The 144,179-nt window shown below is 38.3% G+C and overlaps 1 protein-coding gene and 1 long non-coding RNA gene across 4 annotated transcripts; one reads left to right on the top strand and one right to left on the bottom strand.

Annotated features, from left to right (window-relative positions):
• Nucleotides 1-58,186: 58,186 nt before the first annotated feature.
• LOC131192395 (uncharacterized) lies at nucleotides 58,187-71,440 on the bottom strand. 2 transcript variants are annotated; one of them, XR_009153727.1, is made up of 5 exons: nucleotides 70,915-71,440; nucleotides 70,684-70,814; nucleotides 69,765-69,797; nucleotides 64,515-64,608; nucleotides 58,187-62,721 (listed from the first exon to the last, which is right to left on the bottom strand). It is a non-coding gene; the product is annotated as an uncharacterized LOC131192395 (long non-coding RNA). The 2 variants fall into 2 exon arrangements; XR_009153728.1 differs by having other exon boundaries at nucleotides 58,187-62,734; nucleotides 70,684-71,377.
• Nucleotides 71,441-71,644: 204 nt separating this feature from the next.
• NR3C1 (nuclear receptor subfamily 3 group C member 1) lies at nucleotides 71,645-143,127 on the top strand. Of its 2 annotated transcripts, XM_058171504.1 has the most exons (10): nucleotides 71,645-71,912; nucleotides 72,480-72,629; nucleotides 74,008-75,156; nucleotides 109,066-109,229; nucleotides 115,948-116,064; nucleotides 127,099-127,377; nucleotides 127,754-127,898; nucleotides 136,830-136,960; nucleotides 137,864-138,021; nucleotides 138,958-143,127. In XM_058171504.1, the coding sequence occupies exons 3-10, from the start codon at nucleotides 74,018-74,020 to the stop codon at nucleotides 139,108-139,110; spliced, it is 2,286 nt and encodes a 761-aa protein (XP_058027487.1). In that variant the 5' UTR covers nucleotides 71,645-71,912; nucleotides 72,480-72,629; nucleotides 74,008-74,017; the 3' UTR covers nucleotides 139,111-143,127. The 2 variants fall into 2 exon arrangements, with proteins under 2 accessions (XP_058027487.1, XP_058027486.1); XM_058171503.1 differs by lacking the exon at nucleotides 72,480-72,629.
• The last annotated feature ends 1,052 nt before the right edge of the window (nucleotides 143,128-144,179 follow it).

Below are 144,179 nucleotides of genomic sequence, written 5' to 3'. Positions count from 1 at the left end.
GTTTCCTCAAAGTTCCTTTTTATTGAAGATGTCATATTGGCACATCTGGGAAAACCTGAATCTGAAAGTTTCCAGGTTTTCCTCACCAAAGTGAAAGTTCAAATCCCTGCCCAGCACCCTTATATCCATCACATGGTTCAATCATCCACTGTCCAAACTGGAGACGCCTCCCAGACATCAGACTCCAGGTGCCAGGGCAATGCATCCTGGACTCTCTGAGAAAGGAATGTTATTTTGACTACATATCACCCATACTCTATGCCTGTGAGGGCGAACCTTTGACGTGCCCGCGTGCTGGCCTGCATGCTGGAAGTGGCATGCGAAACCATCCTGCAAGGTATGCATGGCCCCGCTGGCCTTCGCAAGCGCGGGAGCGCCAATACCTGGAAGAGCGGCAGTCCATCATGCATGCGTGAGCCAGCATCCAAACACCCAGATACTGGTATGGAAGTGCACCCAATGAACCGCTGGCCATCGCACATGCATGCAACATCAACCCGGAAGGCTGGGTGCCAGCCTTCGCATGTATGATGGAATGCTACGCTTCCGGGTTCCGCAAGGCCAGCTGACCAGCGCACATGTGATCACAGGAACATGGAATAGGAGCCAGCGAAACCATGCATTCTTTGTGGGATGGTTTTGTGTGCCGCTTCTGGGATGTGTGCCATAGGTTCACCGACACTGCTCTATGCAATCCCCCCTCCTACTTTCCTGCAGAAGAGATGTGGCAGGCCTGAAGGCCCAAATGTAAAAGATGGCTTCCAGGTCTGACAGAAAGTCAGTGAGAGAAGGGATATGGATTCATGTGCCCAAGTTTACAAGTTTACAGTACTTAATGTTATAAGTCCCATCTACATGGTGTGTCCAAGATGTAAAGAAAAATAAATGGAAAAATGGGTCACAATTGACTGAGATCAAAATATTCAAAATAATAGTATGGTATAGCCTTTCAGGACATGCATTTTTTTTCAAAATAAGGATGTAGCATTGTAGCATTTTTCCCCCCACTCCTCCATAGAAAACATTCTCTGACCTTAGGTTTCATTCTAATTCCTTCCTGATGATCTGCAGTCATGTGATCTTTGTTTTTACAAGTAGGAAACTTTCAACATAAGGTGGTGTTCAAGGATAGGATCTGAAAAGCAGCATTCTCATGCCATGACATTACATTGAACTGTCAGATATGAGTATGGCTGCAAACCTCAAAACCTCCTCTGATCATAATGACAGTGTTTCTGATATCAGCCTGCAGACTCATTACATAGAGTACTGAATTGGGGCTGCAAACATTTGAAAGACTACTTCATGAGAGCAAATGCTCTTATAAAACTCTCTTTGTTGCCATCTGGTGGTCATTTGGGGTTTTGCTGCAGGGTTCTTGCAGTACCCTCTCGTTCCTAAACAAATTATTAAAGAAAAAATTAGCAATACAGAAAAAAAGGAGAAAAAGTTATAAAAGGAGAAAAAGTTATTAAAAAATCAAAAATAAACATAAAAGGAGGGGGGAGATGAAAGAAAAAGTAGAAAACATATATAAAAATTAACTCAGATTTTAAAAATAGCATGTTGTGAATGTTGTTAAACCTTCACAATATGGAGTAATGTTGACTGGACTTTTCATTACATCAATAAAGAATTTTGGGCAGAGAACAATCTAAAATTGTAAATCTAGGGTGGAACAGTCTTTCACCTGAAAAAGAGTAACCGCAAATCCAAGTCTCAAACTTGATAAATCTTCTTATGTTGGATAGATTCCAAGTTTTGGTAAATTGTTCAGAATCACAAACGTATTTTAAAATCATATTACACTTTTCAAAACGATGCTAAGACATTTATGAATACAAAACTAAATGGAACAATGGGGCCTGCCCATGATACAACATTTTTAGAAGTGACCGCCCCATCAGTGGTAGTGATTCTACTAACCCATATATTTTTAAAGTAAAGATTATCTGCAATTTTCAGACTGAGATTATCCCAAAATGTTAAACATGTGAATAAGGGCTATCTTGCAGACGAGCCTTGTCACCTTAATGGTCAAACTACAATAGAATCTTAACTCAGAAACCAAGTACTGTCACAATTTCAAAGAGGATCCAATAGTAGCTTTCTAATTGTGTCCATAACTATTGTGGGATTTGATCACTCAAATTCCATGACAAAATGGAGTCAAAATTAATGTCCAATGATAAAGTCAAGAAATCTTCATCATAGGAAACTATGATTTAAAATCTAGGTTCCTTCCTCCCCATATACATTTTCTTACTAATGTACCATTCTATTTAAAATACTCCTAAATAAACTAGTAACATAGAAATTCCTCTGAGTGAGCTCAGGAAGCCTTATTTTGGAAATAGAGTTTAATTCCCTGTTGAAAGTATTTGATTTATTTTATTAATCGAGGAGCGTATTTACAGTACTTCGTAGAGTTAAAGTATATCTTAATATTTTTTCTCCCTGTCAGGGAACCCTGGGAAGAATTGTACTGTGGAACAAGAATCCTCAACAGAATTCTTAGCTCCCTCTTCTAATCGTTGTCTTTGTAGGAAATTATGGCAGTCCACCAGCTAAGTATCATGTAACCCTAAAATAACAACATCTCAATCTTCACTGCACTTTTCATTTTCATAAAGTACAATTAAATCTATATGCATAATTCCAAATAAATCTCATTGTTTAATGATTACATTGACTGAAAAACACAAAACTCCTGAGAGAACTTCTAGAGAACATATACTCTGAAGTATATGTTCAGTACTTTTTATGGGCTGCTAATTCATCTAGATCCGCTGCCCTTACTATAATTCTACTATACATATTTTTGGAGAATGTTTTAAGCAAACAATATGTTCCATTGGAATACAGCTTTTCATTTTGATGTGTTCCAGTGCCAATGAAACAAGATTCTGTAGCAAACTATTGTTCAGTACTTTTTATGGGCTGCTAATTAATCTAGATCCCCTGCCCTTACTATAATTCTAAAAAATGTAGTACTGTAGGACTTTATTTTTTTTCCTATTTGGAAAAGTAAGGCCACTAAGCATTAAACATGGATCTCACATCTAGTTATGGACAACCATCTAATTTATTTTTTTTATTTTATTTGAGTTATGGAGGATATCAGAACTCTTCTTGCACCATGCAGAATTTCTATCAATTGGAAGGATATAGAAGGATAATAGATATGCATTTTGTGCCTTCCTGTCTGTCTTGAACCCTAGCAACTGCCTGGACAAGTTTCCTGCAGTTTTCTTGGCAACATTTTTAGAAATGGTTTGCCATTCCTTTTTCCTTACAGTTGAGAGATAGTGACTCAGATGGCTTTAATGTCTAAAGCTGAACTGGAATTGAGGGTTTTCTGCTTCGTCATACACTATACCACTGAGGTGAAATTTCCTAAAGGTTAGAGGGGATAAATGGCATGGAAGAGGATACTAAATCTCAGGATGTCCTAAAGGTGTTTTTTCAGGAGGCAACTGGACTTTCTTGTTTTTTCTTTGAAGACATTTCACTTCTTATCCAAGAAGCTTCTTCAGCTCTGAATGGATTCCTCACTATCCTGTCAGAGCTAAAGAAGCTTCTTGGATAAGAAGTGAAATGTCTTCAAAAAAAACCCAAGAAAGTCCAGTTGCCTCCTGAAAAATCACCTTTGGGACAACTATGACCCGGATGACTGAGAATCTCTACAGATTTTTAAATCTCAGGATCTTCCTTAGCATTCTGTCTATTTAATAGGTTTTTAAATAAGGGATTTTTAAAGGGGGGGAGGGGAGTGACGGGTAGGGGGAGTGGCCCGTCGGGGAGGGTATGTCCAGTCCCAGCGTTTGCTCACGGCACTACTTCATCTGGTCCGAAGACGGGGGGGAGGGGGTATTCAGAGCAGAGAGTACTATTCTATCGGTATGGTAAGTGGGAGGGGCAGATATGGCGGAGGCAGGGGGCCATATCGTTCTTTGGGAGCACGTGTTTGATGTTTAAAGTCGATCACGTGCTCTGGCCCCCCAGTCCTCACTCGTTCCCCAGATGGTCAGGATCCCCAGAGCTTGGGTCTTCGGCTGATGCTCTGCAATGCCCGGTCCGTGGTCAATAAGGCTCCCCTGATTTGTGACCTTATTCAGAGGGAGTCCGCGGACTTTATGGGCATTACGGAGACCTGGTTGGGCACAGAAGGGGGTGTACCCCTGGTTGAACTGTGCCCTCCGGGTTTCTGTGCATTCCATCAGCCGAGGGCCCAAGGTAGGGGGTGGTGGCGGTTGTGATTAGAGAAAGTCTGGAGCCGAGGGAGTCCACTGTTCCTCAGATAGCTGGCTGTGAATCCCTCCTTGTGAAGTGGGGCCATCGGAATCAGATGGGGCTGTTGATCACGTACCTGGCTCCTTGCTGCATGACTACAGCCCTGCCTGAGCTACTAGAGGTGCTTGCTGGCATGGCAGTTGAGATTCCCAGACTTCTGGTCTTGGGGGATTTCAACTTGCCATCGGCCGGCTTGTCATCGACGGTGGTTCAGGAATTCCAGGCCTCCATGACGGCCTTGGACCTGATTCAAGTAACTGATGGCCCTACACACATTGGGGGAGACGCGCTAGACTTGATTTTTATCTCTGGTCAGTGGGTTAATGATCTGGATTTAGGAGATATAGTGAAAGAACCGGTGTCATGGTTGGATCATTTCCTTCTTCGCCTAGACTTTCAGACCGCCGCTCACCGCCGCAGGGAGACGGAGCCAATACGTTGGTTCCGTCCCAGGTGCCTGATGGACCCGGAGAGGTTCCTGACAGAGCTTGGGCCGTTCCCTGAGGATCTTGCCCACGGCACGACTGAAGAACTGGTTGCGGCTTGGGAACGGGCCGCGGCTGGGGCTTTGGACCGTGTCGTGCCTTTGCGGCCTCTGACCCGGCGTAGATATCAATTGGCTCCCTGGTTCTCCGAGGAGCTGAGAGAGATGACGCCTAGAGAGTATTTGGAGGTCCAGCCGTTCCAAGGCTGATCGGACACTAGTGAGGTCTTTTACTAAGACCTACCTAGTGGCAATGAGGGAGGCGAAACGTTCCTACGTTTCCACCCTCATTGCATCGGCAAATAACCGCCCGGCCGCCCTGTTTCGGGTGACCCGTTCCCTCCTTCAACAGGAGGGACGGGATGACCCCCTGCGGGGACGAGCTGAGGAGTTTAACGGTTATCTATACGATAAAATCGTTCAGCTTCGTGATAGCTTGGACCAAGATTGCGATGATCCAACCGAGATGGCGGAGACACGTCTTGTTGAGGATATTTGGGATGAGTTTGATTCTGTGGCTCTCGAGGATGTGGATGGGTTGCTGGGGAGGTTGCATGCAACTACATGTTTACTGGACCCGTGTCCTTCCTGGCTGGTGCTGGCTGCTCAGGAAGTGACACGAGGCTGGCTCCAGGGGATTATAAATGCTTCTTTGGTTGAAGGGGTTTTCCCCGCCGCCTTGAAAGAGGCGGTGGTGAGACCTCTCCTGAAGAAGCCTTCCCTGGACCCAGCTATTTTGGGAAACTACTGTCCAGTCTCCAACCTTCGCTTTGTGGCGAAGGTTGTAGAGAGTGAGGTTGCGTGGCAGCTCCCCTGGCACCTGGAGGAAGCTGTCTATCTAGACCCGTTCCAGTCCGGCTTCCGACCCGGTTACAGCACGGAGACGGCTTTAGTCGCGTTGGTGGATGACCTCTGGAGGGCCAGGGACAGGGGTTGTTCCTCTGCCTTGGTCCTATTAGATCTCTCAGCAGCTTTTGATACCATCGACCATGGTATCATGCTGCGCCGGTTGGAGGGATTGGGAGTGGGAGGCACCGTTTATCGGTGGTTCTCCTCCTATCTCTCTGACCGGTCGCAGACGGTGTTGACAGGGGGGCAGAGGTCGTCCGCGAGGCGCCTCACTTGTGGGGTACCTCAGGGGTCGATTCTCTCGCCTACCCTGTTCAACATCTATATGAAGCCGCTGGGTGAGGTCATCAGTGGTTTCGGGGTGAGTTATCATCTGTACACTGATAATACTCAGCTGTACTTTTCCACCCCGGACCACCCCAACGAAGCGGTCGAAGTGCTGTCCCAGTGCCTGGAAGCTGTATGGGTCTGGATGAGGAGAAACAGACTCAAGCTCAATCCCTCCAAGACGGAGTGGCTGTGGATGCCGGCACCCCGGTACAGTCAGCTGCATCCGCAGCTGACTGTTGGGGGCGAGTTAGTGGCCCCAAAGGAGGTGGTTTGCAACTTGGGCGTCCTCCTGGATGGACGGCTGTCCTTTGATGAACATCCGTCTCCAGGAGGGCCTTTTACCAAGTTCGCTTGGTCCACCAGTTGCGTCCCTTCCTTGACCGGGATGCCTTATGCACGGTCACTCACGCTCTAGTTACGTCTCGGTTGGATTACTGCAATGCTCTCTACATGGGGCTGCCCTTGAGGTGCACCCGGAGGCTGCAGTTAGTCCAGAATGCAGCTGCGCGAGTAGTAACGGAGCCGCGCGTGGCTCCCACGTAACACTACTGCTCCATAGTCTGCACTGGCTTCCTGTGGTCTTTCGGGTGCGCTTCAAGATTTTGGTTACCACCTTTAAAGCGCTCCATGGCTTAGGACCTGGGTACTTACGAGACCGCCTGCTGTTACCCTATGCCTCCCACTGACCCGTACGCTCTCACAGAGAGGGTCTCCTCAGGGTGCCGTCCGCCAAACAATGTCGGCTGGCGGCCCCCAGGAGTAGGGCCTTCTCTGTGGGAGCATCGACGCTCTGGAATGAATTCCCCCCTGGCCTACGTCAAGTGCCTGATCTTCGGACCTTCCATCGTGAGCTAAAAACATACTTATTTATTCAAGCAGGACTGGCATAATAGTTTGATTTTAAATTGGGGTTTTATTAATATTTTAAATATTTTAAATTTAAATTTTAATTATCAGCCGTTTTAACTGTACATATTCTGTATTTTATTTCTGGCTGTACACTGCCCTGAGTCCTTCGGGAGAAGGGCGGTATAAAAATTTAATAAATAATAAATAATAATAAATAAAATAATCATCAGTACCAGTTCTTGTTCTTTTGCAATACTGCAATCTTAAAACATGAGTTAGTCAATTAAAAAAAAACTCTTGCAATATACTCATAATACATTATGTAATAATATAATCAATACAATTCCAGAAATGCTAATGTTACACCAGATGTAACTGCCATGGAAAATTTATGAGCAGGCCTATGTGAAGAAAAAGCTATCAGATATTAGAGTATCTTCATAGTATAATGGGAAATAATGAGTGGTGGGATTCAGCCAGTTTGCACCACTTTGGGAGAACCAGTTGTTAACTTTCTGAGCAGTTTGGCAAACTGGTTGATGGAAGAAATCATTAGGGCAGAGAACTGGTTGTTAAATTACTTGAGTCCCACCACTGGAAATAACTTTTGGTAGAGCTTGAATTTTCTGTAAAGAATCAGCCTCCAAAACAATACCACAGATAACACCAACATCTACCCAATAACCAACTAGCTTTCCCAAAGAGCAAAACAAATGAACAAACCACAGTTTCATAGTGTCCCACCATTATTATTATTCTTCCTGAGTGCAAAGCATCTGCTAATTTGATTAATCATTGATTCCTGAAAATTAGCCAAAAAATTCCGTATACATTTGTAAATTCTATATAAATCTTTCCCTTACCTTCTTGTTTCTCTGAATAAAGAGTTTTCTGGACAAGCAAAGCCTGTAGAGCAAAATGTCTTTCCTATGGACTTATGATGACAGGTTCACGTCCCATGAAACATTAGTACCTTTCAAGAATTTGAAACAGGTAGATATTGAGAAACACTGATCAAAAATCTTTGTCTACATTTAATCTCACTGAAGGTCATATGAGTTTCTCTAGACAATCATCTCAAGAAGTCAGTATGATTGCATACTGTTGTGAAAATAAAGAAAAAAGGGAACTGAGTGAAGTTGAAATTGAGAGGTTAATCTATCATGTTTCCCCGAAAATAAGACCCTGTCTTATATTTTTTTGAACCCCAAAATAAGCGCTTGGCCTTATTTTCGGGGAGATCTTATTATTTTAGGGCACGTGGAGTAAGATGGGACTCCTCTTGCCATTTTACCTGCTTTCCAGCTCTGCATTTAAATATTTTTGGGGAGAGCTTATTTTCAGGGGGGGCATGCGCTCAAAAGCCCGATTGGGCTTATTATCAGGGGATGTCTTGTTTTTGGGGAAACAGGGTAGAAAAATAAACTAGGCTATGGGATAGATTGATAAATGATGTTGCATGGTAGCCTCACTGATTAAAGTGGGACGTTTTGCCTATTTCAAACATTTGTAATTTTTTTAATGAAATTTGGAAAGTAATACTTTTAAGGAAAGAGATAGAAGGCATTTTATAGTTAACTTTTGTACTACAATAATCATACATGCAGTACATTAATAAATAAATTCTCCTAGGAACAGATTTTCATTTGATCTGAAGTTATGATAGAAAACAAAGGTCTTTTAAGGTTTGGTTTATATACTGAAGCTACCTCTTTTATTGCCTCTTTTAAATAATTGTTTACAAAATTGACTTTTTACAACAAAAACTGTTGTAAGTCTCCTTACAAAATATATTTTCTATGGATGAATGAAATATGAAAGAACTGAAACTGAAAGAAAGAAATATATTTGTTTATATCAGTATGAAGCATATATTTTATTTTCCTGTATTGCTAGCTTTTTAATCTTTTGATATTATTTCTCTTACAGAGACTTATGCTTGTCTCTATTTCTTTTCAATGTTATACTGTTCTTTGTATTAGACTGTCAGGTTTTTGCTTTAACATTTTTGTTTTGATTTATTTTATTACAATGTTAGTCCTTTGCAAGCCACTGCTGGACATCTGTCAATGGGCCAGAGAATACATTAAAGAAAATAAATAATTTCAAAGATATAAAACACATGGCTTGTATAAGAAACACAAATCAGTGTTTCTCCTCTGGCATTAATCCATGGACCTGTAATGTTTAAATCTCCAGATACTGAAATCTAAATTGAAATTTCTGTAGGGTAGGGGCATTTAGAATATTACTTTATAGCCAAATTGATAAAATCATTGTCTATAGATATCAAGCCAATCCTGGACTTTTTTCTGCTCCCCCCTCAAACCTAAATATACTAAATGCAGAGCAAATGATTGAAAATTGATTCCAGTTTCAATCCCATATAAAGAAGTTATGTGTTAAATCTTTGAACAGGTTTAGCATACCTAAAATAATTCTCCCTATTACCAAAAGCAATGCAAGAACAATTGTGGCTACAAATAATCATGCTTGGGACAATAATAACTGTATTGCTGACAATTCTGACTTTTCAATGGTAAATATGAATTTTAGCTTTCCTGCCGTGTACTGTGTAGTTGCAAAAGTCCTGTTCTTTTCTCCTTTTTCTTTATTTGGTTGGAGATTATAATGTTGAAGCAGGAGCCAAATTTCACTCAGCCCCATAAACTGTATGAATGATTCATAAGCTCTGTCCTTAGTCGTGTACACAGCCACTCTATTTATATGATATGAGAATATTATATAAATACTGCGTCCTGTTAATCATACATCTGTATGCGTTTCAACTTAATCAGAGGAACAACAATTATTCCGTTCTAGCACAGATCTGTTTAAAGACCTCCTAATGTGCCAGAGATAAATTACTCAATAAACAAATGTTTAAAGACGCTGGCACTGTCCAACAGCATATTGCATTACCCTTCTGCTCTCATTGCTTATTTCTTTCTCTCACAGAGCCATTGGAGAGGTTCCAACAGGCCAACATGCACTTTTCCATGTACCAGCTCACCAACTATAATGGCTGACTCTCCAGAGACCTGATGTAAGGAGTTCAGAAGTACATGGCAATGTTATGATTGCTTCTTCAACTCCACTGAGTTTTTTATGGTCTATTCCGTTCCTGTATCTTCTTTTTTAGAATCTAGATATTCCATACCTATTCTGGTTTGGGACACATATTAATCTCATTGTGGCAGTAATTTAAGAGAAATGGGACATCTGATTACCTTCAGATATATGTTTTTAAAAAGAGAAACAATCTGGTGAAGGAAAAGTTAAATTTTAAGCATTTTACTCCTTTCAGTATCACTGGTCTATCTAATTCTGCGATCTTAATGGAGTATTTTGAATGTAAACAATCTAAAATTATTCTTAACTTTGTCTGGTGGTGCTATAGCAATCTGTATGTAAGGACTTCAGCCCTTCAGCCAAAGCTATCTTAGAAATTAAACAAGTACTCTACTAATTTTCACTTTAAACATTTTTTGAAATCTGTTCTGTTGCAGTCATAAAATAGATTGTCTCTGAATCTACCAATAACTAACCATGCACTATAAATATTATAATATCATAATTTTATATGCAAAGTTCATTTAACTATTTTAACAATAAGTCTGCATGTGTACATTTTCCAGTATTCTAGAACTAACAGTGAAACATATAACCTTTAGAAGAAACAACAGAAAAATCTGTATCTCAACTCAAGTAATCTCAGTATTTATGGATATTTGTATACATGCCTTCTTTATTTATTTACCCATAGATACACACATTCACTCACACTTATCTTTCAGCCATTCAAGGGCATTATCTTGATTATTTTTCAGAATGTGTAGGCTGTGTTGACATGTTTAACCAAAATATGGGAATAATATCTCTGCTGTGGGAGAAACGAAACCCTTCAGGATGTCAACAGCAATTGAAACTGAAAGTGCTGTTTCTGTTTTGGGTGACACTTCAGTGAAAACTGTTTGGCACTTACACAAAATTAGGTCTGTGTGATTGCTGAGCCACTGATGATTGGCAGACTTCTGCCAGAGTCTAATCTCATGACAACCATGATTCAGATCCAGGTGTCTGAGATCTATATCATTCTCACTTGCACTAGAGGAGCTGTTAACCTCATTCTTTTGCCGACTTGGGCTAGAGTGGGTGATGAACTCAGAGGGATGTTTTGGGCTATTAGATTGTGTTGGCTTTCTGGACTTTTCCTTTTCAAGCTATGTATGTGGCTGTTTGTTTTATTTTATATATCATTCATGGTCCTGATGGAAAGGGGGGGGGAGAGAGAGAGAGAGAGAGAGAGAGAGAGAGAGAGAGAGAGATGGACAAAGATATCAGATAGATAGATAGACGATAGATAGATAGATAGATAGATAGATAGATAGATAGATAGATAGATAGATAGATGATAGATAGATTTTAAAATTAGTTAGTAGTATAGAGTTTTTGGAAAAGAAGCTGCATAAAATTAGGTTTACTACTTTTAGAGCCTTTTTTGCTATATAGTTCAGTGGGCTTTGGCATTTAGGTCATTTGATATGAGAACTCCAAGATCTTTGACAGGGTGGGGGTCGTCAGTAAGGTAATGACCATCAAGTTTATACTTGTTGATAGGATTCTTTTTTCCAATATGTAAGACTGAGCATTTGCTGGTAGAGATTTGGAGTTGCCAAGTTTTAGACCAATCGGAAACTAAGTTGAGGTCTTCTTGAAGGGTAGAAGTATTGTTAGTGGTATTAAATAGTTTGACATCGTCAGCAAATAGAACACAATAACTTGAGATGAGGTCACAGAGATCATTTATGTATAGTATGAAGAGCGTTGGACCAAGAACACTACCTTGGGGAACGCCACTTTTGACAGGAACAGGATTTGATATAGCGTTACCAATTTTGACCACTTGTTGTCTGTCTGACAGGAAGGCGTTTATCCAATTGTGAAGATAAACATCTTCACAATTCACAATCTTCACAAGAAGTTTACATCTTGTATGGAACAGTTTTACCTAAACAATGAATTAATACAAATGGATACAAGTCAGAGCTGAACAGTGCTTGAGATTCCAAAAAAAAAAAAAAAGGCATTTCAGAGATCCCAGAGGCAAACATCAAGCGGTTAACAGCATCTGCTTTAAAGAGTTTCAAACAAGTGTTGCCCAAATGCTCAAAAGTCCCAACAAAAGAGAGCAATTAATCAAATCAAGGAATGCCACTTGATTATATACAGCACAGGTTTTGTGGATGCTTCCTGGATTTAATTCTTCCATCTCCACTTAAAAGACTCCAAGCAGATGATGGGAAATCTTATCGACCAAGATGCCAAACAGTTGCCCATAACAAGAGGAGACAATGCTGGGCAAAACTGACATATGCAAAACATGGGCAAGAAGTGCATCTGAAAACCTCCAACAACAGAGGGTACTAAATACTTCAGGAAGCGGAGAAAGGAGGCCTCTGACTTCCTCTCAGAACCAATCCAGATGCCTTTTGCCTTCATGGCTGTGCGGCTTTGTTTTGCTGCTTCTCACTGTCCTTTCAAATTCTCTTTGCAGTCAATAATTATTGTTGTTTCTTAAACCCTTAAGACTTAAAAACTCTCAATGGCTTTTCAAGGCAATTCTTTAGAAAAAGAGTCCTGTCCTCTCACTGGTTCGGAACAACAGGTTGCCATGGCAAAACACATATGTATGCAGTTGCAGAAAAAAAAACACTATGTGCATAAAGAAGGATGGCAATTAGGCAATCTGTCAACAAAGATCTCACATCAGTTGTCTATAAATGGCAATAAACCCAAATACCAATTTATAAAAACACACAAAGTGTTTCACCAAGACTGAAGGAACTGCCATTGTTTGATTCTGATTTTTAAACTTCTCAGTCGAATTATAGCCTCTCCTAGATTTATCCAGGGATGGCTCAGTGGCTAAGACGCTGATCTTGTCGATCGAAAGGTCAGCAGTTCAGCGGTTCAAATCCCTAGTGCTGCTGCGTAACGGGGTGAGCTCCTGTTACTTGTCCCAGCTTCTGCCAACCTAGCAGTTCGAAAGCACATAAAAATGTAAGTAGAAAAAATAGGGACCACCTTTGGTAGGAAGGTAAGGTGCCTTTAGCATTTAGTCATGCTGGCCACATGACCACAGAGACGTCTTCAGACAGCGCTGGCTCTTCGGCTTTGAAACGGAGATGAGCACCGCCCCCTAGAGTCGGGAACGACTAGTAGATATGTGTGAGGGGAACCTTTACCTTTAGATTTATCCAAATCTGATCTAATTTCTAGTGGAGAAATTATCTTCATAGGTTACGTGACCTTGTCTATATTCAGAAATTGTAAGCAGGATAAGGATGTTACCACATAATATCAAACTATTATGGTGGGGAAAAAAACCTCAGCGAAAGCTAGTGCATAAGAGCGAGTCAAATTGTGATATAACATTACAGAGACAATATACATGTATCTGACCATTGAGAAAGAATTGTTTTACAACTGATAAAGAGTACAGATAGAGATGTACAGGAATCTAGCTGATATATACATAGGCAGAGAAATTTCGGGGGCATTGATGAACTTGTTATGAATAGATACTGTATTCTATACACATATGGTAATAAAAATGCTAACAAGCAATTTCAGGACATTTATTTATTTATTTATTTATTTATTTATTTATTTATTTATTTATTTATTTATTTATTTATTTATTTTATATTGCTGCCTATTCGCCCATGGCAATTCAAGGCGGTTTACATAATTTAAAACTACATTAAAAAACAATAAAACTAATAAAAGAATGAAATAAATTAATATAATAAAATCACCTCCAATTCTCTACCTCTTGGCCCAGGGACAGCAGATCACATGAGCCATTTAATGGGGTCCGTCCCGCTCTGGGTTCCCCAGGCCCACTGGCAGAACCAGGACTTCAGCGCCTTTTAGAAGAGTATTAGAGTAGGGCCATTCTAATCTCTGGGGGAGATTAGATCTTGAGAGAGGGAGCCACCACAGAGAAGGCCCTTCCTCTGGGTCCCACCAGGTGTATCTCCCTCAGGGATGGGACCTGCAGCATTCCCAGCCTCCCCGCTCTAATGGGTCGGGTAGATGTGACCGGCAAGAGACGGTCCCTCAGATAACCTGGTCCCAAGCCATGAAGGGCTTTAAAGGTGACAACCACCACCTTGAATTGCACCCAGACATTATAAAAATTTCTGAAGGAAATGCCTGCCTGATTGCGTTCATATAGTCAAGTATCAAACTTGGCTCAATAATGTCTGTATTTAGACATGTAGCACAAAATTTGCCATATTGATTTGAACTCTATGTTTCTCCAGTTAAACTGCCCAAGGAGCTGCTGACACAGTTCTACAGAGGAATTATTGAGTCTGTCATCTACACCTCTATAACTGTCTGGTTTGGCTCTGCTACCAAATAATACTTGTACAGACTTCAGCGGATAATTAGAACTGCAAAAAAACAACAATTGCTACCAACCTGCCTTCCATTGAAGATTTGTATACTGCATGAGTAAAAAAGAGGGCTGACAAAATATTTGCAGATCCCTCGCATCCTGGACATAAACTGTTTCAGCTCCTACCCTCAAAACGACGCTATAGAACACTGCACACCAGAACAACTAGACACAAGAACAGTTTTTTCCCGAAGGCCATCACTCTGCTAAACAAATAATTCCATCAACACTGTCAGACTATTTACTGAATCTGCACTACTATTAATCGTCTCATAGCTCCCATCACCAATCTCTTTCCACTTATGACTGTATGACTATAACTTGTTGCTGGCAATCCTTATGATTTATATTGATATATTGACCATCAATTGTGTTGTAAATGTTGTACCTTGATGAACGTATCTTTTCTTTTATGTACACTGAGAGCATATGCACCAAGACAAATTCCTTGTGTGTCCAATCACACTTGGCCAATAAAAAAATTCTATTCTAATATCCTATGACTATCACTAAGTGTTCTATCTTATGATTCTTGATCAATGTATTTTATGTACACTGAGAGCTTATACACCGAACTCCTTATGTGTCCAATCACTTTTGGCAAATAAAGAATTCTATTCTAAATATAGATGTGATGGCTGAAAATACCATAATTAAATTTACTTGAAACTTCTTTCCTAAGAAAGACAATTTGAATGAAAACAGTAAATCTGCACTTTCAGCTACATTAATAAAGGCATACTGTAGTTTTAAAATTACAGAACCAGGGGACCAGAAACCAAGGCCACTGAAAAGAGCTTGAGGGAAGTGAATATGTGAGGAAAGATGACTGACTAAGAAGGGGCTGATAAAAGATAAGATTACACTCTACAAGTATCTAAAGAAACCATGCTGAAAATGACCATGACCTGTTCACTATCATGTCAAAGTACAGAGTGATATTCTTAAATTTCAGGAGAGCAGCTTTCTTTTGAATGTGAGACAAGACTTCCTTTGACTATAAAAGCAGTTTGATGGTGGAACTAGTTATCCAGAGAGTTTTCTTTCATTGAAATGTTCAAGCAGAAACTGACAGGCCAACTGGGTTGGATGCTTTAATTTCTTTTTCCATAACGAGCAGCAAATAGGCTACGTGATGGTGAACCTATGGCACGTGTGCCACAAGTGTGCCACAAGTGTGCCACAAGTGGCGCACAGCGCCTTCTCTGTGAGCACGTGAGCCATTGCCCCAGTTCAGCTCTGCAACACATGCGCACGCGCCTCTCGCCGGCCAGCTGGTTGTCAGGTCTCTGCCACGCATATGCGGGGGGGGGGCGTGCTGGATGTTGGATGTGTGCGGGGGCGCGCGTGCATGCAGTTTGGCAATCTGGTAGCAATGGTGAAACAAAGCTCCGCCCACCCACGTGGGTGTCATTACTTCCTGGTTTTAACTAGGAAGTAATGTTTTTTTACCTTCTGCACATGCGCAGAAGGTTTTGTGCATGCACAGAAGGTTTTCCACATGCACAGAAGGTCTACACATGCATGTGACATGCATGCGCACTTCCAAACCGGTAAGGAAGGTAAGTAGATTTCACTCCTGATGTGGCGCATGTGAGGGGACATATGCGCATTTCATTTGCGGGGTTCAGGCGCGAGTGCATGCATTCTTGCATGTGCGCTTTGGGCACTCGATCTGGAAAAGGTTAGTCATCACTGGGCTATGAGGTGCTAAAGGGTTTCTACCAAAACCTTGCTCAAGGGATATGCATCGGTTCATGAGCACTGAATGCATTTAGGAGCTGTGTAACGCAGGCTGCCTTTGTTATATGCTTGGCAACTCCTGCTGGTCAATCTGGCAAAATCAGAGAAAGAGGACACAGGCTGATCTCGCTACATGCCTCTCTGAATTTAGGGGACATACACAGTGGTGGGATTCAGCCAGTTCGCACCACTTCGGGAGAACCGGTTGTTAACTTTCTGAGCAGTTTGGCAAGCTGGTTGCTGGAAGAAATCATTAGGGCAGAGAACCGGTTGTTAAGTTATTTGAATCCCACCACTGGACATACAGCTATTTTCTTAAAATCCTCACATTCCAATCAACCCAGGAGACAAAGGGGATGCTTATTCAAAGCAATGTTTCAAGTTGCTGACATTCAACATCTCCTTAACAGGATTTGATAAGCCCCCCCCCCATCTCTTCATCATCAGTTCTAAACCTCCATTAACTTCTTTTAGGAACTAATCTTTAATACTAATCTTGTAGATATGTACAATCAACAGATTGTTTATTCTCTCATATTTAAAATGTTGGTAGAAGTGCATGTAACTGAATCTAAAATTCTATTTGCACTGAACTAAGAACTGAGTTTCTAGTCATTGATTCGTGTCATAATTTTACATCACTCATTATCAAACACCATTCAATTATTCCTCTGCCTTTGGCATACATATCGCATTTCCAGTTCTTTAGCAATGAAAAGAATTCAAAGTGCCCCAAAATGTAAAGATAAGAAAAGCTGCTGCATATTCTACTTACTGTTGCCTTATTGATACAGGCAAATTTTGGGAAGAGATGGATGGAAGGTTATGTCTCCATGCATACCATAATCTTTTGGAATAAATAATGGAAATTTGTATTCAAACTATTAATACTGTATCTTCTATCCTTTCCATGATAAACACAGATGATAGGCCATTTTTTCTAATCGAGACCTCTGACTCATAGTAAGTTATTACTTCACCATGGATGCTAGTGACATGTATAGGGTCTCAAGATCCAATAGTTCACATATGAGACAGGTGCTGAATCATGGAGTTACATTGCAACCTCATATGCTTTGTTTTCCCAGAAAATGTCATTATATGGTCATAAGTAAATTTTTGTCCCTTTCCAAAACAATGCTACAGAACCATCAAACATGGTTTCCATCACGCAATGTTAATCATTATTTTATATGTATACTGGGCACACTGCATTCGTCACAGGCAAGCTGAAGTCACGGCAGAAGGCTGGACTTGCTAACTGTCAATCAGCCACAAAGTAATTATGGAGATTGGTTGGCAAAGTTTCCAGAATGCCTTAGTCCTATAATTGAGTTCTATATATTATGTGTGCCTCAGCAGATGGCAGCATCTGGCCAACCTTTTCTAGATTCAGAAACTAAGTGAGGTCAATCTAGGATAGCTTTTGAATGGGAGAATACACGGGAACATCAGATCTGCAGGCTAGTCTGGAAAATTCAAAAGCATCCTGGAAGAAGACAACGAAATACCTATATCCTATTGCCAAGAAATATCCATGGACATGTTCAGAGGTGGCATTCAGCTGGTTCAGACCAGTTCTGGCAAAGTTGAAGTGAAAATTTTGAGTAGTTCGGAGAACCGGCAAATACCACCTCTGGCTGAGCCCACCCTCCCGCCCCCGTCATTTCCTGTTCTATATTCCCTTGTTTTTTAGCTCAGCTGATTTGCGTGGCAGAGCGGATTGCCGCGCCTCAGCTGAGCTAAAAAAACAACTCAGCTCACCAGCGCTGACACCAAGGGCGGTCTTTGAGTGCTGTGCGCATGCACAAAGTGTGCGTTTGGCGCTTGTGCGCACAAAGCGCTGTCTCATAGAACCAGTAGGAAAAGATTTGGAATCCCTCCACTGGACATATTCATGAAGTCTCCAAGGGCTCGAGCCATCTCAATAGCATACCTTGCGTGGGAGGGTGGGCAGTATCCTTTGGACCACATCTGAACTTCAGCTGCTCTAGGTGTCCCATCACAGTTCTACTGACTGTAAAGAAATTTGGAGATTACCTTGGAGAAAGAGTAACTGAATGGAGGAGAAAAGGTAGTTCAGTCATGGCAATCGGAAAGTGGGAGACTGAAACTCATAGCAGCTCCACCTTGATTCTGCTTGATACTGCATGCGATAGAATTGGAAAAACTCTTAGGAGCTTTCCAGCTTCTGCTATTATACCCTGTAGCAATAAAACACCCTTTTGGGATCTCCCCAGGTCTGTTTCCTCACCTACCTGGCTCATTAGCTTTAGCTTATATTGATACATTTCCTGTTCTTTAATCGTAAAGTATTTCTAGTCCATGTGAAAACCTTGCTAGAATAAATCCAAGCCTCTTATTCCTTTCCATCCTATGTACTTCCAGATAATATAATTATTTTTTTATCCTAAATCTCCCATGAATTAGGATGATTAAAACAAAAAAAAAGTTTTTCAATTTTATATAAAGAATTCTGCCTAGGAAAGCAAATTAGTTGAGTTTGGCCATGAAGCAATAGCATTTTACTGAGTAACTAAGAATGGTATTATATTAATTCAAAAATTCTACTTATTATATTGATTTTTAAATAACCCTAAATCCTGCAACTCAGGCTCTATAATCTATATTTTAGAAAAGTTCCTTTGTTGTGGAAATGAATAACTTTATTGGTTTTGAAATTGGGCACACCATACAAATCTCTGTGGATCTCCAGCATCCTGATTGGAAGAAAGAGGCTATTTTATTTGAAGAATAGTTAATCTTCATTGAATAGGTACAGTTTTCTTAAATCCATAGAAACTCCATTGTTTTAAATGCTGAACTTGGCAGAGGCCTCAGAATCTCTGCCTCTATATATAGATCTATTATTTTGGTGGGAGGTAGGTGGGTGAAGGATTGCCAATCTGGTATGGAAAAAATCCCCAAAGCTTTAACCAAAAACTATCTACTATTGACCTCACCCCATTCCTAAGAGGTCTGTAAGGGGCGTGCATAAGAGCACCAGCATGCCTACCGTTCCTGTCCTAATGTTCCCTTTGATTGTATCCAATTTCATATAGTTATTACATACTTATGATTATATTTATGCTTATATATCGTATAGTTATTTCATGCTTATGCTTATATATACTGTTGTGACAAATAAATAAATAAATAAAATCATCCTGTAGGAATACTACAGGGAGATGCCCATTTCCAAAGATCATAAAGATAATCATCGCTCAGGGCCCGCACTGAACAGTGAGAAGATTGGGCAGCTATAAAAATACCTGGAATTGCTCTGAACCATTGCTGCCAGCTTGTATAACCTTCTTTTAATCTGCCCAAGACAATACACTGTTGTGAAGAAGGAGTTGCAGATGCCACTAGTTCATTAACTCTCTGATAAGCAAGCAATGAAGTAAAGCAGAAGCAGCTGTTGAAACTGCTACATGGGGAAAGGATCTTTTGTCCACAGGAGTATAGACTGCTCTCACCCTAATCTCACAATTCTTTTCTTTGCAGTGAGTCCCATGGAGTTCAATGCAGCTTGCTAGATACATGACTATAAGATGACGGCATTTCTATGGCTTTTTCCTGGTGTCTCCCCTGCTTTCCTTGTTCAAAGCTTGACCTAGAGATTATTTTTATGTCCTGCTGATTTATTTCTTGACTTTCGGTTGTATAATGCCACAAAAATCCTCAGAATTGTAAAACAAATTACAAATAGTATTAGATGGGTGAGTAGATAGAACATTAATGTTTATAATTTCTTGCCTCCACTGTCTTTTACCCAGAGTAGAGGCTATTGGAATCACAAGTAAAGACGGAAAGAGAAGGAGGCAGGGATGCTATTCAGCAGGTTCTGACAGGTTCTGGAGAACCGGTGGCAGAAATTTTGAGTAGGTCAGAGAACAAGCAAATACCACCTCTGGCTGGCCCCAGAGTAGGGAGGGAATGGGGATTTTGCAGTATCCTTCCCCTGGAGTGGGGTGGAGATTGGAGATTGTGCAGTATCCTTCCCCTGCCACACCCACCAAGCTACACCCACAGAACTGATAGTAAAAAAAAATTGAATTCCACCACTGGAAGGAAGTGTGAATATCCCCCTCTTTAGAGGGTCAGTGACAAAAGGTTTTTTGCTCATAGTTGAACTGATATTTATTTATTTAATTAATTAATTAATTAAACTTTTATACCGCCCTTCTCCCGAAGGACTCAGGGCGGTGTACAGCCTACATTAAAGCAATTAATATACACACTAAAATAACAATTAAAAAACTTATTCAATAAAGGCCGAAATTAAAACCGTCCAATTGACCATATAAAATACCCAAGAAAATATTAAAATTTAAAAATTTTAAATTTAAAAATTTAAAAATCAGGCCAGTCCCGCTTGGATAAATAAATAAGTTTTCAGTTCCCGGCGAAAGATCCGAAGGTCAGGCACTTGGCGTAAACCGGGGGGAAGTTTGTTCCAGAGAGTAGGTGCTCCCACAGAGAAGGCCCTTCCCCTGGGGGATACCAGCCGACACTGCTTGGCGGACGGCACCCTGAGAAGACCCTCTCTGTGAGAGCGCACGGGTCGGTGGGAGGCATGTGGTAACAGCAGGCGGTTAGATTAAATGATAGATTAAATTGTAGTGGAGTAATCAAGGCATTTGATTGAAAATTATAGGGTGGTCAAAAATTCAGTTAGACGCTACAGTAATCCACCAAAACTGAAGCTGCGCTATATGTATATATGAGCTGTAAATCTGTATTTTTATAGAAGGAAGTATATCAATAAATGCATAAATCTGTTTCCTTTAGCTAAATAGAAAATGAGTGTATAGGGATAAAAATAAAAATAAACTGTTTTTATTTATTTACTAACATTTGTATGTTTCTAAAATTGCTGTGGCCCGCCAGTGGTCAGCATAGCCAGCAGCAGAGTCTGACAGTGAGGAGGTTGGGGAGGAATTTGGGCCAGTCCTGGGGGCTGGGGAAAGCTTGGATGAGGGTTCTCCGTCGGAGACAGAGAGGGAGTTAGACAGCAGCAAGGCAGAGGAACGGCTGGAGCCCATTCCCAGTGTGAGCATGCACAGAGCTGCCAGAAGACAAGAACAATTAAGAAAGCAGGGTCGACTCGGGAGTAAGGCCACACTTTGGAGATGATTGTCCCCTCCCATAGGACTTAAAATAGGAGCAAACAGGATGTGGGCTTTTGCATCTCATTTCAAGATTGGAAAGTTGTGTTCATGATTCTAGTAGACTCGGTGCCAAGTTTGGCCTTACTCTGCAATTTGGAAATTGGTTCTCTGGCAGCGTTCCAAGAGAGATAAGGTGGGGGTTGATAAACATTCCTCTGAAAGACTGTTTGCCAAAGCCTTGTTGACTGTGAATGAACGGAATTCACAGTTGTGTTAATAAAAGAGGTTTTACCAGGATTAAGACTTTGTTTCATGCTTTCTAAGGAAGCCTAGGTCAGCAACTAAAATAAAGAATAGTGCAGAGGAAATTGCAGAGGAAAATTATATTTTGCATCCAGTTTTGAAGGAACATATATATAATATAAACAGGCTTATTAAGTTGATAGCCAGAGCTGTCAAATATTTTATATTGGTCTTTTACACTCTCATTTTTCCTTCCCTCAGTCTGATTGTAATGAGTTTGGAAGAATTTAAGATACTAAGATTTTTTGTACGGATTCAGAAAAAAACTAGAGAGATTTTCTTTGTATATCAACCTGTTCCAAATCTCTTTGGAAAGAATGTCAGGCCTTTGTTTTACTCTTGTATTTTTAGAAATTAAATGTGTAGCCCTTCAGAAGTCTTAGAGGGGAAGGTACAAAATTAGTCATTATTTGCTTCTTGCAGGAAAACACGTAGTTGAACTGAAGAGTCATTGCACTATGAAAATGTTATACTACAACTTAAAAGGGCTCTATAGCTGCTTGCCAACGGTGAACTTCGGTCAGTATCTGCATCACAACAGCACATGCCTTGTAGATTGTGGGTGAATGCATTCTTCTCCTGACTTTACGGACTGCTAGGGAAAGATAATGCGCACTTGATTTTTCAGCTGCCTGAAATATAGACTTTATGGCTGACTTCAAAATGCCTGCCCCTAGTTGTACTGCCTTGATATATACAAAGTCCACTATAAACCAGATGGGTAGTTTAATTGGCTTCTCTTGATTGAGTCTTCCCTTTCTTCCAAAGGGAAGCTCTGCCTGGCATACATTGTCCTCTATGCATAGTTGTCTAGTAGAGAAAATCCTATGAGATGAGAAATCGGGATTAGCCCAAAGGCATCTAAGGAACTTAATGGCTGTTGTGTACAGAACTCCACAGTCCAAGCATGACTAAACATTACACGTGTTTCTTCAAGGCTGCTTCTCTGTCCCCTGTCAGCTTCTCTATCCCCATGACATGATTTGTGTGCCTGATTCTTGCTTTTTGTTTCCTAATAGCACTGAAGAAAGTCTGGCTATATCACAGTGTGAAAAGTAGCCTCGTGAAAATTTCAGATGTTCCCTAGAAAGAGGGAGAAGTCATGCTGAGACTAATGAATTAAGCAAAGATGGTATTGTTCATTAATCATGATTTATGTGCCAGGTTCCAGGTTTATTTACTTCTTCTACTGCTTCTACTATTAATCTTCTCATCGTTCCCATCACCAATCTCTTTCCACTTATGACTGTATGACTGTCACTTTGTTGCTGGTAATCCTTATGATTTATATTGATATATTGACCATCATTTGTTTTGTAAATGTTGTACCTTGATGAAGGTATCTTTTCTTTTATGTACACTGAGAGCGTACGCACCAAGACAAATTCCTTGTGTGTCCAATCACACTTGGCCAATAAAAAATTCTATTCTATTCTATTCTATTCTATTCTATTCTATTCTATTCTATTCTATTCTATTCTACTCTATTCTATTCTATTCTATTCTTCAGTTGGCCCCCTGAAGATCTGGAAGAATTCAAAGTCACTGGGAATAAACTAGAAATAGCGGAGATTCAAGACATGACAACACTTTTTTGTCCAAAGATTAGCCATAGTTTTTATGTTGGAACTGATTGTACCTACCCACCCATCCCCCAAAAAGCGAAGTAAACAGACAACTAAATTTTATTGTGGAACCTGTTAGTCAGGAAAGAGATGCTGGTCACCTTTCTCCCTCCAGACCTCATATTTGCCTAGTCATCCTTTTTCCCTGCTCCTTTCCTAGGAAAATAAACATTGATCACCAAGGAGAGATTAGGGCATATAAATAATGAGTGGGAAAGTAATGTGTTGTTTCAGATGATCAGATTACACCCGGGGAAACCCAGATTTAAACCCCTTCTCTGCTTTGAAATTCACAAGGTGAACTTGGGCAATTTTTCTTTAAGATTACAGTAATATCGTGAGAGGATTCTTAGGAAGATAGATGGGAAAGGAAGGAAGGGAGAGGGAGGGAGGGAGGGAAGGAGGGAAGGAAAAGAGAACAAAGAATAATGCAAATGATGTTGATCTTCAACACCCAATGATGTTGGAAGAAAACTGAGATATGAATAAACACAATTTGGGGACTGTTTATGCTTTCAGTTTTTAACTTTTTCTGCAGGAGCTTTTGAATTTTTATTTATTTATTTACTTATTTATTTTATTTTATTTTATTTATTTACATTTATATCCCGCCCTTCTCCGAAGACTCAGGGCGGCTTACATTGTGTAAGGCAATCGTCTCATCCTATTTGTATATTTATATACAAAGTCAACTTATTGCCCCCCAACAATCTGGGTCCTCATTTTACCTACCTTATAAAGGATGGAAGGCTGAGTCAACCTTGGGCCTGGTGGGACTCGAGCCTGCAGTAATTGCAAGCAGCTGTTTTGAGAGAGTATAAACTCTTTCCCAAGGTGCAGATGAGATGCTGCCTTTCTGCTCTACTAGACAACACAGTTAAAGCAAACACGTTTTGCTAAGAGGTAAAGAAGATTCAAGGTCAGCATACTTGTCAATTCAAGAACAAATTAAAACCTAGCTATTCTAAAAGCCTAAACTTAGGTCCAGTTGCTTTTCCTTTTCAAATTAAAATACACGGTGGAATACGTAATCTATGCACAACACGGAGTCTTAACTCTGCTTCTCATTCTTCTCTGCCACAGGGCATAATCATTTATCCAAACTTGTCCAGCGCAACTTACTCACATACTAAAATCTATGGTGAACTTCTTATACTGCCATTCTCGAGCAGTTACATCATCTCATACCAAGCAGAGGATCTGCAAAAACAACAGAAGTAAAGAGGCAGCCATTTATTCTATGTCTGTTTTACCTGCTGACTGTCAGGCCTGGAAACCATACTAGACTTTAGGGTTCCAGACGCTGCCACATTTTTCCCCTGAGGGGAAGAAGGGGGGCTGAGGGGTATGGTAACATTCTTCAAGCGGTCAAGGTCGGATGGTGTTCACTGCAGGAAGAGTGGCAAGAAGATATTCGAATGAACTGGGAGAACGTGGGACCATGTGACCATCAAAGGGGTCAGGGGGGTGGGACTCTTGGGGTTTGTATAACTGGGAAAAGAATCCGGAAATTCAGTTTTGGAATTTCACTCATCGTGTGCCAGTTTCCTCATGCTAGTAAAGAACTCTGAAAAATAATGGCTTCTGAGGTTTTTTTTTATGCAGAAGAGGTTTTTCTGGAACCTTGACACTGACATCTGTAAGGTAAGAATTTTTAAAATCAAACATTTTAAAAATCAAATGAATAAGTCGGCAGTTCATTTTTACGAATAGCCCACTATTGTCTGAAACACAGGCCCAGGCAAGATTGAGCAACTGGCAGAAGACAATCCAAAATCAGCAAGAAGTGAAGAGTACCTAGACTGCACGAAAACATCTGGAGATGCAGACAATGACTGCAAGCAAGTAGAGAAAAAGCAGCAGGAGGTCATTTCCACAGAATATAGATGGGCAAGAAATTCATTAGGGTCAATCTAAATGCAGACTTGTCTAACTTTTCAATTTCAAACCACCACAGAATTCAAAGTGTAATTATCATGCAGATTTTTCCATTCTTCAATTTTGTACTAGAGTTCAACATCTTTTTAGAAGTCTACTATCTATACTTTACTATATTATACTATTAGTATACACTATGCTACATTATGCTACACTACATACTATACTGTACTGTACTGTACTATACTATACTATACTATACTATACTATACTATACTATACTATACTATACTATACTATACTATTTATTTATTTTATTTATTTATTTATCAAATTTATATACCGCCCTATCTCCCGAAGGACTCAGGGCGGTGTACAGGCATTTAAAACACATAAATACAATGTAAGAAATATAAAAACAGTTAAAAAACTTATTCTAAACGCCTATTAATTTAAAATTAAAAATATAGAATAAAAGCCAATTTAAAAACCAGTAATTTAAAATTTAAAATTTAGCTCAGCCCTGCACAATTAAATAAATGTGTTTTAAGCCCGCGGCGGAAGGTCCGAGGTCCAAAGCTGACGAAGACCGGGGTAGTTCATTCCAGAGGTGGGGCCCCACAGAAGGCCCTTCCTGGGCGCCGCCAGACGACATTGCCGCGCTGACGGCACCCTGAGGAGACCCTCTGTGAGAGCGCACGGGTCGGTGAGAGATATTCGGTAGCAGTAGGCGGTCCCGTAGGTAACCCGGCCCAATGCCATGGAGCGCTTTAAAGGTGGTCACCAGCACCTTGAAGCGCACCCGGAAAGCCACAGGTAGCCAGTGCAGCCTGCGCAGGATGGGTGTTATACGGGAGCCACGGGGGGCTCCATCTATCACCCGCGCAGCCGCATTCTGGACTAACTGCAGCCTCCGGATGCCCTTCAAGGGGAGCCCCATGTAGAGAGCATTGCAGTAATCCAGGCGCGACGTCACGAGTGCGTGAGTGACCGTGCATAGGGCATCCCGGTCCAGAAAGGGGCGCAACTGGCGTACCAGGCGAACCTGGTAGAACGCTCCCCTGGAGACGGCCGTCAAATGATCTTCTAGAGACAGCCGTTCATCCAGGAGGACGCCTGTTGCGGACCCTTTCCATCGGGGCCAATGACTCGCCACCGATGGTCAGCCGGATTTAGCTGACTGTACCGGGATGCCGCATCCACAGCCACTCTGTCTTGGAGGGATTGAGCTTGAGCCTATTTCTCCCCATCCAGACCCGACGGCCTCCAGGCACCGGGACAGCACTGAAGCTTCGTTGGGGTGGTCCGGTGTGAAAAGTACAGCTGGGTGTCATCCGCATACAGCTGGTACTTCACACGAAACCACTGATGATCTCACCCAGCGGCTTCATGTAGATGTTGAACAGGAGGCGAGAGGATCGACCCCGCGGCACCCCACAAGTGAGGCGCCTCGGGCCGACCTCTGCCCCCGTCAACACCGACTGCGACGGTCGGAGAGATAGGAGGAGAACCACCGATAAACGGTGCCTCCCACTCCCAATCCCTCCAACCGCGCAGCAGGATACCATGGTCGATGGTATCGAAAGCCGCTGAGAGGTCTAATAGGACCAGGGCAGAGGAGCAACCCCTATCCCTGGCCCTCCAGAGATCATCCACCAACGCGACCAAAGCCGCTCCGTGCTGTAGCCGGGCCGAAACCGGACTGGAACGGGTCTAGATAGACAGTTTCATCCAGGTGCAAGGGAAATTGATATGCCACCATATTTCTACAACCTTCGCCAAGCGAAGGTTGAGACCGGACGATAATTACCTAAAACAGCCGGGTCCAGGGACGGCTTCTTAAGGAGGGCCTCACCACCGCCTCTTTCAAGGCAGGCGGGAAGACACCCTCCACCAAAGAAGCGGTCGTAATCGCCTGGAGCCAGCCTCGTGTCACCTCTCGAGTGGCCAGCACCAGCCAAGAGGGGCACGGGTCCAGTAAACACGTGGTGGCATTCAACCTACCCAACAACCTGTCCATGTCCTCGGAGCCACAGGGTCAAACTCATCCCAAACAATGTCACCAAGACCGCCTCGAGCATCTCACCGCATCACCGCAATCTTGGTCCAGACCATCCCGGTTGAACGATTTTATCGTATAGATAACCGTTAAACTCCTCAGCACGTCCCTGCAACGGGTCGTCCCGCTCCCCCTGGTGTAGGAGGGAGCGAGTCACCCGAAACAGGGCGGCTGGGCGGTTATCTGCCGATGCAATGAGGGAGGAGGCGTAGCTACGCCTCACTTGCCTCAATGCCACTAGGTAAGTCCTAGTATAGGACTTCACTAGTGTCCGATCAGCTTCGAACGGCTAGACCTCCAGGAACTCTCTAGGCGCCTTCTCCGGCGTTTCATCCTCTCAGCTCCTCGGAGAACCAAGGAGCCGGTTGGGACCTGCGCCGGGTCAGAGGTCGCAAAGGCACGACACGGTCTAAGGCCCCGCCGCGCCCGCTCCCAGGCCGCAACAAGTTCCTCAGCCGAGCCGTGAGCCAGACCCTCAGGAAATGGCCCAAGCTCCGTCCGGAACCCATCCGGGTCCATCAGGCACCTGGGGCGGAACCAACGTATCGGCTCCGCCTCCCTGCGGTGGTGAATGGCGGTCAGAAAGTCCAGGCGAAGAAGAGAGTGATCTGACCATGACAAAGGTTCAATGACTATTTCCTTTAAGTCCAGATCTCTCAACCACTGACTAGAGAGAAAAATCAAATCCAGAGTGCCACCCCCAATGTGAGTAGGGCCATCAACTACTTGAGTCAGGTCCAAGGCCGTCATGGAAGCCATGAACTCCCGAGCTGCCGTCGATGACGAGCCGGAAGATGGCAAGTTAAAGTCCCCCATGACTAAAAGTCTGGGGGTCTCAACTGCCACCCCAGCCAGCATCTCCAGAAGCTCGGGCAGGGCGGCTGTCACGCAGCAAGGAGCCAGGTACGTGATCAGCAAACCCATCTGACACCTACGACCCCATCTCACAAAGAGGGATTCGCACCCGGCAATCTGAGGTACAGTGGTCTCCCTCGGCTCTAGACTCTCTCTAATCACAACCGCCACCCCCCCACCCCTACCCTGGGCCCTCGGCTGATGGAACGCACGGAAACCCGGTGGGCACATCTCAATAAGGGGCACGCCCCCTTCAGTGCCCAACCAGGTCTCCGTGATGCCCATAAGGTCCGCGGAACCCCCCTGTATAAGATCACAGACAAGGGGGGCTTTGTTCACCACGGACCGGGCATTGCACAACATCAACCGAAGGCCCGAGCTCTGAGGATCCTGACCATCCGGGGAACGGGAAAGTCCAGGGTCGGAGCGCGTGATCGCTTTCAGACATCGAGCACGCGCTCCCGGAACTTGATATGACCCTCGCCCGCCATACCTGCCTCTCCCACTTACCGTGTCAATAGAACCACCCTCACAGATAGGAACACACCTCCCCTAACCTCCGAACCTGGTAGAGAAAAACCGCCATGAGCATGTGCAGGAACTGGCCCCTACCCGACGGGTTACCCCATTACCCGCCCTTACCCTCCCACCCTTAAAATTCCTCTCTAAAAACCCCACAGGCTCTTCTTTTCGCATGCCACCTCTGTGGGTCCCAAGACCCGTCATGGAGGCCGCCCTTGATAACGAGGAGGCCATTCCTGCAGGCGGGGCACTCGCAGGCGCAAGAGTTCACAAGCTGAGTAGCGCATAACAACTGAAGATAGACAGATAAAATATAAAATCGGCAATACAAAGGGTCCATCTCCGAGTGGCAAAAGTGTCATGATATGATGGTAATCCAAAATGAGGATGGGCTTCAGATGGAAAAACAAAGCAAAGAGGACAGTCTAGGTGGCAGTCTGCCCAAGCCTCATCCAAACATCCTGAACGGGGTGGGGTACATCGGTCGTGGCACATGTCCTCCTCTGTCCCCAAGCAAGTCTCACGCCTCCCCCCAATAGCCCAAATAGGGCCAGTCCCAGCCATAAAGATCTCAAATGGCAAGGGGGGAGGCATAGCTGGAATTACAGCAGTCACGAGATGGTTTCGAGGGACAAATCAAAGATCAAAGATACCTCCGTCGCCTCCCCCAAAGTCCTCCAACATCTGCTTCCAAAAATGGCCAGAAAACTACCGTCCAGGAGGTTACCTCCATCTCCATCTCTAACACCCCCCTAGTAGATCCAACCATCCTGGAAGCCAGATCTCTCGAAACTTCTCCTTCCAGGAGGCCAAGCCTGTCCAATGGCTGAGCCTCCCAGGAGGCCGGAGGATGTGAAGGGGCCAAGTTCGCAAACTGGCAACAGGGGAAAGGCCGGGAAAACTGGAAAAGCCGGAAAAACTCCAACATCGTGGAGGATGGAAAATCCAGGTCGTCCCAGATCGTGACCAAACCTCCCTGCTTGAGAGGAAGCCAAAGGCCCCGCTAAAAAACCCGCAGAACTGGAACTCCAGGCTGAAACTCCAGGCCGAAACTCCAGGCCGAAACTCCAGGCCGAAAAGCCGACAGACTGACAAGCTGACTCATCGCCCCACCTCCTTAAGCCTGGAAAACATGGCCGCCGCAGTCCACCGCTCCGCCGTCCCAGCCTCGTTCTCGGCAACCGCGGGTATAAAAAGATCCGAAGACCTCTCCCGCGGCTGCCAGAGAGATGATACACCGGGCTGGGAAAGGCAGGCAGCTAAGCAGGCGGTCCAGGCATCGCCATCCTCGGAGAACCGCCCGATCGCCGAAGGTAAATCTTCAGCGCCGCGCCATCTTGCGCATGCGCAGAGCCATACCATCTTGCGCATGCACTATACCATACTATACTATACTATACTATACTATACTATACTATACTATACTTTACTCTAAGGAAATAGATATACTGAAATACTAGAATTAGAAGAAACTTGCTAATTGTTTCTTGCAACATATACAGTATATGTATGATATATGATGACTTTGTATACCTGCATGATGTAAATATTTGTTTCCTGTGACACAGACATATATATTATGCCCTTTGTAGTTATAACACAAACATGCCACATTGACTAACTTCCTGGACTGTTATTGGGGTCTGTTGTGAAGCATCTGGCATTTGTCAAGCTATATGTCCCACCGTTTGATCAGAGCCTTATCTCTCCCCATCCTGCCTAACAACTATCTCATCTTTGATCTTTTGAGTTTTTTCCACTCCAGGGGGCCAAATAGTCAAGTGCCTCTGGTGGCTCAGCAGACTAAGTCTGTCTGTTATTAACACAGCTGCTTGCAATTACTGCAAGTTCAAGTCCCACCAGGCCCAAGGTTGACTCAGCCTTCCATCCTTTATAAGGTAGGTAAAATGAGGACCCAGATTGTTGGGGGCAATAAAAGTTGACTTTGTATATAATATACAAATGGATGAAGACTATTGCTTAACACTGTGTAAGCCACCCTGAGTCTTCGGAGAAGGGCGGGATATAAATTCAAATTTAAAAAAAGTGTGAACACAAAGAAGATGATCAGGAAGAGATAACACTGATGATGCTCATTAAGTGGCTCTACCCTGTGTCAGGGGATATACAAACCAAATGTTTCAAGGGATATACAAACCAAATTCCAGGGATACATAAATCAAAGATGCCAGAATTGGAGGTTTATGATGTTCCTAGAGAATATAAAAGGGATTCAGATTCCCTCTCTTGTTTGTAGTTCTTCCCTGCATGTATCTTGTATGTGTTTGGAACAGCTAACCATTTAAGCTTGATCAAGATTAAATGCTATTTTATTCAAGCCTCTGTTTAAGTTTCTTCTTTGGCATTTATGAGCTTAAACATATTATTATTGGACTATACTATACTATACTATACTATACTATACTATACTATACTATACTATACTATACTATACTATACTGTACTGTACTGTACTGTACTGTACTGTACTGTACTGTACTCCACATCCAGGGAAAAAGCATCCACTGCATCCTACATAAGGAAAAGTATTTGCAAAGATAGCATGTCTTTGGCAAAATAGCAAAGTCAGATATATCCAGAGGTTAGTCCACAATTATTTGCAGATTTTCCCACCCTTACCATTCTTACTTTTTTAGACTAATCGGGTGGGGTGGTGGGGCAGAAGCAATGTGCTTTCCAAAACAGAAAGACCCATTATATAAAGGAGGTTTCAGAAGATTGATAGTGAAGTATTTCCTGTGCACAAACATAACATGGTTGTTTCCAAGTGACTGAATGACATGTTTTCTCCAGCTCTCTGCAGCAGTGTTGACCCTAACTGCAGAACTTCACAGCATGCAGCTGCAAGCCTTTCGTGTACCGCTTCTCCTGCAAAACATCACATAGTCTCCAGTGGGTGTGGTTGACCTCCACCACCCTGCAGCTCAGCCAGCATGTGACTTGATCATTAACATACCAGCCAGCTCAAAAGGAATGTGGGTGGGATGGCATTGACTGCATATTAGGCTTCCCAACTGACTCTTCATCTCTGTCTCTGCCCACCCTCCTTCCCTGTATTAATACATCCCCAGCTCACAGATTAGAAATGCACACTGCGTTGTCCCAAACAGCACACAAACCAGCTGGCCAGAGTTAAATGGCATTTGCTGCTGGTAGCATGTAGTCTAAGACAGCAGCTTCAATTTTCTGCAGTAGTAACAAAAATAAAAACATTTTTTAAAAAATAGAAACATGTATTGTGGTCAGTTTTTTTAAAAAATAAATAAGTGAGCTTAACACCTTTTTAAAAAATTTTGAGCAAAGTAATCATTATAAACCTTTGAATGCTCTAGTCCAATCTGCTTTTTTCCCCCCCATTGTTCTATATTTTACTACCTTAGGCAGCTGTCCCCATATTTTGCCAAAAAAAAAAAATCAAAGCATTCATATTCTCTGGGCCAAGTACTATCCTCCTTTGGGTGCAGCTGACAGTGCCTCACACCATGAGCTTCACAGGACACAGGACTCAGGACTCAGACACAGGACTCAGAAAGATGGGAAATGGATATCGCCTTTTATTGAAAGGGCTTCTCATAAAACTATATAGAGTTAAAGATGATGTGAATGATACAGTCTTGAAAGGAAGATAAATAAAGGGAAGGGGGAATCTAAGGCTGTTACAGGTAATTCTGTCTCGCAACAAAATGCATAGATTGCTCACAGACCTCCAGATATATTGCTTTCCTTCTCTTATTTGCAGATTTTGAAACCTCAATTTGTCAGTCTGCTATTGGACTGTATATAAAGGACAAGGACCCTGAATGCATGACTAAAGGTGTCACTGTTTCTCAACTCTTTTAAAATACTGGCTTTTTCCATCTGTTCAGGGAGAAACATAGAGTCCAGCTCATTAAAGTAAGCAAAAAAGAAAGAGGTTCAAAGGAAACAACCTACCCTTGATTGAAACTTGGTAATATGGGGGAATCTATCTTCTCCCAAAGAAGATGTGGAGCGACATATATAATATGTATATTATGCCTATTGGCTCAAACTGACCAAGTCTTAATTTTATGCTCCTCATAGGCATGAAATTAGTTCTCTGTCATGTGCCACATTTATGATATATTCAGAACAATCCTGTGCGTGTTGATTTATGGACCAGATCTATGAAATGCTTTCTTTAACTTTCCTCAGGCAACAGCTGGAAAAAAGAAAGTGATCCTGTTCCATCGGAGAGCTACAGATTTAAGCAGCAAAAAATGGAAACCATAAGATGACGGCAAGGAATTTGAGTTTGGTGTATCTCTTTGCTGCCCTCTAATAGTCATCCTGATTTTAAATCTGGTAACCCTGGTCCATTATTATTTTTCTCTCTCCTTGAACAGTTTCCATTTACCCATTACTAAAGACTACAATTTAAGGCTCAAAATCAGTGCCTTTATTTTTCTCTTCCCCATCGTTCCCTTTTTCCTTTCCTGGATAATCCTATAATAAATGACTTCCTTGTTTTCCCTAATTGCATCTCAGCAGATTTTTTTTAAAAAAAAACCTGAAAGAGTCTAGGCTGCTTTTCGAAGAAGGAAATAAATGAAATCAGTCAGCCTCATTATTTTTTTCCAGTTTCTTTTAATCAAGCATTCCCAAGAAGTGGAGCTCATATAATCAAGTTGGGCAAGGGATGGGGGGGAAATCCATTTCATGTCTGCCACTCGATGACTTATTCCATTTATGTCTATCAAATGACACTAATTAAGCTAAGTGGCAGATGAAAATTCTATATTTCAGTTGGGAAAGAGAGTTGTTTTATCTGGATTCATTATTTTCGTTAACATTAAAAATATTCCAGTTTACTTTTAGTTCACATGAAATTCCCATGGCTGCCAGCTCCAGTTCAGCTGTCAACACCAAAATATATCTTTGTAAAATGGGAAGAAAATTCTTCTTTCTTAGAAGAGATATATGTGAATGGTTTTATGTGGATTCTGTGGAAAGAATTTGGAAGGGTGCCGTTCTTTGGCACTGAAATAGGAAACCAGCACCAGCTAAAACAGCCTGGTGCCTTGCAAAGCTGCTGGAATTACAGCTGTTATCATTCTCAGCCAGAATAGTGAACAGCTGGGAAGACAGGCTCTTCTGGAAGGAGCTGTCCCCTAAATATCGGTTAGCAAAGGGCTGAAATAAGCAACTCCCAGACACAATCATTTGAAGACCACAGCGCAAGAGAGAAAACGGTGGAGGGTAATGGTAGGACTACAGCTTTTCCCATTGTGGATTTCTTGTATAGTTTCTAACTGCCTGAAGACACTTTGGTGCAGCTGTTAAAGCAACAAGATAGAAACTGGGAGGCAGTGAGTTCTAGTCTCACTTTAGGAACAAAGCCAGTCAGGTGACCTTGGGCCAGTCTCTCTCCCTCAGCCCTAGAAAGAAGGAAATGGCAAACCATTGCTGAAAAGTATTGCTAGGAAAAATGCAGGGATGTCTCCAGTCACCAGGAGTTAAAAACTTATTTGAAGGTACACACACACACACACACACACACAAGTATCTATCACCTATTCACAGAAGCTCAAGAGCATGCTTCCTATCCTATTATCTCCATTTCTGGAAATTCACCCTGTTCATCTCTCATTCATTTTGCTCACGAGATCCCATACTGTTCCTTCTTTTTTTCCCCACTTTCCTTTGTCACCATCTGCCTTCCTCCTTTACCTCCCAGACTTAAGACTAGTAGGTGTTGCATCAAGAGAAGGTATTTTTCCCCCTAAAGCAATTGCTGCATCTGAGGAGTGTTTATGATTTGGTACAGAATGAAACTGCAAAGGAATAGGAGAGTTAATGTAAAGTGACTTCTATTTGAGGAAAATTACAGGAAAATCATATTGCCGATATAATTTCATTGACAAGAATAAAAAAATGGTTTGCCGTTGTCATTTCCCAATTTTGGGGGGGGAAACGTCTCACATTTAGGACTTACTGGCCTTAGTCAAGATTTTAGCACTATATCCCCAAACCACGAAGCCTCACGAGAGATTTGATGGGCCTATAATGATACTAAAAGGGGGAAAAAACCCATCATGTCCCATTGGGAGAGGTAAATGGAGAATAAAGAAGAAAACCATGTAAAAGGTAAAGATCTTTTTTAAAGCACATTTTATGAGAAAGAATACAATCTGTTCATTTTGTTTTTGTTTTTTAATTGTTTTTATTTATGTCACATTTACAATTTTTTCAGTGTTCCAGCATCGATAATATTCATACATACATAACATTCCTTATTCTTCCTTTAACTATATACATTATCTTTAAGTTTTAGTATTTCTCTCAAGCTACCTTTATATTTAATCTTTAGATCTGTTCTCTAGCCATTTGTACATTACCCAGACTAAATAATATTCCATTTCCCTTCTTTCTTTTAATTCCAATGTTAACCTGTCCCTCTCAGCACAATCTAACAGCTTTTTAATCCCCATTCTCGCGAAGGGCGTACTGTCCTGTTTCCAGCTTCATGCATACACAGTTCTGGCCGCTGTTCTTACGTGCAATATAATATATTGAAATTTCTTACTGTAGTTCCCTTTTGTTATCCCTAATAGAAATAATTCTGGTTTTAACTCAGTTTGTTGATTCGTAATTTCTTCTAGCCATATTCTTGTTCTAATCCAATATTTCCTGGCTTCTGAACACGACCGCCACATATGGTAAAATGTACCTTGAGTTTACACTTCCAGTGTTCTGCAGATAGATTTGGAAACATTTTGGCCAATCTAGCTGGAGGTAAATGCTAACGGTAAAACATTTGATAGAGGTTTTCTTTATAGGCTGCTGACATTGTTAATCTATAGTTTTTTTCCATAATTTTTCCCAATGTTCTAATTCAATACTATAACCAGAATTCTTTGCCCAGGCTATCATGGTTTCTTTGACAGTTTCTTCCTCCATCTTAAATCTCAGTAAATAGTTATATGTTTTGGATATCATTTTTTCCTTCGTCCCCTGTATTATTTTATCAAGCTCTTGTTGCTCCTTTTGGAAACCATATTCTTCTAGATCTTTTTCGTATCTTGCCTGAATTTACGGCCACCAATCTATATCTATTCCTTGTTGTTTTAACTCTTGGTTTGTTTTAAACTTCCCTTGGGCATCTAATAGTTCGTTATACCTTACAACTTTATTTAAGTCTAATACATTTGGGTAGATCATTGCCTCCATGGTTGACAGCCACACAGGTATTTTAGTATAATGATTTTTCTTTATTTTCTCCCATACAAATAAAAGTGCTTCTCTCACCTGGTGTCTCTGAAAATATGTGTGTACTTTACTTTTCCCTTCCCAGATAAACCCATGCCTGTTCATCATTTTGATCTGCAGGCATTGATTTGGAAAGCCTAATCATAACAAGTGAGAAACATAAATAAAATTAGCAGGGCTGAAATCTAAAAATTTTCCCTACCGGTTCTGTGGGTGTGGCTTAATTGGTGGGCGTGGCTTGGTGGTCAGATGACTGGGTGGGCATGGCCAATAACAATAAATAATAAAAATAATAAACAAAGTATACAAAACTATAAGAGGTACCAAAAACCAACTTTCACACTTTACACACACACAACACAACTGACTCACGCACAATGTAAAAGCAGCTGCACTTCACCCAAAATGGCCCCTGCAACAAGCAGGAACCTCACACAACCACAAAAAGCTCAAAAACCAACTTTCACACTTTACACACACAGACAGCACAACACAACTGATACACAGATACATACACACAAAATGCCACGTACAGCTTTGTGAGATTTTGTGTGTTTGTGTAGTTAGAGTGAAACACTACAGAAACACACCAAATCTCAGAAAGCTGCACAAATATTTTATTTTATTATTTTATTTTATTTATATTTTTTAGATCAGGGGTCTCCAACCTTAGTAACTTTAAGGTTTGTGGACTTCAATTCCCAGAGTTCCTCAGCCAGCAAAGCAGGCAGATTCAGTTGCTCACTGAGGAGATGGATTTTAGGCAGGCAGATTCAGTTGCTAGCTGATGCAACTGATGTAAAGCATGGCTTTGGCAGCCCGAAAGGAGTAGCAATAAGGTAAGTGGGGAGGGGGCAATTGGGTGGGCATGGGCTGTTGCAGGTTGTTAAAAATTATTTTAAAAGCCTGTGATGATCAGGCAACTCATCTGGGATCGCCAGAGGAAAAAAAAGATTTTAAAAGCTCCTCTGATGATCCCAGCTGAAGTTCCCTCACTGCCGTCCAGAACCTCTTAAAATAATTGTTTTAACAAGCTCTTCAGCTGAAGAGCTTGTAGAAAACATGTTTTTTAAGGTTCTGGTGATGAGGTACTCAGCTGGGATCGCCAGAGGAGCCTTTTAAAACCTTTTTTTACAACCTCTTCGGCCGAAGAGGTTGTTTTAAAAAAGAGTTTAAAGGGTTCCAACGATCCCAATTGAACCGTGGGATCATCAGAGGGTTTTTTTTTTTTTTACTTTTAAAGGCATTTTTTCGGCTGAAGAAAAACTACTTTTAAAAGAAAAGAAAAGAAAACCTCTGATGATGGCGTGGTTTAGCAGGGGCAGGGGGCGGGGGCAGGGATTTTTCCTACCAGTTCTCCGAACCACTAGCCACCATCGCTACCGGATCAGGCAAGCCAGTCTGAACCAGGAGTATTTCACCCCTGAAAATTAGACTATATTTGCTATGGTGTTTTGTTGGCCTGAAATAAATTGAAACTAACATCAGTTGGGAGAGTCTTCAGGATTTATTTTACTTTTACTTTATTAATTAATTAAGTGATTCAATCTAAAGACTCTAAAGAGGTGAACCCTAAGAGCAAAACCAAATGCAAAATACAATATTAAAACCAATACAAGAAATCTACAAGATTAAAGATACTCAATATGAATTTAATCGCAAGAAATTTCATGCTTATGCTTATATATACTGTGTGACATACATAAATAAATAAATAAATTAATAAATTAATTAATTAATTAATTAATTAATTAATTAATTCTGTGCCTGAGGGGAAAGAGAAAGACAAGCACAATAATAGATTTTTTTAAAAAAATATTCCATTAATGTGATGTGGATTGTTTCATAAAAGTATAATGGATAGGCAGACTGGCTGGCAAGAAGACAAATGTACCAAATCATAATATTTATATGTGAAAGTAAAAGGTAAATGGCAATTAAACATAAAACAATAGTCATTATTAAGCCTATATATAGACATAATTAGTGCTCATTGAAAATGAAAGTGAAGGTTTTTTAAAATCAGTTGGAGTAAAAAAAAAAAAAAAGGTATCGACCAAGATAATTTTATAACTCTATTTCACTAGCCTTTTGGCTAATTTCCTGAAGGGCTATTTATAACAAAGTGGACCACTGATTTTTTTATCCAAATTGCATTAGATATGTATCTATAAACTATAGCACCCAATCAGTGGATGAATCTCATACAGTATATCTGAATTGCACGATGGTGCTAAAAATAGGGGAAAGTACTTTATTCTCAGTGGGACAATTGTTTTTTCCCAAAGGTGCTTTTTCAAACAATAACTGGACTTCCTTGGTTTTTTCCTTGAAAATGTCTCACTTCTCATCCAAGAAGCTTCTTCAATACTGAATTGAACTGAAATTTCAAAATCCCTGCTAGGAAGTTTGAGTACAATGTTTATTTTTAGGCCTTTTACAAAGGTCAACAATATTGTTTATCCTTACTTCAGGAAGAAAAACTTCCCAGAATTCAAGAATAGCTACTGACTTTGAAACACTGCCAGATGATTTTATGCTGACCTTAAATTCATTCTGGGATGAATGAGGATTGTGTTCAATGGAACTAAGTACAATTGGGCTTTCTCAGTAATCAAATAGGAATTTATATTTTAAATAAAATTATTTGATTAAAAAAAAGATGGCTGGAGAAAAAACTGTTACAATTATTATTGCTAATTCATTCCACAAATTATTTGTTTGGTAATTGAAAGCAAAGCTATTATTGTTAATTGCAATAAGGAAAAAGTGAAAACCTATCCCATAACTGCTTTTTGAACAATTTCAGCTTTCCAGTAAAATCTCAAAGGATGTTATTAATATGTTGGAGATAAAACAGAATTATTCTATCATCCAAGACAAGGCAGAGGCTCCAATTCGTATCCTGGTGGGCTGTTCTTATTTCAGGTAGGAATGTTAAATAATCAAGGCATAGAGTTGACAGTCAAACAAAATGTAAGCAATATCTTTGATGTATATAACATCCTCTCAATAGGGAGAGCCCCCATATTTGGCGATGAAATCCAACAACTCGAATCTTGCACTATATGTGATATTAGTGATGGGGTTGCTGGTCCTAATTGTGGTTGTTAAGTGAGGACTACCTGTAGTTTATCAATAAAAGTTGCATTACTTGGTCACTAAATATAATGATGAATTTTTCATCCTCTCTGGACCACAATTGTTTAAACCCAAGTTTTAGTTCATCATTGTTTAGGGAGTAAATTACAGTTGACTGTGTTCATCCAAGAAATGCAGCTTGTAAAAGACATATCTGGCCAATTTTATTGCCTCCTTGTCCAGAAAAAAAAAGTTGTTGTTTTTTCTGAACAAGATACATTTTAATTCTTATTTACACTAGCTGCAATTTAGGAGACCAGTTTGCATGGTGAGTCACTAATATTTTTATATGCCATTTGTCTTTATCTTAGCCAAACTGTTTTCATTAACCTCTAGCTTCTTATGTCTAACCTTGGTGACACAATCTAGAATGGAGAGCATTATCTTTTTAAAGTCATACATCTTAATAAGTTGAGAAGCAGAACTGCCTATTAAATCTGATTATAGTTTTCCATTTTACCGAAATGACATTGAGTTCAAGGCCAAAAAATATAGGGGTCAATTCAGTAATCTGGTTGATAATGCCATTCTTACCTGTGTAGTTCAGTGTGTGCTCTGATTACTAATGTTTTTTTGTTGTTGTTGTTTTTTAAGCTGACAACATCTTCATAAGGTGATGGCAAAAAGCTTATGCCAAGCATTACTCCTTGTTTTGCATTTTAAGTACAAATGATGACAACCAAACATTTTCCACCGATTTCTGAAGCTACTGAATTGGAACATTATTAATCATCGAATCTCAGCAGTCTGCCTGGTAGGAGTGACTGGGCAAAGCTTGAAAGAAATGATTTGATTTGAAAGAGAAAGATCAAGTATTTCACTCAGAAAAGAGAATTGTTCCTCCAAATAGAAGATTTGAACTGCACTTTCAGATCAAGGAAAGGGACTGAATAGGATCTGGTGCCCACAAGTAGCAACTGAAAAGCACTTCAATAGGTTTTTTGTTTGTTTGTTTGCCTTCCTACCTTGCATTCTCAAAAGATGTTGCCGCTTTACTTTCCACTGTCAATGGGGCTGAGGGGAAGAGAGCAAAGGAATTCAGTGGGTGCCTCTTCTGTTGGCTGCATTGCTTTTCTGCGTGAATTTGTTTTGGGCAGGTTTGCTTGGAGGCAAGCAGAGAGAGACTCCGACTTTTTTCTGTTGCTCCTTTTTAAAAAAATCTGGTTTGTTCTGATGTGATTATCTACCTATCTGAACTCCTCCTTTCAGCCTCAGTGTATTGTCTGGCCCGTATTATAGTTCCTGATAGTCTCTGTGATTGTTCCCAGACTTTCTTTTTCTCTTCTTAGCTTGTCTTGATTCTATGTCCCCACTGGCTGAGTGGATTTGAATCATGCTTGCTTTTAGAGCATTTACATACAAAATACTGACTGTATTTCACCCCTTCTAGCTTTAAAAACAAAACACTGCATAAGCAGCACCGATTTTCAAAAGAGGCAGCCTAATCCTAGCAGTGGCAACAAGCCAGTGGTCAGTGGTGTTAACTTTCCTTTAGAAAGAGCTTCCTTTTGAAATTATTTTTGAAAGTTTATTGGGGTTTTTTTTTACCTCAAAGTACAACATTTTCTGCATTGATTTAGCCCGCCTTTTTCAAGGGCAGTCTGAATTCTTCTCTGCTAACCTTCCCTCATCTCTGCTGTCTCAGACTTCAAAGGAGTTAAAGGAGAGTATTTCTATATTTCAATAAACAAATCAGCCATCCATCATTTACTTGGTTGCCTACCACCCTTGCTATTTTGATTCTACTCTACCAAGGAAACTGAAACAATTGCGAAAATTACGATGCTTCCTCATTGTAGCCTTTGATCAATATCATTGCCTTCAAATCTCAAATTTAAGAATCATCTTACAACCCTTATGTCTTAGTACTGTATTTGGTTGATTCACATAATCCTAAAGTCTTGAGATATGTGATATGCTTCAGCTACCAATGAAGTCCTTTGTGTCATTAAACATTGGGTGCCAACTGTGGTACAAGATGTTACACATGGTATGGTTAATCATCTTATGTCAAAAAAATTAGTTTTATAAGCAAAGTTTCTGTTCCCCCAAAATATGGCATATAATTTGTGTTTCTTGTCATGTTTCATATTCTATAGTCCTGGTTGTGCTCAGCATTACTTGATGTGACATTAACATTCTTTCGTTTATCTAAGTTAGCTTCCTGTAGAAAAACCCTATCAATATTTTTTAAAAAGCCTATTCTTACAATGGAATGAAATCAAAATATTCTTAGAGTCTTTGAATAAAATATGCTTACAAACAGAAGATTTGTAAGTTGAGCAACACCTGAATGAATACGTTATACTTTTTAATGTGTGTCTGTATCCAGCGATCTATATTGCTATCCTGTTATATTGTTATTTGTCTCTAAGCGGCATGTAAGATGACAGGTTTAATTTATAAAGCATTATGTGGTCTGGAACATGGTTACCTGAACTCACCTCTCTCATTAGACAACTTAAAAGGAATTATAAGACCAATTGGAATGCTCTTAGTAAGGGAACTTAGGTCTTATCTCTATGGAACTGATGGTGAAGAGTACTGTCTGTTATGATGACAAATTAGCATTTTAAAAGTGGGTGGGTTTTTTTGTTTGTTTGTTTCTTGGTTGAGGATCTGTTAACCTTTAATGTATGGTGCAACATTTTTCTTTTAGGCAAGATTTTACTGGTTCCACTCCTCCAATAAAACCTCATATTTAACAGGTGAGTGTTTAAAAAAAAACCTATTCTGTCTTGAAAAGCATGACCTCAGTATACAGGAATGCAATTTGTGGAAATCAGCCTGTTGTGATTTCATCTAATTTTTCATTTTTCCTATCATAAATTTGCTTTTTCATCAGTTTCTGACTTTAGCGGGAAAAAAGTCTGTAGAAAAATGAATGTGTGTTTTCCTTAACATACTGCAAATTTATATGTTCTTTTTCTAATAGGTATTTTTGCCAGCATTTTTATATTTTTACGTGCATATTTTTGTCACTTACTCAAATTTCCAAAATTTCTTAAGTTTCAAAGTCCATCAGAAAATTCCAAACAAACCCATTTTTAACATGCAGATCCACATTCACACTAGGTTCAGGAATTACATGCGTATAAAAGCTAAGGCTGTATTTATTCTCATCCATTGCTAGTCTAAAGGCAATACAGAAGGTTTAGTTTAAAAATTGATTGTGGCTCCCTTAATGACCTATTCCTAAAGGTTTTTCTGATATTGACAATGAATATACACTTGCCTAGAAACCTTTTTGTTTTCATTTCAAATTGCAGCTTCTGGCCAATGCCAATTTCAACATTCATCAGCACTGTGTCACTTCCTTAATGCTGCAGTTCAGTTTCTACAAATGATTTTCTGTCAATCAAACTACAAAGGGAACCTTCCTTCCAAAGGTTTGTCAGATCAAGCATTATTATTGGTGGTGGTGGTGGATGCACAGTGAGACAGATGTTTAAGACTAGATTTGGTATTTTTTATCAAACTATCAAAACCTTCTCAAAGACTTAGGATAGGCACATGTTGTTCCAGTCTGTGGTCCACAAGCAGCCTTGGACAGCAAATAACACGGGCCCACAAGATTGTTAACTTTTAATTTTATTATGTGATTTATATGCATTAACTATGGTATATTATATATTTTATATGCAGTGCAAGACAATTCCTCTTTGTTCAATGCAACCCTGGCAAGCCAACCAGTTGGACACCTATGATGTTCCAAGGAAAGCTGATGATGATTTTGTCGATGTTGCTCAAGTGATGTTCCAGATGCTTTGGGATTGCATCCAGGGTACCTATTACTATTTGTAGACTTTTTTCTCTTTCTAATCAATAATATTTAAGTCTGGGTGTTGGGTGGCAGGTGCTTGTCTGTTTTCTACCTCCTTCTGAAATCCCTATTTTCTCCACAGTAACAACCCCGTGAGTTGGATTGGACTGAAGGAAAGTGGTGTTAAACTGTTTGGCAATGAGTAGGTGCAAACTAGTCACATGTGTCAACCGAAAACCATGTAGTTCATCTTTATCTGAATTTGGCCAGTTCTTGACCTTTTTGCTGTTTTCTCCACTGTTTCTGCTATTATTACAAGTTCTTTCATTTCATCTTTTTTTTTCTTTTTCCATCTACTTTATCCAAGCTACATCCTTGTTGTATATCTTTAGGTTGTCCCACTACTGTCATTGTTGTTGTTACTGATCTTTTGGATCCCTATTTCATCTTTCTAGGCAGAGGACATACATGGTGAATTTTAAGAACTGTTCTTTAGATTGAAAGAAAGTCTATCTTCAGCTGAGGATTTCAGTGAGCAATATAAATTTTGCAGCTATAGTTAGTGACCAGTCTCTAATTTTCTCACTTCTGATCTAGTCCAAGCTATTAAAGGACTGCTTGAAAGTGATGGCCTGGTGAAAGAAAAAACCCAAAACACATTACTGTGAAAGCTTGACTATTTTCTTCTGAAAATTCAAATTTTGCGCTTCGTTCCACACTTGCAGAGGAGGAGTGCTCTGTTATGAAAACAAAACATGTCCATTTGTGAGACAAAGTCTAGATGTGAAATCCCTGCATTTTGTTGAGACTTCTGCCTAAAACATAGAACCAGTTTGCTGGGGGGTTTTTTCCCTCTTGCATGCCTTTTCTTCTCATGCATGCACACTAAAAATACCCCACCAATTACAATCCATTGGCCACTTCTAAATCAGTAGTAAGGATTATTCATCATCATTACATTTTTCAGCCTCTGTTAAGATCTCTGAAGATTTTATGACATCTAATTAATAAAGACCAGGCAAAACTATGTAAAGAGTTCTGCTTTTTGAATTTACTAATTGAAAATATATTTGTCCAGTGCTACTCATTACAAAATTGATGGTTGTCATAATCTCTTTGACAGAAGGATCAGTAGGACCTGTGGAAGCAGCTTAGAAGCTGGCCAGTTGCAAGAAGCCAAGGTGTACTGAGGCATAACATGCTTATTTGCTTAATACTTCCAGTTCTTCAATTTATAACCCATTGATATAATAATGTATGTAATACTAATTGAATGAATTTCATTGAATGAATAAATCATTATCAATTGAATGAGTGCATTTTCATTATCCAGTCTTTCTTGTTTAAAAGAGAAATTAACATTGTCTATTAGAAGAAAAAGAAAATGGAAAGAAAAAAATCAAACTTATCAGGGGCCTTGTAATCTTTCCCTGCCCATCCCACTAGCTGGCTACTAAACCAAGCAGGTAGCCAGGTAAGCCTACTCCTTCTCTTTTCCTTTAAATCAGGTGTGTCCAATGCATGACCCACAGACAACATGTGGCCCTGGACAGGTAGTAATGCAGCCCCACAAGATAAACAAATATTTAAAAATTGACATTTTTTATTTATCTCTGCTGCCTAAGACAATTTCTTTTTACTTAATGGGGCTCAGGCAAGTCAAAAGTTTGGAAAACCATGCTTTAAATCAAGGAAATCAGTCAAATAAGACATTTTAAATATGTTATCTCCAAAACTTTCTTACAAAGGCAATAGGAAAGAGAGGTTGAACAAGGACAGTGGAAGGACCTTGATGTGAAAACAAATATGAGGTTGAATGCAGTTCAATTGCACAATTGTGTTCAAGATCTGAAAAATTCCAGATTTAGCGTTTGCAAACTAGTGTAAACTGTGTACAGTCTTTTTTAGTAATTACAAATCTAATGCTTTCTATTGTGGCTCTGCGTTTCATAAATCATTATTGCACATTCTTCTCTTAATAATGTAACCTTATAACAGATGGTGCACTTGCTTCATGCAAAACACACACACACACACACACAAAACCCTTGCACTTCAGCACATAATTTTCTTTTCCAGGAAAGGACCTTTCCATAAATTAGATCTCCATTATTGGTTGACCAAAATAATTCTGAAAATAAGGTGATGCAGAAATGATTTTACAGTATACTGAAAAGGGCTGTGCTAGATCTTCTGACATTGAATTAGAAGAACACCTATTTTCTCCATCTGTCAATTACAGTAAATGTTTCTAATCCTATACCAATTGATGGAGGGAGGGGAAAGTAAAACTTTGCAGGCTGGATTGCCAGAATTTACTGGTCAGTTAATTCTACTTCAGTTCCACATCTTTCTAGGAGTACCTGTTCCAATGGCCAGAAACATGTATTATTAAGCACACTTGGATTTTTGAAAACATGTCATGGGCAGTTAAACATAAAAGATGGCGTGAAAGCTTACCTGTTTGTGAAAGTGTTACTATGGAAGGCATAACAATCACAAATATTAACTCAAAGTGAACTGTTCAGGCTTCTCTTTCTGGTTCCTAGGAAGTTGTGACTTGAATGAATGAGCTCATTCAAAGTAATCAACAACTTCCTAGGAACGAGAAAGAGAAATCAAAATCACAAGACTACATCTGATTTACTTTGGCTGTGTCACACATGCAAATTTATTGGAGAAGTCAGTGATGCTAGGAATGGATCAAGGAGAGAGGGCAAGCAAAAAAAACCTCACTGGCTTGATACCTTCAAAGCCGATACAAAGATGAACATCCAGCAATGGAAAAAAGCTATACTTTATGAGGTAGCATGGAAAGCACTTGCCTATAAAGTTGCCAAGAGCTAGACATGACTGAACGGTTAAAACTAACTACATCTCTAGACCGCTGCTATCCAGATGTTCTTTTAAATCAGAATGATGCTAGATGATGGTACAGATATCTAACCCGTGGGTGGCAGAGAACATCATAAATGACACCCTATCCATATCCTCAAAGGCCAAAAAGAATCCCAAATAACTTCATAAGATGGCACCATGTAAAGTCAAGATGTTGCATCCACAGTCATAGTGACCAGCTAGAAGTTTTTGATGTTGACTCTTTGCCAGCGGGGAATTGTTCACCCAAACTGGACCATTGGAGAATAACATTTCAATGCAATAAGGGAGAAGCAAAGGCACTTTTCCTCTCTTATTGCCATAAGAGTTTGGTTTTTTTTCACCAGAACTCTGGATATTGTTCCTGTTATTTTATTTCCAGAGGCCCTGGTGACCTTGGGGGCCACTCAAGATTAGTTGAGAGAGAGAAGCTGCTCAGGGGTTTGTCAAGGGCTCAGGTTGTCTGCTATATTAATAATGAATCAGACACTTGGTAGATTTGTCAATCACAAGTCTGTAAACTCCCCAGATGCCTGCTGGAAAAAATTGGATAATATTGTTACCTTCCCAGAGGTATTTGAGGTGAGGTACCATATAAATTGAATTCATAAATAAATGTAATCTAGTTCCATGAGATGTCTAGGGTAGATCACCAATTCCCATCACCAATTTCTTTCCACTTATGACTGTATGACTGTAACTTTGTTGCTGGCAATCCTTATGATTTATATTGATATATTGACTATCATTTGTGTTGTAAATGTTGTACCTTGATGAACATATCTTTTCTTTTATGTACACTGAGAGCACAAGCACCAAGACAAATAGTTGCCATGAAGATCATCAACTTTGGGCCTTTCCCACTCTGGCTTCGGTAGCATGGAGACTGAAATCCCGCACCAATTTACAAGACACTTTTATTGCCAGTTCAGGTCCAGAAGTAAAAATCAAGAATCTGATGGGCAATAAAATGGCCAATAAAAATTCTATTCTATTCTATTCTATCATTCAAATTGATCCTGTGTTGCGAAACTCACAGGGAGCCACCCATTGTACCCAGGTCAGGATGTGACCTGGCTATGGGAAAGTGACATGATGATGATGATGATGCCATCCATTAAGTAGTGACTGACTCTTGGCAAGTCTAAAGGCCAGGTCTCTCCACATCTTCCAATCCTGCACTGCTTGTTTGAGTTTTTCTATGTTCTGACTGATGTCAGCTTTGATGGCATCCAACCACTGTATTCTTCAGTGTCCTGGTTTCCTTTTATCACTAATTCCTCTACATATAATTGCTTTCTCCAGTGAATTTCCCCCCACATGAGACGTCCAATATAAGTGAGATGCAGCAAATTGTCATAGTGATGGCAATATTCTCCACATCCAGATCATATAACAGCTCTAAAGCAAAGGCAATGTCTAATAGGTGTCCAACTATGTAAGTGTGGTCCACACTATGAGACAAATAGTTGCCATGAAGATCATCAACTTTGGGCCTTTCCCACTCTGGCTTCGGTAGCATGGAGACTGAAATCCCGCACCAATTTACAAGACACTTTTATTGTCAGTTCAGGTCCAGAAGTAAAAATCAAGAATCTGATGGGCAACAGGGTGGCCACTACACCAGCAGAACTCTTGCCTTTAGTAACCAAGATAACACATGGTCATTCACACCTCCACTTCAAAAATAGTGATCCTGCTCATAGATAAATTGTCATAACAGATCAATGCCACTTCATCTCGTTAACCTGGCTTCAAAGCTGATGGAGAACTCAAATCCAAACTGGATAGTTTCTGATGTGGCAGAAATATTGTTGCCCTCACTCAGCCAGGTTTCCATGTTATATGCCAAATCTCATCTACCACCAAAAGTAATGGCTATTGTAGACAACTCTGGCATTTATCAGCAAGGCACTCTGTTAATCCAACCATCAGTTCTTCAGGACAGAACTACCAAGACAAAAATGGAGATTGCCATCAGATTAGGGATCATCTGTGCATCTGCCTATTTCAATATTTATCTCTATGCTTTTTGCAAAGCCAAGTGCTCAGGATGAGATGCATTTCTACAGAACTTTTGTTGTTTTTCCGTGGTATTATGTTTAAATGCATTTTTCTTTTATGAGCAATTATGGGTAATGCCATAAGAGGTCTTTTTCAATGTTCAGCTGCCAAGGCTGAAAATAATGTCAGGTGCACTTATCATAGACAGTTATCATTAGCATATGTACATGTTGCAAATCTTGATAATAAAGACTCTATGTTGCTCCTTTAGAGATTGTTCCTTTTTTCTCTTTTTTTATCTCTTCTCTGTATATACTTTTCATCCCACACCATATTAATGTATTACACTCAATGATACAATGGGTTTTGGATATTTTAATCTGATTGTCTTTCTTAACATCATTCATAACAGCAAAAATATATGCACTTGTATTTTTAGGCTATTGCTAAAGGCATAACAAATTGCCAGCACTAACACAAAAAAATAACTATAAAAAGACATTTTACTTTAAAAAAAAACTAGCTGCAGCTACAGAAAAAGGATCAGGTTGAAGCTATAGTTCTATGTATTTCAACCATGATAGTGTAATTTAACGCAGAATTCAGTTGGTGAAAAATTACTAAATGATATAGACTTTATTTCTGACCAAACATTCTTAAGATTGTACTGCAGATACCTCTTCTACAAATATTTTGGTGTTTTTCATAGGAGAATGCAAGAATAAACATTCTGTTTTAAACCACATAGCTCAGAATCAGAAATTATTAACTCAGATTTTTTTTCTGTGCAAATAAAAACTGATAATGACAATAAAAATCAAAGTTCAAGGTAGAATTATAAATCTACATATTGTAAATGCAGAACAATTACTACACCTTTTTGGTCTGATTCCAGATTTTATTTCCCTGCAAAGAATTTAGTGGAATTTTACTGATATTTTGCAAAATTGGTGCAAATACAGAGGCTGGGCATAAATAAAATCAGCTTATATATTCCATGAAAAAGCAAATCCCAATATTTCCGATTTCGTCTAATTTTCCGAGTCTCATTCCAACAGTAGCTTCTTCTTTTCATATTGACGCACCTTGACTCCTCTCTGCAACAGGGAGGGATGGAATCAGGATGAGCTACCTTTTCATCCAATGATCAAGTTAGTATAAACTGGAAGTGATTTTTTTGACCCACCAAATAATTAACTGCAATAAAAATGCTTAAAGGGTCACCATTTTTCACCACAGTGAGGTACACAAAGTGAAAAATATTAAATTCCGAAGAAAACATCACCTTGGTTTTCCTGAACTTAAAAGTTGAGAAATTGGACCATGGAAAAAGGGTAATGCTCTTTCATTTTGCAACCTAAAGTAACAAATTAGGTAGGTTAGTAGTCCATTTGATAAAAATAGGATCACCAACATCCAATGACAGATATAGCACAAGAAGTATACCATGCTAAATGCCAACTATCTATTAACCTCCAAAAAAAATGGTCAAGGGAATGATTTTTTAAAATAAACCTTTTAAAGTTTTCATAAACTAAAACAAAAGCAAGCATTGTGCAACTTATGTCTGCCTAAACAGCGTCAGAGCTGAACCCTATAAAGCAACAACTGCTTTTAAAAAACAATCTTCAAATGTGGATCACGAACAACAAAACAACAGCAAAAACATATTTCTCTAGCTATTGGCCAGAAGCTTGTTTCTAATACTTATGCCGCGTAGCATGCACTTTTTTATATTTAGATATGTTTGCAAATGCCAACAAACACTACATAATTGTTGCATTTGGCAACTTAAAACTTCAACAACATACCAAGTGATGAGGTAAATAATTTTAAAAAACTGAACATTCTGGAAAATTCTAGAATGTTTATTTTTCCTCCTCCTCTGGATCATACTAACTCTGCAAGGCTGGTCTGTCAGTTTTGTTCTGTTTTATAAAAAAAATTAAAGTGCCCAATAGCCAAAACTTTCCAAGCAATTTATAATAAAACTTCTACACTGAAAGAATGGGATGTTCTGAATGGCTGCATTGGGGTGTGGTCCAGAAAAGGAATGTTTCATTCCAATGAGGACTGTGCATACCTTGGTGCAACTGTCTCTGTACATACGTGTTAAGTACATCTTTCACCTGTCAAGCTATCTGAAAAGGTAAGTCAACACACAGAAACAGGGACAATGTTTATTTCTTTTATCACATTTACATATTGCAGTCTATGACAACCAATTCCTCTAGAGCTGAAAATTCCAAAATCAGCATAAATCTATCTACCAGCCTTTTTCTTATCCACAACTATTTCTCCATCTCTGTACATATTTAGAAGGATATTGTTCTCTTCATTGAAATTAGCTTTTGCCACTGGCCATGAAGATGGATTCTGTGCTGGTGGTTATTACTGAATATAGTAATGTTCCGGGTTTCCTTGGCCTGCATATTTTTAAAGCTTATTTCAGAATGTCAGAGAGCTAAAACAGCACGGTGTATAACTCCAAAACACAAGGCATTTTGTTCCCAGCCTGGAACTTTCAAAACAGCCTTTTTTGAGAATTAAACCTTTTGCAAACCCTAATTATCTTCCTTTATTATGATTGTAAAAAAGTGAGGTCAGTTTTGTGTTGACAATAGCTTTATTCAGCTAAGTAAAAGTTGTACCTTGATAGTTTTTGGAAGCTGGTTATAAGTAGTTTCTAGTAGTTCAGAATACTGAACATAATCTTCCTTACATTCTGGTTAGTCAAGGAAATAAGATTTTTTTAAAGGGCGACTTCTCTTGAACCAAAGCTCTTTTCCTTGATAATTGTCAATAAAAAGGAAACTGAATAAAGCTTAGCAAAACTGCAACTGGCCCCATTTTTCTGAGTGCAACCTATCATTAAGAATGTCCTTCCTTTGGCATTTATTGTCAAGAGCTAGTGAGTTAGGGTACCCTACCATATCTAGGCTGCAAAGATCCAGATAACTGCAAGAGGGCAGCAAAGAAATATAAGAAACAGTAACAGAATGATTGATGACTATCAATTGTCTGGATTGTCCAACTATGGCCACCCTAGCTGAGTAAAAGACATTATATTCCTAAAGCACCTGTAAAATATGTTACATTTGTATCCTCTTCCCTCCCTCCCCCCAAAAAAAAACAACTAAAACTTGGGATGGTGTCCATAGCAAATCCTCCTGCAGTCTTCCTCCACAATTATAAAAGTTGGGTTAGACAGAATACATTGTTCCATTCAAATATTTTCAATGGCTAAAGAATTTAAGTTGGGTTTCCCTGGTCCTAGTCCAGCATTGTAGCACTTATTTTTCATGGCCGGGATATATGTTCGAAGGGGAAAAAGAGAGAAGAGGGGAATGTTTATAATGAGGTTCATCTCAGGTGTTCTTTATCTGCCGTAGTAAAGGTGTGGGGTATAATAGCCCCCCCACCCCCCAATTGGAAACGGCTATTACACAAGCTATATCAAAGGTGCAGAACTTTGCCAGCATTAGTTGGCAGAGTCACATTCTGGTTAGGGGTGGAATGGATGTAATCAAAGATAAATGCCAACTTCTTTTTCTGCTATTGATGCCCACTTTTGCTTAACTCTTTTCTCTGTTCTGCCCTTTTCTAACACTTGGGCTACTGGGAGAAGGACAGATTGCTCTTATTAGAGGTCTGAATTGTTATTTTGCAGGGTGTAATCTGAGGGCTATATTTCTGGCAACTCCAGAACTAGAGGAATATTTATCTGCTCAATTGAGAATTGTTAAGATCATTGAATATACTAAATGTAATATTGAGTCTAAGGTCCCTCTGTACTCCTTTTGTCCCTTAGCTAGTGTAAATAAGTTGGATTTTTTTTTTAATCCTTGTTAACAGATATGTAAGTTTGAGCATTCTGAATTTACAAGAATTGGGTCAAAATTGCTGGAGAGAATTTTACACTTTGGTCTCATTGGAGAGACCATTGGGGAAAGTAAGAAATGAAATACAAATTATGGGACCAAGCCTCAAAAAGTGAGGGTAAAAAAATGCCTTACTGCTATAAAAAGAAAATAACCAGCTATTAAATTAATTGTTACACAAACTATTTCAGCATATAAAGAAAGTATACAGAAAACAGCTATGACTCGGTAAATGCAAGTTCTTCCTGGCAGTTTATTATATTGTGATGTTACTGGAGATTTTCATCTGTATTATTCAGTACCTTGTTCCAGGAATTTACTTCTACAGAACATTCCATCAAGGTCAGAAAAACATTACTCCAAGTAGCATATTGTTACCATATTGAGCCTTGATATAAAGTCTTCACATTATTCATTTGAATCTTTGGGGATCTGTAAAGGTCGCTGTTTGCTTTGTTTTTTATTTATGGCCAAACTACCTGGGGTAAAATTCACTTACCTTTCCTACCAGTTCGCAAATGTGCATGAGTAAAGCCTTCTGCGCATGCGCAGAGGCTAAGAATGATCGCAAAAAAGGGACATCATGAAGTCCACGCGGGTGGGTGGATCCTCCCGCAGCCACTGCTACTGGTTCACCCGAGCCAGATAGAACCAGCTGAATTTCACCCATGAAACTACCTTGCCTTGGCTCAACTATATATTTCTGAACAAAACTTGTTCAGAATGCCTCTACGCATAGAATATATTCAATAGATGATGCCTGTTTGTTTGGAAGGGGAATGAATCTAAATTAAAGATGCTTTCTACCTTCTTCTGGGAACAAGTTATGGAATTGGAGAATATGGTTTGCTGTACTGGTGGATCTACTTTGCATCAGGAACCTGTTGGGGGGGGGAAAATTTGGCAGTTTTTATAGATCATTGCAGGAAATTATGAATTACTCTCCAATGAGGTCATTTAAAAACATGCACAATCTAAATTATTAATTGTTATTCTTTTAAGACTACTTTTCCATTTTTATTTATGATAGAATGATAAAACTGGGCCATTATAAAATTTTGACAGATTTGGAATATACCATATAGAGGGATACCGCAAAACTAATCAAGTGGCTGACTTCTGTTATGGAAGATACTATATCCGTGATGGCGAACCTATGGCATGCGTGCCCAAAATACCACACGAAGCCATGTTGCCCGGCACGCAGGGCCTTGCCTTTTTGTCTTCCGGGTTTCTGGAGCGCATGGACGTGCATCAGCTGTCCTTCACGCGCATGGCAGTGTTCAAAACTAGTGTGAGCATGCACGCCAGCCAGCTGGTTGTTAGGGGCACAGGAGCACTAGAACCCAGAAGTTCAGCTTTTCCAGAACACAGCCCTGATGAGTGCGCACGCACAATGTTTCCGTGCAACCTTGGTGCCAAAAAGGTTCACCATCACTGTACTATATAGTACTAGTATAGTACTGTTATAGATTCAGTTCCATATTCAGACAGTGCTGAGAGGAGATTTTTGAGAGAGGTGATAGTGTCTCAAATGCTTATCTGAGCAACAATTTCCATTTCTTATAGGACCAATTCTGTGATAAAGTACATACTATACATCCAGATAGCTAACAATAATGGTTCAGATTCAGTCTCCATTACCTTTGGATAAAAGAACTAGAGAACAGGTTTCAGTTAGAATAGATTACAGTCCTGAAAGGACTAATGGGCTGATTTAAAGAAAGTCCTATTTATTTTGTTTATAGCTACCTTAATGAATAAGTCACTGAATAAAAATATAGCACCAGAGTCTCCTGATTTTTCTCATAAACCATTGAGGAAAAGTTTCATATTATTGTGGAGCAAATGATAGGGACCCACATTTATACATTAGCTTAATTTTGATTTATTTTATTTTTTTCCAATACCTAATAGCATCTTATCTCTTCTCTTGCTGCTATTTGCTGCACCACTGCTTCCAAGTCTTCCAACTCTGTATTTTTCTGGCAAATTGCCCAGAACTTCTTCAAAACTAGCTCAGCTGTATTTGACAGAAACTTTACTTCCCAATGGGCAGGAATTCTTCACTGGTACCCTATCACTTGCAATTTCTAGCTACACCAAAAGATGTTTTCTAAAGACAAAAATGATTCCTCTTCCAGATGTCTTCAGTACTCTGAAATACTATCCTGTCTCTGGAAATTGGCAGGCAGGGATTTCTGGGCTGAAAAGCATGCCTGCTAAGATCTTATTCCCTTCTCTGTTCATCTGGCTTCAAAACAATTTCATGGCAATAGAGTAATTGCTCAACTCTGATGTCCTTCTGGGTATTAAAAGGCTCAGAGTTCTCCTGGATTGGAGTGGCATATGAGGTCCAATAAATAACTAGTCTTTATAATATCATGAGTCCATTTAAATATCCTGTACCATAATCTTCGACTAAATGAAAACATCACCTTAAACCAAAACATTATACATTATTTCCTTTGGATCAGCATATTATATGATATTATAAACCTAGCCAATTGTGGTTTATTAAAAAAAATTGTGATTAAATAAATCATGATTAAGACAATCTACACTTGTCATTTCATAGTTTCATTTCTCTCCCTCCCTCCCTCCCTCTCTCTCTCTCTCTCTCTTTCAATGCTATGTTCTCCCACTTACCTGATGTAGCAATAAATACTTCTCAAGAAAAGAAAGTTCAAGATAAAGACCATGACAACTAAGTGACTTCTCCTGGTTCACTGAACACATAGTGATACATGTCCTTGTTAACATATCACCTCTACCTCTTTATTCTGATCTACAGTTTTGATGACAAATCACTTCTGAATAATCATATACTCTTGCGGTGCTTGGATTATACAAATATCAGCAAATTCATGTTACATCAACATACCAGTTGGGTTACACATTCACAACCAACATATATGTATAAAATCACGATAACATTGGAGCTTCGAAACTTGTAAATACAGTGATTGCTATAACATTTCCACATAGTTGTATTGTTAGTATTTTATAGCATTAATATATAGTATTCTAACATTGTATCATATAGAGTATTTTAGTATTTACATTATTAAATATTCATAGAAAAGCAGATGGCAATAAACTTCCTAAGCAAGTGGTAGAGTATGATTCTTCTTTCCATCTATTTTTGTAATTATGGACAGGGCAATACACAAGTAGTCCTCACTTACTGACTGCAAATCACTTGGGACTAGCAAATCACTAGCAGCTGTAATCATTAACTGTGACTTGATACTTCCTGCCGACTTTCCCCCTTTTTTTGGAAGCTAGCCATTTTTATATGTGTGTGTGTATGTATGTGTGTGTATGTGTACGTATGCATGTGTATATATATATGTATATATATATATTTGTTTTCTGAGGTTTTCGCGGGTGTTTGTATGTAGGTCTTTGGTTGTTCGGGTTTTCTCCCGCGTAAAATTGGAAGTGTCTTGGTGACGTTTCGACGAAGTCTCATTCGTCATCTTCAAGAAGATGACAAATGAGACTTCATCGAAACATCGCCAAGACACTTCCAATTTTACGCAGGAGAAAACCCGAATAACCAAAGACCTCTCTCTCTCTCTCTCTCTCTCTCTCTCTCTCTCTCTCTCTCTCTATATATATATATATATATATATATATATATATATATATATATATATATATATATATATATATATATACATGCATAAGCGCACCAATGTGCCTACCGTCCCTGTCCTAATGTTTTCTTTTATTCATACCCTTTACATGTGTTTATAATTATGTTTACATTTGTATCTGTCATAAAATATATGCTTGATAAAAATAAATAAATAAATAAATAATATGATCTATAAGTGATCTTAAATTCTGTATAAGTTTTTCAGCTTCTGTCACTTGTACTAAAAACCCTCCATTCTTAAGATTGTTGTTTATTCTTCTGGCAGTCAAGAAATATATCAGGCATGGCAAATTTTGGGCTTCACCAGATAATTCTTGCTATGTCTTTAGTATATTTCTAAATCTGGATATGCTATATCTGCATACATAATTACACATTTCTTACAATAATTGTCTTCAGAATAAAAATTTGAAACTGAAGCAAAAAGCAAGTTTGTCTGATCATATGTCCTGTTATTTACTGATGTTCTGTCTTCTATGTACCCATGTCTCTTCTCATTTTTGTGTGTGGATTATTTAAATGTTTTAAAATAAAATTAATTTTAAAAAAGACCCCAAATATATATCTAATTATGAACTTGAGATAAACATACATTGACAGTCTAAAACTGAAAACAGGCCATTAACAAAACATGGCTCTTCAGTTCTCTTCAGACAGTTAGTAATATATATAATAACATAGTTGGAAGGGATCTTGGAGGTCTTCTAGTCCAACCTTCTGCTTAGGCAGGAAACTCTACACCATTTCAGACAAATGGTTATCCAACATCTTCTTAAAAACTTCCAGTGTTGGAGCATTCACAACTTCTGGAGGCAAGCTGTTCCACTGATTAATTGTTCTGTCAGGAAATTTCTCCTTAGTTCTAACTTGTTTCTCTCCTTGATTAGTTTCCACCCATTGCTTCTTGTTCTACCCTCAGGTGCTTTGGAAAATAGCTTGACTCCCTCTTCTTTGTGGTAACCCCTGAGATATTGGAACACTGCTATCATGTCTCCCCTAGTCCTTCTTTTCATTAAACCGGACATACCCAGTTCCTGCAACTGTTCTTCATATGTTTTAGCCTCCAGTTCCATAATCATCTTTGTTGCTCTTCTCTGCACTCTTTCTAGAGTCTCAACATCTTTTTTATATCGTGACAATCAAAACTGAATGCAGTATTCCAAGTGTGGCCTTACCAAGGCATTATAAAATGGTATTAACACTTCACATGATCTTGATTCTATTCAGTGGTGAAATTCAATTTTTTTACTACCGGTTCTGTGGCCATGGCTTGGTGGGCATGGCAGGGGAAGGATAGTGCAAAATCCCCATTCCCACCCCACTCCAGGGGAAGGATACTGCAAAATCCCCATTCCTTCCCCACTCCTGGGGGAAGGATATTGTAAAATCTCCATTCCCACCCCACTCTGGTATTTGCCAGTTCTCTGAACTACTCAAAATTTCCACTACCAGTTCTCCGAACTGCACAAAATTTCCGGTACCAGTTCTCCAGAACCTGCTGGATTTCATCCGATTCTATCCCTCTGTTTATGCAGCCTAGAACTGTGTTGGCTTTTTTGGCAGCTGCTGCATACTGCTGGCTCATGTTTAAATGGTTGTCCACTAGAACTCCAAGATCCCTCTCACAGTTACTACTATTGAGCAAGCTACCATATACACTGTACCTGTGTGTTTTGTTTTTCTTGCCTAAATGTAGAACCTTACTTTTTTTACCATTGAATTTCATTTTGTTAGATAGCGCCCAATATTCAAGTCTGTCAAGATCCTTCTGTATCTTAAGCCTATCTTCTGGAGTATTGACTATAACAGAGCCTTAGGGAACTCCATTGCATACTTCCCATGTAGATGCAGGCCTACAGTCGAGTACGGTTGGTCAGCCAGTTATGAATCCACCTGGTAGTGATGCTGTCTAACTCACATTTTTCTACTTTATGCAGTAGTAGGTTATGGTCTAATTTATCAAATGCCTTACTGAAGTCCAAGTAAATTATATTGACAGTGTTCCTCTGGTCCACTAATTTTGTCACTTTGTCAAAGAATGCAGTAAGATTAGTCTGGCATGATCTGTTTTTGACAAGCCCATGTTGGCTTTTGGTTATTACTTTGTTTCTTCTAGGTGTTTGATTCATTGCTTGATTATCTTTTCCCAAATCTTCCCTGGTATTGAGGTCAGGCCTATAGGTCTGTAGTTTTCTGGATCTATTTTTTTTCCCCTTTTTTGAAGATGGGAACTACATCAGCTCTTTTCCAGTCCTCTGGCAGTTCCCAGGTGCTCCAGGATCTTTGAAAGATATAGTTCAGTGGTTCTGAGATCTCGTCTGCCAGTTCCTTCAGAACCTTGGGGTGTAATCCATCCGGTCCTGGTGATTTGAACTTGTCTAGGATAGACAGGTATTCACTTACCATTTTCTTCCCTATTTTAACTTGCATTCCTAATCTGTTTTTTGTGGTGCTGTTTTTGATAGTTTGGACTGTTTTTTCCCTTTGTGTAAAGACAGATGCAAAAAACGAGTTAGGTAGTTCTGCTTTCTCCCTGTTGCTTGTCACCTTTTTGCCACTTTCTCCCAGCAATGGGCCAATTGTTTCCTTGACTTTTTTCTTGTTGTTAGCATGCTTGAAATAATAATGGAGTTTTCATCTGCAATATCACTACCTGCCTGCAAATTTACATATAAAGACAGCTGGGCTACTGCTGAAATGCTGAAGATCTCTTCATGAGCCATTCTTGCTGGTGAAAAGTTCTTTTTTCTGTCTTGTTTAACTTACATGGTGTAATCAGGAAAGAACATAATTTTAGGACTTTTATCCTCTTTCCCAATAAAAGCGTTAGAGTCTATTTTCCCCAGTTTTATCTTACAATACATATGAGAAACTTTAGAATAAATGGAAAAGCTGAATTGTTTGAAAAGGAGAGGTGGAACTCAGTACATTCTTTTGATAACTTGCTGATAACCTTCCTGCAAAGTTAATAGTTTACATATTAGGTTTTTCACAAAAAGAGCAAAAATTGGCTCTCCTCCAATTTTTCTGGAATTCCGCCCATATTTAAATTGTATTAGCAAGACTAACAGATGAACATCTTTGTAAGATTTAATAGCAATTAAATAATTATCAATTTAATAATATTGCAAAAAATACTGAATACAAGGTCATATAAACTAAAGTTCGTATGTTTTGAAAATACGCTTCATAGTTATACTTTTTTAAAATTAAACCAATTACAGTACAGTCTTGAAGTAGATATCTTCTCAGAACCTCTTTCTGGGATCTTAAAAAAATCATTAAAAAGGGTGTAGCGGCTGAAGACTGATTGAGATCAAACATGATTAGATTTTACAGTCCCTTCCGATCTATCATTTACTCAACCAGAAGTTGTATTGTATTATGTGTTTCTTCATTTCTGCATGTTGATACCAGACATTTTCATAGCATTTCAGTGCAATTGTGTGCCTATGATTCTACCTCTAAAGATGATCTTAGAAAAATTATACTCCTTAATTAAACCTATCAACTCTCTACTAAAAACTCTCTACTCTTGCTTCTTGCTGGAGCTTTTGAACTATCTGCTAGTCATTCCCAGTCCTATCTTCTGAATAGTATCTTGATTATTATTTCTAACCCCTTGGAAATGTCCTAAATTTTATTCTAAAGAACTAGAGAAACCCTTCCATGTTTTGATAATATAAATCTCCTGCTTTGGGATTATTGTCACTAAAAGAAAAATAATCAAGTTTCATTTAGCCTGTTAGATGAGATGATGGATACTCTACGTAAGCTGATACTTTGGTGTCATTTTGGAATGTCATAGCATTCGTAACAACTGTGAGCACCAAGTCTACAGAAACAGATTGGCCAGTGCTAGAGAGACATTTAATGAAATCCTCTTGATTATTACTTAGCTATTACTTTTAATATATTATAATTAAATGTTTATATACTCTAATGCTTATTAGATATAGTGATAAAACACATGATGATGGAATTTTCCAACTCAGTCTTCCAGAGTGTAACTTGATAAAACCTTAGCACATGAAGAAATTTTTGTTAAAAATAATAAATCTGGAAAATATAGGCATTACCCAATCAGCAGATTTCCTGAACCTCTGTCATAAAGTTGTAAAATTTGATTCCAATGGTCTTTCTGGGAATTCTATGTTCTCACGGGTATATAAATTCTTTTGGAAGCAAAAAAAAATTCAAAACTGACATGTTTTCAGAAAAGTATGGTACATGTATAGCAGACATATGTACTGTAGCCTTTTCTGGTTTATGCAATTGATCTTTCTAACTTTCAAATAGGGATTACTTACTTAATTAGCTCACATTCTCCCTAATTTTCACAAAAAAGGGTTTTCATTAGCTTCACAGCAGCAAGGGGAAATGATTAACTCAGCCAAGAATTACAGTTCAAAAGGATAACAATTTATTTACAAAAAACCAACACACACTCAAAAAGCAATGACTGACCTAGGCAAGAGAAAATATTTCAAGATTGGGAAAAAAGCACTAACCACCAAAAGAAATATTTTCTGCTGCTAAATGGACATCCAGAGTTTTATAGCACCACGAGGAGTCTTAGCACAAATGCTTTTTGTTAATACAAAGATTATTTTTTCATTGCTTCTTTGCCACAAATAAAGGACTTTGTCTTTAAGGAGTCAAATGATGCTGCCAATAGTTCAGTACTTTGGATAGAAGATAAAACCAGGCACTTTTAAAGCCTGAAGTTTTTTTAAAGTTTATAATCTACTTATCAAAGAAAATTGTATTGCAGAAGTGACTGAATAACGCATAAACTAGCTCTTTTCTTGATATGGCTTCCATCTACCAAGGATTTAATTTTTATTTTTGCTGTGGCTATTTCAAACAGGTATGTCAAAAACCAAAGTTTTCATGGTCCTCCAGCAATTAAAATTTTTTTCCAGTTGTGAGGGAAATTCTCCTCTTAATAATTTTCATTCAATCACAGAAACTGCAGGTACAAATCTGTAAACCTCTACATAGGTGAAAGATCCCTACATTTTCTCCACCTTGCTCTCCTTTTTTAAACAAATAATTAGGGCAGAAAAATGCTAGGCAAAGTTATCATGCCTAGCTGCTGGAAAGGACTCAGAAAGAAAGAAGCCTGAATATCACAGGCCTCTGAAACAAGACATGGTGACAATATAACTTGGGTCCCATGATATCCTTGTGTAAATGACCCAATTACGTTCTTTGCATGATGGCAGCTGTGATGGTACCATGAGATCTGCTGCACAATAAACCTATGCCATCATTTGCTCTTCTTGCCTCCACTGTAGACATTCAGGAGCAGCTGGTGGTCATAAATTTTGCTAGACGCAGTAATACTTCTGAGAGAAATGCTTGAGAAAGACAAAAAGATCAACCTTTTCAGATCTATTTTTGAAGTGATCATAAAGTCAGTCCAGGCTTCTGCACTTTAAACCCCGTGATTTTGTGCTTGACTCTGATAAGATTGGTAAACTGTGAAGTTTCTGGCACAGGTGCAGCTTTAAAAACTCAATGTTTAATTTGGCTCTTACATGCAGACCCTTAGTCAGCTCTATTATTGCCTCTATTGTGACTTTAAAGTAAATCTTCACTTCGTTAGAATAAATTTAATCAAACTATTCACTAAGTCTTCATTACTATTAATCTTCCCATCGTTCCTTTCACCCATCTCCTCCCACTTATGACTGCATAACTGTAACTTTGTTGCTTGTATCCTTATGATTTATATTGTTCCCTAGTATGACTTGATTGCTTATTTGTACCCTATGACTATCATTAGGTGTTGTATCTTATGATTCTTGACGAATGTATCTTGTCTTTTTTACATACACTGGGAACATATGCACCAAAGACAAATTCCTTGTGTGTCCAATCACACTTGGCCAATAAAGAATTCTAATCTAATCTAATCTAATCTAATAACTACTATCAAAGGAAAAGTGGTAACTTCTTTAAGAGATGAAAATGCTGAATCTAACCATCTTCTATCAGCTGCTTTAGAAAGAGAACATATAACTCAACTGAAAAATAACTCAGAGATGGGTGGCTGCATAAATGGACAAATTAATAAATAGGTATTTTCCTCTTTACATGTCATCTGATTTAGGTACCTCTAAATCATATTCAAAAATGTTGTTGTCTGACCATTTGCAGAGATATGGTTTGCAAACCACAGGAATGCCAGAGTATTCACTTGGTGGAGATGTTGCATTTTGTTTTGTATGGAGGAAATGCCGTGTTGTAAGCTCTGACTCAGCATTTTTAACGACAGGATAAGCTGACAGGAAACAGGCAGTTGAAAAAAGGCAAAGGGCAGAGGGGAGAACCCTACATGCAAAGTCACAAGTCCATAAAACAGAACAGATAATTTTCTGCAGCACAAAAAAGTGAAAATTAACCTTTTTTTAAAACTACAAAGGATAAAGCCTTCAGAAAAAATATGTACAATGAAGTTATAGAAAATAAAATATACTAAAGAAAGCATATTGCTGAAGCAATTCAATTTTTAGTTGTTTGTCAATCATCTTTCAGGACTGACTAATGATGTGAGCAATTAGAAGAAAATGAAAGTGGTTCTTGCAATTACAGTACTTCAGTTTTCTATGAGAAACAATAAAAACAAATTTAAGGACCAGTGCAAATATGAAATACAGTAAGCCTCAGCTCCAAAATGAAATAATCCCCATCATGGGTAAAATAGTTGCAGAAGGTTATGGAATCAATTAATGAAATAATTTTGCTGGATTTTTGGTTGATGAGACCAAGAACAAGGAAGACCATGAAGACATTCTAATTGTGTTCCAAGATCTATCATGCGTTGCCAACAGAATGATGGTTTGCTATTTTAGAGCTTTGCGGATAGGATAGGATAGGATAGGATAGGATAGGATAGGATAGGATAGGATAGGATAAAAATTTTATTGGCCAAGTGTGATTGGATACACAAGGAATTTGTCTTGGTCCACATGCTCTCGGTGTATATAAAAGATACATTCATCAAGAATCATAAGGTACAACACTTAATGATAGTCATAGGGTACAAATAAGCAATCAGGAAACAATCAATATCAATATAAATTGTAAAAATACAAGCAACAAAGTTACAGTCATACAATCATAAATGGAAGGAGATGGGTGATGGGAACAATGAGAAGATTAATAGTAGTGCAGACTTAATAAATAGTTTGACAGTGTTGAGGGAATTATTTGTTTAGCAGAGTGATGGTGTTCATGAAAAAACTGTTCTTGCATCCAGTTGTTCTGGTGTGCAGTGCTCTATAGTGTCATTTTGCGGGTAGAAGTTGAAACATAACATAACATAACATCAGAGTTGGAAGGGACCTTGGAGGCCTTCTAGTCCAACCCCCTGCCCAGGCAGGAAACCCTACACCATCTCAGTCAGATGGTTATCCAACATTTTCTTAAAAATTTCCAGTGTTGGAGCATTCACAACTTCTGAAGGCAAGTCGTTCCACTTATTAATTGTTCTAACTGTCAGGAAATTTCTCCTTAGTTCTAAGTTGCTTCTTTCTTTGATCAGTTTCCACCCATTGCTTCTTGTTCTACCCTCAGGTGCTTTGGAGAACAGCCCGACAGTTTATGTCCAGGATGTAAATAGTTTATGTCCAGGATGTAAATATTTTCACAGCCCTCTTTTTGACTCGTGCAGTATACAGGTCCTCAATGGAAGGCAGGTTGGTAGCAATTGTTTTTTCTGCAGTTCTAATTATCCTCTGAAGTCTGTGTCTGTCTTGTTGGGCTGCAAAACCAAACTAGACAGTTATAGAGGTGCAGATGACAGACTCATCATAGGTCTTCATTAAGAGTTCAAAGTATTACTTCAGAAATATATTCAATTCTATTCAACCTATATTTAAAATTTGACAAACTAATTGATTAGTTATATGATAGAACATATATTAAGACAGGCATGATTTCAGGAAAAATAAAACTGTTTCAGCAAAGTGCAGTCAGAATAGTTTGATTCATTGCTGTTCAAATCATCAACTCTGCTTAGTCATTCTGAATAGGTAAAGGACTATTCAGATTTATTTGAAAGTGAAAATATTAGAAATCAGCCTTTTAAAATACTAGTTAGTTTAAATATTATCCAAACTGATAGGTTCATCCTCTTGTGAAAAATAAAGCCATCCACAAAATAAAGCTTTTGGAATATTCAATCAGATTAGTTGTACTTCTTTTCTTATTCCAATTATGCTGAGACTACTAAATCCTTTCAACTGTAACTTCACTGCTATGGAAGAAAAACAAGAATGTAAAGACAGTTCTGTGTCTGAAAACTTGGCAAAAAATATGAGATGGGATTGTTTTTAGTAACACATTTGAAGCAGCCAAAAAAAACTAATGATTCTTCAACCAGAAATGATAATTAAAACAGATTTGAAAATACCCGTTTTAAAAAATCTTTTTTAAATTTGTGGACTAGTATGTTAATTTTCAAAGAAGGAATGGAAATGAACTATAATTAGAAGAAAGTAATTTACCACTATTACTGACCGCTGCATCTGAGTTGAAAAATAGATTCAAGGAGAAACCAGAGCAGCTTGCAAGCATTTGCTTTAATATAGGAATGAATAATATTGGAAACTTGTATTAAAAAAAATTAAATACAATTCAACAGTTATGGCAAACAGAAACCTAATTACAGAACTTCATTTATCAAGCTCTGTTATTAAAGAAAGGCTATAGCTGGTATGATTTGCAGACAAACTCACAACGCATCAGTTTCCCAGAAATAATCTTTTGGTTGCTATACTAACAAGGAGTGTGCAACAGTTAAATGATTACTTTTGTCTTTAAATTGGTTTTATGACCTCACAGATTAGCAATGCCTTATTAACTGGGATAAATTTTCAGAATTGGAGACAAAACCCAAAGGTGCTTTTTCAAGAGGCAACTGGACTTTCTGGTTTTTCTTTGAAGATGTTTTGCTTCTCATCCAAGAAACTTCTTCAGCTCTGAAGAACTATTTATTTTAGCAGACCTTTGAGATGTAAAGGGTGAACAGATGTAAATGTTATGGTTGTTTCTCAATGTCTGAGTAGCCTATAATGTTTATAAGCCACTCAGAAGAGCACATAAGCCTAATAAATAGATAAACAAAATTGTAGCAATTTAAAAAAAATATTTCAAAACTATGCAAGGTAGAAAAAATGGCACTGAAATGGTTATTATTAAGAAGTAATTAAGAAAAAAGTATTTTTAAAATAATTAGTTAAGAAAAGCATTATTCAAACTACAGGAAAGGGAGCATAAAGAACAACCACAGTTGTCTCTGCATCTTTATAATTTTTCTCTTTTTGCTACAGTAATCTCTCTTTATAAAAGTGAAATATCACTCACACATTATCACGAAATCTACAGAACCGTAAAGCCTACAAACGTTAAATTTGGCATGTATGTTCCTCTTGGCTTCTAGGTGCTTGCTAAGAAAGGAATTTTCGAAATGACCATCAGATCATTAGTATTTCTTATATTATTATTAACATGCTCTGATGCTAAAGAGTTAGATGTTCTACTCCTCCTCCTCACCTGAAAAGAACTCTGTTCCAACTGTCGTGTGGGCGTGGCCAACCCATGACTCATCTGGCCTGCGAGCTGGGAGTTTAGACATTCTACTCTCCACCTGAAAGGGAGAGAAGGGGATAAGATAGGAGAGGCTTCTGTGGGGAAAGCTTAAGGGAGAGAAGGGGATAGGAGAGGATCATTGGAGCCAGCCTGAGGGAGAGAAGGGGATAAGATAGGAGAGGCCTCTGTGGGACAAGCCTGAGGGAGAGAAGGGGATAGGAGAGGATCAATGGAGCAAGCCTGAGGGAGAGAAGGGGAGAGGAGTGGCGATTGTAAGTACTCATTAATTTTCAAGCTGTGTCGATTTATCAAGCTCAATTACAGTTTTGTAGCAGAGCATGGATATCCAGCTAGTTTCATCATAAATATTAGGTAGGAGAGAGAGAAGAATCTACACTGCTGCTTAACCAGAAGTTAGTTACCACCATCAATCATTGTTGCTCTTGTGCCATGCAAAAACAAAATTCTTGATGGAGTTACCTTATGGAACTGGAGCAGGCAGGCAGACAGATTTCAGGCAGATATGTCAAAAAGATTGCACTGATAAGCAGTCTCTGTATATGTGCATGTCTGGAGTGAGAGTTTTCTTTTCAGTGTACCTTCACTAGGATTCAGGAAATAAATAATATTGGCAGTAACCAAGAGTCATTTCTTTTCGAAATTGCTGGTCAATCAGACTTTAAAAAAAATATCAGTGCCACTATTAGATATAATTTTAGATACAGTTTCATGCACTGCTGTTTATAAAATTCATTGAATTTAAACACAATTTTTGTGGAAACTGTAGCAGTTCCATTTTACAGTTCACCTTTACTAAATGTAGCACAGTAATAAATATATAACAAACGCTGTTAACCTGGAACATGTTTATTCTTAGACAAGAAGAATAAACTTGTCATGGTTAATGTCCAACCAGGACATAGTTTCATTAATTAACAGCAGTGTCAAACTATAGTTCTGATGTAATCTACAAACTCCACCAAACCGGAGACCAGTTTATTTGACATAGTGAATCCTCTTCTAAATCCATAATATTTAAATTTAATCAGGAGATACTTTTCTGTCATCTTTAGTGCATTTGGAAGTTATCTGAAAGGCTTTTTCATGGGTACTTCTATCCTGCAAGTTAGCTTACTAAAAAGCCCATCTAGTCTTTTCTTTGGTGACTTTCCACCATCACTGAAATGTATGGAAACACACATACACACACAATATCTGCAGATTGGTCTGTGATTTCATTCATTTACTTTAAAGCTACTATAATTATGCTATTCTTCTTATTCATTTATTATTTCTGTTTAACTTCTATTATGGTTTGACATTTACTTTATACTTCCTGTTGCTTGTCAGCCCACTTGGTTCAATAAAAAGTGTCTGTGAGGTTGCTGCTGCATACAAAAACATTGAACTTGAAGACAGGAGAAACTGATGTAGATGAGACTCAGAAAAAGTATATAAACATGGAGGAGGAACAGAATATTAATGTGGAAATAGAAAAGTGAAAAGGAAGGGAAGTTTTGAAAAGAATGAATTAGACGAGGCCTATTTTGCATATTACTCATGTGGAAAAAAGCCATGAAATTTCAGTGTGATTGTAACCAGATCAGTGTCATCACTTCCTATACACACATATTAAAAGGACTATTTGTATATGGGAAACTTTTTCACTGAAGCTACTACCCAAACTGCAAAGCTAATCAAAAAATAATTGAATTCTTATGTGTACCTATAGCATACTCTGCTTAAGATGTTCCTGCATAATATATAACTACCAGGGACAAAGAAGCTGTGCAAAATAAGTCCTAACTGAATCTTCCATAGGGTGGAGTCTATTTAATTGAATAAAACACTTTTTCTAATGACATTCTTTCCAAAAATATGCTATAAAAATGTGTGTCTCTCAGAAAATTAATTGATTGGACAAGCTATGGTTGCAGAAAACCTGTTGACTGAACAGCGGAACTATATGAGTAGCAATGAGGCAGCCCAAGAAAGGAAAAAACCGATCTTAGAAAAGAAGTCAATTAAATTAGTTTTGTGGTAAGATGACGTAGCCTGTTAGTATAGTACATAATTAAGCAAAGAGATCAAATTTTATTTATGTTGTGCAGTCATATAGCATACGTGTACACAAAACTGCATTTTGTCTTGAGTTTTTGAGTAGAATTCAAAATGAATTCCCTCCCTCACCGCCACCACCACCTCTACCAATCCACTGAGCCAGAAAGGTTGGAGAATGTTGTTTTAGAGCAGCGGTCACCAACTGGTGGTCCATGGACCACCGGTGGTCCCTGAAAAAATGTTGGTGGCCCGCAGAAAAATTATTTGCATTTTTTATATCGAACTAAATACTATTTATCTTTTTAAAAATTCATATTAGTGGTCCGCGGGATTTACAATTATGAATTTAGTGGTCCCTGAGGTCCGAAAGGTTGATGACCTCTGTTTTAGAGGACCTCTGCTTAGTCCAATGGACACTACACATAGGAGTCCAAATTCTCATTTTGCTATCAACATTTATATAAAGGTGCTCAGAAATTTTGTGGGATTTAAGTAATTTAACAACCGGTTTTCTGCCCTAATGATTTCTTCCAACAACCAGTTTGCCAAACTGCTCAGAAAGTTAACAACCAGTTCTCCCGAAGTGGTGCGAACTGGCTGAATTCCACCACTGGATATAGTAATAAAATCAAGCTGTTTATCCGTGGTATTTGTCAGAAGTAGTGTAGATGTTGGAATGGTATTTTAACATTGTCATCTCCTAAACAAGATCCAATCAGTTGAAGATGGATTTCACCAAGTACAGGAGCAATGATGTGAAATGATGACTCACTATTTCTTCATCAGGAACTCCACCTACTTTAATACTCCCATCAGCCTCTGTCACTCTCTCATTACTCAAGTGTCATCCTCCTACTCCTCAAAATCTCTGTCCTTTTCCATCCAAACAGCTGGCAGGTGCCGCAGTCAAAACGTGTGACCTGTCAGGCAGTCTTGGCTTACAAAATTATTACACATGAAAATGTTGAAGGATTCGTCAACGTATGTCATCTACTTATTTCCATGACTATTTTGTATCTGAATAGACCTTTCAATGAATCAAGGGAAGTTGATGATTTTTGTTGCATGAAAGAACATAACAAATATTTAATTGCCTTTGACTATCATTATGAGAATATTGGATATGCGGCAGTGTAACATACCTTTTCTCAGTTTTCATGTGATTTTTGAAACATATTTTTCATGAAATTGTGGAATTTTTTTGTAGTATTTTATTTGAACAATTTGCCTATTTGCCTGGTATCCATACTTCAATACCTTTGTAACTACAACTCTTATGCTGCACTAAAGATATGGCTTTTGATTTATCCATATGGGACTATAAGGGCTACGGTAGAGCTTCCTTCAAAAGACGTGACAATAAGCAAAATTCATCACTGATTCAAGAGCTGAATCTGAGAAAAGCCATGCATTTGTAAATGTCCTATATTTTACCTTTGTTTATCTTCTTTCAGTTGCAGGCTATCAAGGACATACGTTTTTCCTGAAGCTTGCCAATTTTTATCATAAATGTATTCCTAATTTTGCTGCACAAACTACACCCACTGAGTCATCTTACTAAGAAGGGGGTTCATTTTGAATGGGATTTCAACACACTAACAACTTTTCTTCTTCTCAAACAGGAATAATCTTTTAAAAACCCTCTATCATCCAGATCAGGGTGACATTTCCCATTTTCCCTTGGGATCTGACTTATATTTATGATGATTGCAGTGTCCTGGGGTCATGTGATCACCTTTTGCAATCTTCTGACAAGCAAAGTCAATGGGGAAATTTGATTCACTTAACTGTGCTAACTTTATTAACAACTGTAGCTGATTTACTTAACAACTGTGGCAATAAAGTTCGTAAAATGGGGCAAAACCTATTTAACAAATGTCTCACTTAGCAATAGAAATGTTTGGGTCAATTGTTGTCATAGGTTGAGGATTGCCTGTATTTTCCGGCAAATATTTTTACATGAAAGTTACTAGGATATTTTTGCCTATTAAAGAAATCTTTTAGCAATGGTGCCATCTCCTAAAAGGAAATCCAAACTGACCACAATTTGGAACAGACTTCTCACAAATTCACAGCTCAGGTAGGCACATTCTTTTCATCATTTTAACTTGCATTTCTTACATTTCTAGCTTGCAGAATAAGCTGGTGGATGGTTTATCATATAAATCAGAATATTCCCTACTTTACAATGCTCATTCCATCTCCATTCTGCACCTGGAAAATTTTTCCCTATTTTCTTTGGTATTTGGTTTACTCTGGGAAACTCTTGGGACTGGAAGGAAGGTTCTTTCCTTATCTGATCAAATCTGCACTCCACAAGAGCAGGATACATATGTACAGGCTCAGCTAGATGATCTTCATGCAATTCTTCCATTTTCTCTTTCTCTCCTTTTCCTTGGGAATGGGGAGAATGACATCACAACAATTGGTTAGAGATCTTCCTTCCTTGAAGAAAGATGTCATGCTTCTCTGCCAGGATAGCTGGCCAGCTGGACATTATGGACTATTTTAAATGATCCATTTCCTCCTCCATGACTTTTCATATGCTCAAATTAGAGCAGATTTCAATGCCAATGCTTCTTTAGCAGCATGACAAGTTTTCAGCCAACAAATTAGTTTGACATTACATCCCCTCTCCTCCCTATAGAGACTTTGGCATACAGTTTCCCTGGCATCTATTACTAACCTACTATGTATGATACAAGCTCCCAGGTGAATGGTTTCCATTTTTGAAGACATAGAGATGTGTATAAAGTTGGGAGGCAAGGAAATGAAAGTGAATAGTGATTAGCATATCTGCCTGGTGATTGGATTTATTATTGTTTCCTTGCATGGGTAACAAGAAAGAATGCTAAAAAAATAGGAGATTCCATTTGTTAAATATTCTTGAGAAATTGTTTAGAATATTCTGATTCAAAGGATTCAAGAGATAGCAATGAGCAAACATTTGAAAAGTGCCATGGAGATTTTTAATTTAAAAGGCATACTTATGTTTTACTCCTGTTTACCTTTTTTTATTTGCAGGCTATCTGTTATAAAATAAAACAACACAAAACATGAAGTATAACTCACAGTCTAATTGTAATAATAAATAAATAAACAAACAAACAAGCAAGCAAGCAGTAACTTATTTGTCAGGTAAAGTTTGCTTACCAGGTAAGCAGACAATTGCAAGTAGTCTTCAAACTGCACAAAAGTAGAAGCAGGTGATGAACATGGATCCTTCAATTCTTTCCTCTAGGGCTTAGAAACTACACCTTTGCCCCTGCATTCTGTACATGGCACCCACCCTGTCTAATCCTATCTAATCTAACCTAACCTACAAACAGCATGATATTATCAATTCCTGCTATTGAATTGACTAGGCTGTTTTTCTATTTAAAAAAAATCCAATCCCAAACTACAAAAATAAAATTCAAGCATCGATTCATTCAAAGCAGCCAAGCCTTATTTTTACATGCAGAACAGAACTATTTAATGCTAACTCAAATTAAATTCCCAGATCACCATTGTCTTTTCAAACTTGGGACATCTGACGTAGCCATTCTAGGTTCAAAACAGTGCTGTCCATGTTTGCACAACTCTTATGCGCTGTGTACCTTAAATTGAATTAAACCAAATTTATTTGAATCAAACACACACACACACACACACACACACGTATGTGTGTGTATATTTCTAGAAGAATGTGTCTGCATGTGAACACTACATGAAAAAATACTGCATACGGCAGATACCAAATTGATAATTATATGCACAGAAATTCATCATGTTAAGTCTTCTTCCAGTCTGTTTTCATTGGGCTCGTATATCCTACAACTGAGCTGTATAAGCCATTAGCTAATGCAGAACTTGATTCTTTTTGCTGACCTACAATTAATATTGAAAACTCTTTCAAAATGAGACAGACAAGAGGCCTGCTCCTTTAATAGCCAACAAATAGTCTATATAGCATACAATTTATACACATTCACTCCCCCCAAAAATCTCACTTGTTTTAAGATTTTTTTTCCTAACGCATATATAAGGTGGCATTTACAATTCTAAAAAGTGTTATTTTTCTAGGAAATACCGAAATCTTTTCCTGTCATTTCGGCTTAACGGGTCAGCGATGGCCCTTCAATCCTCTCGGAAGGTTTGTTGCCTGTTTTCGTCGTCCCTCGTTCGCTTTTTTTTTTTCACCCCCCTTTGAACAGCCCAGACCTGATTTTTTTTAAAAAAATAAAAAATTAGTTCACCAGGTTGATTAGGATTTCCCCATAAATGAAATTCGCGAAGGCTGCCTGTCACTCATCGCAGTTACCTTTTTAAAACGCAGTGAGCTTCCTAAATCAAGATGCTGCTTATAAATACCAAACCTCCCAAAAACCCACCGTAGGCTGCAGCGGACAAGATAAGAAACCGAAAAGAAAAAAAGAAAGGAAGGGAGGCAAGAAGGAAAAAAGAAACTGTTAGCGGAAAGGGGCACGTTTGAAGAAGCGGTGGGGGGGGGGGAGGAAGAGGCCCTGCCGGGGGTTGCAGTTGCCGTTCTCAGTCAACAGGTTGCACCGTTCCCCCTCGGCTGCCCCGCAATGCGCGAGCCCGTGCGCTCGCGCGCCACTTCCTAGCGCGCGCTCCCCGCTCTGCCGCGTCTCTGCTCTCTTTCCCTGGTCTGGGGGAGGGAGTGGGGGATGAGGAGGAGGAGGAGGAGGCGGAGGCTGCCGCGGCTGCTGCTGCTAGCACCGTCGTCGTCCTCCATTTTGTGGCTGGGGCACAAACCGTAGAGCTGAGCGTAGACGGAGTGGCTGGCGGGGGGGAGGAGGAAGAGGAGGAGGAGGAAGAAGAAAAAGAGGAGGAGGACGAGGAGGAAGAGGAGGGGAAGAGGAAGAAGGGGAGGGCGGGACGCCCTGGCAGAGGGAGGGCAGGAGAGACGTGGAGAAGGATAGAGGGAAAGTGTGACTTTAATTAATCGCGGGGGCAGAAGTGTTGCGTGTGCTGCACGCGAGCGGGGGTGGGTGGGAGAGGAGCAGGTGAGGGGCTGCGGCGGCGGCGGCGGTGTGTGTGCGTGTGTGTGGGAGCGCGGGTCCGCCTGTCAAGTGTGTGCGTGTGGGGAGGAAAGGGAGGGGGGGCGGCTGCTTACCGCCTCATCTGCAAAGGGGCGGCTGCTTTCACCCCCCCCACACACCCCACCCCACACCCAATCCCGTCGCCCCGTAACTCTGCTTCCTTCCAGTCCCCACCAAGTTGTTTATTTGCTTCGCTGCCTGCTGGAGCCATGGAAGTTGGTGGTTAGGAGGATTCCCAGCGCCCCCACTGGATACGGTAAGGGGTGTCTCTCTCTCTCTCCCTGTCTTTTTTTTTTGCTCTCCTAGGTGTGGGCCGGGGGTGGGGGTGGAGGAATGGTTTCTACTTTTAGGCTCTGTCCCTCTCGAAGGGAAGATGCACGGCTGAAGCGGCGGCCGAGTGCTTTTTTTTTTCTGTAGAGGTCACCCTCCACCCTGTCTGTCAGTAATGCCTTCTCCCCCCCACCCACCCTCCACTCCCGCCATTAAGATCGAGCGGCTTGCTGCCGAGTGGTGGTGAGGCCGGAGAAGGGTGGGAGCCCCTTCCCCTCGATCCATTGCGTCGCTTAAACTTTAAAGTCCTCCTCCTTAAACGGGGACGAGGGAGAAGGGTGTCTGGTGTGTGTTTTAAGTAACGTACGTATATGTACGCGCCTATACGTGTAATAATGTTGGCGAGGGTGGGTGGCTGGGGGCGATTTCCTATTCTGTTCCACAACCATCTATGGCTCATTTTAATCCGGCTATAAAGAGAATGTCCAAAATAGGATCTCTTCTTGGAATGGAACGATTTTTAAGTTTTGCGACCTGTTATCTATTTACTTAGGAATGAGGGACTCCGAATTCAAACGGACTTTTCTTCTGCTAGACGTGTATGGGACTGCACTGCAAAAGTAGTATAAATCTTATGTAATGGTTCCCTCCCTCCCTCTACTTTATCTACCCCGAGACTTTTTTAAAAAAGGCTATTTGCAAGGTTCGTTTGTTTATTTAAAAAAAATATTCAGTTTTTTTTTAAAAGTATGCTATCACCTCCCTTTTTGTTTCCCCTTTTTTATTTGGCGGCCCCACGGATTGGAAACAGACAAGGAGTTGAAAACTTGGACTTGGTTGGAATTTTTTTTTTTTTTTTTGAGCAAAGGGCTGATGTTATTTTGCAGAAGTGGGCGTGCCAGGCAAATGCTCAACAGGTCCCGACACATTTTTTCTTTTTTTCATCTTTACAAGAAGGAGAATTTCAACTCAAAAAAGATTAAATATCTTTGGAGTTGCTTTTTTCTCTTCCAGCAAATGAATCATATGATAGATTTATCCCTTTGGCGTTGTCTGTCACATAATGACAAGGAGAGAAACTTGTCAAATGTGGTAACTCCGGTTCTTTTTCTGTCCTTTCCTCTTTTTTTTTTTTTACTTTAGAGCTATGTTATAGTGTGGATCTTTTAAAATTGCACAATTACTTTTGTCAAGGCCCAAAAAGAATTTTAAAAGTTTTGTGCAACTTTTGAAGAGGATATTGCAGAATTGGCTGTGTCATTTGTATATGTTGCCTTTTCATTTAGAGTAAATTGCCTTCTTGCCATTCATAAATACTCTAGGCAGTTTCATAAATTTCTGGAAAATCTGTGCAAAGAAGTTAAGGATATCTATCTATCTATGTATCTAAATACATGTATACGACATACTAAAAATATTTTTTAGTATTTTAAGAATAACATCTTATTTCTAAATTTTTATTTCTAAATTAACAGCCATACTATATGGTAAGATTTCTTTTTTAATGAAAGTTAAGTCAATGGATCATACTGAGAAACCTGTATGATAAATGGATTTGTAAATTGTGATGGATACAAATGCAACAATATTTGAATAGACCTGCGTGAGAATTCTTGAAAATAAAATAGTTTAGGAAAAGTATACAAATTAAAGTTACTTTTTGTTGTAATATCGTGTTTCCCCAAAAATAAGATGCTGTCTTATATTTTTTTGAACCCTGAAATAAGCGCTTGGCCTTATTGCCATGCATTCAAAAGCCCAATTAGGCTTATTATCAGAGGATGTCTTATTTTGGGGGAAACAGGGTACTTATAAACAGCCTTTAATTTGACATGAATTAAATGTTCTATTAAATAGCTAATCTGTTGGGTTTTTTTTGTGGTTTGATTATATTAGACAAATATTTGATTAAATTAAAATAACTTTCAAGCCATTGGGATGCTTTGTATTAGAAATATTACTTAAGAGATATTGAAAACTATTAAGTCTGCTTTTTTAATATTCTTTTTTTCTTGGGGTCGGTACTTCGTAAATCCTTATATTTCTGATCTCAGGCTAATGGTGGTTTTTTTCTTTATTAGTTTTAAAATAATGGAGCCCAAAGAATCGTTGAAACCCACCGGAGGGGAGGAAAGAGGGAAAAGTGCTCACTTTCATCAATCCTTTAGGGGTGGTGCTTCTGTCAAGACTCCTGTGTCTACCCTGTCTGCTTCATCTCAATCTGACTCCAAGCAACCTGTTCTGTGTGACTTGCCAAAGGGTTTAGGAAGCAATGTGCCGCAGCCGGATCTCTCCAAAGCAGTGTCACTTTCAATGGGACTGTATATGGGTGAAACCGATACAAAAGTAATGGGAAATGAACTTGGATTTCCTCAGCAAGGCCAAATCAGCCTCTCCACTGGAGAAACAGATTTTAGACTCCTTGAAGAAAGCATTGCAAGCTTGAATAAATCCTCTAGTCTGATAGAAAGCTCAAAAGGAGTTGCTTCTACTGATGTGTCCCTAGAATCAGAGTTCCCAGCTATGACTAGTCGTGATCTTACTTTAAATCAAGGGTCTTTAGCACAAGGCCAGGTTGACAGTAACAGTGGCAACTTGAAGCTCTTTTCGGAAGACCAAAGTACCTTTGATATTTTGCAAGATTTTGATTTGCCACCGGTGTCTCCTGGAAGAGAAACAAATGGAAGCCCTTGGAGAATTGATCCTGTTCTGGATGAAAGTAGCTTGCTTTCGCCTCTTGGTGGGGATGAGAGTTTTCTTTTGGAAGGAAATGAAATGGAGGATTGCAAGCCTCCCATTTTACCGGACACAAAGCCTAATATTAATGAATGTGAGGATCTTTTGTCAAGTTCTACAATGCAGATGCCACAAGTGAAAACTGAAAAAGAAGATTTTATTGAATTGTGTACCCCTGGAGTAATAAAACAGGAGAAAATAGGCACAACTTACTGCCAGGCTAATTTTTCTGGGTCAAGTATGGTTGGAAATAAAACATCTGCCATTTCTGTTCATGGTGTTAGCACTTCTGGAGGACAAGTTTACCACTATGATTTGAACACTGCGTCTGTCACTCAACAGCAGGATAAGAAACCAGTTTTCAATGCCATTCCATCTCATCCTGCCAGTTCAGAAAATTGGAATAGATGCCAGGGTTCTGGAGATGATGCCCTTACACCAGTAGGGGCTTTGAATTTTTCAAACAGATCTGTCTTCTCCAATGGATATTCAAGGTAAGATACGTTTTTCTATTTAAACTTAATAGAATGCTTTTATGTAATATGAGGGTAGTAATAATATGTTCATGTTTATTATCCTTTTGGTTAAAACATTTAAATCTTTGAAAAATAGGCTATATGCAGTGCAGGCAAGTCATTGCAATTTTACATTTTATAATTATGATAATAAAGGAGAAAAAAATAAATGGCTACTTTGCCATTCAGGTTACATTTTAACTAAAGACAATGAATTAGTTTCAATTTTCATTTCAATTAGTTTCAGTATTTATTCATATTGGTTCTTATTGAACAAAAATCTAATTTATTTATTCTTTATTCATTTTAGCCAGTAAAATATAAAGCCTAGGATTTTTGTAGTAGGATTTCAATTTTAATACTGAATATTAGTAAATTTAGGATGATGTGCAAATTAAGCTATGAGAAGTAGTGTTTTTGTCACTGCTAATCTATGGAAGATATGTTGGATATAATTCACATTCAGAAGTATGAAATTTGTCGCTATCATCTAACGATAGTCTATATTGTTGCATTCTTTTTTCCTGTAAAATTAAATTTTCACTTAATGTTTTAATCTATATTTAAGTGATTTAAGGCAGCTATATTGTAACAGAAGTTTCATCTTTAATTTCTGCAGTACTTAATTTTTTTCTTCTAACAAATGTTGACATTTATTTTTCTTAATAAACTTGTTATTCCTTTGAAAGTTGAGTTCCAATGGATTTTTATTTAACCAGATATAACTTACATGTGAGTTTGTTATTGGAATAAAATATTAAAGTATTTGTATATTGAATATAGTTACCCAGTTTCCATTGGACTATTTTGTTCCTTTATTTTTTCGGTCTTTGTTAAGAACATAAGCACACATATGAAATAGTATAGAACATGCATCAATTTTCTACTTTATATGTTCTGTTTTCACTCGTGACAATTACTGTGGTGGAGGAAAAGAAGAAATAGTTTGGACACTATATCACTATATAGAGAAGATTGATTTGTAGTACCGTGTATATTGCTTCATATTAATTTGATTTTAAACAACCCTTTCTTAATAGAAATAATTTTATAGTACATACTTGTTGCAAGTTGCCTTTTATTACCCTTTTCATATTTTTATTGTATTGAATTATTGTGGAGAATTTACAACAAATCTTGTGGAATTAAAATTCTGTAAATAAAATGCTTAAATCATTCTTTTTGTAAAAGTTTTCACAAAAAGAATACCTTTTAAACAGTTTATACTTTTGTAATGAAGTTATACACCTATATTTAGGAGGCTTATGCTAAAGATTTTTAAAATGATTTGGTATCTCTAAAGTCTCTGAAATGTGTATGAATTCCCAATATCTTTGTCTCAGTTGAAATCCCTCTTTTTCTTACTTATTTTTATATAATATTTAATGTAAAACAATTAAAATTATATATATATACATTTATAAATTTATAAATTCATATTTATAAATTTATAAATTCATATTTATAAATTTATAAATGAACTTCCCCCTTGGTCTCTGTCCATTCCTATGTTTCTCTAAATTTGTTGTATAGCATTCTTCAACATGTAGTATAGTTTTAGGATTAGAAGTTGAACATGTTCCATCAAGGCATCTACTTTGCTAATAGATAGTGGAAATAAACAGTGGAGTTCAACTTCTAAAATCCCAATTACATTTAAATATATTTTTGTTGAAATGAGCTTTTGTAAGTTTTTGCTACTTGAACTAGTTACCATAACAGTGGTTTTGTCTAAGATAACGTGACTATCACTCTTCCATTACTGGGAAGTGGGTCTCGTTTTTATTAATTTAGTATTTTGAATTGTAAAGTATGATAGGATATAGAACTTTTGTATTTTTGAATATTGTAAAAGGAACTTGTGGTTAACATGGCTTTTAAACTAAGATAATTCATTTCTTAATACAAGACAAAAATTGTTTCTTCCAATATATTATTTAAAGTAATTTATATAGTTAACTTGGAGGATGTTTTTATTTTATGGGTGCATCTGTTTCTACCAAAAAAAAAAAAGAAACATCTAAAACAGGAACTTTGATTACTCTATCTAAGTGGGAATACTTAATTTTAGATTAGATTTTATATACACTTTTTAAAATTTACATTTTACATTTTTGTTCCAGGTAATAAGATACTTGGGGATAGAGGAGTACTGTACATTAGTATTTGCCCAGTTTCCTAGCCTAGTTTATTTTTAAATATTATTTTAATAAAAATATACAAAAATACTTAAGTAGCAAGGTGTCGTATTGTAAATGTCTTGTTGCTATTGATAAAAACTACTCTGAGCCCCAAGATTATCACTGTTGATTCCAAGCATTAAAATATTGTGCTCTTTTTGATTTAGTTATTACCTCAGGGAAAGCTTACAGTTGTATAATGGGTAAAAAAAACTTGCAGTTGTTTAATAACATAAGAAAACTAGAAAGAAAGAAATGAATGATGAAATGAAAATGTAAAAGCAAAAGCAAAATTGGAAAAGCAAGAGTAATTCTACTAGTGAATACAAAATATGAATCTGAAGTTTCTTAATTCCACTAGAGCAATATTTCCATATCAATAGACGAGAATATATGTTGCTTGGGGTTGAATTGTGGAGTCCTTGGTGCAATATTTAGTTTGCAAACTCCATTCCATTCTAGCACAGTAGATGTTAGCTAGTTGGGTAAAAACATCTGCAAGAAAACAAGCTCAGAGAGCACCAAGGACTCTATATTTAAATATGAAATGTTAGAGTTTGTCTGTTTGAGATTATGAATCATATGGGAGCAGAGCATCATTGCAGAGATTATTGTGATTCTTGAGTGTGTCAATTGATTTGGAATAGATTGTGCTTCCTACACGCTTTTAACTTTCAGACTAGTTCATATTTGTGAAGTTATGGAAATTAATACTAGCAAACTGGAACAACTATGTTTCTCCTTATAGGTTGGTTGGGAACACAAACAAAATATTAGGAACAATCAAGGTAGAACGCTACTATTGTATGTTAAACAGCGTACTAAACTACAGCTATTTTTATGAGGTCTTGAATAAACTTTTCTATTGACATGATTTAATATATTTTCTACACAATGATACATATCTGACTTCCAGACCAATTTATATAGACATTATTTGTGCTATACTTTATTTGGAATCCAATAGCATCATTGCTCTAACAATGCTGTTTTGCCAGCAAAATATATTGTTAAAACTTCTTTCCAATGCATCTAAATCTATTTAGAGAATTTACAGTTTCTAAAATGACAAGAATGATGGGAAATACTATTATTTTTAAACTGATCATTTAACATTGAATGAAGCTCACACTTAAATTTCTCAGACCAGGTTTACAGGCTGTCACATTAGATAACACTATTTTGCATGCTTGCTTTCTATAGGATACAGAGAATATCATTAAAACATTTTCACTCAGTATCTATCCTGCAGTTAGTACTTTTTAACATCTTGTCAGGACACAAACAGGAATCTTGGAATGTCTTGTCTTCCATTTTTCATTCTTAATGTTTGGTTATCCAACTATCCTGTAACATAAAGTGTAACAAAGTTTGAAAAAGTTGATCAGGAATATTGTAAATCTCTTTCAGTTCTATATCATCCATATTTAGAAATATACAAAGCCATTTATGCAATGCTTGGACCATCCCTTTCCAGGGAAAAATGGGGTAGTCAGACCTAAATCACACTAAGGGCAATGTTGTACATATCATTATCCATTATCCATGGCTAGTTACTAGACAGGCAAGAACAATTTATTCTTTGTTATGAGGTAAAACTGAAATTTAGAAAACTGAACATATATATTTTTGATATTTGAGAAATTATATCTTATGTAAAGCATGTATGTAGCCCATGAATGTTTGAGCTCTTCTTGTAGTTAAATTCCCAAAAAACTTTAAATTATACTTGCTGGAATAGAAATAGAAACAGAAAATAGAATAGAATAAAATAGAATAGAACAGAATAGAATAGAATAGAATAGAATAGAATAGAATAGAATAGAATAGAATAGAATAGAATGTCTAGTTTAATGAAAAGAAGGACAAGGGGAGACATGATAGCAGTGTTCCGATATCTCAGGGGCTGCCACAAAGAAGAGGGAGTCAAACTATTCTCCAAAGCACCTGAGGGCAGGACAAGAACCAATGGGTGGAAACTAATCAAGGAGAGAAGCAACTTAGAACTAAGGAGAAATTTCCTGTCAGAACAATTAATCAGTGGAACAACTTGCCTCCAGAAGTTGTGAGTGTTCCAACACTGGAAGTTTTTAAGAAGAGATCAGACAACCATTTATCTTAAATGGTATAGGGTTTTCTGCCTAAGAAGTGGGTTGGACTAGAAGACCTCCAAGGTCCCTTCCAACTCTATTATTCTGTTCTATTCTATTTTACGACCTTTCTTGCCACAGTTGTTAAAGTTAGTAACACAAATAAGTGAATCTGGCTTCCCCGTGGACTTGTGATCTCATGATCCCAGGACACCATAATCATTATAAATATGAATCACTTGCCAAGCATCTGAATTTTGATTGTGTGGCCATGGAAATGCTGCAATGGTTATAAGTATGAAAAATGGTCGTCTGTCAATTTTTTCAGTGCATTGTAACTTTGAAAGGTCACTAAACAAATGGTTGTATGTCAAGGACTACATGTATGTTTATATGGAGGCAGCCTGCAAGATATAGGTTGGAGTAGTATTTACAGTAGTCTGTGAGCTAAACAAAAGGTGTAACTGCTTTTAACAATTTGTCTCATGTTTATATACTCTCATGTTATACATTATATTTTTTAAAATGCATTGCATAACCTTTAAAAAACATATAGGGGGCTTTTCAGTCATGGAAAAATGGAAAGAACAGGAGAAAAAGACAGGAAATGATGTTAGTGGTAAGTTATAGCATATGTTATTGTTTAAAAATAAGAAAATCCTCTTGAAATCAATGAAGAAAATAAATTTGAGATAATAGAACTGTAAAACTCACTTGATAGAAATATATGTTTATTTTAGATGAGGTTTCCTTTGAATAGCATTTGAAATTGTAATTTTCCATAAGAAATTAAAGTGATAGAAAGTTAAAATAGATGATATAAACAATACTTTTTCATAAAATAAATACATATCACATACTGCGACTAGTATGTTTTGGATAAAATTACAATTACGGTTCTATTTATTAGTCCCAGTTAGTGAACTAACTGAGAAAAATTACATGCTTCCACCTGTATGTTTACTTGAATTACAGTAAAGTTATAACCTCAGGATCCTTTTTATGTCTCACAAGTTTGATGCAGTAGATTGTGCTAAAACATGCAGTACTTAGAGGCCTGCATAATTTTTAAATGCATTGAAGTTTTCTTATGGGAGAGCCAGTTTGGTGTAGTGAATAAAGTTACCGGGGTTAGAAAGGAGACTATACACTTTAGTCCTGGTAAGAAAGCCAGCTGAGTGACCTTGAGCTAGCCTCTCTTTCAGTTCTAGGAAGAAGGTAGTGGTAGACCATTTTCAAAAACATGGCCAAGAAAACTAGCAGACTTCTCCAGGCAGTCTCTGTAGATCAAGAAAATAAATAATTTGTTATGTTTATATTATATTACTTTAGTGTAATCCTGATTTTAAACACGATATGCTTCATTTCTCAAAGTTCCTTCCACTTGTAGTCCAACAGTATTAAAGTGATGAAGGGATGTAACATTTTCTTTGCTTGGAGTCTTCTGATAGCATTTTCCTTTCAAGAAGCATTTCATTCTTCCTGAGTGTTATGAGGAGAAGGGGAGATTACACCAGCTATTGAGCCGATGCAGTGCAATGTAAGATTAGGGAAAACTTTGAATCTGTTGCAGCTATAAACCTCATGTTATAGTGCTTCGTTCTGCTTCTTCTTAATATTGGGTTTTGTGCAGTTGAGTACCAACTTCAACTGGAAGAAAGGAATATGTAACATCAACTTGCCCCTTATTCCACCCTCAGATTTATCCTGTAGCATCTCAAGGGCTAAAGTCGTGCAATATAAATATACTTATATGTAAATATACTTTCACTTATTTCTTCATTCAGTTTATATGGCCACCATCTCCCATAGATAACTCTGGATACAATAGTTTTTTAAAAAGGACCCAAAACCCAATAAACAATAAAAAAACAAATATACAAAACCATGCTAAATATTATTATAAACATATTTAAAACATAAAAATATAATATAATTTATTCATAACATTCAGTACAATCATTGGACAGCTCTACCACACAGCTAGATCCCTAGGGCAAGTCTAAGCTCTTGGGATGAGAACATCCCATTCAGGTGCCACATAGAAAATATTCTCTTCCTTAGTAGATGGGACTGAATCATGAATCTTCTCCAGTGTGATAGTGGGAGGATCCAAGAATGGGTTCTATGATGTCCTTTCTGCCCAGAGACTGAGTGAAATTTGAAGCCATACCCAGGTGCCTCTCTCTCTTTTGCTCGCTCCAGTTTCAACTCAGTCTTGCCCTCTATAGAGACATATTTGGACAGTTGGGACATCTGGAATTTCATTCTTGGACAAGGACATGTTCTTTTTTTTCTTTCTTGAGACTGCCTTGCTTGTGACAGCTTTGCGAAGGCAGCAAGTGCTCTTGCCCTGCATTCCCACTGCCGCGGCTTAGCCCCTTGAGAGCCGGTCACACTGGCCAATCCAGGTTGCCTGGCAATGCCGCTGACCTAGAGATCCTGAAAGGGCGTTGTGGGAACGTGCTGGCTAATCCAGGTTGCCTGGCACAGCCGCCGATCCACGGAAACTTTGGGATAATGCTAGCGTTGCTTGATGTTTCAAGCCGCTTGGTGTTGCCATGGCTGTTTGGAGCAAGCCTTTGACAGCGTTGCGGGCGCTGAGGCTTTAATTGCATTTGAATAGCTTGGGGTGTGTGCGCTGGCTGGCTGGGAGCTGACAAAGGTGCTGCTGCCTTTTTCTGCCCATTGTTAGCCGTTTGACCTCCTGCGGAGTCCTTGCCTCCGGGGCAGCCTTCCCTGTCAAGATAAGCTGCCAAGAGGGCCAACAGCTCCTTTGGTGACAGAGAGGAAAATAATGGTCGCTCCCCAGCTGCGCTGGAACATACCAGCAAAGACTTAGGTAAATCCAGGACTGCTTTTAAAAGAGCAGCTACCAGAATTAAATCCAAGGCTCTCAGGTCCTCCAGGACTTTAAGCGTAGAGGAGAAGGACGCCAAGAGGCAACTAAAAGCCCTTGAAAAGCAATTTTCAAGGGCTGCAAAGAAGCATGGCGAGCTGTCAACTTCTCCCTTAACAGCTCCAAGCCCTTCGCGTGCTTTTTTCTCTCACCCACAAGATGCAGTTCTGCTGGAGGAACCACTAGAGGGAGCAGTAGAGTTATCTCCTTCTCGGTCCATACAGCTTGACAGCAAAGGAGAAAATTTAGATCCTTTTGCTTGCACAGTAACTGGCAGGTAGGGCAACTCTGACAGGTCAATTCCAGTCTCGACCTTTATTTCCACTGCGGAGGGGCTCCACCCAATGGGCAGTCAGGAATCAGATCTGCCTGAGGATATGGGATTTACACTTGCTCGAGCCATATCCAAACGTATTGCTGCAGGCTTGCAGCAATCCTACCGTCCTGACTCCTTTGCACCGGAGGGCTTGCCAGGTTTTTCTCCTTCTCTGCCTTCTGCCAGACCTGACTATCAGGAACACCGTTCCCACAGCCTTTCCTTTGAAGGTCAGGACTCCCTTTGTGGCAATGAGGGGCACAGGGATTTTGAGCTCTCGGAGGATGAGGGTATGACACCAGATCCTCTGGCCTTTATTGGGCTCTTTTCTCTGGCCCTGTTTAAACTTTTACTTCATAAGGCCAAATCTACCACCAAATTGGGAATGCTGACAACAGTGTCAGAGGTTCCTCAAGATCCTACCGAAGGCCTCTTTTCCAAGGCTAAGTCGGTACAGGAGGAGACCCCCTACCCCTAAACTATTTGTGGAAGTCATCCAAAAACAATAGGGTCGCTCTGCAGCCTTTCCCGCCCCAACAGGCAATGACAGATGTTTTTACAACACTGGTCCAGATTTGGCTGACCTTTTGCAGCTGCCTGCGGTGGATGAGCCTGTGGCTAACTTCGCCTCCTCATCTAACGTGGCAGGGGATTTACCAAACAATTTAAGAGCTGAGGACAAGAAAGCAAAACTAAAAACTATCAAGCTGCTGTATGGGTGGTAAAGGCGGCCACAGCTACATCCTTTTTTAACTGCACTTCCTTGCTCTGGCTTAGGCAGTTGCAAGTGAAGTTGCCAGCACAGAATGTGCACCTACACCAAGATCTAAAGTAAACTAATTGGTGACCGCCACCCAATTCTCCCTTAAATGCAGCAAAATTGCCTTCTCCGTCACCTTGAGGAGTTTGTTATGGCTCCTCAATTGGCAGGTGGATGCCAGGTCAAAGTGGCATCTGACTCTTACAAAGGAGCTAGACTGTTTGGGGAAGCTCTTGAGCCGATATTGGTCAAGAACAAGGATAGGAAGAAGGTGATGCCTGGCAGACCGCAGTCTTCTCCCTATTACCGGAGACTAAACTTCTGGGCTCCTGAAGTAAACTGCTCCATTCCTCAATGCTTTGGGCCACAGAGGCAGGATCGTCAACTGGAGAGGTCCGGCTGTCGTGACCGTAGGCAGGAGTTTCAGTCCCGTCAGCCCTTTCGGGGGGGAGGAAGCCATCCATTCTGTAGGCCTAAGTGACTGTCAGACCAACCCTCCCATTGGGGGCAGATTGGCCCTCTTTGCCCCCCATTGGGAGGAAACCGACAATTGGATGCTCAATACAGTGAGGCTGGGCCTCTCTCTGGTGTTCCTCTTCACATCACCAAATCACTTTGTACGGTTCCCTGTCTCCAATAACATCGAACAACGGCGTCTAATGGAAAAGGTCAGTCAACACTTTTTGGAAATTCCGGCCATAGAGCCAGTCCCGGAGGACCAAAGGAGACAGAGATTCGGGGTGGGGGGGAGAGCAGTTCTAGATCTAAAACTTCTGAACACCCATTTGGTCTACAGGAAATTCAAGATATGCTCCCTGCAGTCCACCTTGGAGGGCATATGGGTGGGTGACTTCCTGGCCTCAACAGATCTCACTGAGGCCTACCTCCATGTGCCGATTCTGCCAGCACATCATCAGTTCCTGAGATTTCACTACAGGATGAGTCACTGTCAGTACTGGATTTACCCTTTGGGCTGGCTTCAGCCCCCCGCTGTTTTACCAAGATTCTGGCAGCATTGGATGTGCAGAGGGCTCTCCATATCTACATCAGGAGATGGCCAAAAATAGGAAAACTGAGTCCCTCTTTGTTTTTTTCCAGCCATCCTCCATAGGCTCTAGAGTCACCCCATCGACAGTGGGCAGATGGTTAAGAGCCTGCATAGCCACAGCCTACCAGTCCAAGGCTCTGCCCTTAGCCAGACGGGTAACGACACACACAGCTAGGAGTGCTGCCACCACAGCAGCTTGGGCTACCGAAGCATCCATTGAGGAAATTTGCAGGGTGGCAACCTGGGCTTCCCCTTCGCTATTTATTAGACACTATAAATTGGACTCCTTTGTGTTGGCTGACGCTGCATTCAGGAGAAGTGTATTACAGAAGGTGCATTCCATGGGGGAGGGGCTCCGGCCCAGGCATCTTCCCGCCCTTGAGACGATAGGCTTTGGTAAATCCCATTCTTGGACCCTCCCACTATTACACTGGAGAAGGGACGTTGGTCCTACCTGATACGTTCCTTCTTGGTGGAATAGTGGGACAGTCCATAGTCACCCTTACCGGTGGCCTGGGCCAGGATCGGGGACAATTAATCGCATGTTCAGGCTTTATTTAGTTACACCTTCGTTGAAATTGGAGCCAGAGAGAGAGAGAGAGAGAGAGAGAGCTGGATGTGGCTTCAAATTTCATTCAGTCTCTGGGCAGAAAGGACATCATAGAACCCATTCTTGGACCCTCCCACTATCCCACCAAGAAGGAACATATCAGGTAGGACAAACATCCCTTCTGCTAGACTTGATGGGATGGGTACATGTAACTGGATAGAAGCAGTGCCTCAAATCCTCAAAAAACTCCTTGCTGCTTTTTTGTAAAAAGTTAATTTGCCAGCTAATTGGAATGTACATATGTGCAGAATATTATTTAGACTAGTTGAAATCTAATTTACAATCTGCTCTCATATCCTGTTCACTATTTCAGGCATTGTTATATTATTGACAAATATCTCTTAACTTGCCCTTAGGGTTAATTTCCTGTATCAATTTTTTTCTCACTTAATACCAAAGCTTTTATTTTATAATGCATTTACTCTTATTTGTATTATGGACCTTGCACACACATCTCTACAAACAGTGGCTAATTTTGTCACAATAAGTTATAGTGACTCTCTGATTTATAGTTCTCTTGACTTTCTGTTTCATTGAGAATTCTGTTTTTTCTGAATTTCTGTTTCTTCATACATAACTGATAATTTGTTAATCTTAACTGTAATTTGCATGAAGCAAAGTATATTTCAATCTGTTGAATTTTATTTCTAATGGACTATAATAACATGTTCTTGGATTTGGAATCATAAGACAGATCCAATCTTCACCATCTGATGGTATCAGAAGATGAAGAAAGATTTGAAGCATTCTTGCCCATTCTAGTCAGCTCAATTCAAAGTGACTTGTATCTCAGTAAGAATTCAATAATATTCTTGTGTTATCTAATCTCTAAAACTAGTTTTATTTAACTTTGGCCACTAAAAGTATTAGATTTTATCTTCTGTTATAACTACTAGCTCAGGAAATCTGGAGAACATCTAGTTGGGAAATCTTTTGTATGACAAACACTTTGCTGTGTCTCCAAAGTCAACTATAAAGTCAATAAGTAAGAAAAAAAACCACTACAATTTTATCTACAAGAATAATGTTCTTAGAGAGCAATATATTATTACAGCAAACATGGATAGAGCTGTTGTGTATAAGATAACAGGAGAAATATATATGGCATCAAGTCAGAAAATGGGTTATGCCTAAATTTTAAATAGATACCACAGTGACACTTTTATTTTTCCTACCTGTTATTTATATAGTTAATGTAACATGCTATCTATAATAAATTTTAAATTTTAGCAACAAGAACTTAAAAGGCCAGATTCTGTTGCTCACTATACTATGTAATTCACTTGGTTATTTTAAGCAGTCATTATCTCAGCTTAACCTACTTGACTGAGATGCAATGTTGAAGAAACAAGTGTGCCACATTGACTTAATAAAAATTATGCAGGGTGTAAATATAATTAATAAATGGCTTTTATTATAATCTTCATTACAATTGTGTTCTCATCATAATTATTTTTCTCCATGCTCTACTTAAACATATTTATAAGGAATTAGCAATTGGGAATCTACTGTTTCTGTAGGTATTTTGCTAGCATTCTCTCCACAATTAGATTTTATCAGGTAATGTTCCAGGCAACAGCAGATAACTAATGTACTATCTGTACATCTGGATCATAGCAATAAAAACAAAACCTCTAAACTTCATTTTCAGTAAAACAGTAATAGCAAAATGAAAGACTTTTTTTATTCTGAATTTGATTTCAGCAGACAATACATTTCAAGCTTGAGCCTACTGAAAGCAAATACAGAATGATTTTACAATATACATTTATTCAGACTTTTTAAAGAATTATTATTTATTCGATGGTGTATATTTTTCCACAACCATATAGAAATTAAGAGATAATGCACTTAACTGCAAAAAAAGTCAGTTATTTTGTTTTATTGTAAACAACTTGCCATGCACCAAAGTTAAAAATGTCCATTCTCTGTACTATCATCAGAAGAAAAATCTTGTTTTATAGAATGGAATGGATAATTTTTAAAATACTTTAGTTATTTTGATTATAAAAATACTTGTGATGCTGTAATTTAATTAAACTTGAGTGTACTTCTAAGTAAAGCTCTTTAAAATGTGTGAAATGTTTTGGACACTATATTATCCTTTATTACTATTTCACATTTTAGGTATCCAGAGTGAAATATTAAAGCTTGCTGCCTCAATAGTAGCCTGAGGTACCTGTTAAACAGTTTGCTGCCAGTGATGGATTTTTAATGTATGCATGTAATAGTTGTTCTTTGACGTGTAGGAATTAAAGGAAGCTTGGGTATTTCAGGACAAGTCTAACTCATACAACAAGCTTATCCTGTCTTGTGTCTTCCAGATATGTTGTAATTAAAATAGTATCTAGTTAATATGGAAAATTATTGTTGCTGGACAATATAAACAGCAGGAAAGCATCAGCTTGGAAAGACTTTTGTACAAGTTGTTTATATTTATTCCTGTTGCCTGCTTTACTTTCTTTACCAGTAGTGTATACTACTGTCCAAGGATGCGGTGGCTCAGTAGCTAAGACGCTGAGCTTGTCGATCAAAAGGTCAGCAGTTTGAATTCCTAGTGCCGCGCAACGGGGGGAGCTCCCGTTCCTTGTCCCAGCTTCTGCCAACCTAGCAGTTCGAAAGCATGTAAAAAATGCAAGTAGAAAAAATAGGGACCACCTTTGGTGGAAGGTAATAGTGTTCCATGCGCCTTTGGTGTTGAGTCATGCCGACCATGTGACCACGGAGACGTCTTCAGACAGCACTGGCTCTTCGGCTTTGAAATGGAGATGAGGGCTGCCCCCTAGAGTTGGGAACGACTAGCACATATGTGCGAGGGGAACCTTTACCTTTACCTTATACTGCTGTCCAAACTTTCTATAGGTTGTGTTGTAAATTAGATTTCTAGAGGGTTTGGTATTGTCCAGATAAGAGGTCTCCAACCCCTGGTCCACAACCCCCTACTGAGCCCATTTGGTACTGGGCCATGTAAGTGGCTGGCCAGCCCTTCCACGCATGCCAGCCTACTATTTGTGAGAGCCGGTTCTCCTCTCTCCCCACCTCCCAAGCTGCAAAGGTTGGGGACCACTATTCTAGGTCATTATTCCTATCAAGAATTATTTTTTTAAGCTAAGTATTTCAAGGAAGATATCCAAATTTTAGTGGACTATCACTCCCACTCTATATTAGTCATTTATGAAAGGAATGGTAGATATTATACAAATAGTTCAACCAACCTGTTTAGCCTCATTGTGTTTAAAACTGGGATTGGTACATCAATCATTTGATTACTTTTTATTCGGTTATTGCCAAATATATATTAGTAGAAACAGTAATACCTGTGTTGTGTAAGTGGCAAGGTACTTTTCAAGCAAACTATTTTCTTGGAAGCAGTAAGATTAATGAATTTTTCTCACTAGTTAAATTTATGTTATTCACACACACATTCTGTTTGAATTAAATTAATATTTTAAATATATTTTATGTTGATTTCAAAACGGCCTCCTAATTAAAATGTAATGCTGAGTCATTGTTTATAAAACTTCGAGTAGACTGGAAACTGTCTTTGTAAAGTGACATTCCTCTAGTATGATTCTAAAATATAAAATTTATTAAAAAAAAATTCTGATATGTTCAAATCCATTTTCTCAAAAAGCAGTCTTTTAGTATTGCTTTCCATTCAAATATATGAATAAGACTGGCATCTTAATTTTATTAAAATGGTTTTCTTTCTTATATTAAGCAAAATTAGTAATCTGAGGATTTATAAAATTCTATTCTATATAATTCTTACATTGTCTTGAGTTTTGAATTGTTCGCCTAAGTTGATGTATCTTCTAATAATAGATGTCAAGCATGGGAAATCAAGAGTCCAGGTATTTCAAATGAATACATAGGCTTATTTCAAGTTTAAATTCTCTATAAGAATCTGAACTACTAACACTCAAAGCAAATTGGCAGTAGATAAGAGTCAACGGAATTCAAGATGGGCTAGACTTAGATCTTTTGTGGACATGAAGAGATTTGAGACTGATGACGCATTTGACACCTCCCTCGGGCTCAGCCTTTGTCGTCTTTTACAATAGAATTGGAATAAGCCAGTAGGCTATTGAATGCAGGTCGTGTTAGCGCAAGGATTCAAATTAAAACATCCTAGCTTGATGGATATCTAATTTCCATTTGAACAGTTCCACGGAAGGGAAGTCCACTACATCTTCATTGTTTCATAATTTGAATCCATTTTTCTGAAACTTGCACCTGGATTATGAGGGGAAAAGACTTAAACCCCTTCTAAGTGGTTCCTCTTCATGTATTAAAAGGATATTATCATTCTCCCTTCAGTAATCTTTTCTCTGAGCCAAGGAGACCCAGCTCCTTCAGTGTCTTCATAGGATTTAGTTTCTAGTCACTTGATTCCTCTTTGAAATTCCTTGAACCTGTTCAGGTTTCTCCAAATCATTCTAAAAATGTGATGCCTAGTACTCAGAGTACTCAGTGCTCAGACCAGCACTTGGAAGAGCAACCATGAAAGCCTTGAAAACAGTAGTGAAGTGCTATGATGTGTTTATAACTACAAAGGTTAGATAGTGCAGGCAGTGGTATTCCCTATGACACTCTGGAAGCTAAAGTTTGACTTTGAAAAAGCCGGATAGCAAGAATATTGATCCATTTGAACTTTGTTGTTGGAAAATGCTCCTGAGGTGGTCCTCAACATATCACTTGGTGACCATTTGAAGTTAGGATAGACCCAAAAAAGTGTATTTATGACCCGGATTCCAATGGCCTCCTCACCACCCCACCATCGGCCATATGATTGCATTCTGGGCACTCAGCAACCAGCCCACATTATGGCCGTTTGCAGCATCCTGCAGCCATGTGACTGTTATTTATAACCTTTTTTTTTTTTGCTTGAAACTGACTTTTTTCCAGTTACTGACAAAAAATGCCCATTGCAGGCAATGGGTTTACTCAATGACATCATATTTGCTTAATGACTGCTACAAAACAGGTGTAAAAGTGGGCATAGTCACATGATAACCTGCTTAGCAACCGGCACAACTTACAACCATAGTTTTGGGTGAATTATGGTTGTAAATCAAGGATTTACAAGTATGGACAGCTAAGAAAAGAAACAAATGAATCATTGATTAAATCAACTTAAGAGTTCTCTCTTGAGATATAAACTACCAGACTCAAATGATCATGCACCAAGACTTAGCTGTCTTCCCAGTGTTGATAGGAAAGTGGAGGAAAGAAAGAGAAGAGGACAACCAGCAACAAGATGGTTGAATGGTCTCAATTGAAAATCTAGGTAGTGGCTAAGAGTTGACTGTATGTGTGTGTGAGAGAGAGAAGAGGGAGGGGCAGAGAGAGAGAGCCCATAAAAGTTACCCTTCTCATTTTATGAATAAAAATTTGCTACAAGAGTCTTTGGATAGTGGGCAGGCCATAAATGTTTTAAATAAACAAATGGGTCTTGTGCCAGCTGCTTTAACTGATCTTGTTATTAAGTGAAATAAAAATACATTACAGTTCTAGACTTATGGCTGAGATAGAAAAATCTATTTTTAAAATGTTAAGATTCCTTGCTAAGTTTGTAGTTATTTCACAGTTTATTTTAAAAACCTGAGAATTAAATGCCCTGACTATATTAATATGATTACTTCCAGTTAGGGCAGTATAATGAAGTATTTGTGTTTCATTGATGTAATAGCTAACTTTCTGGCTGAAACATCTCTTAAATGTAAATGAACATCTCTAATTCATCTGTAGCCATGTTAACAGTACAGGTAGTCCTCAAGTTACGATCATAATGGAGTTTACCTATCACAGTCCTAACTTGTCACAGTTGTAAGACATGGGTCATGTGACCAACCCAATTTTACAATCTTTGTTTTTTGTGGTGGTCATTAAGTGGCCAGCACAATTGTTAAATGAACACAGGGTGGTTGCTAAGTGAACCAGTGGTTTTGTTGAAAACTGCAAATAAATAAATGCCCAATTCTGGAAGGATGCTAAACAAGGACTACTTGCATTTTAAGAGTTGATTAGTGGATTCAGACTAAAGCCAGATTTCCAGTGGAGTATATACTCAAGAGAGCATTTCAGTTACCTCCTCCTTAACTCCCTCTGCTGTTGAAGCTAAAAAAAAATTAAAAGCTTTCTTTGTATACATAGAAGTTCTTTATATACTTGCAAATACTGCTGATCCATTTCTAGAAAGATACAATAATATAGGGTTTGATAGAACAATCCAAAATAAGAATTTTTGTCTGTACATTGCAAATATTGGAACTTGGAATCTTTAATGCAGTACTGTTAATACTGCCTTAACAATCACAATTGGGACCAGCAAGTGACACAGTTATTCAACAACACATCATGTGACCAGAGCAGATTTATAACCTCATTTCAGCTGTGGTTTTTAAGCAAATCACCTGCAGTTGTTAAGTGAGACATCACATGGCAGTGACTTGAAATTTTACTGCCGGTTCCTCCTTACCTCTGCTTGTTGGAAGCCAGTTGTGATGCATACAAATGGTGATCACATAACTGCAGGACACTGCAATGGTGTTAAATGTCTGCCGGTTCCAAAGTGCCCAAATCTCAATCATGTGATTGTGGGGACCAGCGACTGTTGTAAAGTTTCTTTTTCAGCACAATCGTAACTTCAAACAGTTGGTTAACAGGGCAATTTGTTAGTGAGGACTACCTGTAGGATCTGTAATCGTAAAGTGCAACATCATGATGGCATATCACTTAGCCACAGCAATCCCAGCATTCCCCATTGCTATTGTTAGCCAATGACCCATCCTGATATGAGCCATTTCTGGCTTCGTCTCTCCCGGCCTGAGAAGGCTCTCCCAGTCTAGTAGCATAGTGCAAAGCCCAACCACTGCCACCCCTGACTGCCCTGTGCTCTTCTACCCTAGTTGATCTTCTCTGTCTTCTTGCTCTTGCTGCTGATAGGCATTCTCAGCTTGGCCTTTCACCAGGCAGCTGCTGGCCAGATGAGGCCTTCTTTCCAAGGCCTTGCAAGGAGACCATCATGCACAATCTCAGCTTCAGGTAGCCAGTAGCTGTCTCACAAAGTGCCAGGCTAGGAGTACTTGGCAGCTGCAGGAGCAAGAAGATGGCAAAGTTCATCTTGGGGCAGCAGAGCCCAGGTCAGCAGGGGCCTTAAAGTGCAGGGGGGCGGAGATGTGGGGGAGATAGGCAGGTAGGGGGATTTGAAGCTTCCCTGAGGTTGTAAGTTAAGGTGGGCCGTCAAACATCCAAATTTTGATCCTGTGAAATGAATTTGTACTGCCTGTAACTCTGGGGACTCAGGCATAAGTACTGTACCGTTCATTCAGTGCTTCCATAACTTTGAACAGTCACTTTGAATTAATGGTTGTAACTCAAGGACTACTTTTAAATGGCATGATGTGAAAGGCTATCTTTTTGGCATGATGATTTTTACATTGTGATTTGATGCTAAGGGCCTCAAGGCATTTTTTTTAGTCTTGCTGAATTTACTTGATTCTTTTATATGTTTGTTGTATTTTTAAACTATTCCTTTTTTAGTTTTGACTTGTTAATCAATTTCTGACCATATATGCCAGCCTGAAGCAGTGAACGAAAGGTAGTTTGTACACATAGCTATATTAAAAATGTTTCCTGTATATACTCTGAAATTCATCAAAATGAAAGGTTGCTTGAAGATATAAGCAAGATAGGAATTGTTCACAAAACATATTACCTAACTATTACACTAAATGCACAACCATAAATTTGGTTCCTATGTTAATCCTTCTAAAACCCTGTGTTTTACCAGAGGTTTTAATAAGAGCTTACTGAAAGATGGAACAAAGCCTAGGACCAGGGTTTCTTTTGTTCTTTGCCTGCTGGTTTATATTTTATCAATTTAACATTTTAAAAAACCACTTCAAATAAACATAAATTAGTGGTACAGTAGAACCGTCATACCTTTGGGGCTGTGTCATTCCTTCAAAGAATTGACTTTATCGCATATTTGGACACAAACCAGGGATAATTGTACGTGCTTATAAATTCTTAAAACTAGATTAGGATTAAAGTGAATATAAAGTTCAAAACAGAAGATTCTTAGTTTAAGCTAGAATGAGGAATTTCTTAATAGCTCATTATAAGCTTAAGACTTTTATTCCAAATAAATCTTTGGTTTTGTATACGTTTTGTTTTTCCCTCAAGGTAACTAAATCCTCTGCTTATGAGATACTAAGTGGGATATTGAACAAAATATTATCAGATGCTTTAAATGTGAATGAACATATCAAGTTGCTATTTTACTTTACTTTACCTAGAATTGGAGTATACACTTTTTATCTATGTTAGCTAAAAGAATTGCTTGGTTTTAGTTTTTAATGCAGACTTTATTTTTTCTTTGCAAGATTTGTCTTTATGGATTTGGCACTCTGGTTTATAATCTAGCATGTGAGTTGAAATCCAAAATATCTAGGCAGCTATCCTATCAAATAGTTCCTGAAAATGTTTCATATATTGTAATTTGAATTTGTTTTCTGTAAGGCAAAAGAGAGAATCAGATGCTAGAATCTACATAATACATCATAGCATTGCAAAAATGTAGCAAAACATTTGCATCAGTAGACCAGTTCAGCACAAGTGTGTATGCACAGTAAAAAGCCTTCAATGACTCAGATGTTGACTTTTTCAGTTGAAGTAATAGATCAGTAGAAATATCTTCTCATTTTGGAAGACAAAGCAACTATTATCTATATATTTCATACTCAGTTTCAATCTGTATACTAAGATCACACCCCCACCCCCATCATTACTATTACCAAGCTAGAGTTTCCACCTTCTATATCTGTGCATTTGGTTTTATTTCCTTTCATAAGCATTATCTCTTACCTTTTCACCCAGATCTTTAATAAAAGTATAAAAATTAGATGCAAGGGTGTCAAACTCGATCGCGTTGTGGGCTGGATCGTGACATATCATGACATTTTTTGCCTTTACAGATCCAGGGTAGGCGTGGCCTGCCAGTCTGACAGACCTGAAGTAGAAAGCCTAAGACTGGTCCTTGTGGCATTCCAATCTGTACTACTAGTTTGAGGAGAAACAGTAGATTAATAAAAGATGATATTTGAGTCATCCACCTGTCTACTTAATTGTCACATCATTCGGAAAACATTACTTAATTTGCTTCCCAGAAAACCATAGACTTCCATTGCTTTGCTGAAATCAAGACAGATTAGGGCTACATTACCCTAACCTACTCTGGAAGTTATCCAATATAAAATAAAATAGGAGACCCCCAACTAGGCATCCTCCGGACAATGGCGATGTCACCATTCAACCCTTTCAATTCGGAAGCATTTTGGTGCTCTTGACAGGACTGTAGTCATAGTAGTCAGACTACAGGCAGGCCTCAAATTACAAACATTTGTTCAACTGTTCAAAGTTATAGAGGAGTTGAATGAATAATACTTAAGCCCAGTTCTCAAAAGTATTGCTATTGCAGCGCTCCCTTGGGTCATGTGATTAGATCAGGCTTTGGGTACTTGATAACCACCCACGCTTACAACTTCAAGGATGCGTCAGCTCCCCCACCCACTTATCTCCTCCCTCTCTTTCCCCATTTGGCCCCCTGCACTCTGGCCTGAGCTTCACTGACCAGCAGCTGCCTTGTTAAGAACTAGGCTGAGGATGCCTTGTCAGCAGCAAAGCAAGAAAATGGTGAAGATCAGGGCAGCAGGGTCTTTGGATCACAAAAGGGCCTGGGGCTTCCCAGGGCACTATAGTTTTATGCCATGCTGCAGTGCCAGACTGGTGTGGCTGCAGCTCAGGGATTCTTGCAGCCTCAGAGCCACTGTGGACCAAGAATTCTCTGAGCTTGCTGCTCCACAAGACAAGTTGTAGTGGAATTGAAAGGCAGGCAGATCCTTACCTTGGAAGAACCAAGGCTCAGGGAGGAGCAAATTTGGGAATGGCTTAGATTGATTGGGTTCTTGGCTATCAATCAGTGTGATTCCATTAACAATGGCAATGAAGAGTGCTGGAATTTCTATCATTAAATGATGTGATCACATGATGTTGAACTTTATGACCACTGTATGCTGCTAAGCAACATAAATTCTGGTTCTAATTGCTATCACAATGCAAGGATTACCTGTAGAAAACTTGTTGATAAATCCATGTGACTTCTGAAAATTACCACAACATTTGTGAATAGCTCTAGAATCCTCTCAAGTATCAGTCAGTCAGTTAGTGCATTCTCCTGAGCTCCCTCTTTTCCCTTTTTGAAGAGTGACTTTTGTTTCACCATCATTAGAAACTAGGCAGTGTTAATCATTTTATTATATGTGCTCTATTGAGAATAAAGTGTGGAATACATATAAACCCAGGTTGTGCCTGAAAATCAGTTGTGGGTATTAAGAACCATATCTTTAGAAGAAAAACAGCAGGGAAAGACAAAATGGTTGATGTACTGGAAATTATTGGAAAACAATCAAGGGGGATTTCAAATTAAATCAAGAGAGCAACGAATAACAGAAAGATATAGGTATTAATGGTTTTCCTATTTACCTTATCATGTCTTGCTACACTTGCCTTTTCCAAAGATCACCTTACCTTGATCACCTTACCTTGATCTTTGATACACCTTGTATCATCCCCAAAATGGGTATCATTTTGGAAGCTTCTCACAAACTGAGAATTGCAACTACCCTCAAAATGCTGCCCAGTTCAGATGGCTTCTGAATAGGACAGCTACATCGACCAATACTCTTTCAGAAAAACAATCGTCAGAAATCGCCTTTACAAAAGAATGCCCAGCTGATCAATATGTGGCCTTTTACAGAAGCCACCTATGCCATTCTGGAAACAACCACTATTCTTGCAATCTCTCAGTTTTGGAAAATTGCACCCTTTTGAGAGATCATGTAGATATAAATGACGCCCACTTCCAGAATATTGCAAGGTGGCCTATGCAGGAAGACTGTCACATGGAAAGGCAATCTTCAGAAGGGGTAAATAGAACTGCGATGGGGCAGAAATTCCAAGGGTGTGGGACCAGCAAGGAAGTACAAGAGATACCTTTGATCAGTGGGAAAATATGTGGTTAAAAGTGCTGAAATACATGTGAAAGAGAATTTTTATAAAATACATTGTTGGTACATGATGCCAGAGAAATTATCTAGAATGTATACAGGCACTTCAGAATCTTTATTAGGATAAACATGAAGGAACATTCTATCATGCTTGGTGGACATGTAAAAAAGCTAATGTTCTTGATTCAAATGCCTACATAGATACAAAGAATCTTAAAGGTTAATATTCAGTTGAAAGCAAAACTATTCCTTTTAGGATTATTAGATACAGAGATAAAAGTGCTGGAAAATTATTTTAATACTATATATGATTACTGCAAAGAGATTACTATATGGACAAAAATGGAAAGATTCAATACAACCCACTATGGAGGAATGATTGGGTGAAATTTACATATCTTACTAAATTGATTAAACTAACTAAAGATAACATCTATATTTATTATTGACAGTAAATTCCTTGTGGATGTTTTGATTAAAAATAAAAATAAATGACTTGTGATTTATGTCTTTGTTGATTAAACAGGACAAATTATAGAAAGGGGAGAGTTGTGATACAACTTTAGAGACAGAGGTTAAAATATACTTGTACTTAAAACTGCAGTGAAGCAATTGAAAGCCACTTCTTTATATCTTTTTTTCTTTTCTTTTACTTTTTTCCCTTCCTTGTACTTTTAGCTTTCTTTTTGATTTCTTTTTTCTTTTTTTTCTTTCTGTTAATTTTTCTTTTATATAATATATAATTATATTTGATCTACTGGTTAAGGCATAGAAAAGGGGCGTTGGTCTTACCTGATACGTTCCTTCTCGTTGGGTGGAGATAGCATCCAGGAATGGGTTGACTTCATCTCCTAGCTGATTGGACTGAGTCTGTCAGAGCTGTGAGGACATGCTTCCGTTACCAACAGTCCCCAGCTTTTGGCGAAGGCGTAGCGACAGACTGATGTGTCTCCGTGTCAGTGGTACCCACCTCTGGACTCGGACCAGATAGTCTCCAGGGTGGGGCTAGATGCTATCTCCACCCAACAAGAAGGAGCATATCAGGTAAGACCAACGCCCCTTCTTCAATGTGGTGGAGATAGCATCCAGGAATGGGACATACCAAAGTTGGCTTGTCCTCCAGGTGGTCTGCAGTCTGGTCCACAGTCTCCTGATCAGAATGGACCCTCTGGAGGACCTGCCTGCCAAAGGCCATTTCAGCTGAAGCAAAGGTGTCCAGCTTGTAATGTCTGATGAAAGGGGATGGAGAGGACCATGTAGCTGTTTGACAAACCTCCTCGATAGAGGCTTGCGTAGCCCATGCCACTGTCATAGCCGCACTCCTGGTGGAATGGGCTGTTATCTGCTTGAGCAATGGAAGGGCTTGGATTTCGTAGGCCTTGGTGATGCACGTCCAAATCCAGTGCCCCATAGTCGATGGCGTTACCTTGTTGCCCAGGGTAGATGGCTGGAAGGACTCAAAGAGGGACTCTGTCTTCCTGAAGGGGGAAGTCCTCTTAATATATATGCGGAAGGCCCTCCTTATGGCCAAGGTGTGCCACTTCTTCTCCATTGTCTCTGGACCATATCAATAAACATTTTCAGGAAGGGGATGGCCTCTACCTCCGTGGTCTGTTCAGAGAAGAGGGGGTCAGTGGGATCAGTTGAGCCCACAGCTGTATCTGGAGCTGAATGATCTGCCCCCAGGCGGTCGAATTTCTAGCCTTAAAGAGGAGGGATTTGAAGAGGGCAGGACGGAATTGCCCTCATCAGAGAGTTCCATTTCCCTTTGCCCCTCCTCCCCCTAGAGCGATGACTGGCTCCACTGGGAGGTAGCAAGGGAGTAGGGCTCTGGAAAAGCTGGAAGCTCCTCCGGGAGCTGGGCTACCTGGCCTAATTCTGGATCTAGGGAGAATCCAGATGCTACAGAAGGAGCCTCCCTGCTCCTGTAATCCAGCAGCTATGCCCTGTCTGATGGCGTCTGCAATGATCAATTGCATACTTGAGAAAAGTTTAGGCTCAGGTGCCTCCTCTGGGTGCAACCCCGCTGCTTTGGGGGTAAATGTTGCTTCAGCAACAGGCCTGACCGCTTGCAGGGTTGCTGTCAAGTTCCTGCAGCCGCAGGCAGATTTGATAGGGAGCTCCAGTAACCTGCCTTGCTGACAGGCATTTGAGCATCTGGCAGGGAAATCTGCTCTCCAGCTCTCCCTGGTGACAAGACTTGTAAGTACAGCTGCTTGCTTGGCTTTGCTTGCTCCACAGTTCTAATAGTTGATCACCGTTATGGCGGGAACCTGTCATTCTCCCCTGGGAGGGTGTTTGCAGGGTTCTCGTGGCAGCCTCTCTCTGCCCTTTGACACACAGCTTCTCTAGGACTTTCTTCCATCCTTCTCGGCTGCCTTGGAGCTCTTGCGAGCAACCGCGGCTTGATTCTGTGAAGTGCCCTGCACCGCCAATCCAGTTAAAGGAGTCGGTCCAGGGTTGCGAGTCTCCGGCCTTGTCGGCATTCACCCCCTGTGAGCCACCACCACGTCCGCCATCTTTTTGACAATCTGACAGGCAGACTCACTCATTGAAGAGCTCTGCTGGTGGTGCGGTCTCAGAAGTTTTAGAGTATGCCCGGGAAACGGGCAGGGGCTCTGATCGCTGCAGGAGCTTCAGGGAAGAGCTAGTGGTCATGTCGGATCGCCCCTTCGTAAGGGAAGACTGACAGCCGTTTCGCTCCCTTTTCAAAAGGCTCGGCTTTCCTGTCAGCTCTGACTCCTGTGACTTCCAGCGGGGCCCGGCAAAAGCACTTTACGCTGGGCAACGATTTAAAGCAGATGAAGACTCCTTTCAGGTTTCTTAGACCCTGGCGGTTAGTGGCGTGGAGCTAGGCTCATACTACCGCTGCACTGTGCCGTCAAGTGCCTGCCGATCTGTTTGCCTTCAGCGGGCTCGAAACAAAGCTCTTCACACTGGAAAGGTCTGGCAGCTCTACTGGTCAGACTGGGAGCCAGCCAAGTAAGATAGTTCAGTTGTTCTGCTGTAGAAATCCAAGAATTCCACCTCAAAGGAATGGAGTAATTTTTTATATGTCTGTCCTGCTGAGGGACTGGGTCAAATGCTGGGGACCGTTGTAACGGAGGCATGTCCTCACAGCTCTGACAGACTCAGTCCAATCAACTAGGAAATTAAGTCAACCCATTCCTGGATGGGTTCTCCACCACAATGGAGAACAGAAGATTTTGAGTTCTAGTCCTGCCTTAGGTCTGAAAGGTGGCTGGATGACTTTGAGGCAGTCACTCTGTCATCCGAACCACCTCACAGGGTTGTTGTGGGGAAAATGCGAGGAAAAAGGATTATTAGATACCTTCACTGCCTTCAATTATTTATAAAAATAATAAAGGCAGGATAAAAATAAGTGTATTCCTCCCAAGTGGTGTGTTGTTGTTTTTTGTATTTGTATTTTATAACCAAATCTCCAAAACCATTAGTCCTTGACTTACAATCATAATTGAGCTCAAAATTTCTGTTTCTAAGAAGAAATCTAACTTCTAAGTGAGTTTTTCCCCATTTTACAGCCTTTCTTGCTATAGTTATTAAGTAAATCACTTCAGTTGTATGTTAGTAACACAGTTGTTAAGTGAATCTGGCCTTCACATTGACTTTGCTTGTCAGAGGGTTGCAAAAGATGATCACATGACTCCCGGACACAGCAACTATCATAAATACATGCCATTTGCCAAGCATTCAAATTTTGATCACATGACCATGGGGTTGCTACAAAGTTGTAAGTGTGAAAAATAGTCATAAGTCACTTTTTTCAGTGTTGTAACTTCGAAAGATCATAAATGAAGAGTTTTAAATCGAGGATTGCCTATATGCAGAATTGTCATGATATTCCAAGGGTAGTTGTATTGTGCAAAACCATTACTATATTGGCAGTTTTATTTTTTCAAATCATAATGCCACTTCAATATATGTTTAAATCTATTTTAAGAATATGATTCATCTATCCAAACTGATTCTCAGGATCCATTTCCTGATGAGTCACTACCAATTCAGACCCATTGATACATATATAAAATTTGAATTTTTACAACAGATATGACTCATTTGCCCTTGCTTACTTTGAACCGCATTTGTTATTTTAAAGTCTTCTAATTCAGTCTAGAATAAGTTTTGGGGTGCTTTTACATCTCCTACCACTGAAAGTATTCGGTAATTAAAACAGAATATATGTTTTTACTTCTTTCTACAGAGCATTCAAAATCCACTTCATGAAAATATGCCTTAGAACTTAATAATAATAATAATAATAATAATAATAATAATAATAATAATAATAATAATAATAATAATAATATAGCGCCTGATGTGCGCTATACTCCCAAACATTTCATGAAAGTGGCATTTTTGAATCCTTAAAAGGAATTTGTGGGCCATAACAAAATAGCCAGTATCCAGAGACAAAATATCCATTTGCTAAAAGCAAAAACTGGTGAACCTTCTGGTGGGCATTTTATCTATTTGTCAAAATCTCTCTTTATCCACAATAGCTGTGCCTTTTTATTAGCACCAAATTGCAAAGCCTTCCTTCCTCCCTTCCTTCTTTCTTCCTTCCTTCCTTCCTTCCTTCCTTCCTTCCTTCCTTCCTTCCTTCCTTCCTTCCTTCCTTCCTTTCTTTCTTTCTTTCTTTCTTGAATAATAACTGTTAGGAATATATCAGCTTGTCATTTAATATTTTAATTACTTTTTAAAAAATAAATTTACAAATCAGGCAAGGAAATGTGGGCCACTGCTGCAGTGTCTTAACATGGAGCTCTTTGAATCCTGTGTATTCAATAACTAAATGTTGGTATCAATATTTTATAGGTTCCAAGAATAGAATAAAGAATCTCAGCCTTTTTTGCATATAGTTCCAAGCATAATATTATTTGTTTGCGACTTAGCTTAAGGTGAAAATTCACCATGGGAATGAAACTATGAATTCTGTTTTGTCAGAAAACTACATTTTGAAACTACAATTGACTTATGAATCATGGTTTGTTTGAAATATGGCTTGTTAGCGCTTTAGTTGGCATTTTACCTTATTCCTTATTGGTTTTGTGTTATCTTTGTTTCTTCTGATTGTCGGCATAAGAAATTGAGAAATCAGACTAGGAATTAACCAAAAATTGTGCCATTTGTCTGTAGAACTGTTTCTGGATTATTCTTATCTTGTTACCCAAGAATTGTGTCCATATGCTTTGAGATGTTACCAGAATTACAGTTAGAATTGTGCAAAATGTTTTGTGGTTGAATTACTATAATCCCTTTTCTGACTTCACAGGAGATATTCCAGAACTGTAACTGGATGTATATGCGGCATGATAATTTCATGCAATGTTTTACAGACAAGTAATTAACAAATTTACTGGGATAATATTGATTTATCTAAAGGAGGATAGAAAGCACGCCTGCTTTAAATACTAGTCTGATGAAATTACAATGCAGCAATTCTGACACAGGAAAAGCAGCACATATATTGTCCCAAAGGTGCTTTTTCAAGAGGCAACTGAACTTTCTGGTTTTTCTTTGAAGACATTTTGCTTCTCATCCAAGAAGCTTCTTCAGCTCTCTTGGATGAGAAGCGAAACATCTTCAAAGAAAAATCAGAAAGTCCAGTTGTCTTTCAAGCACCTTTTGGACAACCATGACCTGGATGATATCTTCTGATAAAGTGTTTATTATCAGAAATGCCAGCGTGATTATATCCAGCTGTAAAAGTAAAGTATATGCAAATATTGCAAAAACTTCTATGTTCTGTAAAGTACTTTCTTCCCTGAGTATAATGAATTAAAGAAACATCATTGTTTTTGAGTCTTGTAATATAGAATGATTGCTATGATAAGCATACCAGACTGAAGATATGTATGTATATATGTATGTATGTATGTATGTATGCATGTATGTATATACACACACCCTTACGTAATGGTATAATACAAAGTTTACATTTCACTTACCCTAATCTTTACAAAAGAAAAGTTCTTTCAATGTTTTTTTCCTGTGGTTGGCAGTAAAAGAAATGCTCAAAATGAAATTTTAAAAGCATATTCTGTCATATATGGCACTTTGAAAATTTAATAAATGCAGAACAGAATTGTTTTTATTCTAGCCATGACAGTGATTCTTAGGGACTTTACAAATCATTTGAAAGGCTGATACTCATTGATAGGTATTCTATTCTTGCACACGCAGGTATAAAGAGCAACAATTAACCCTCACTTTCATAATATTATAAATCTATTCATAAACTCTCAAAAAGCCATAGTTTCAGATTTGAAAATTTAAATAAATATGGCTTGGAAATACATGTCCAACTCTACCTCAGTGACTGTTCGTAAATATCTTGACAGTTATCTTTAAGACCTTAGCGTATGAGAATGTGCTTATAAAATACTTCATAGAATGTGTATAAAGTAATGTGGTTCCTGGTTTTATTTTTTTTTTATAAGAAGTGGCCACTAGATTCTTGTTAAATGTTACTGAATAACCCACGAGCTGTTGGGTCATCTTATCAGAGATATTTCCTTATCTAAACAGAAAAACAGAATGATCACTGGGCAGATTTCTATTATTTTGGTTTTTAAAAAGGGCCTCTGATGGCTCAGCAGACTAAGTCTGTCTGTCATTAACACAGCTGCTTGCAATTACTGCAAGTTCAAGTCCCACCAGGCCCAAGGTTGACGCAGCCTTCCATCCTTTATAAGGTAGGTAAAATGAGGACCCAGATTGTTGGGGGGCAATAAAAAAGTTGACTTTGTATATAATATACAAATGGATGAAGACTATTGCTTAACATAGTGTAAGCCGCCCTGAGTCTTCGGAGAAGGGCGGGATATAAATTCATATTTAAAAAAAACACATTTTATTAAAGAAGAAAGATGTGTAACAATATAGATGCTTTTTGTTTTACAATATTTACAAATATTGTTTACTGACAATATTTGTAGTTGATCTGCCATTCTTTAGGAATACTGTAATGTTTTTGCTCCTTTTTTTCTCACCATAATATGCAACATACAGCTGGCCATGCTGGAATACCACTTTCTCCAGATAAATCAGCACATTCTAGATGGCTGTATTGGAAACTGTGTCCCTGAAGAGGGACATCTTCCCCTTCTGAATATTAAGCATAATTCTTGGAATCATGACAGTGTCATTTTTAAACACACCAATATCTTACATTTCCAGTGAGGTACTTTGTGAACAACTTTCTCTTCAAATAGAATTGCAATTAATTTTGACCAATCATTTGACTGCTGATTAGAAAACGTTTGTTATATTTCTGACCAATTTGGATTGCATGTCATTGTAATAAAAAATGGAGCGTTGCCAGACTTCCATATATACATCTTGGAATCTTGACATTATTCCATTATATATTATGGTCCATCAGCAAAGGTTGAAGAGAGATGCACCTTCCGATGTTTCTAAAATCATTATCCTTCAATGGGCCTCTGTATGTTGTTGATCTCAAGGTTGCTTGATTCATTCACATGTAACTCAGCCTCTCACCTTCATTCTTAGCAGCTATGTCAACCACGTAGTGTTGAAATACACATCCTCCTCTTAGAAGGTTATTAAACTCATTCTCATGAGTTCATTATTCAGTATGCATAGTGACGCATTGCCATTAATGTCTTGTTTGTCATTTGGAGCTGATGATCCTAGCCATTCTCTCCAAGAGGAAAAAAATGTATATATTCAAAGCTGTGTGAGTCGAGGAGATACAGTGTATGAGTTTCATTGTCATAGTCGTTTCTCCAATATCTTAACAATCTCACATTGATTTCCAACTTTCTGGACTATACCTATTCTCAATTCTATGCTGTTTTGAGGATCCATGAAGCAAATTTACCGTATTTTTCGGAGTATAAGACGCACCTTTTTTCCCAAAAAAGAGGGTGAAAATCTGGGTTTATCTTATACACTGAATGTAGCCCCACCCAGCTTCTCAAACAGAGGTTTCAGAGGCTGAAAAAAAGCATCAGAAACGAAGCTTCAGAAAAGAAATCCCAAACAGAGCTTCAGAAAAGAAGCCCCCAAACAGAGATTCAGAGGCTTTTTTTCTGAAGCTGTTTTGCAGGCTTTCAGAGGCAGAAAAAAAAGCAAGGCACAGTACTCACAACCAAGGAACTTGTTGCTAAAATTCACCTCTGGAACAGCTGATTGGGGGTATTCCGGGAGGCCAATCCACCTGCCAATCAGCTTTTTTCTTATTTTCCTTCCTAAAAACCAAGGTGCTTCTTATACTCCGCTGTGTCTTATACTCCAAAAAATACAGTAAATATATTTGGCTTGCTTGTTGGAGTCTGACATTAAATGCCCAATATAATGATGAATAATCATTGATTATTCAAACCTTGAATAATCATAGAAAGTTTCCATCCATTCCTCATTGAAAAGATTTTTTTTGGCACCAAAGAATACCATTTGGAAAAATCGGTTGCATTGTCTGATGTTTTTCCTGAACTGATCCACAGTAGGTTCATCATTGCTATGTAAATTGAGAAATTTGTTGGGCAGAGGTTGTAATTGCCTATCCTGACCTTTCCCTTCATTACAGCAGAAATTGGCAATTTCTCCAGGAATAAAATACACAAGACTGAGGGCAGATTTTGGCCATGAAACCAATAACGAGAAATATTGTGTCATACAAGTTGTGCATTTTGCCTCACCCTTTCTCTGTTGAGGGCTTGTAGTTGAAGTAGGATATTGTCATGTTGAGGGATTCTCACAGTATTTAATATATTTTTAATATATTTGCAACATATTCTCAAATTGACCTTTCCTTTCCTTCTCATTCTTTTCTTGTCATCCTGTACCCTATACCTTTCCTTGTGCTTCTGGAAATGTACAGCCCTTTTATCCTCTGTTTCTTCCTCTCTCCATCTTCCATCTTCCATTTCCTCTAAATGTCTCTTTATCTCAGTCAGAACTTCCTATACATCCCTAGCTGTTTTCTCAGCTGCCCCACTCCACTTTTTCTTCTCATTGGAATGGTGAGTGAATGCACTTTCACTTATCTTATTTCTGAAAAGCTCTTAATTTCCTGTGCTCTAATTGATCTGACAATTTTGGTGCATGAGATCCTGACTAATGTTTCTCTAGGCTTGTTGCAATTGGCTCCCTGAAATCTAATGTGTATGTATGTCTGAGCTCCAGTTTCTCCTACTGTAACATTTTGAACCTCAAGGTATCGTGTATGTTACATGTTACCAAACCATAATTTAAGCATTTCTACACAGCTATGTTGACTGCTGCTAAAAACTATAGGAAATCCTTGCTTAACATCCATTCATTCAGCTACCAATTTGAAGTTATGACAATGCTAAATGAGTGGTATTTACACCCAATCCGCCAAAGTTGGAGTGCCCCAAATGCCTGATCAAAATTCAGGTGCTTGACAAGCCACTTTAGAACTGCAGGGGCACTTCAATTCCCCCTCCCCCCATTTCTGCCCTTTTGGCCGTATGCACTCTGCAGGCCCTTCTACCCTGTGCTCCATTGCCCCCAGATGACTTTCACCCCTTCTTGCTCCCACAAGCTGATGTAGTGTGCCTGGTCTTCGGTTTCCTTGTGAGACCACAGGAAAAAAGGCCTTATATAGCCAGCAGCTGCCTTGCAGAGGGCTAGACTGGGCACACCTCAGCAGCAGCAGGAAAAAGAAGGCAGCAAAGAACAAGAAGAGTCCTCTGGACACAGAATCCATGGAGTTGTAGGTTGGCGAGGGCAGTGGGGCTGAGTCTTCCTGCTGTGCAACTGGCTTGGGATGGTTGTGTCTTGCATACCATGCTGCTTTCCAGGGATGGCTGCAGCTTTCAATTAGGCTGGTATAGCTGCTTGTGTGTTCTCCCGCTCCAGTCCAACCCAAGCCCCTAATTCCCCATTGACTTTACTTATTAGAAGCCCATATGAAGTCATGTGGAAGTCATTGCTTAACAATGGCGGTGGGGACTGCTGGAAATGCAGTGGCTAAGCAATGCATTTATGTGACATTGCACTGTGCAATCGCATTGTCTAGTGACAGAAATTTTAGTCCCAATTATTGTTAACAAAAAAACTACCTGTAATGTTTCCTAGTTTACTTTAGGATCTCAGAAATAAACTTGGGATATTCTGGGTGATATTTATGGGAATATTTAATCTGGTCATCATAATCATCATCATCATCATAATTTTTGTCATAATCTTGTTTTGGAGGGCTATGGTAAACCTTATTGGCCTTGTTTGTGATAATAAACCGCAGAAGCTTGGGCTCATATATTTGATCTCTAATACTGTATTAAGGTAGAGATACCAAGGTTTAGGTAGAAAAGAATCTGTATTGCTGATTAATGTGATAGAGGAAAGGGTTGCATAGGCCATTAAGCAAAAATATTTTTTGGAGCTCAAACCCAAATAAAGTTCAATTTTTTCAGCTTAATTTATAATTAAGAAAAGTCATATAATTTTTAATGTTTCTGAAAAATCTGTAATATTTATTTCTAAATCATTTTTCTGCCTGTAATTTTAACTATAGATTGCTTTTCTCATGACTGATAGTAATTGTTTAGATCTGGCACTCCAATCCTGATTCTTTTTGCTTTCAACATTACAACAGTTTTACAATTTACAACAGTCATTTAGTGACCACCCAAGGTTACAACAGCACTGAAAAAAGTGACTTAAGATCTTTTTTCACACTTACAATAGTTGCAGCATCCCCATGGTCATGTGATCAAATTCAGATGCTTGGTAATTGGCCTGTGACAGTTGCAGTGACCCGGGGTCATGTGATTACCTTTTGCAACCTTCTGACAAGCAAATTCAATGAGGGAGCTAGATTCACTTCATAGCTTTGTTATTAATTTCATAACATTGGTGATTCACTTAACAGCTGTGACGAGAAAGGTTGTATATGGGGTAAAACTCACCTAAAAAATGTCTCATTTAACAACAGAAATTTGGGGCTCAATTGTGGTTGTAAGCCATGGTGGTGCAGTGGTTAGAATTCAGCACTACAGGCTGCCAACTGCCAGCCATTCGGCAGTTCAAATCTCACCAGCTCAAGGTTGACTCAGCCTTCCCTCTTCCGAGATCGGTAAAATGAGGACCCAGATTGTTGGGCACAATATGCTGACTCTGTAAACCTCTAAAAAGTACTATAAAGCGGTCTATAAGTCTAAGTGTTATTGCTATTGTAAGTTGAGGACTACGTGTAGTCCTATAACTATCCTATGAAATTATAGAAGTAAAGAAAAAAAACTCTGAAAGTATCATGTGTACATATTGAAGCATTCTGTTGTTACTAATGGCCTCAAGACAACGCTTTTAAAAGATTAAAGCTGTCTTGGGTAGATTCTAGCTGATATTCTAACAGTATTTGCTAAGATAAAACTCCTAGCAAATTTCCTTTCTAATTCAGAAATAAATACCCAGGTTGCTTTATAACTTTGATGTTAACTTTCATTTAATGGAAATGATTGCATCAGAATTTCTAACTTCCTTCAAAAGCCAGCTCAGTTCCAGATGTTGCTGTGCCAGTAATTATGTAATGCTTCTTCCTCAAGAAAGTATTGTGGTTTTATCTCTCTGAAAGTATCATGTGTACATATTGAAGCATTCTGTTGTTACTAATGGCCTCAAGACAACGCTTTTAAAAGATTAAAGCTGTCTTGGGTAGATTCTAGCTGATATTCTAACAGTATTTGCTAAGATAAAACTCCTAGCAAATTTCCTTTCTAATTCAGAAATAAATACCCAGGTTGCTTTATAACTTTGATGTTAACTTTCATTTAATAGAAATGATTGCATCAGAATTTCTAACTTCCTTCAAAAGCCAGCTCAGTTCCAGATGTTGCTGTGCCAGTAATTATGTAATGCTTCTTGCTCAAGAAAGTATTGTGGTTTTATCTCTCTGAAAGTATCATGTGTACATATTGAAGCATTCTGTTGTTATTAATTTCATAACATTGGTGATTCACTTAACAGCTGTGACGAGAAAGGTTGTATATGGGGTAAAACTCACCTAAAAAATGTCTCATTTAACAACAGAAATTTGGGGCTCAATTGTGGTTGTAAGCCATGGTGGTGCAGTGGTTAGAATTTAGCACTACAGGCTGCCAACTGCCAGCCATTCGGCAGTTCAATTCTCACCAGCTCAAGGTTGACTCAGCCTTCCCTCTTCCGAGATCGGTAAAATGAGGACCCAGATTGTTGGGCACAATATGCTGATTCTGTAAACCTCTAAAAAGTACTATAAAGTGGTCTATAAGTCTAAGTGTTATTGCTATTGTAAGTTGAGGACGTTTTCAGCACAAAAAACGTGCTGAAAAACTCGGCTTATACTCGAGTATATACGGTATTTCGGCCATTGCAATTTAGTGTCAATTGGAAGGTCTTTGAATCTGGTTTCTAACTCAGAGCAAATGTCTCAGAAATAAATACCCAGGTTGCTTTATAACTTTGATGTTAACTTTCATTTAATAGAAATGATTGCATCAGAATTTCTAACTTCCTTCAAAAGCCAGCTCAGTTCCAGATGTTGCTGTGCCAGTAATTATGTAATGCTTCTTCCTCAAGAAAGTATTGTGGTTTTATCTCTCTGAAAGTATCATGTGTACATATTGAAGCATTCTGTTGTTACTAATGGCCTCAAGACAACGCTTTTAAAAGATTAAAGCTGTCTTGGGTAGATTCTAGCTGATATTCTAACAGTATTTGCTAAGATAAAACTCCTAGCAAATTTCCTTTCTAATTCAGAAATAAATAGAAATAAAATCTATTTATTTTATAAACTTATTTCTGAACTGCTTTTTGATCCCAGAAAAAAAAAGAAAATAAATTTTGGAAATATTCGTATAACTTTTCTTGTGTTTGGATTCCTTTTTGAAATGTAATTTTATTTGAAATATTTATTTAGCCCTGGAGTAAGATCTGATGTGAGCAGTTCACCATCTACCTCTTCAGCAACTACGGGACCACCTCCCAAGCTTTGCCTTGTTTGCTCAGATGAGGCTTCTGGGTGTCATTATGGTGTCCTGACATGTGGTAGCTGCAAAGTATTCTTCAAAAGAGCTGTGGAAGGTAAGAAGCAATATGATGATTACAATCTGAGTCATTAGGATTTTATTGTATAAATAATTAATGTTTTCTTCCAAATCCATAATCTCAGTACAACTATTTTTTCTTGAGGAATTAGTAGCTTATTATAAAAGTAGACAAGGATTCTAGTTCAAATGAAAAGTAGCAAGAGAAATCATGCAGGAGTACTACACTCGGGTGAAATCCGACCTGTTCAGACCGGTTTGCGTGAACCGGTAGCAGACATTTGACCTGGGTTGCTGAAACGGTAGCAACTGCTGAATGGCCATGCCCCCGAACCAGTCGCCATTCGCTCGCCCCACCCAGTCTCTGCTGTGCAGTTTACCTGCCTGAAGCAGTGTGGCCCAACTGAGCGGCCCTGATCTGCCTGCCAGGTAAGCCTGCAAATCAGAGCCTAGCTAGCTGCCCCTGCCCCCCCACCACCATCTCAGCCTGCCTCCCCTACTCCCTTCCTCACAGCCTGCAGTCCTTCATGCTTCCCTGCCTTTCACGCAGCCTTCTTGGCAATCTCCATGGCCAGCTTGCGAAGGCAGACAAGCAGAAGGCTGCATGGAAGGCAGGCAAGCATGTTGGGACTGCCCGGCCGCAGGGAAGGGAGCTAGCAGCCTACTCCCTTCCCCACAATCCTGCCATGTTTGCCTGCCTTTCATGCGGTCTTCACGGCTGTCCCCATGGCTAGGCCCGCTTGCGAAGGCCTCCCCTACTCCATGGCCCATGGCTCCAATATGCTTGCCTGTCTTCCACGTGGCCTTCCCAGCATCTCCGTGGCCAGTTTGCAAAGGCAGGCAAGCGGGCCTGGCCACGGGGACCACTGGGAAGGCCACATGGAAGGCAGGCAAGCATGTTGGGGTCTCCCGGCTGTGGGGAAGGTAGCTAGCAGCCTGCTCCCTTCCCCGCAGCCCTGCCATGCTTGCCTGCCTTCCACGTGGCCTTCCCGGTGGTCCCCCACATCTGCCTTCCAAGGTCAGCGTCCAGCCCATGACGGAGATGCGCTGCTTCCAGCGGGTAGGCAGACAGCACTTGGGGGAGATGCAGCTGCTGTGCTGGGGCTGAGGGGTGGCGGCAGTGCTTCGGGAGGGTGGGCAGATGTCCACAGATGCAGCAGCTCCAGGACATCTGCCTGCCCTCCTGGAGCACCACTGCTGCTGTTTGCTTTCTTCCTTCTACCGCCACTGCTGGGGCCGAGAGTGCTGCCCATTGGGATGGGCATGCTGAATACTCCGGCGGAGGCGAATGAGATCTAGAAGGTAAAGCTGATGCTGGCAGTGGGGGAAGAAGACCCGCTGCAATCAGCCAAGAAGCTGCCTCGGGGAGACGTAGTGAGGCTCGCTTACCTTTTGGGACTGGCGCATTCAGCTTCCGCGGGGCCTTCGGATGACTATCACCCATTTGCCTTCCCCTCCACCTTGGGTCCTGCTGCCCACATCTAGCCCATGATGGGGAACGCGCCGCTTCCGGGCTGGGCCGCCTGCCCTCCCGGAGCACTACTACTGCTCGCTTTCTTCCTTCTCCCGCCACCACTGCTGCTCAAACAAGGTATGTTTGAAAGAGAGAGAGTATGTGTGTGAGAGACAGAAAGAAAGAGAGAGAGAGAGAAGAAAGAAAGAGAGAGTGAAAGAGAAAGAAAGAAAGAAGAAAGAGAAAGAAAGAAGGAAGGAAGGGAGAAAGAGAGAAGAGGAAGGAACCACCACAAACCCTGGCACTAGACATGGCTTCAGAAGACTCTTTGAAACAGCACAGCAATCTAGGGCTGGAAGGGATCTCAGAGGTCATCTAGTCCAATCCCATGCAGCAGCAGGAAACTTTACGTTATCTGGATTATTTTGGTACTTGTAACAGAGAGGAAAATTGCCAGAAAGGAGAAGGAGTTTACTAGGACAAGACTGCCATGCAGAGAAAGGCAGAGATAGTCCTTGACTTATGATCACAATTGAGCCCAAAATTTTGGTTGCTAAGCAAGAACATTGTTAAGTGAGTTTCACCACATTTTACTCAATCCATGACATCTCCTAGCTCTAACAGTGAGTGACATGAGTGACGTCAAGTTGGCCATGCCCACCCTGGTCATATTATCACCAAGTCATGCCCACCCTGGTCATATGACCACCAAGCCATGACCACTCCGGTCACATGACCACCAAGCCACGCCCACCAAGCCACGCCCCCAGAACTAGTAGGGAAAATTTTTGGATTTCACCACTGACTACATTAGTACTGTAGCATAATGCAGCTGCTTAAAACTTCCCTGCATCTACTTTGCAACCTGTCTACAGTCTTCTAGTCATGTTTGTGCATGCAGAGAAGACAACTCTGTGGAGTAGTGTTGAAGCAAGGTGGAACAATATACAGAAGATTTAGAGAAGGTTTGATTGCTGTTTTGGACCTCCAAATTATGAATCTATCATGCTGCTTTGTTTGCGGTATTTTGTCCAGAAATCTTCAGAGGGCTAGTGTTTAGGAACCTTTTTTGTTCTTGAAGAAGCTGAACAGGCTTATGCCCTCTAATCCAGCTTTAAACTGAATCGGGAAAGAATGGTTTGTTTTTACATTATAGAATCTCCAATATCCCTTCTCTGTCAGTTTCCCCTAATCTCCTTGACCAGCTTTCACTGTGATGTTGGGAGATAATACTTACCTCCCTCCCTCTCTTTATTTTTAAGAAATCATTATTGCTCTCTAAATTTGTGTGACAGTGGATGGAAATTAATCAAGGAAAGAACCAACCTAGAAATAAGAAGAAATTTTCTGATAGGGAAAACAATTAATTGTTTTAAACTTGCCTCCAAAAATTGTGGTGCTGCTAAAGTGGAGGTTTTTAAGAAGAGATTTGGCAACCATTTGTTTGAAATGGTATAGGGCTGTGGTGTCAAACTAGCAGCCCAAGGGCCGGATACATCAGGCGTAGGCCACGCCCACCCCAGCTCCGCAAATGAGAAAAACATCATGAAACATTGTGACGGCAATGTGACGCCATGAGTTTGACAGCCATGATATAGGGCTTCCTGCTTGAGCAAGGGGTTGGACTAGAAGACCTCCAAGGTCCCTCCTAACTCTGTTATTCTGACCGTAATAAAAAGAGGTCTTTTATCATTCATTGCTTTCTCTTATTTTTGTTGTTTTTGCTCCTGTTTAATACTGTTGCATAATTCAATTTGGAAAGAATCTGATCTTTAAAAGCTATAGTTAGATTTAATTTGCTGCCAAGATTTGCTTATACTTGAATCTCTGGTTCCATAAAAATTCCAAAGGTTTTAGTTTGCCCACTTCATATGCTCCAAAACCCAAATAGTTTCCTCCCTGCTCTTTTAAAGTGGTAAAATCGATATATCTTAAAGCAGCATTTCAAAACTAGATTTCTCTAACTGGCCTTGCTAGTAAGCTTACTGTAGTATTTCCAGCTTCATGTAAGCTAAAAAAAAGGCAGATAATGCATCATTCCTTTCCTGAGAAAAAGATACTGATAGAAATCTTAAATTGAATTTTTCCATAGTTACAAAAAATACAGTTTTGCTCTTGTTCTAATAAGCTGTATGTTGGAAAGACAATGTAGCACTATTTTTTTTTTTTTTGCATTTATATCCCGTCCTTCTCCGAAGACTCAGGGCGGCTTACACTATGTCAAGCAATAGTCTTCATCCATTTGTATATTATATACAAAGTCAACTTATTGCCCCCACCAATCTGGGTCCTCATTTTACCTACCTTATAAAGGATGGAAGGCTGAGTCAACCTTGGGCCTGGGGGGGCTTGAACCTGCAGTAATTGCAAGCAGCTGCTGTTAATAACAGACTGTCTTAGCAGTCTGAGCCACTCAAGGACCCTTGAGTGAAAACCAGTTTGAAAACCAGTTGAAATTACATATATATGGGTGAGCATACACATGTATAGTTATTAAATACTTTTCATTTAACCAATTATTTTTCATGGCAATAAATCAAAACCCAAATTTTAAAGAAGGAATGAATAATTCCCAAGTTCTTTTAATATCACTCCTAAAGAATCCTCCAGAGAATTAAATTGCCAGCCTCCAATACAAAACCAATATCAAACTGGGGTGCCAGTTTGGCCTAGTGTTTAAGATTCCATGCTAGAAAGTAAGAGACCATGAGTTCAAATCCTACCTTAGCCATGAAAGACAGCTGGGTGACTTTAGACCAGCCCAACCCATCTCATAGGATGGCTGTTGCAGGGAAAACAGGAGGAGGAAGGTGTGTTATATATTTTCACTGCCTTGAATTATTTGTAAAAACAATAAAGGTGGGGTGCAAATAAATTCAGTTTTCTGGAGGCATATTACACTGCAACAACTAAATTAGATGGCTAAAAAGCAGGCAGGGATAAAGGGGAGGAATACGGTACTTTGTATAGTCCCATTCTGCATCCCTCTGACAATTTTTCTTCTTCCTTTTCTGTTGTTCCTAATGGCCTCATATCCTTTTGATGAGTAATGCATATCTAGTTGCACTGGTCTCATTCAGTATGGGTTTTGATCATCCCTGTCTTGGTGCATGCACAGTTTCTTCCACAGTACTGTCTTTGCTCTCTTCATCCAGCAGTATTCTTTTCCTGGAGCAGCTGGTAAAGAATAATGGAGTAAGACTGTAATGTGTTTATCTTATAGAACATATATAAATAAATAAATAGAAATAATGTACATTCAAAAAAAGTCTCCCAAAAAAGTTATTTAACTTAGAGTCTCAATGTTCCTAGCTTTAAAATTGAGTTAATATTTTATATATTTATGTTATATTATTTATATTATATTTATATTAAGCTTGCTACCCTTATATTTCCCTGATGTCAGCATGATGTCTTTAACTATTACATCAATTTGGGAGAGTCTTGCCTTCATTTGTCTACAATTTGGTGTAATAGTTAAAGACATCATGCTAGAAACGGAGAGACTGAGAGATCTGGTCTTGCCTTAGGCATGAAACCAACTGGGTGACTTTCGGCAAGTCACTCTCTCTCAGCCCTAGGAAGGCGGCCATGGAAAATCTTTCCAAGAAAACTTCAGGGACTAGCACAGGCAGTCTCCAGAAGTTCAGTGCTGACTAAAAATACGAATGCTCACACAGAGACGCACATTCATGGACTGCAGAGTCTAGAATTCCAAGATAGGATGGCTATTTCTGAGAATTCTGGATGTTAAAGGACACAATATCGGCAGGACTGAAAAAGATGCAAATGGTAATAAATTCTAATCTCTGAGCCAGTTTTTTTTTTTGGGGGGGGATGTGTGTGTATATTTTATATGGTTACCATAGATCCATATTGTAGTAAGTTTTACAAAACAGATTGTCCAGGCTTGAAAGTTCCATATGTCAAAGATGGAATGTGATTAGAGAGATGAGACTGATATATGCAGAATTTACGTTACCTATTGATATGTCCTTTTCCTTAATTGTCTGCATGAAAGGGAAGGAGGTTGCAATCATTCATGGGAAGAAAAGGAGTATATTCTGTTTATACTTAGGAATACTGGAGTGCCAAGTATGGACACAATTTGCTGGTCCCTGTGTGTGTGTGACAAAAGATTTTTAACTTCTATTCTAACAAAAGCTTTTTTGTAAAACATCTGTTAACAATAAATATAAGAAAAGAGAAGAAAACTTTATTCTAAGTACTGCAAGGAACACAAAACAGCCATAATCATGAATGATGATGTGATACTTTCATCACATATAAAAATAATATGTAAGTATTTAGTAAAAGTAATCACATACAAAATTTTAATGATATTTTCTTATGTTGAGAAATGCTGGTAGTTCTCAGTTTATGACCAATCATGTAATGACAGTTGAAAGTTCTGAAAAAGTAACCTGATTGCCTCATCCTTATTGTCATGTGATCACAATTCAGGCCTTTGGCAATCAGCACACATTTACTATCAGTTGCGGTCACATGTTCACGATTTGCAGATTGTTTTTGGTCATTTCTGGCAAAAATGTCCATTGGGAAATCTGGATTCACTTAATGACTGCAGCAATTCACTTAATGACCAGGTGTAAAATTTGCCGTAACATTTGGTCCAACAACGTATGACGGAAATTCCACTCCGAACTTTGGTTGTAATTCAAGAACTACGTGTACATATAGAACAATATTGGGCAATCTCTTATAAGACTTTATAAAATAATAAAGAAATGAATGTTATAATTGTAAACTCCATATATAAAGGAGTTCCCTTTGGTTTTTCCTCTATTCAATAATACAATTAAGCTGGGTCAGATCCAGAAGAGAGAAAAACATGAAACACTAGTCTAGTAGAGTTTTCTGCCCTTGCTCAATTGTTTACTTGCAATGGTTTGAACAATATTTTATCTTCAATATGTGGGTTAATTAAATATGTGTTGTTAAAGCAGCCGCTAAATTTGTAATTCTCAGTATTTTGACACTAAGCTATCATATTACAAATTAATTAATAAAGAAATAAAAATTCTTAGTTTCTATGCTGTGCCTAGCTTTTTTTATTTTTATTTTTACCCTTGAAATTGAATTACCTTTAGTACTAGATTCCATTCAGCAACATCATTACAACATTTAAAAACCACACATTGAATTTCTAAATGCTTGATTGAAGGAATTTATGAATGTATCATTTGGATGGATAATATGCATGCTGCATCTTCTTTCTTTTCCTCATTTGATAGTGTTTATATTTGTTTCTAATTATAATTTCTGTTCTTTTTAAATGCAGGACAGCACAATTATCTCTGTGCTGGAAGAAATGATTGTATTATTGATAAAATTCGGAGAAAGAACTGCCCTGCTTGTCGCTACCGGAAATGTCTTCAAGCTGGAATGAACCTTGAAGGTAAATTCTAATACTTTCTTTTGTTACTGCTTAGACAGGAGTAGGATTGTAGGTATTACTTTTCTTTTCTTTCTACTTAATTTTTTTAAAAACCAGATATGCTCTGTGTACACTGTTCTAGTCGTATCATTGCTGTTCATGAATTCTTCACCAAATCCACTTAGATGATTTATGTATGTTGGGTTTTCATTGTTCTGACATTCATGCATCTTATGTTGAATTTTAGGATACTGCATACCGTATTTATCAGGTTAGGCCACGTTTCGTGAGTTTTTAGCTCCTATTCAAATCTAAAACTGTTGGCAGGAATAATACACACAGATGCTTAAACTAATGACCAAAGTGTTGTAATGCTTACAGTATATATTTATTACTGCTTATATTTGTCATATGCCTGCATTATTCTTCATAGAATTGAACGTTTTTTCTGCATTCATAATTTAAACTTTTCTTCATCTTCCATATTGTGTACTGAAGTTCTCTTTTATGCTAAACAATTGTAGCCTGATTTTCTATGTGTGTAAATTTCTAATGTTAAGGATGTGCGCCAGCCCCGAGCTTTGGACATTATTTAGTGATTTAAGAAATAGCTTAATTCAACAAAACCTAATCGAAAGACCCCCAAATTCAACTTAAGAGTCAAATTGTACAACAACCTCTTATTAATTATTATTATTAATTGAATTACAGAAACAGCAGCCACTTTTTTGTGGGGATGATAGGTTAATGGGGGGTCGCTTTAATGTGTTTCAGTTTGGGTTTCCTGCCGGTAACAGTTCTACATTATCACTGACAAAGTAACAAAGTTACTTTGTTTTGGGAAAGTTGTTGAGAAAATAGTTTGGACTATAGTTACGGTTATGGATGAAAAAGATTATCTGGATCTCTTTCAACTAGATTTCAAGCGTAGTATAGGATTGATGCCACATTGGTGACTCCTGTTGAGGACCTTTGGCTGGATTAGGATACAGATTCTTTTAGGTCTTTGTGGGCTTTAATACCAATTTGAGTCAATGGGGAGAGAGTCAGTTTTACTCTGAATGGAATAGTTCTTCCCAGACACATCTGAGCTGCAACTTGAGGCTCCTTCCAGACTGATAGTTCCAGGCATAGTAGCAAGTAGAAGCTGTGGTCATGTGCTTTACACAACTGCATCTTCTGACCTTTCTTTTAGATCCTTTTCTTAACAAATTATTCATGCCTTTGTCAGCTGGGCTATTGCAGTATGATCTACATGGGGATGTGATTGAAAGTTTCAGCTGGTGCAACATGGAGTCATCCAGGAAGATAATAAATGCACCAATGTTCACCTACATGACACCACTAATACATCCTGCAATTAGCTCTGGCTAAGAATTGAAATTACAACCAGAAGGATACAAGTTGAATCTGCCTATCAAATAAAATATGGAAAAGAGGGTCAGCTGAGGGAATGTCATGTTCAGTGACCTCAGTTTAAATGTTCTCAATGATGATTTCACTCCTTTGGAATAGTTTAATTTTGCATATACTATTCATTCTTCCTTACTGCTTTTGGGGAGCCAAAAAATATGGGTATTTAGAAAGATATTTGAAACAAGCAGAACCATGCTACTCTGAAAGTATAAGACTGTAATAAATCGATTGATTGAATGGTGATGCATCAAACTAATTGTTTATGGTTATATTAATTGATTTTTGTTTTTAATGTCCTGATACTAATATTAAAAGCCACTCAGTCTCCACACATGGTATGGCATATGCTGATTGAATAAACAAATAAATATGTTACTCACAGTGTTACATCTTCTAGAATTTTAAATTTGGGGATTTCAGTGAAATAGGCTTAGGATTCAATTCAATAGGTTCAGAGGATTGTATAAGAACAGAAGAAGTTTTAGCATATATTTGTTTCTTTTGTATAAGTACAGTAAGCAGGCAACACAGATTGGGAGGTAAAATGATGATGAATCTGTGTTTTTTTCCACCCTTTCCTTTTTTCTTATATGGAGAGGTTGGCAAGAAATATTTTTATTTATTAGTTTCCCACCACCACCACCTTTGTTATTTGTATCAGTAACTCATGGCAGTGGATATACATAATAATACATAATATTCCTCTCTCTGCTTATTTTCTCTACAACAACAACCCTGTGAGGTGCGTTAGGCTGAAAGAGTAACTGGTCTAAGGTCACTCAGCTGGTTGTCCTGCCTAGGGCAGGACTAAAATCACCAGTCTCCTGGTTTCTAAGCAACCACCTTAACTATTACACCAAATTGACAAAAACACTTGGTTTTTTAGTCATACTATTTCTGTATTGGTGGTCTATAAAGTACCAAATCGGTAATGAGTCTGCAGAAAGGCTGTTTCAAATTCAGTATCTGTCCATATGATTCACCTTGAGGTTTCACTAAATCTCCCTACTTCCTCCTCCCCTTCTCATGTTCAGTTCTTTATTTCCTCAATGTTGCCTACTTACTGTCAATTCACTCTTCCTTTTACCAGTTACTCCATTGCAGAAAACGCCACACAGTGATGCAGCAGGATTGTAACTCTATTCCTGACATGGAATGGATGCTCTGGATAGCAATTCTAGTTCAGCAGGGTTGCTCTTGAATGTGCAACTGGGTGTTTCACCCATTTTCCCTGGGTGTTTATACAGATATGAATGGAGAAGATAGCAGGAATTCTGCCAGTCGTTTCTCTGAAACTTCCCCATATTACATTGAATGGAGGCCAAGATCCAATTAAAATAGGTTGTAGGGCAGTGCTTTTCATAGCCACATGCTTTTATCCTGATTGAAGGATAGGAGGAAAGCAGACATGAGGAAGAGTTCTAAACAACTACGGTTTTGTCACGGTGTCATTCAGAGTTTTTGGAATTGGGTACCATCCGTATGTTAGCGATATCACAGTTTTCCATCTAGCTCTAAGATAGCAATCAACACCTCTGAACACTACTTATGTTTGATAATGAGAGAAAACAAACTGAAATCTAAACAAGATGGTACTTTTAGTAATTAAAAAACTAAATTGGGGGTGTGTGTGAAGGTTCAGCCTGTTTGGATAGAGTTTATTCCCCTGAATGATAGTCTGGGAATACTCCCTGATTTTTACCTAATTCTTTATTAAAAGCCAGTTGAGAATTCTGGGGTGGTACACTTTTGCACAATTACATTTGTTGAGTTGGCAGAAACTTTTCCTGATTTAATCAGATCTAGAGATAGTGAGTGATCTATGCCTGTCCATTTGGAATATTCAGTATACTCTTCATGGGTCTAGAAATAGTTGGTGCAAAAACTCAGTATGCTATCTCGTTACCAACCTGTCTATTCATTGAGAACTGCAGAAGAGGCCCTTTTAAAAGATGACCCTGCTGCCTGAGACTTTTTTCCTCTGGTGTGTAGGAAATGGCCTTTTCATATACCATTTCCAAGCTGTACAGTACAATCTCTCAGGAATTCATTTTATGCCTATTGTGTCAGCATTTTAAAAAATTGTGAAGATCTAGCACTTTCACCATCTTTTTAAATATTGGTTGAGAATGGTATTAATGAAATTTATATTTTGCATTGTGTTTTTTAAAAAATGGTTAGCTGCCTTGAGTCTTATTTCAGCAGAAAATCAGGATATAAATAAACATATGCTTATATACACACTAAGGAAGGAGCATGTACGTTCTTTGTTAATTCTGCATGTTCTGCTAAATTCTTTTATAGTATATATGAAACTACAAATTCTATGACATTTAACCTTTTAATTATTTAACACAGTGCTTTGAAACTTAAAATAGCAAAACAAACTCAATTTTTCTGAAATACTGCTCTATCAGGAAAGACCTAAATGAAATTTTTAATTTTTTTAATGAACTTGGCCTGTATTCTTTATACTTAACAGTGTTAAGAACAAGCTGCATAGAACAAAATAAAGCTCATGAGTGAATAAACATTTAAAGTGAATATGCTATTAGAAAAAAATTTAGAATCTAGTCCTATGATGTGAATACTGAAAGGCAAATTCACTAAATTCATTAGATCATAGCTAAAGGCATGATTGGGTTTCCAAAAATAATGTTTATATGTTGGTATGTTTCTAGTTCTGCAGTAATTTTATTCTGAAAAAAACTATGTAGCAATTATATAGTTTATATTTGAAATATAATAGAAAATTAAAATCTAAATTTCATCTGAAATAGTAGATGTTACTGATAATTTCCTGACCTTGCAAGCCATTCTTATTTTTACCATTTCATATATTAATTACTGTTTTGATTCTCTCTCTCACCCAGCCATAACTTTCTTGTTTGCTCTTCCTTCTCTCTCTCTCTCTCTCTCTCTCACACACACACACACACACACACACCACACACACACATACGGAGTGAAATCCAGCAAATTCTGACAGGTTCTGGAGAGCTGGTAGCGGAAATTTTGAGTAGTTCGGAGAACTGGTAAATTCCACCTCTGGCTGACCCCAGAGTGGGGTGGGAATGGAGATTTTTCAATATCCTTCCCCTGCCATGCTCGCCACGCCACGCCCACAGAACCAGTAGTAAAAAAATTTGGATTTCATCACTGCGTGTGTGTGTGTGTGTATGCAGTGATGAAATCCAATTTTTTTACTACTGCATATATATATATATTTGCAGTTCAGTCCTCATACTCTTTCTCTATGAAAGCCACCATCACCACAACATCATGGTAATTAATTTTTATATTCAGTCTACATTCATTCTGCAACTATTCATTATTAGCCCTAACTTTTCTTCTCTTAGCATAGATATTTAAATATCCCATTCCTGTTATATCCAACATTTCTGTTCCATTCCTGTTCCATTCAATGTTTAGTTTCTGATGATATGCTCTTCCCAACTCAGTTTTCATAATACTCATAATCTACCTACCCTCATTTTTACACTTTAAAATTTCTCTATACATTTCTCCATTTTTAGTTAATATTTTTAGTTAACCTAGAGTACCAGACAATATATACTTGCTCTAGTTATTCATTTCTGTATAAATTGTTGTGTTAACTTTTCTGTCAAACACAGTTACTACAGATCATAGCATGATTATACATGTACTCATATTACCAACAGTTTCTTGATTGTGAGATAGTGGCTATATAAATCTGGTGGATGGATAAACAGACTTCTAACTTCACCAGATGTATTCCTCATACTTTATATTATCCATAAATATATCAAGCAACCCAGGGGATATTACATATTCTCGTCTTACTCCCTGCTCAGTGTTGGACCAGTGGCTAGGCATTCCATTGATTCTTACTGTATTTCTGTCTCACAATATTGAATAACCCACCATCAACTCCATACCCGTATAACTATACACTCTCTACCCATAATGATAACCTAATCACTTTATCATAGATTTTCTCTAATTTAGCAAACATGCATTTTTTTCTCACGGTTATACACCCTTTAGTGACTTGCTAAAGAGCAGAAGTTACATTTGTACATTTCCTGCCCAGCCTTATATCGTGCTTTATTTATTTAAACAGTCTTTCAGTCAGTTTACAAGGTTGCACAATTTGCAAATGTGACTTTGATTGACTAACATCAGGTTAAAAAAAAATGCATGCCCAAGGCCACTCACATATCTACCTGATAAATTCCTTAAGAAATAAATTTTTGTAGTTGTCATTTTTGGCACTCTTTTTATCAACATTCTGCCAGAGTTATTATCAGACAAAATAAAACGACCTTCTTGTAGATTCACTCTTACTACCTTTCCTCTTTTTTATAGGGACACAGTAATAACATTCTTAAGGAGCACAGTGGCTAACATGATTAGGAGGCTGAGTTGGAAGCAGGGGTGAAATCCAGCAGGTTCTGACAGGTTCTGGAGAACCAGGAGTGGAAATTTTGAGTAGTTCAGAGAACCGGCAAATACCATCTCTGGCTGGCCCCAGAGTGGGGTGGGAATGGTGATTTTGTAATATGATTCCCCCAGGAGTGGGAAGGGAATGGGGATTTTGCAGTATCCTTTCCCTGGAGTGAGGTGGGAATGGAGATTTTGCAATATCCTTCCCCTGCCATGCCCACCAAGCCACACCACGCCCACAGAACTGGTAATAAAAAAATTTGGATTTCACCACTGGTTGGAAGTTAGGGAAGCCCACGTTAAAACCTGAATGCTGCTGTGGAACGTGAAAGGAACCCCCAACTGAGTGTCCCCTGGGCAATGGTGATGTCAGTGGCTAATCCTGGAAGCACCTCGGTGCTTCTGACACGAGTGTGATGTGAGGGCATTGCATTATGTGTGTTGGCAGGCGCACGCACACTGTTGCACACACGCTTTCGGCATTCGAGGAAAAAAGGTTCGCCATCACTGCTATACACTATACACATTTGTCTTAAATTACATAGACAACACACAATACATTGTCACTGCATGGACAATATTGGTCTCATAGGCTACATAATAGGAAACAGATGATGGAAAAATGCAATCCAGTTGGTAAAACCTCTTCCACTTTTGGAACAGACCATGAATTGTTGATGTCAGATGTATGAATTAAACTTGTTAATTAAATACAGTACAGTAAATGTGTCAGCAAGACACTCCACGGAGAATATAGACTACAAGAATAAAAAATCAGTACTTTTGTTCTTCCTAGTATTTTTTTCTGCAAATTTGGGTCAACTTTTTCAGATCAACGAAGCATTGATCCATTGGTTGCCCCAGGAATTGACCAACCAACTTGTCACCTGACCTGACATTATGAGCTAATAAGACAGTGTGACTTGTCCAAGGTCAGGCAGCCGGTTTTCATGCCTAAGGCAGGACTAGAACTCCCAGTTTCTACTTCAGTAGCTTAACACCTCTTTCTACTTCTCTTTCTCTCTCTCTCTCTCACACACAGGCACACAGAGTATGCCTTAAAAATATGAAGGAAGGGAGAGGAATCCAAAATTTCAAAGCAGAAAAGATCCAAGTGGCTTTTACAACAAGCTGCTTTCATAATCAGAATAGGACAAAGAACAAAAGCCTAGTGCAATAAAAAGATATGGTGATTGAATGTAAATTTCCATCTCAAATAAGAAACAATAATATCAAATATGTCAACAAATAATAAGAAAGGGGATCCGAAAAATCACTTTCAATTTTTTTATTAATTTATCAAAATATAAAACAGAAGTACAAAGAAAAAATATACAAAAAATTAAGGTAAAAAAATAATGAAGAGTAATCATGGAAGTTAACCAATAGAGGTAAATGAGAATAAAGAAAGATGGAAAGATTAAAACCCTTTGCAGATAGGAGTATTGAACGTGAGTAACATTTATAAATAGTGAAAGAATATAGTCAGGGACTACTTCTACTAGAAAGTGAAATATAATAAGCAGTGAGCCAGCTGTCAAATAGGAAGATTGTAAGAATAGATGAAATTGCCCATTGAATAAAGTTACAAAAGAAAGAATAGCTGAACTGCCAGCAGTTTCATATTAACAAGGAACAAGACTGTGGCCTAACAACTGGGAAAATTCAGTGTGTACAGCTATACCAAAGAAAAGAGATGTAAGAAATGCACAAACTACTGCACCATTATATTAATTCCTAACATAAGGAAACTTGTAAAATCTTAAATAATAAAATCAGATGTAAAGAAAGAAATATTTTTTTATTTTTTTATTTTTATTTGCATTTATATCCTGCCCTTCTCCGAAGACTCAGGGAGGCTTACACTTATACAATTTATATTAAATTGTAAGCTGCCCATTTAGGTGAGATGGATAATGTAGACCACGGGTGTCAAACGCACAGCTTCACATTACCATCCCTGTGACATTTCACAATGTTAATTTTCCTGGGGTGGGCGTGGCCTGCATGTGACACATCCGGCCCGCGGGCCTCCAGTTTAACATCCCTGATGTAGACATTTGATAAATAAATAAATAATGAACAGATTTCAGAAAATGTAGGACTGCCTTAGCTAATGTAATATGGATAATATAGCATTACTTACTATAACAGGTCCCTGTCGATGAAGCCAGAATGCAGAATGTTTTAAGACTAATGAGTGTGGCAGAATGCATTTACATTTTTTGTGAGGAATATTTACAGTAAACAAGAAGCTCCTATAAGTACTTAATTTGGAGAAATGGTTCAAATTAGGGGTGGGAGTGAAACAAAGATGCATATTTCCCTCATATTTATTTAACTTACACAGAGAATAAATTATAAGAATGGGATCAGAAGAAATTGCCAGAGGGAATAGAGAACTGCTGGTTTCAAAAAACAGTAAGAATGGGGATATGCAGACACTATTTTGTTAGTTGAAAGTAGTAAGACTGGAACAACTTGTTGAAAATTCACAAGTAATATTAAATATTAAATGACAAAAAATAATATCGTACTGTGTGCTTAGTGACAATGTGGTCTATAACAAAGAAGAGAAGGTAGGTACAGTACTGGCTTTAATTTTCTTGTCCTCAAGAATAAAGGAACCCATGCTGGAAAGCATAGAAATTAATTTTAAAATGAAGGCTATGACAAATTCAGGCAAGATCATGAAAAGAAAATGTTCTGAGAGAGGAGAATAATTAAAAAATGATCTTTCTAGAAGTAATGTACAATTGTGAAAGCTGGATCCTGAAACAGAAAAAGAGAAAGAATGAGATACTTTCAAATTAAGAATCTGTATTTGGATAGTAAGAATACTGTGGATGAAAAGAAAACTCTTGTCAGGCAGCCCTAGAACAAATAAAGACTGACTCTTCTCTGTAAGAAGAAACTTGTGTGCCTTGAATATGCACCATAAGCAAATGTTAAAATAGGAAAAAAACGGAATTGCCAAATCTGAGGAAAGAAGACAGCATTGACTCTGAATAAAGTGGGCGTATGTCATCAAAGAGATTATTTGTAAGAAATTCAAAGTATTACTGAAGAGAGGTCAAGATGGTAATCGTATTTTCATGCAGAGAAAAAGCTGAACCTGAATGAGTGGCATCTAATTAATAGAATAGAATAGAATAGAATAGAATAGAATAGAATAGAATAGAATAGAATAGAATAGAATAGAATAGAATAGAATAGAATAGAATAGAATAGAATTTTATTGGCCAAGTGTGATTGGACACACAAGGAATTTGTCTTGGTGCATATGCTCTCAGTGTACATAAAAGAAAAGATACGTTCATCAAGGTACAACATTTACAACACAATTGATGGTCAATATATCAATATAAATCATAAGGATTGCCAGCAACAAGTTACAGTCATACAGTCATAAGTGGAAAGAGATTGGTGATGGGAACTATGAAACGATTAATAGTAGTGCAGATTCAGTAAATAGTTTGACAGTGTTGATGGAATTATTTGTTTAGCAGAGTGATGGCCTTCGGGAAAAAACTGTTCTTGTGTCTAGTTGTTCTGGTGTGCAGTGCTCTATAGCGTCGTTTTGAGGGTAGGAGCTGAAACAGTTTATGTCCAGGATGCGAGGGGTCTGTAAATATTTTCACGGCCCTCTTTTTGATTCGTGCAGTATACAGGTCCTCAATGGAAGGCAGGTTGGTAGCAATTATTTTTTCTGCAGTTCTAATTATCCTCTGAAGTCTGTGTTTGTCTTGTTGGGTTGCAGAACTGAACCAGACAGTTATAGAGGTGCAAATGACAGACTCAATCATTCCTCTGTAGAACTGAATCAGCAGCTCCTTGGGCAGTTTGAGCTTACTGAGTTGTCATGATTGTCATCATGATAGTGGTCATGATGATTAGTTGGACCTTTTGTACTTTAAACTCTTGATACTACAAAATAAATAGCAGGTCCTTTTACAATGAATAATAATAGGAACTACATAAAGACCATTTCTTCGCTTTTTGTATTTGTTGCTTGGCAGATAGCCAGGTAGAGGAAATAATTAGATCAGGGAAATGTGCATACCAGTGTGATTCCTGTGATATAATTTACATCACCACCATATATAGAAAATTGGAGCTCTGTCTTCCTATCTAATTGTCTAGTTAGAGATGATTCTTTCATGCATTAATATTCTGTTTTTAGGATTCTGTAGATAAAAAGTGACAAGTCATACTGATGAAATAATTGCTTTACAAATTACAGACCACTATTTGTGAGGCAATAATTTAAGCAGTGTATCTAGCACATTTTATCCATGGTTTAAGTAAAGTATTATAAATTGACAAAGAAAATTTTCAGTTTTGACTTTACAGCAGTGAGTCTTCAGTTTTGTATAATTCATGTTTCAAAATTTTATTCTTTAATAAAAGATGCCCAGTTCTACAGCATATATGTTGTTAGATTATACTGTCCCTTACATTTTGTTTCATAATTATTTACTATTAGAATAGAATAGAATAGAATAGAATAGAATAGAATAGAATAGAATAGAATAGAATAGAATAGAATAGAATTTTATTGGCCAAGTGTGATTGGACACACAAGGAATTTGTCTTGGTGCATATGCTCTCAGTGTACATAAAAGAAAAGATACGTTCATCAAGGTATAACATTTACAACACAATTGATGGTCAATATATCAATATAAATCATAAGGATTGCCAGCAACAAGTTATAGTCATACAGTCATAAGTGGAAAGAGATTGGTGATGGGAACTATGAAACGATTAATAGTAGTGCAGATTCAGTAAATAGTCTGACAGTGTTGAGGGAATTATTTGTTTAGCAGAGTGATGGCCTTCGGGAAAAAACTGTTCTTGTGTCTAGTTGTTCTGGTGTGCAGTGCTCTATAGCGTCGTTTTGAGGGTAGGAGTTGAAACAGTTTATGTCCAGGATGCGAGGGATCTGCAAATATTTTCACGGCCCTCTTCTTGATTCGTGCTTGATTAGAAGAGCTTATTGAAAATGCTAGACATAAAATATTTTTATTTGTTTCTTGCTTTGTTAATTCTCCCCATGCAGTGTTTCTTTTCAAATATAATTGCTGGTTTCATCTTTTGTTCATACAAATAAATTTTTAAGTCAGTTGAATGTCCGTTGAATGTTGAATGTCCAGAATATTTTTTTATGTTTTTGCTTTTTTAAAATTTTCTTTTCTAATAACATTCTAGCACGAAAGACAAAAAAGAAAATAAAAGGAATTCAACAATCCAGCGTGCCTGCAGGAAGGGATACTGCTGAAAATCCCACAAACAAAGCTATCGTTCCTGCCACACTGCCACAGCTGACTCCTACCCTAGTTTCCCTACTGGAAGTCATTGAGCCGGAAGTGATGTTTTCAGGCTATGACAGCACAATACCAGACACAACTTGGCGCATAATGTCAACTCTCAATATGTTAGGTGGAAGACAAGTGGTTGCTGCAGTGAAATGGGCAAAGGCAATACCAGGTAAGTGATATGATCCCTAATATAGAGTTGAAGGGGTAGGAGGGGAAAGGAGTGACTTTGTTTTTGGCATAGTTTGCATTACCTTGAAAATAATCTGTGGGAACCTCATATTAACCATCATTCTTCTTTCTTTCCTTCTTTCTCCCAAGAAATCAGAGGAATAATTGGTCTTATTTAAAAGGCTGAATTCACTCTTTGTCTATTCAGTGGATGTTTTATATTAGGCAAAGGACTGCAGGTTCCCCACTCTTGGTTTTTAAACAATCCTTTAAACAAAGTAATTTCTTAAGAAACCATTATGAATATGAAAACAATACTTTGGGTAAGCAGTACTTCAATTATAATGTCTAGAGGCTCCATTTTTATTTTCAAACAGGCTTCAGAAACTTGCATCTAGATGACCAGATGACTCTACTGCAGTATTCGTGGATGTTTCTGATGGCTTTTGCTCTAGGATGGAGATCATATAAACAGTCTAATGGAAGTCTACTGTGTTTTGCTCCAGATTTGATCATTAATGAGTAAGTAATATCATTAAAAATACTTTGTGTGGGGTTTTTTAATTAGGTGGTGTTTAATTACTTCTAACCACTGACCATCATTTTCCAGAATTTGGTCAATAATAACTTAAATACTGCTTCTGGCATCAGTAGTTATTACTTTTACTGTTTGGATGTTCACCATGTGGCTTTGGGTGCTTCTGCCTCTTCAGAATCTAACTTGTATATCTAGTAGTTCTTGTTCTATGGTTTGGTGAAATTTGGATGACAGAATCTTGAGCTTTATCTTACTAGCATGTGAGGTACCTGCAATTTTTCTGACAGTTTGGGTCTTCTTGAGCTTGGTCCTTTTTTTGCACACAAAAAATAGCTATACAGCCTAAACCATGAAAGTGAGGGAGATAAATACATATTGTCACTCATGCTTTTGTCACTTCCTGTTTGGAGCTTTTGTCACCCTTATTTGGAGGACAGGAAGCTTCTCCAACACATATTGGATCAGGATGCTACACTAGTTCATCTTGGTGTGATGATCAGATGTGAATTTTATGGGCTCATTCCAGGCACATTATGATACATTACTGCATTTATTTCAATGTGTTACTGTTTTTGTTCCGTTGACTGTTAGCCACCTAAGTTCTTGTGTTGATTGGGTAGTTTTGTACACAAAAAATACAGGTAATCCTCATTTAGCAAGTACCTCAGATAGCTACTGTTGACAAATATACCAGTAATAAATAGTAATTAAAAATATTTTCAGACTAATGAGTGCATTTACTGCAACAAAAACCTTCAGTACCAAACTGATTAAGGTCTGGTCAGTTTCAGGCAGCTGCTGTGAGCCTGCTATTCTAGTCCGTTAGTTCACAGAGCTGAGCTTGTTATCTTGTTAGCACATTTTTAGGAAAGCACTATGCTCTCGAGAAAAGAAGCTCAGGAAGAGAGAGCTTGTTTAAGCAATCTGCTGTACAAGGGGTAAAAGGGGGGGGGATGGGTTAGGCATGAGACAAGAGAACTTTATCTGAATGGGATGGCAGGAACCAGTAATCTTTGCGCTTGCTCTCTCTCTCTCTCTCTCTCTCTCTCACACACACACACACACACACACACACACACTTCACTTGGTGGCCACTACATCTAAACACATACAGTGCAATTCAAGGAAGCACATTCCCTCCTATGGAAGGATGGACAGAAAAATCTGACCACATGCCTCTGTTACATGTTTGCACAATACTTCTCTAATAAAGTTCTAATTCACTCGAGTCTTATTTCTTTATGGAAAAATTCTGAAGTGGTAATTGGGAAATGTCTTGCCATGTGAAATGGAGTTTATTTCAGCCTATGAATTTGGTTGGAGTGGATGGAGGGCCCTTTAGATAAGCTCAACCACCTGTTTTGCTAGCTCCAAGTCCCTACAATGCTTTTTCAACAGGTCATTTTTGAAGAGTACTCAGAAACTACAACTGGTTCAAAATGTAGAAGTCTGTATGCTAGCAGATAATAGCCACAACTGCTAGAGGGAGGTCTTGCAGTCTTGGGTATTAAGGAATTTGCTCTTCTCCAAGTTCTAAAAATTGTTTTGAACTTCTGTATAGTCTTTAAAAAGAACAAATTAAAAAAAAACATAGAAATGGGATGGGGGAGAACTCCTTGAAAATATTGAAACTAAAATTAACAGATTTATCCATTTTTACAGTAGATTCGTTTATCTTACTTTAACATCTTTGTTTTCATTATAGTAAAGAGCATTAAATTTTATTGCCTTTCCTCAATAGCTTTCTGAATACCTCAGTAAATAATGTTTAATATAATTATTAGTAGCACCTTTAATATTGTTAATCAAAACGGAGTAACAGAGTAGGAATGTTACAAAGTTTTAAAAAATGTTTTAAAACAGAAGTAACTTACAGATATTTATTTATTTGACTGACTTTGCTTTCAACCCAGGCAAGCACTCAAGGCAGCAAATAAAATTTAAAAATGAAAGACAAAGCATTAAATTTTAAATAGGGCTAATACTAAAATAATAAAAATGAAAAGATCCTAAACACAGTGTATGTGTTTGTGTGTGTTTTAACCTATTCTGAAAGCTAACTAAGCTTTCCATGGTAACATCAAGCTCTTCCACAACAGACATTCTTTGCTATCTACACCACCCAGCCTCTTGAGTAACTGCACAGCTTAAATACTTTTTTTAAAAAAATCAGGATAAATTCGATTAAATCAAGTTGATTTAAACTGAAATAAAAAAGGCTGGGTTAAATCAAGGATTTCCTTAATATTTCCTCACCACTAACCATGTATATTTGCATAAAGCATTATTTAAATTGTAATTTCTTAAAAACTAGTAATTGGCTCTCTGTCATACAGCATGCTTTGAATTTGTTCTTTTTACTCAAAAGAGAATAAGTCTGTGCAAAAGTACAGTGAAGCATAAGCAAACCTTAACTCTTTTGAGGTAGTCACCCTTTCCTAAAGATTTGCCATAAATACTTTTCAGGTCATCTATACTTTCCTAGAAGACATTCAAAAGGATTGGTGGCAAAGAGTCTACTCTATCATTTTTTGCAAAATTGTTTTCTGTACCTGCAGATAAACTGAGAAGACCATTAAGACAGCCATGCCAAGTTTCAAGAGGATATGATTACCTCAGCTGTTTGAAAAGTGACTCAAATAGGCTTGTCCCAGCCTAAGTATTCTCCATATAATTTGCACAGCTACAACTTGTGTCATATCCGCTTGTAGAAATATGTTTAGTTCTTGGCATCATTCTTTTAACAGGATTCAGAGAAATTGGTGCAGGTTTAGCGAAAGTAATGAAGATCATCAGGGATTAGAAATGTATGAAGATAGATCAAAGTACAAGAATATTTGTTTTCAATTCATTCCAGAGTGGATATGTTATGAGAATGTGAATTTCAACTGATTTGTAGAAGAAACATCTTAACTATAAGATAGTCAAAGCAATTATTTAAGGAGATGGTTTCTCTTTGCGGGAGATAATGAAGGAGAGGCTAGATAAACATCTATTCAATCCAATTCCTGCTGTTGGTCTTTATAGCCTATACAGTGTCTTCTTTTTTAAAAAAATCATATGATTGTCTCTTGCTCAAACATGTTAAATCTTGAAAAAACATATCAGTTTATGTAGAATTATGCAGGTTGTAGGGATTTTATATTGCTAAGCTAACATGTTTTGTGGGTGTTGAACTGAATGCTATGCATTGATCTATTATCATACTTGATCCAAATCCCAATTGTCTGTATATATTCTTAATTATTGTTAGTCCTGTGGTGAACTAATTCCATCATCAGGCTGGAAAGGTCTTTGGACTTCTAGTTGAACTCTTTATCCAGGACAACAGTCCTCATACCATCCCCTTGAAAAATCTCAATGATGGAGCATCCATGACTCCAAATAGCAGGTTGCTCCACTGTATAAAGTTTTCTTGCTGACACCATTCCTTGAGTAAGTGATTGACATCCGTTCCATTCTTAGGCCATGATCTTCAGTTGGATTAAAATACCTCTTGAGCTCCAAATTCTTTTGTCTTCCTGCCTAGCTCCTTATAGTCTTTTGATAATATTTCTAGGCTCTTTCTTAAGTATGATTTATTCCACCGTGAAATAGAAGGATGGGATCCATCAGTCGTTTAACTAATTGAGTTTGCCTCTTCATCATATCCCAGACCTGGGAGAAAATGCACTTTTCTTTTGATGTCATGTTTGATTTGCAGATTGCTGTCAGGCTCAAACAACCAGGTCCACGCATGAAGAATTCAAGTAATTAATTTATTACTCAAGCCTATACACAGGAAAGTTTTCAGACTAATAGTTTGCACCTGAGTGAGACTAGATAAGGTTCAACTGCATTGGGGGGGGGAGGGGTGTCAAACTTTGCTGTTGTGTGCCCATGTGGGGATTCTAGACTGTCCCTATTTGACTCCTGTCCATGGCTCAGCTAGTATCTCTCCTACAATTGCTAACTCCATTCCTCTCAACATTGAGACACTTATCACCACCACACGCCTTTTTCTCTTCAGGACAGACATTAGTTTCCTCATATCTATGGAAGCCCAAGCTTCTTTCCTTTCCTTCCCTTTCGCTTGAATGTTGAATGAAAAACTTCAGAAGTGAATCATCCCTCAGGGCACCGCCTCCTGCCTTTCTTAGTCATTGATATTACATGCTGTCAGCCCTCCTGTCCCAGGGCTCCTCCTTCCACCTCTTTCCTGTGTTCTTTTTATAGACATCCCTTTGCCTTTCTCAGAAACTATTTGTCTTTCATGATGAATCTTAATATGGCTGAATGTGCCTCGAAGCCCTCCACATTCCTCTCCAGCAGCACAATGAATTTACACTTATGTACAAATGTAGTTGCAGTTAACCTACAAGTTATGCACAATGCTTGTGTTCCCCAGGCAGTAACACAAGCATCATGCATATCTTGCAATGAGTCTGCATTTCTTGTCCATATTTATAAATTTCCAAAAACTCGTCCTGGAGATACCTGGTCTTGAGCCATGAAATGCTTTGCAACCAACATTTTGAATTGTACTTGGAAGCAGTGTACGTGGCTGTAATGACTTTTGCTTCCCGGAAGAAGGCTGCTGTAACTAATTATAACTTTCAAATAGAAAAGGATACAGTTGGCTATCTTTAAAACAAATGCCAATTCGATTTTTAGTTTTCTTGGCACCTTGAAAATTGTTACTTAATCAAATAATTTTTCAGGTAATTAACTTATACTATAAAAGGCACAGAACTGCATATAGACTGCTAGTTAAAATAATGTTTTACTGGAGAAACAGAAATTCTTCTGAGAGGAGGTAATACTGTAGCCTATATGAATAGGTAAGGAACCAGAATGGCATGCTACATAAAATTTGAATCAGAACGATCTGGACTTAAACAACCACTGTGATGTTTAACTTAATGGGCGTCTTATTTCAATCTCTTTTATGTAAATAAGAGGTCTGAGATAGCTTGTCACTTCCCATTTTCCTGGGTTTTGTGATAATATATTGAATCTGTAAACTGCCTCAAATGGAGGCAGCTAAGAACTTTAAATAAATAAAAACTAGGGATTCTTAAGGAATTAAAACTTGGTCAAACAGATTTGAATATTGTTCTTAATGTTGTTTGCATGAAAATCTGGTAATATTTTAATGTAGTAACAAATGTTTGTAGAAAAGGAAAAGAGAAATTGTAATGACATTGCAGATTTGATATAATATAAAAATAGCAATGTAATTGGCAAAAAATGGATACCGAAAAAAAGGAATCAATTTTACTTTCCATTGACCAATTCATAAGCCATATTGGAACAATTTACAAAATGGAGACTAAAGCTTAGAATATATTTCAGTAATTTTTAAAAAGAAAAAAAGAGAAAAATATTGATAATGCAGATTTTTTTTCCAGTAAACATCTCCTGTAATCTTAGGGTCATAACACAATTTTGCTAGCAATGAATAAACATTTTAAACTGTGTTAAGTTTAATTTGAAAAGAAGAAAGATAAATTTTGACTCAGTAGTACATGATAAACTTCTCCTAAAACTAAAATCCTACGGCATTTCAGGACTTCTTCACAATTGGATAACTGCTTTCCTGTCAAAACAGACAACAAGTGGTCAAAATTGGCAATGCTCTATCAAATCCTGTTCCTGTCAAAAGTGGCGTTCCTCAAGGCAGCATTCTTGGACCAACGCTCTTCATACTATACATAAATGATCTCTGTGACCTTATCTCAAGTTATTGTGTTCTCTTTGTTGACGATGTCAAACTATTTAACACCACCAACAATACTACTACCCTTCAAAAAGCCTTGACTTTGTATCCGATTGGTCTAAAACTTGGCAATTCCAAATCTCAACCAGCAAATGTTCAGTCTTACATATTGAAAAAAACAACCCAAAAACTAAGTACAAGCTTGATAGACATTACCTTACAGATGACCCCCACCCTGTTAAAGACCTTGGAGATTTCATATCAAATGATCTAAGTGCCAAAGCCCACTGCAACTACATAGCAAAAAAGGCTCTAAGAGTTGTAAACCTAATTTTGCGTAGCTTCTTTTCCAAAAACTCTACACTACTAACCAGAGCATACAAAACATTTGCTAGACCTATTCCTGAATACAGCTCACCTGTCTGGAACCCATACCACATCTCTGACATTAATACAATTGAACGCATCCAGAAATATTTTACAAGAAGAGTTCTCCGCTCCTCTGAAAACAACAAAATACCTTATACCACCAGACTTGAAATCCTGGGATTAGAAAACTTAGAACTCCGCAAACTCCGACAAAACCTGTGTTTAACACACAAAATCATCTATTGCAATGTCCTTCCTGTTAAAGACTACTTCAGCTTCAATTGCAATAATACAAGAGCAAACAATGGATTTAAACTTAATGTTAACCGCTTCAATCTTGATTGCAGAAAATATGACTTTTGTAACAGAGTTGTTAACTCTTGGAACACACTACCTGACTCTGTGGTCTCTTCTCAAAATCCCAAAAACTTCAACCAAAAACTGTCTACTATTGACCTCACCCCATTCCTAAGAGGACTATAAGGGGCATGCATAAGAGCACAAAAGTACCTATCGTTCCTGTCCTATTGTTTCCTTTCATTAGAATAGGATAGGATAGGATAGGATAGGATAGGATAGGATAGGATAGGATAGGATAGGATAGGATAGGATAGGATTTTATTGGCCAAGTGTGATTGGACACACAAGGAATTTGTCTTGGTGCATATGCTCTTAGTGTACATAAAAGAAAAGATAAGTTATGATGTGTTGTTTTATGTTGATGCTTGTGTATACTGTTGTGACAAAATAATTTTTTTTTAAAAAAAGTTTCTTTACTTGTTGATTTTCTCCATACTAAAATATAAGCAAAAGTAATTTAAAACATTTATTATGAGGAAATAGAACAACACTGCTACCCCCTTTATTCTAGATTCTTAGAGTAATCTAGAATAAAGGGGGTAGCAGTGTTGTTCTATTTCCTCATAATAAATGTTTTAAATCCTAACAATCCTCTTTCACTTGGGATGCTCTTTTCTGAATGGAAGTGTTGTGGATGTTCTTTCAAGAAAAATGAGAAGAGCAAATGATCTACTCATTCAGGGACTGCCATTCTTCAGAATTAAGAGTTACATCAGCAGTTCCAACCTGCATAGCCATTAAGAAGGCTCAGCATATTGTGTGCCTTGACCCCTCTCTTTGCTTCCTCCATCATTATACAGGTAGGCCTCACTTACCAACAGCAATTGGGACTGGCAACTGCAATGCTAAAGGCAGTGGCCACTAAGTGAAAATTCATGTGACTGCACTGAACTTACAGTATAACTTCTGCTACTGTCATTAAAGCAAATACATTAAGTGTGGTCATCATGTGACCATGACTTGCAATTTTACTGCCGGTTTCTCTATTGGCTATTGGTCAGAAGCTGATTGTGAAGCATACAAGTGATGATTACGTGACTGCAGGATGCTGTGACTGTCAAAATACCATCTCGTTTAAAAGTCCCCAGTTGTTGAACACAGGGACACTGCAATGGCTATAAATAGGAGAGTTGGTGGTTTTTTCAACTGTTGTAACTTTGAATAGTTGCTAAACAAGGCAGTTAGTAACTAAGGACTACTAGTGTTTATGTTTATGTTTATGTTTATTAGACTTTTATACCGCCCTTCTCCCGAAGGACTCAGGGCGGTGTACAGCCAAAAGATAAAAACCCGTGTATATACAATTAAAACAAAGAATTTAAAACAAAGCATATTACAAAATGGCCAACATTAAAAATTTAAAACCCTAAAATAATAAAACCCCAATTAAAATTAATAAAACTATTAAGCCAGTCCCGCTTGAATAAATAAGTGTGTTTTTAGCTCACGGCGAAAGGTCCGAAGATCAGGCACTTGGCGTAGGCCAGGGGGAAGTTCGTTCCAGAGCGTAGGAGCTCCAACAGAGAAGGCCCTGCCCCTGGGGGCCGCCAGCCGACATTGTTTGGCAGACGGCACCCTGAGAAGACCCTCTCTGTGTGAGCGTACGGGTCGGTGGGAGGCATAAGGTAACATCAGGCGGTCCCGTAAGTACCCGGGTCCTAAGCCATGGAGCGCTTTAAAGGTGGTAACCAAGGTGGTAACCAAGGTCAGTATTTCAAAGAACTGCAAGACAGTTTTGAGAAATGGAGAAATTTAAGCTATGTCATGTTCTGTTTAGAGTACATGTGTGATGCTATAATGTTTGGAAGATGTAAGCTAATTGAAATATGATACAAATCTTTCTTTTTAGCTTTTGCTCTGATACAGGCTCCTAACAGTCTGGCACAATCTTTTTGTTCTGAATATTCAGACAAAATGGAAGTATTGTTGGGAGGCGGGAAGGGAAATCTAAATAGAGCAATCACTTTGTTCTGGATGAGATTATCTGTACTCTCTCTGAAGTTTACTTCATTAGGATTACTCCCAGTTTATCACCTTAAGAAACAAATGACGGTTATAATGAGGGTTTTTTCCAGATTCATTTGGTATGCCAGCAGGAACCTTTTTGGGTCTATTTTTGCTGCAGTTACTAAATCTTCTAGCCATTTCAAGTTTAGATTACTGTAAGATGCTTGATGTGAGCCTGCTCTTGATAGCAGTCCAGAAGTTCCAGTTGATATAAGTTGCTGTCCAAAGTCTATTTGAAACATTTACTCTTAATTCTTATTTGAGGCATTTGTAAATACAGCTTATAAACATGGTATATAGTTGGTAGCCAAACTAGTTGAACAGAGAATTGGTACATTGCCATATGTCCTATTTTCTTCAAAAAAAATATTAAGGTTGAAGATATATAACTTATTCAACTTTCTGGGATACTCAGGAGGTGTTAAAATGATTCCATAAAGAAATCACATCTGATACAGATGTGTGTGTGCTCTTTCTTCAGGCAGAGAATGAATCTACCATGCATGTATGATCAATGCAAACGTTTACTGATGGTTACTAATGAGTTAGCCCGGCTTCAGGTTTCCTATGAAGAATATCTCTGCATGAAAACATTGCTCCTTCTCTCGACAAGTAAGTGATTATTTATCCCCTTAGTGCTTTTTTTTTTTTTTTAATCTTGATCTATTTTGCAAATTGTGACTCCATCTTCATCACTGAACAGTGATCTGGGAAATATGAAACCTAGTTTTAATCCAAATAGAACTTGCTGTGCTTTTTCTCTATCATCACTCAATTCTTACCAGTCTAAGGATAATCAGTAAGAATGAGTAATGAATCCATTATAAATATATTTCCTAGTGTATTGAAATTGTTTATTTTATGATTGATGATTAAGATTGCAGAATTTCTGCCAGGCAGAAAATATTTTACTTTCAGAAATTATTAACGTGCTTGGTTGTTAAGATGACGTCAATTTTGTTGTAAGTGGAATTTTGACCATGGCCAATATAATATATTTCATATTGATGAGACAGATTGTTATATTGCACAAAAAATTCAAAATAAATTATCTGAACCACTCCCATTGTCCAAGCCAGAGGTCAGGTGTCAGGAGAAGTCCAACCGTATCTTACTGAATATAAATTTCCCATTCCTTTTGTAAATAAATGCGTAATTGAATTGAGCCTGACAGTAAATCTGCCCCATAATGAAGCTGGTTTGTTGAGATTCTTTGAAAAAGAGATTCATTTTTCAAAGTAACAGTAGTAACATAGATGTTGTTGAATGAAAGGATAAAAATGAGAGAACCAGTAATTTGGAACAGATTGCTACAGAGTATTTAACTATATATAAAGTTGGTCAATAATGAATGTTTTTTTAGGGAGAGAATGAATCTACTATGCATGTATGATCCATGCAGTTGTTCGCTGATAATCACTGAGTTAGCCCAGGTCAGGGCATTTTTGTGTTGCGTTGGTTATTGTGAATGTAAAATGGTAGCATGTAATTGAATATTCTGTCATCTTAATCCAGTTCCTAAGGAGGGCTTGAGGAGTCAGGCTCTCTTTGATGAAATTCGTATGACATACATCAAAGAGTTGGGGAAAGCCATTGTGAAGAGAGAAGGAAACTCTAGTCAGAACTGGCAACGATTTTACCAACTGACAAAACTTTTGGACTCCATGCATGATGTAAGATTTATTAATATGCATTTATGTATTGTATCAGGGTAGTCAGTAAATATGTGGAGAGCATTGGTTCAAGGATGATGTTTTAATGTAATGGAAAAATTTAAGCCAGATGAATGTGTATGCATTGATATTTAAATTACTTGAAGAAAGAATAGGAAGGTCATAGTCTTACCCTGTTTTAATTGTTTCAGTGAGTATAAAAATAATTAAAATGCACAGCATTAGTAAATGTAGCATAGCTATAAGACATTTATTGATACCAGCTATTATAACCTTATTGAATAGCAGTCCCCTGCTGAGAAGTTGAATACCAGCTGCAGGCTATTTAAATATATATATATAGATTGCATGTTATTCTGCCTATCAACGTAACAAGCTAGGATGTGTAGAAATGCAAATTTCTTGAATTTTCTTACGACCATTACATTGAACTGAATTTACTATATTATATTTTACAATTTGCATTTCAAGTAAAGAGGTTTCCAGTTAATTGGATACCAGAATTAAAGTTGATTGATAAACTATGTTGTTCTGATTACTGTTGGCATGATGCCTAAATAATTGCCCTATTCTTGATGTGCTGCCCCCAGAGAATATGGAATGCAGAATAGAATGCAGACAAATGATGAATCTATTCAGTCCAAACTTTCCGTATTTAATGGGCATTGTGTTTGTTTGATGTAATAGTTGAATTGAGGCAGCGTTCTTTCATCATCTTATTTTGTACCTCAATATAAACACATTTCTTATTTGCTATTATTCTGTGTGTGTACACATGTGCTTATGTTTGAATATGTGTGTACACTATCTTTTACATAAGCACTCAAAGCTAGCAGAACATCTTTGTTGTATTAAAGATGTAGGGGTAAAATATTCTTAAAATATTTTAGAGCATCAGAGAAAGCTGGCTTCATCCTTCCTTCTTATCATTTACAGGTGGTTGAGAATCTTCTAACTTTTTGCTTCCAAACATTTTTGGATAAATCCATGAGTATTGAGTTTCCAGAAATGTTGGCAGAAATCATCAGCAATCAGTTACCAAAATATTCAAATGGGAATATCAAGAAGCTCCTATTTCATCAGAAATGACTGCCTTAATACAGAAAGGTTGCCTTAAGAAAAAAAAAAGTCAAATTATATCTTCTTTTTTTATAAACTAAGAGACTTGTTAATTTTGTTATTGTACCTATATTAGGTATTTTTGGTTTTGTTTTGTAATTATGCACTACATGTGGTTTACAGAGGGCCAAGATCTAGCTTTCAGAAGACACCTCAACTGAATGAATACAAGAAAGAAAAAGAAAGAAGTATGGCTTGGAATTTTTCCTCTATATATACCATCATGCTGGCAGTATAGAATGCATCAAAAGCAGCATTGTCAAATTTGGAATCTGCATTGTCAACATTCTGCTAGGAGTTTCTGCAGTTGGCTGGTTAAATTTTTCTAGATTTTTGTTTTGGTATAGATTGTTTTGTATAGTTAAAGTAGCATTTTTGATTTATGCATGTAACATGAGGAAAGTTTACAACTGTATATCAGAAAAGGGAAGTTGTGCCTTTTATAGCTATTACTGTCTGGTTTTAGCAATTTCCTTTACCTTTATATACAGTGGACTAGCTTGCTCATTTTTTCTTACATAATTTTTGTAAAACTTCAAGATGCCTATTGTACAGCTGTTTTTAAAGTGGGGCAGCTCATAGCTTAATGACTTCTAGATAATGAACTTCAAGTATAATCATATGAATATAAGGTGGCTTGTCTAATATGACTGTCCTAATAACCCTTCTAAATTTGGCCTATAATTGAGCCTTCTTCAGTGGGGAATGGGGATTGAAATGTATTCCAAATCTAACCTGAACACTGGAATTGCTTATTTTTTGATATTGGTCATGCATGTTCTGTGAGCTACTAGAAAACTAGCTTTGTCTTAAACAAGTGTTAATGAACACAAACATTTTTTAAAGCAGCCTAGATATTTGCATTTAATGCAATAGCCATAATTGTAAGAATCTTGGGCTGGATTGACATTAAAAATATCAGTCTTGATTGCCCATCAGGAAACTTTCAGGAAAATATGCATTATTGTTTAAAAGTTTACTTATACATGGAGAAATTAACTTTTTCCATACACAATTATTGCCATATAAGTGTGTACTCCAATGTGTATCAGTGTATATTATATATACAGTGGCCACAATCCAGAGCAGCTATAATGTGCATACCAAAATCAATGTGCACAGAAATTGGCATATCTGTTCTCAGACATAGCAGAACCTGTTCTTTTAAAATATGTATGTAGAAAAAAAAAACAGTATTGGTAGCCTATTCATATTTTTCAGAACAAATAACAAATTTACCTCTTGGAATCTCAGAATTGGTATATACTAAAGGGAAACCTCTTCCCTCAAATGTGATCAGAACTGCTGGAAAGTAGGGTGAAAAGTTTCAAACTTAATATGATGGGCAGTGCATATCCAGTGGATTAGGTCCCCTGGAGTCTAAACCCCACCTATTCTTGCAGTAGCTATGTTGATTCCCAATAAACCAGTTCAGCAAGCTGAAAAAAGCCAGTTTCTGTTGTTAGACTGCACACTGGATTGAAGGCAAATGTATACAAAACCTGACTCCATTTTAAGTTAGAAATTGATGACTACATTTCTCTGTGCGTGTATGGGTGATATACACACATACACACATACACATACATACATGCACACACAAACACATATACATACATTATATATAAATACATATATATATATATAAACCAGGATTTACAAAATAATTGTACCTCTACCCTGTATATGTTTCTAATGGTTCTTAAAAGATTTTAATTCAGATAGGATTTTTAGCTTTATGCAGAAAAGAAAATAGACCAAACTACAAGAAGAAGAAAAAACTTTTATGGAAAATTAAAATCCTTGTATATGGCTTCACTTCCGTTTTTCACTCTCTCTCTCAAGTGAACCAATCTGAAGAACACCAAGATTCCACTGCTGATTTTGTGCTTTAGAATAGTACTTGGTCTCTGTACAGCTCCAGTCCTTCTCTATCAAACTCCTAGTGTGCCATAAAACAACCATATATGTCTTGTGATTTTTTTTCCTTGTTGTTTTAAACAATTTGTAAGCTGTAGTAGCCCATCCTCTGAGCACCTTAAGAATTTTCAGTAAATTTAAAATACTATGCCACTCTAAATGTTAAAAACAAAACAAAAAATATTTTGAGTGGCCAAAATAAAACAAGAGGTATAAGCGCTTAACAAGCATTAACAATCATAACATGATATGTTACTAATACAATTTTGTTTAATTAATACTTTCAAATGTATAGAATCTGATAGTGTTTGAAGAAAAAAGGAAGGGCTAATACAGCTTTAAATACAGTTTATCAACTTATTGTATAATAGCTTGTATAGTGTATCATAAGAAAGGTTTTTAGATGACAGATTGCTTTATCATGACACATATATTTTTTCTAGGGGTCACAAATGTGTTGATATGGTAACCCATAAAAATGTGGTTTGTCTGGAAGTATTAGTCTTCACAGCATTGTGCTGCAGTATCTAAGAGGTACTCTAATTTTATTATGTCTTTCTGTTATTTCTCTTTTCCTTATTGTTCTAAATGAATTTATCCATATTCAATGGAAGCTCCTGGGGCAGAAATGTAAATCCATTAAACCATTGGGGGGGGGAGGTTGGAAATTAAGTATGATAATCCAACCTATGTGTTTGGTTTCCCCACATTCCCCAATTGAATCTGTAGAATCTGGGTGGGTTTATGAAAGCCCTATATACATACACAAGCACACGCATACACAGACAAAACACACAGAAGAAGAAGAAATGAAATAGCGGGCTCCTGTATGCCTTAGCCTATATGTTCACACCATCAACCTGTGTGATTACTTTTAAATATTCTCTCTGAGTAAAGCAAAACAGACCAATTTTGCAATAAAATGCATATAGGTACCAGCAATATGTAAATATAGATCATAGTTTGAACAAAGTCAAATACATTTCTAATTATTCAACAAAATTGCTCCTTGTAAAACAAGAGATTTTACCTGAGCTATTTTTGTCTTGTCTTAATCCTCTTTAAAAATGTGAGGCTTATAAATGAAAATCTCCTGGGCGCTGCATTCAGTACTTGGGAATAAAATAGAAAATGTAATGAAAGGAAATTTTTTTCTTTATGGTATCTGTACAGTTCCAGAGTTAGGAGCTGTGAACAGCTGCTGCAAATTTTTCAAAACAGCTGGCTAGCCCTGAGATGCAGTTGCAAAAACCACAGAGTAGATGCCCGTTTCACATAATCCTCTTCTGACTATCGCACAGGGAAAATAGCTTTCTCCATCACCAGTTGCTTAACCATGGTTTATTGAATAGACCAGAGTTTGCTTGGTTCACTTAGCAAAACCAAGCCATGTTTTCTTGATATCCCTGTAGGGGTTTACAAAGCCTACTAAGCCAGAGAAACCACATGTTGGAATAGCATTTTGTGTAAAGCCAGCATTCTGCATGATTTTCTCTTCAGGTGCTATTCACGTAGCAGTTCCAAATATTACTGCTCAAGTGATAATTTACAAGATACCCAGAAACAGGCACATAATCTGTGCTACTGAATAAGCTTGTAAACATTTAATTGTTTAGCCATTTACTTAAGTATCAGTGAATATTTTAACAATAGTACGCAAACTATTGAAAATCTATTTTGACTGTTTTTGGTTAACACTAACAGGTTTCAGTATTTACTTTCAAAAATGCACCTGGAAGGATAACACACAAGGAGGATACCAGAAATTATAGTTGGAAAGTGACATGTATTAAATATTTTCACCCCCACTGCAAAGTTTAAGAAAGCTAGGAATGTGTGATTAACAAATATGTGTGTGTGAGATGATGGTTTACCAACACAAGTGAGGTATCCTGTGTCTGTGTGAAGACAAAGTCTAGGTTGGAAAGAGGCTTTTATTCTATGTAAAATATTTGTTGAATTTATGAATTTCTTAAACATAGAAATGCTGATTTTAGAAAATTTCAGTTTAAATGTGCTAAATGATTTTAAACAAAAGCCATTTAAATATATAAGCATTTAACAAAATGTGATTTTGTTTGGCTATTCTTTTTTGTGCTGTGGGAAATCAGCACTGCAAATAAAACAGGGGAAATTATGACTTCTGTCTCTTCAGTGCCTTGTCACATCATGTTGACCTGGAAATGATTTGGATAGCACTAAATATGAATGTGGTATGCTAACATTTCGCAAGGTCATTGATAGGAATAGTCTTTCATAGAATATATTCAGGCATTGGAGAGATGAAATGCTAAAGTAAGGAAGAGCTTATCTGGCTAACATCCTTATTTTAACTTTTACTACCTGTTGAAGTGATTCCTAAGAAAATGTTTATGATTAGTATGCCAATCTTGCCAGTCAGATTAAACCAAAAGTACATTTGATAGGGGGGGGGGGGAAATTAGAGAAATATAAAATGAACACAAATATGGAAACAAGTGCCAACCTACCTTTAAAAACAGAGCTTCTAAGATTCATCATTTCATATTAGGACAGGAAAGAAGGATAAGTCAGGGAATGGAAAAACGAGATGTGTTGTTATAATCCCTATGAATAGAATTTGAAGTGATGGGCATTGCCTAGAAACACCAGAATCATACTATTTGTTTCAAAATGTATATTGGATCTTAATTCTCCATGGTGGTATAGAGTTCAATATTATGACACAAGGTTTTTAGCCCTTCTATACTCTGGGGAGGGGATGAGCTTTGATGACCTACCTTGGATCAAATAGATCTCACACAGCAAAAATACAAAATTGTGTGACTTCATACAGGAGTGCTTATGCAGGCATGGTATCTTGTGTTTATAATTCCTGTAGACTTTCCAGAAGACTTTGAACTGCAGAGAAAAATGCACATATTCCTTCAGACTGAATGTTGGATTCAGAAGTATCATTTTATCTGCAGAAGGTGCTCCTTTTATTTTGTGCCAAAGGAAAGTGAAACAGTCCAAAGATTTCTTCCCCTTGCATAAGTACAGCAGAAGCCAAGAAGGCTGTAGAAATTGCCCTTTAGACCGCTGCATGCATGCTTCCTTCCTTTTGTACTTGTGTATAAGCCTTTGCAAAACTGAACCAG

The sequence above is a fragment of the Ahaetulla prasina genome, chromosome 2 (assembly GCF_028640845.1).
Source record: "Ahaetulla prasina isolate Xishuangbanna chromosome 2, ASM2864084v1, whole genome shotgun sequence".
NCBI lineage: Eukaryota > Metazoa > Chordata > Lepidosauria > Squamata > Colubridae > Ahaetulla > Ahaetulla prasina.
The sequence above is the reverse complement of the archived record's forward strand: the minus strand, read 5'-3'. Positions and strand labels throughout refer to the sequence as shown.

Bases quoted from the DNA above. Each gene is read 5' to 3' on its own strand.
- NR3C1 (XM_058171503.1), top strand. From the start codon at position 74,018: ATGGAGCCCAAAGAATCGTTGAAACCCACCGGAGGGGAGGAAAGAGGG. The intron at 75,157-109,065 runs GTAAGATACGTT...ATATTTATTTAG, and splicing joins TTCTCCAATGGATATTCAAG to CCCTGGAGTAAGATCTGATG. The intron at 136,961-137,863 runs GTAAGTGATTAT...ATCTTAATCCAG, and splicing joins ATTGCTCCTTCTCTCGACAA to TTCCTAAGGAGGGCTTGAGG.